Source organism: Phragmites australis, chromosome 16 (assembly GCF_958298935.1).
Source record: "Phragmites australis chromosome 16, lpPhrAust1.1, whole genome shotgun sequence".
NCBI classification, from domain to species: Eukaryota; Viridiplantae; Streptophyta; class Magnoliopsida; order Poales; family Poaceae; genus Phragmites; species Phragmites australis.
This window is the reverse complement of record NC_084936.1, coordinates 2,324,849-2,455,137: the sequence shown is the minus strand read 5'-3', so window position 1 is coordinate 2,455,137 and position 130,289 is coordinate 2,324,849. Positions and strand designations below refer to the sequence as shown.

At 42.2% G+C, this 130,289-nt stretch overlaps 12 protein-coding genes, 1 non-coding gene and 2 pseudogenes across 17 annotated transcripts; 10 read left to right on the top strand and 5 right to left on the bottom strand.

The window, feature by feature from the left end:
* The first annotated feature begins 19,571 nt into the window (after positions 1–19,571).
* On the top strand, positions 19,572–22,027 carry LOC133894808 ((E)-beta-caryophyllene synthase-like). The gene is made up of 6 exons (XM_062334978.1): positions 19,572–20,072; positions 20,193–20,559; positions 20,634–20,852; positions 20,950–21,085; positions 21,165–21,416; positions 21,496–22,027. The coding sequence occupies exons 1-6, from the start codon at positions 19,667–19,669 to the stop codon at positions 21,775–21,777; spliced, it is 1,662 nt and encodes a 553-aa protein (XP_062190962.1). The 5' UTR covers positions 19,572–19,666; the 3' UTR covers positions 21,778–22,027.
* Positions 22,028–53,276: 31,249 nt separating this feature from the next.
* On the top strand, positions 53,277–57,640 carry LOC133895923 (U-box domain-containing protein 8-like). The gene is made up of 2 exons (XM_062336453.1): positions 53,277–54,699; positions 57,230–57,640. Exon 1 carries the CDS (start codon positions 53,532–53,534, stop codon positions 54,600–54,602), a length of 1,071 nt encoding a protein of 356 aa, XP_062192437.1. The 5' UTR covers positions 53,277–53,531; the 3' UTR covers positions 54,603–54,699; positions 57,230–57,640.
* A 2,385-nt stretch (positions 57,641–60,025) lies between these two features.
* Positions 60,026–61,380, top strand: LOC133896005 (NAD(P)H dehydrogenase (quinone) FQR1-like; annotated as a pseudogene).
* A 3,451-nt stretch (positions 61,381–64,831) lies between these two features.
* LOC133896298 (DAG protein, chloroplastic-like) lies at positions 64,832–66,736 on the top strand. The gene is made up of 5 exons (XM_062336876.1): positions 64,832–65,231; positions 65,759–65,856; positions 65,962–66,027; positions 66,124–66,297; positions 66,378–66,736. Exons 1-4 carry the CDS (start codon positions 64,879–64,881, stop codon positions 66,294–66,296), a joined length of 690 nt encoding a protein of 229 aa, XP_062192860.1. The 5' UTR covers positions 64,832–64,878; the 3' UTR covers position 66,297; positions 66,378–66,736.
* Positions 66,737–68,192: 1,456 nt separating this feature from the next.
* Positions 68,193–72,371, top strand: LOC133895868 (organelle RRM domain-containing protein 2, mitochondrial-like). The gene is made up of 4 exons (XM_062336388.1): positions 68,193–68,384; positions 69,216–69,284; positions 69,364–69,470; positions 71,988–72,371. The coding sequence occupies exons 1-4, from the start codon at positions 68,264–68,266 to the stop codon at positions 72,111–72,113; spliced, it is 423 nt and encodes a 140-aa protein (XP_062192372.1). The 5' UTR covers positions 68,193–68,263; the 3' UTR covers positions 72,114–72,371.
* On the top strand, positions 70,418–70,546 carry LOC133896534 (small nucleolar RNA snoR113). The gene has a single exon (XR_009905787.1). It is a non-coding gene; the product is annotated as a small nucleolar RNA snoR113 (small nucleolar RNA).
* Positions 72,372–74,706: 2,335 nt separating the features above from the next.
* Positions 74,707–75,429, top strand: LOC133896241 (uncharacterized). The gene is made up of 2 exons (XM_062336807.1): positions 74,707–75,097; positions 75,198–75,429. The coding sequence occupies exons 1-2, from the start codon at positions 74,799–74,801 to the stop codon at positions 75,256–75,258; spliced, it is 360 nt and encodes a 119-aa protein (XP_062192791.1). The 5' UTR covers positions 74,707–74,798; the 3' UTR covers positions 75,259–75,429.
* Positions 75,430–85,022: 9,593 nt separating this feature from the next.
* Positions 85,023–89,898, top strand: LOC133896396 (calcium/calmodulin-regulated receptor-like kinase 1). Of its 3 annotated transcripts, none has more exons than XM_062336989.1 (8): positions 85,023–85,265; positions 86,084–86,489; positions 87,655–87,808; positions 87,908–88,034; positions 88,572–88,657; positions 88,737–88,808; positions 89,041–89,244; positions 89,332–89,898. In XM_062336989.1, the coding sequence occupies exons 2-8, from the start codon at positions 86,176–86,178 to the stop codon at positions 89,668–89,670; spliced, it is 1,296 nt and encodes a 431-aa protein (XP_062192973.1). In that variant the 5' UTR covers positions 85,023–85,265; positions 86,084–86,175; the 3' UTR covers positions 89,671–89,898. The 3 variants fall into 3 exon arrangements, with proteins under 3 accessions (XP_062192973.1, XP_062192975.1, XP_062192972.1); XM_062336991.1 differs by lacking the exon at positions 85,023–85,265 and adding an exon at positions 85,272–85,735; XM_062336988.1 differs by lacking the exon at positions 85,023–85,265 and having other exon boundaries at positions 85,767–86,489.
* An 813-nt stretch (positions 89,899–90,711) lies between these two features.
* LOC133896004 (protein VASCULATURE COMPLEXITY AND CONNECTIVITY-like) lies at positions 90,712–91,692 on the bottom strand. Its single transcript, XM_062336522.1, has 3 exons — positions 91,591–91,692; positions 91,189–91,394; positions 90,712–90,898 (listed from the first exon to the last, which is right to left on the bottom strand). The coding sequence occupies exons 1-3, from the start codon at positions 91,690–91,692 to the stop codon at positions 90,712–90,714; spliced, it is 495 nt and encodes a 164-aa protein (XP_062192506.1).
* Positions 91,693–91,707: 15 nt separating this feature from the next.
* On the bottom strand, positions 91,708–94,817 carry LOC133896198 (pentatricopeptide repeat-containing protein At5g50390, chloroplastic-like). 3 transcript variants are annotated; one of them, XM_062336748.1, is made up of 3 exons: positions 92,719–94,817; positions 92,294–92,406; positions 91,708–91,747 (listed from the first exon to the last, which is right to left on the bottom strand). In XM_062336748.1, exon 1 carries the CDS (start codon positions 94,751–94,753, stop codon positions 92,723–92,725), a length of 2,031 nt encoding a protein of 676 aa, XP_062192732.1. In that variant the 5' UTR covers positions 94,754–94,817; the 3' UTR covers positions 91,708–91,747; positions 92,294–92,406; positions 92,719–92,722. The 3 variants fall into 3 exon arrangements, with proteins under 3 accessions (XP_062192732.1, XP_062192735.1, XP_062192734.1); XM_062336751.1 differs by having other exon boundaries at positions 91,724–91,747; positions 92,299–92,406; XM_062336750.1 differs by lacking the exon at positions 91,708–91,747 and adding an exon at positions 91,762–92,073.
* Positions 94,818–95,629: 812 nt separating this feature from the next.
* Positions 95,630–99,424, top strand: LOC133894935 (transcription factor ILR3-like). The gene is made up of 5 exons (XM_062335132.1): positions 95,630–95,867; positions 97,530–97,592; positions 97,690–97,767; positions 97,855–98,017; positions 98,795–99,424. The coding sequence occupies exons 1-5, from the start codon at positions 95,731–95,733 to the stop codon at positions 99,086–99,088; spliced, it is 735 nt and encodes a 244-aa protein (XP_062191116.1). The 5' UTR covers positions 95,630–95,730; the 3' UTR covers positions 99,089–99,424.
* Positions 99,425–104,461: 5,037 nt separating this feature from the next.
* LOC133894937 (chemocyanin-like) lies at positions 104,462–105,842 on the bottom strand. The gene is made up of 2 exons (XM_062335134.1): positions 105,557–105,842; positions 104,462–105,056 (listed from the first exon to the last, which is right to left on the bottom strand). Exons 1-2 carry the CDS (start codon positions 105,726–105,728, stop codon positions 104,638–104,640), a joined length of 591 nt encoding a protein of 196 aa, XP_062191118.1. The 5' UTR covers positions 105,729–105,842; the 3' UTR covers positions 104,462–104,637.
* Positions 105,843–106,214: 372 nt separating this feature from the next.
* On the bottom strand, positions 106,215–120,411 carry LOC133894932 (probable protein NAP1). The gene is made up of 24 exons (XM_062335127.1): positions 120,209–120,411; positions 119,023–119,434; positions 118,850–118,924; positions 118,068–118,148; positions 117,910–117,990; positions 117,716–117,798; positions 116,278–116,362; positions 115,754–115,879; positions 115,519–115,626; positions 115,064–115,108; positions 114,841–114,983; positions 114,341–114,473; positions 113,437–113,541; positions 113,276–113,354; positions 112,055–112,248; positions 111,224–111,369; positions 110,567–110,648; positions 110,344–110,454; positions 109,898–110,023; positions 109,677–109,792; positions 109,493–109,589; positions 108,091–109,088; positions 107,601–107,810; positions 106,215–107,026 (listed from the first exon to the last, which is right to left on the bottom strand). Exons 2-24 carry the CDS (start codon positions 119,395–119,397, stop codon positions 106,546–106,548), a joined length of 4,080 nt encoding a protein of 1,359 aa, XP_062191111.1. The 5' UTR covers positions 119,398–119,434; positions 120,209–120,411; the 3' UTR covers positions 106,215–106,545.
* Positions 120,412–121,149: 738 nt separating this feature from the next.
* On the top strand, positions 121,150–121,773 carry LOC133896003 (uncharacterized protein At5g19025-like; annotated as a pseudogene).
* A 914-nt stretch (positions 121,774–122,687) lies between these two features.
* LOC133896047 (mavicyanin-like) lies at positions 122,688–123,756 on the bottom strand. The gene is made up of 2 exons (XM_062336562.1): positions 123,241–123,756; positions 122,688–123,157 (listed from the first exon to the last, which is right to left on the bottom strand). Exons 1-2 carry the CDS (start codon positions 123,410–123,412, stop codon positions 122,808–122,810), a joined length of 522 nt encoding a protein of 173 aa, XP_062192546.1. The 5' UTR covers positions 123,413–123,756; the 3' UTR covers positions 122,688–122,807.
* Positions 123,757–130,289: the final 6,533 nt, after the last annotated feature.

Here is a 130,289-nt window from a genome sequence, read left to right as displayed (position 1 = left end):
CAAGCATCTCGCAGAGCAAGAATGGGTCTGGCTCCGTTTCTGTGACTATAAGCATGTCAGAGAGTATAACTCCATGCTGCACCGTATTTGCACACTACTGTATCTCTATGGGAAAGAGATCACAGAAAAGGAGAAAATTGAGAAGACTCTCTCCACTTTCCAGCCAAATGCGGCCGAATCCGCACGCAATCACCGTCAATCAAATTACAAGAAGTATTCTAAATTGATTGATGTGTTGCAACTCCATGAAGTTCATGACGAAGTGATAAACAAGAACTTCTTATCCCAGCCGCAAGGAAGGAGCAGTGGACTAGAAGTTAATCAACTCTCTTTCAAAGCGCACAAGATCTGCAATAAGAAGCGGGAGAAGGGAGGAAAGAAAGTGGTGACAGGCAAAGTCAAGCCTAGTGATGATAATGGCAAGACAAAGAAACAAGTCAAGCCTTATGGTGAGCAGAACCAGACATGCTTTAAGTGCGGTGTTTGGGGCCATTGGTCCCGCATCTGCAAAGCACCTAAGCATTCCGAAAGAAGAAGAAAGAGCAGCCAGAAGCACACCTCACCATTGCAGTGGGGATGGAAGAGGACAAAGCAGTCGAAGTTGAAAGGGATGCATCTCACATGGAAGTTGATTACGCTCCCGCAATGACTGTAAAAGACCTCCCAATGAAGGATGATGCAGAGGCCTCCACTTTGCCCTCTTCCACTGCCATAGTAGATGCCGAAATGAATGAAGCGGGAAACAAAGCCATTGAAGATGAAGTGGTCAGATATTTCGCAGACTCTATCTAGAATTAGAGTAATTAGTCATTTATTTAGTTAGTTGCTGAATTTAGGAGGATTGAATAAATGTAAGCTCTAGAAGAGCGGATCTTAGCTGCAAATAATTTTTCGATAGTATATATAAAGTATTTAGTCTTTGTACTACATTCTTGCATGTGAATGATTGAATGCTTTATTTATAGAATATGTGTGACGCTCGCATGGAGGAAGTGTGTATTGTGGATAGTGGAACCACAAATACAATCTTAAGAGAAAAGCAGTATTTCCATTCTATCAGAAATAGCTCTGGAAAAGTGATGACTGTCACTGGTAGTGATAAATGCATAGCTGGATCTGGAAGAGCCGCAGTCACACTACCTATGGGAACTACTTTTTCACATTGAAGAAGCATTGTTGTACCCTGAATCTACAAGGAATATTTTAAGTTTTAAAGACATTCGCGCTAACGGTTTCCATGTAGAAACTGGTGAAGAAGATAATAGAGAGTACCTATACATCACTAAGCGTGATAGTGAAGAAAGAATATTAGAAAAACTTCCCTCCATGAGCAGTGGCTTGTACTACACTCGTATTAGGGCACCTGAAGTGTTCACTACCTTAAAGACTGTATTCCTTAGTGCGGAATTATTCTCCCTATGGCATGATAGATTAGGTCACCCTGGTCTTAGAATGATGAGGAACATAATTACTAACTCACAAGGTCATGGCATAAATATAAAGAATTTCCCGAATCATGAAGATTTTGTATACCCTGCATGTGCTATCGGAAATTAATAGTGAGACCATCTGTCTTGAAGGTACAGGATGAAATCCCTGCATTCCTGGACAGAATCCAAGGGGATATCTGTGGTCCTATTCAGCCGCTTTTTGGCCCATTTCGGTACTTTATGGTGTTAATAGACGCGTCCTCGAAGTGGTCGCATGTATGTTTATTATCTACCCGTAACCACGCCTTTGCAAAGTTGATCTCGCAGATCACACAAATCAGGAATAATTTTCCGAATCATCGAGTGAAGTCCATTAGAATGGACAACGCTAGGGAATTCACTTCGAAAGCGTTCGATGATTATTGCACTGGCATGGGGATTAAAGTTGAACATTCTGTACCGCATGTCCACACCCAGAATGGACTAGTTGAAGCACTGATCAAGAGAATAAAGTTCATTACTAGACCGTTGTTGCAGCACTGTAATTTGCCTGCTACTTGTTGGGGACACGCAGTCTTGCATGCAGCTGCCCTCATTAATTACAGACCCTCCTTCTACAACATCCATTCACCTATGCAACTAGTGCAAGGGGTGATCCCAAAGATTTCCCATTTACGCAAATTTGGATGTATGGTTTATGTGCCATACCGCCGCCACAACGGACTGCTATGGGGCCTTTGCGGAAAGTTGAAATCTATGTCGGTTATGAGACTGCATTCATAATCCGATATTTAGAACCAGCAACTGGAAATCTGCATACGGCCCGCTTCGCTGACTACATTTTTGATGAAAATAATTTTCCGTCATTAGGGGGAGGAAATAAACCCTTAGATGAGAAATGCCGGAAATTATGTGGCAGGCTGAAGGAATTGCGGTACATGATCCTCGCACTAGTGAAGCAAATGATGAAGTACAGAAAATCATCGACTTACAGAAAATTAGCAAACAATCTGCCTGATCATTGTTGTGATTTGAAGAGCGTGACTAAGTCGCATGTGCCTGCACGCAATGCACCGGAGAGGGTGGAAGTACCAAAAGAAGGTACCCCTCATCTTGTCCTAGGAGCTCCGAAAAATAATAAAAGGACAAGAAATCTGGTTACTCAAGTCCCAAATAGCCGGAGACGTCTGGCGAAAGTGGGAAATGAGAGCTTACCACAGCCGATCACAAAAGTGCCCCAAAGGAAAAAGAAGGGGAGCCAGTTGAAACCTGGCGATGGTATGGAACCTCAGAAAGTAGGCATACCAGATTTGAATCTTCCCACGCAGGAAGAAACCAGCGAAAATGCGTGCGCTGAAATCGACGTTGGTAAACTAAAGGACCTTGCTCCAATAGTAAGAAATTATGAAGAGCAAAATGAAGAAGCACCTGAAAGTGCAGCCCATGATGAAATAGCAATAAACTATGTGAATTCAGGGGAATCCTGGAATAGAGCAACCACAATAGTCGACACATACTTCGCAAATAAAATTGCCACAGTCATAGATCATGACCTTGAGCCTGCATCACTCGCTGAATGTAGAATGAGGTCAGATTGGGAAGACTGACAGAAGGCAATAACAACTGAAATGTTGTCCCTGAACAAAAGAGAGGTCTTTGGGCCAGTATGCCGCACACCTCCCCACATCAAACCAGTGGGATACAAGTAGGTTTTTGTTCGTAAGAGGAATGAAAGGAATAAAATTGTGAGGTACAAAGCACGACTAGTGGCACAAGGTTTCACTCAACGACCAGGCATTGATTATGAAGAAACCTATTCCCCGGTGATGTGCAAAATTACCTTTAGATATTTAATCTCAATGGCAGTCAACCTAGAGTTGAAAATAAAGTTGATGGATGTTGTGACCGCATATCTTTATGGGAGCCAAGATTTGGACATTTATATGAAGGTACCTGAAGGAATACCATTGCCGAATCAGGATAGAGGAAATAGACACCTTTATAGCGTACAATTGAAGAAGTTGTTGTATGGGTTGAAACAGTTAGGTAGAATGTGGTACAATCGTTTGAGTGAATTTCTTGGAAAACGAGGCTACACAAATTACACGGATTGTCCCTGTGTATTCATAAGAAGGTCCCTGAATGGATTTTGCATAATATCTATATATGTAGATGATCTGAATATCATCGGTACAGAAGAAGATATTGAAGAAGCAAGTTCATACCTGAAGTCTGAATTTAAAATGAAAGATTTAGGTAGAACCAAATTTTACTTGGGCCTGCAGCTAGAGCATATGTTAGATGGAATCTTTGTACATCAATCAAACTACACTCAGAAAGTGTTAAAGCGGTTTGGTTTTAAAAAATCATTTCCTGCTAAAACCCCCATGGTCGGAAGATCATTACAAGTAGATCAAGATCCCTATAGACCTAGAGAAGAGGGGGAGGAGGTATTGGGACCAGAATTCCCATACTTAAGTGCAATAGGTGCGCTGATATATCTGGCTAATTGCACTAGGCCAGACATATCGCTTGCAGTAAACCTACTTGCACGATACAGTGCAGAGCCCACTAAAAGACACTGGAAGGGCTTGAAAGATATTCTGCGCTATTTGCAAGGTAGCAAGGATATGGGCCTGTTCTACAGAAAGAATCAGAATCTAAGTCTTGTTGGATACGCGGATGCTGGGTACCTGTCAGACCCGCATACAGCGAAATCACAGACTGGCTATGTTTTCTTATGTGGTGGAACTGCAATATCCTGAAAATCATCGAAGCAAAGTCTTGTATCTACTTCGACGAACCACTCAGAAATAATAGCTCTATATGAAGCCGCACGAGAATACGCATGGCTTAGAAGAGTGATCAATCACGTCCAACAGTCATGTGGCTTGAACACTACTAACACCCCTACCATTATCTATGAAGATAATATTGCATGTGTCGCACAAGTGCAAACGGGATATGTGAAAAGCAACTTAACAAAACATATCAACCCCAAGTTCTTTTATGCTCATGAATTGCACAAAATGAATGAAATAATGGTAATGCATACCGAGTTATATGAGAATCTTGCAAATTTGTTCACTAAGTCTCTCCCTGCATCTAGTTTTGAAAGATGTGTTCGTGGCATTGGGATGATGAGGTTCAGAGAGTTGCATAGTTCAGGGGGAGATATTTCACATAACACCAATAAGAAGAATTAAATCTTAGTCAAGAATATTAAGTACCTAAGGTTAATCATGAAGATTACTTGAAGCATTTGGGTGAATTGTACTCTTTTTCCCTTATATGAGTTTTCTTGAAGTTTCTCATGGCAAGGTTTTTAATTAAGCAATTCGTGTGACCATGTCGCGAGCTATGTACTCTTTCTCCTAATTTTTCCCACTGGGTTTTTGGGGAGTTTTGATGAGACATATGCATTCCGCGAGAAGTGCCCAATGGGGAGTGTTAGGAAACCTAGCAGGTTACGTATTGAAGTGGGCCCGTCTTGAGTCCTAGTAGGATTGGAGTCCAACACTTAGGGGTTTTTGGTTCTGTATATACGAGGGGAGACCCCTCGTTGTAACATACAGAAGAACAGATAAATAAAGAATAGACAGCTTTTCCCCTACACTTGTGTCTTCTTTGTAATTATTCTCTAGAGGGATTACTGAACTACACCCGGTAGCAGCGGTTTCTCAACGGAAAGCACCACCTGTCAGGTAGCGACAGTAAACATTGATGGCTTCTTTAATAAGGAAAACAAATCAAGAGGATGGGGCTTTGCAGTATGTGATGAGATAGGCGAGATCCAAGTAGCAGGTGTAAAAAAAATCAAGAGAGTTGGCAACGCCCTGCATGCAAAGTTGGAAGCAACGCTGGTAGATCTTCATCAGGCGAGCGTATGGTCTCTCGTTAGGCGAGTGTATGGGGTATTGACCAGAATTATTCTTGAGTCTAAGGTTTCAAATTTCATCACTGCTCTGAAGGGAACTACTATTGATCTTCCTCCTCTAGGGGTTTTGTCGATGGAAGCGCGAAGTATGATACCGAAACACTTTACCGAAGTTGGAGTATCTTACTACACCTGCAATTGTAATTCGGTAGAAAATATTTTAGCAAAGTATGGTGCTAGCCTAGTAGGGATGATCCTCTCGTCTATAGCTGGATCATTTCCCGGATTTGGTTACCGTGTGGCCAGTAATTTAGCTGAACCTAGGTCTAATGAAATCTGTTTTCCACTTAAAAAAAAGTCTCCAGCTGCAGCCATGGAAAGTCGAGATGGAGCCTGAGGTCAGCCATCTCTGGCTGTGCGTGCATGCGTAAGCTTCCGCCTCTCCGGCCATCACAGAAGCAAGTGTCCGGCTTCCACTGCCGGTGCCCTGGGGCGGCGGCGATGGATGCCTCGGCCACACGGGGCGGAGAAGAGGGAAAGGAAGAGGGAGGCGCTGGTGGCAGTTGCAAGCGATGGAGAAATGGTTTGGTTTGATTGGCTGACCCATGACGTTCTAGCCCCTCCAGAGTTCAGAGTAGAGTGGGCCGGCCCATGTCGTTCGGCTCGCTTGATGTTTCAGGTCACACGTCAATGGGCCGGCCCGTGAAATTCTATAGACGAGCTGCACGCACACGAAATTTTTTATATTTTTTTATTTAATATTTTTAAGAATATAGTTCCGTTTAAGAAATGGCAGATATAGTTTACCGTCACTTATTCATTGGACGAGAATAAGATCTCATACGTTGAACGAATAAGATCTTATAGGCCCCGATGGTTAGTGCATTAAATAACCGTAGAAAGCAGTGTATCGCCCGTTCACTAAGTGAGAATTTGATCTCGTCCATTGAACAGACGAGAACTTCATGGTTGCGACGAAGGGTGGGCTCACCCAAAAGATCTCGCTCACTGAACGAGCGAGATCTTTTGGGTGTAAAATTCGGTCGCATCGGCCATACCGATGTCAGCCGGCCATTTGATTCTAGCTGAGCCGAGAGGTAGGGAGGAGAGGAGAGGAAATTTTGCAGTGAAGCGCTACTGGAGAAATGAGGTATTTTTTTGTGATTTTTTTACAAAACTGGTATGATAGCCACTAGTGCTAGATTCTGACATAGGTTAGTTGTTAGATGTATGATTTTTTTATAAACCTGGTAGGATAGTCACTAGACGTAGGTTAGAATATAGATCTAGTTTTAGAATCAGTGTTAGATATAGTTTAGCAACTATATCTTATTTGTACGTATATTTTAGCAGTTATATATAGTATTTAGACATATGTTAGGTATTAGATGTAGTATTTAGATATAGTGTAGTCATAACTGATGTGGTAGATATATGATTTAGAGGTGTTTGATGTAGCGACTCAAGAATATATTGTTGCAGCATAGATTACATGTTGAGCTATGTTTATAATGAATTTTCCATTGTAGATATAGTTTTATATAATTATTTATGTTCTATCACAATAGTGTTATGGTTTTGTTAATGCTTGCTAGGTACGTCGGATATGTGGCAGTTTAGGATTTTTTTTATAGGGACAATGAAATAATATATGGTTCGGAAGGGGTAGTATTATCCGCATTTTAGTGAATGGAGAAGGGTATCTTCAGACCTACATACAAAAGTATCGGATACTTATACGCCTAGTTGATGCAGAGTTTCAAAATAGACCCCGAGGTTCAAGAGATGACCACTAGCATTGTGGGCAGCCGAGTGAGAGATGGTATGTATTGGGAGGTGTACCTGCTCAGTGAAGATAAATTATGGAGGATGTACTTGCAGGATGTTATGTGAAGAGATTGGCCTCATATGTTGTTTGTGTGATGAAAGAATAAGGAGGTAGTTGGGGAGATAGAGTATGAGGGGTATGAGGAGGAGGAGGGTTGAAAGGATCGGTGACGTCCTAAGAGGAGGGTGAATTAGGACACTTAAAACTATTTCGGCTCCAAAAGTAACACAAGATAAACCTATATCAATTTCTATCTAAATAAGCTCTAGATATATCTAGTATGTCTACTCTACCGATCAAAGCACTTGCAACCTATCTAAGAAGTACCAGCGAGTCAACAAGATTACCGACGAGTCACCAAGACTCTAAGGTGCTAGCGTGGTGCCGGCGTACTAAGAGGTACACTATTGGATCACTCCTAGATCCACTCTCTAGGCAGCAATCACCTAGCAACTCACTCTGTAGGCCTATAAGCACTAATCACTCACTAATCTTGTGCTTAATCGCCTTGGATGATCACTTTAAGCACTTTTGTGGCTTGGATGTCTTCTCAGGTGTATGTGAACTTCTCTGGACTCCAGCACACTCAAATGACTGAGTGAAGGATGGACGTAAGAAATTTGCGATATTGAGGGGATAAACACCAACCAATCAAGAGACATGAGACAATCCACAAAGCAATTGATCGTGATCAAATTTGTAAGCCCACTTGGCCCCTTCCCGGCTACTGGATCACTCCAGTGCTTCGGGTACTACAGACCCTCTGCCATCCATTGCAGCAAAGCCATTTCATGAGCGGGGGGAAAAAGACAATAAGCAGATACATAAGATCGAGTCGCTTAAAAAAAATCAGACAATGTTCGAGCGGCCTGTCATTGAGACAAAAACGTGTTAAGCATATAAGCACTTTCGACTTGATTTGTAGTGGTCAGTTACGCAAGACAAACCCCCATTTTGGGGGGTCCTACTTATTTTCATTGTCTTCGGATATAGTAGAATAATTTAGGGGTATTTATAGCCTCAAACTTGTGCACTAGCCGTTAACCTAACGACTCTAAAATGTTGTTAACACCCGATCCGGTGAGAATAGTAGTACTAACACCGGATCATCCGGTGAGTACACTCTCACAAACTAGCCGTTAGAACCCCACTCAAATCTCTATGAACACCGGATTATCCTTGGATGACTCACTGAACACCGGACAAATGCACCAGATTATCCTATGTGTATATGTTCATTTTGATGCTCTCTGAAAATAATAGTCCGGTGCGTTCATTTTGTGAACACCGGATCATCCAGTGAGTATAGCAGAAGAAACTACCCGTTGGAACCCACTCAGACTCATTTGTGAATATCGAATTATCCTGTGATAACTTATTGAACACTGGACAAAAGCAACGGACTATCCTATGTGCATATCTTCATTTTGGAGCTCTCTGGAAATAATAGTCCGGTGAGTTCATTTTGTGAACACCGAATCATCCGGTGAGGCAAAAGATTTCGCTTAAAAATTTTTGTGAACACCGAACTATTTTTCTTTGTACTCACCGGATTATCCTATGTAGCACCGGACTAATTTTTATGTGAGCACTAGACTATCCGGTCAGGCAAATTTCAGCAGAACAATGTTATGTATTTGGGTATAACGTTTTGCTCTGAACTCCGATTTGATGATCTTTGGCTCTATGGAAAGCTTGTCAAGAGCTCTACAAGATTATACAGAAATCCATTCCATTTGATCACATCAAAATTCATGGAACAAGTCTAATTGATTCATCTCTTTGTTTCGGCTTCGGCGACTTCTCTTTTGTTGCATCCATGAGACCTACTAAAGCATATACTTGATAAACATGTTAGTCCCAATGACTATGTTATAATTAATCACCAAAATCACAATCATAGCTTAATAGGGCTACTTTCTCAACAAGGGTGATAAGGAAGAGTATGATGAGGATGTTGATCCGAATAGTATACATTCATCGGATTATCCGACTGAACTGACTGGTGAGGTAGACGAGGAGGAACGGATCCCTTCTCTAATTGAATAGATGGAGCATGATGATCTTGAGGCTAACTATTCTCCTAAGTATGACATCTCGAATGATGAGGACGATGCTCCTGTTCTTGTGGATTGGAACAATCCAAACTTTAACAACCTTATGATCAATGAGGAGAATCAGGTGGCCTATAGGTATACGTAGAATGAGGTGACCTAGGGTGCCAGGTACCCTACCAATAGGCCATGAAGGAAGTTGTGACTCAATAGGAGATATCACTTTGATGGTAGTTTTATATTCTCAAGTCAAACAAGAAGGAATATGATGTCAAGTGCGTGAAGGAGTGTTGCCTGTGGTGGGTGTACCGCTTCAAGGACAAGTGGGTTGAGCATTGGGAGGCATCAATTGTGATGGACCACACTTGCACAATGGACGAACTTGAGCCCAGCCACAAAAACATCACCTCAGCCTTTGTCGCTAATGTGATGTATACCCAAATTATGAACAATCTAAACTACAAACCAGGGTCCATAGTCAAACAAATTGAGATGTACAAGTATACTATCAGCTACAACAAGGCTTGGAGGGCGAAAAGGAATGAAATTAAGATGAGGTTCAGGACCTATGAAGCACCATATGACAATCTTCTACACTTGTTGTAGACCATTGCTCGAAATAACCTAGGGACGTATTACGACATTGACAAGTACGCATTGTTGTCCAAACCTGGCAAGTATGATCTGGACCGACGTTTCTTCGCATTAGGAGCATGTACCAAAACTTTCAAGCATTGTCGGTATATCCTGTTCATCAACGACACTTTCCTTATCATTAAGTACTTAGGACAGACCTGACTGCTATTGGGTTTGCTGGGAACAACCAAGTTCTAATGTTGTCCTTTGTATTTGTGGAGAGTGAGAACACCACCAGTTGGTATTGGTTCTCGTACCGTGTGAGGATGATAATTGTTGGTGCTCGAGCAAACGTGTGTCACAAGTAACATGATTTTTTGCGTCAAATACTTGCGCGCGTGGTTCTTGGAACTCAAACTCGAAACCTCTCAGCTCGCGCGAACCTTCCTTACCATCCCACTATAAAACTACTAGTGATACTAGTAGCATAAGCATTTATTTTGATGTCTTCTATCTCAAACTTCAAACGATTATTTGGGCATCAAAATGACTTCAAATGAAAGTTGTAGATCTCATCGAGGGTTACAATTTTATATGTCCTCATCTGAATTTGTATGAAAAATATATGAATTTTTTTAATATAAACTATCATCAATTTCCATAGTTCACATGAGAAATCGTCTGCTCCACGTCATATGTGGGTGGTGCAACGTTCATACTCCTCATCGCCAGGACGGAATCCAAGGCCTGCGGGGTCACAAGGAAGTGTGACTGGTGGTCCTAGCAGCCCATGCTACAATTGTGGGCGTGTCAGGCACTTTGCGTGGGAGTGTCATTTTCCAAAGATGGGAGCCGTGGCGACTGCTCCAAGGCCGCCACTATGAGCACAACCCTCTCAGCAGGCATCCAAGGCTACACAAGTTCCCAAACGTGACCGGGTGAACCACATCACCGTCGAAGGGGCTTAGGAGGACAACATCGTGCTCATTGGTACGGTACTTGTAAATTCCCACCCTGTAGTTGCACTTTTTGATTCCGGGGTATCTCATTCATTCATTAAGGAGGATTATGTCTTGCGTCACAATATGGTCACCAAAATTCTACCTTCTTCCTATCATATTGATGCACCCGGTACCCAGCTGCAGACCAATCAAGTCATTCCTTTGGTCGAGATCCTTATTGAAGAAGTTTCTTTTTCTGCAAACTTGATCATTCTTGATACTAGGGGAGTGGATGTCATCTTAGGGATCAATTGGTTGACCAAAAATGGCGCTCTCATCGATTGCACTTGGAGGATCATCTCTCTCAAAAAATCAACCAGTGTCCAGATACCCCTCCACTTGGGAGAGGGTGGTCCCCATCTCTATACTTTGGAGTGTGCCACAACCACGGACCTTTGGAATATCCCAGTGATGTGCGAGTACCCGGATGTTTTTCTTGAAGAATTATCGGGGATGCCGCCCAACCGGGATTGTTATTTTGTCATTGAACTCGCACCCGGAATGGCCCTAGTGTCTAAAAGACCCTATCGTAGGCCTCCGGTTGAGTTAATAGAATTGAGGAAACAGTTGAAGGAATTACTTGAGAAAGGTTTCATTCATCCGAGCTCATCACCTTGGGGATGCCCGGCTATCTTCGTCAAAAAGAAGGATAATACCTTGAGGATATATGTTGATTATCGTCCTCTCAATGCAGTCACCATCAAAAATAAATATCCACTTCCCCGCATTGACATCTTGTTTGATTAATTGACCGGTGCTCGTTTCTTCTCCAAGATTGATCTAAGATTGGGTTATCACCAAATAAAGATTCGATCAGAAGACGTTACTAAAACGGTTTTCTCCACTCGTTATGGACTCTATGAGTTCACGGTCATGTCCTTCGGCCTAACCAATGCACCAGGTTACTTCATGTATCTAATGAACACAGTGTTCATGGAAGAGCTGGATTCTTTCATCATAATCTTCATCAACGATATCCACGTTTATTCCAAGACCAAAGAAGAACATACCCAGCATCTTCGAGTCATTCTTGAAAGGCTCTGTGAACATCGTCTCTATGCTAAGTTCAGCAAATGCGAATTTTGGCTCAAGAAAGTTGCTTTCCTCGGCCATGTCCTTTTTGAAAATGGTGTCGCTGTCGACCCAAGCAAGGTTCAAAATGTTCTCAATTGGGGGCAACCGCAGAACAACACCGACATCTAGAGTTTTTTTGGACTTGCGGGATACTACCGTCGGTTCATTGAGAACTTCTCCAAACTTGACAAGCCTATGACCGAACTCTTGCAGAAGGGAGTAAAGTTTGTTTGGTCCAAGGCTTGCGAACAAGCCTTCCAGACTTTGAAAAATCTTCTCACCACTGCTCCTATCCATTCTCAACCAGATGTGGACAAGAGTTTCGACGTTTATTGTGATGCTTCCCGTATAGGCCTCAGTTGTGTTCTCATGCAGGAGGGCCGAGTCATCGCCTATGATTCTCACCAATTGAAGCACCATGGGAAAAATTATCTAAATCATGATTTAGAGCTTGCCGTCATTGTGCATGCTCTAAAAATCTAGCATCATTACCTTCTTGGCAATCTTTGTAATGTCTACACCGATCACAAGAGCCTCAAATACATATTCACTCAAGTCAACCTCAACATGAGGTAAAGAAGATGGCTTGAATTGATCAAGGACTATGAATTGGAGGTTCAATATCATCCCAGCAAGGCGAATGTCATTGTTGATGCCCTGAGCCGAAAGGCTCAGTGCAATTGTCTTATGGTCAAGCCCGAAAATGCCACACTCTATTATGAATTTCATAGACTTTGACTCAATATAGTCTCGTAGGGATTTCTTGCAAATCTTGAGGTCAAATCCACCCTCCTCGATCAAATCAAGGATGCATAGAAGAATGACAAGGGTATGACCCGAATTTGTGACAAGATGAAGGAGGGCAAAGCTGTGGACTTTTCAGAGGATAATCAAGGCATCTTGTGGTTTAGAAAGTGATTTGTAGTCCTAAGGTCCATGAGTTAAGGAAGAAGATTTTGGGTGAAGCCCATGACTCGTTATTGTCTATTCATCCCGAGAGCACCAAAATGTATCAATACCTCAAGCAAAGATTTTGGTGGACCCGCATGAAGCGTGAGGTCGCTCGTTACGTCACCGAGTGTGATGTTTGCTGGAGGGTGAAGGCCGAACATCTCAAGCTGGCTGGTACACTTCAACCCTTGTCTATTCCCTCTTGGATCTGGGAGGAAATTGCTATGGATTTCATTACTGGACTAGCTAAGACCACTCGAGGGTATGACTCGATTTGGGTCATTGTGGACCGGTTGCCCAAATCATCTCATTTCCTTCCCGTCAAAACCACGTTTTCTGTCAAGCAGTGTGTGGAGCTTTACCTCGCTCAAATAATTTGTATTCATGGTATTCCTACGAAGATCGTCTCCGGCCATGGGTCTATCTTTATCTCTCATTTTTGAAAGAGCCTTCATGAAGCTATGGGGACTGAACTCTTCCATAGCACCACATACCATCCTCAGACCGATGGCCAAACGGAGAGAGTAAATCAAATCCTTGAAGACATGTTAAGGGCATGTGCTCTCACCTATGGAAAGATATGGGAAATATGCTTGCCATTTGCGGAATTCTCCTACAACAATAGTTTCCAATCGAGTATCAAGATGTCCCCATTAAAAGCACTCTATGGAAGGAGATATCGAACCCCATTGAATTGGTCCAAGTCCAGCGAAAGAGCTTTTCTGGGCCTGGATTTGGTCAAAGAGGCGGAAGAGCAAGTCCTAACCATTCGCAAGAACCTTCTCACAACTCAATCTCGTCAGAAAAGCTATGCCGATCGTCGTCGGCGTGAGCTTGTGTTCAAGATTGGAGACTTCGTCTATCTCAGGGTCTCTCCCCTCAAAGGAACACGTCGTTTCCAAATCAACGGAAAGTTGACGCCGCGGTATGTTGGACCTTTCCAAATTGTTGCCCGGCGTGGCGAGGTGGCCTATCAGCTAGAGTTACCTTCATCTCTCTTCGTCGTACACAACATTTTCATGTCTCACAATTGAAAAAATGTCTTCATGTTCCAACTGAAGTTGTGACCGTGGATGACCAAGAACTTAAACCCGACCTTTCTTATTGCGAGCACCCTGTTCGCATCCTTGTTGAAGCCAAACGGAAGACACGGCGCAACACTTTCAAGTTTCTCAAGGTTCAATGGAGCAATCATATCGAAGATGAAGCGACATTGGAATGTGAAGATCAACTTCATGCCGATTACCCCGAGTTCTTCTCCAACATGTGAGTGTTGCTTTAGTTTCCATCCCCACAGCATGGTTGTCACGAAATCATGAAGTTCCTAGATGCGTCGTATTCTCCCCTAAGCTCACCTGAATCTCAGGACGAGATTCTTTTAACGGGGGGAGGTTTGTCACATCCCAAATTCCGTAATCACATCATTAAGCATAATCATGCATTCTTTTAAGGTGCGATCATCATAAGCATCAGGTTTAATTTTTAAGCATGGTTAAGTACTTGTTATTTCTAATAGTGGTTTGATTTTTGCTATGTATTTTGAAAATAACCAATGTTAGAGTTTTCACTAATTTAAGTCTCGCGTAGGCGTGGTGGGTGAAACCATTTAAATTGGATTCATCACATTTTTTTATCGTAGCACATATATTTTGAGAATTCTTGGGCATTAGAGTACCTTGTTTGGGAAAACAAATAGAGGGAGAGGGAGAGAGAGATGGTCTTGCGGGTATTTGAACTTGTCTCTCTTGCAAATGGGACCCACCTTGGCCAGGCCACCACCTCACTTCTCCTCCTCAGCTGCAGCAGCACCCCTTCCCTCCCCTGCCCGCACCCTCTCTCCCTCACTCACGTTCTAACAGCCAAGGCACCAGGAGCTCTCCTCTCCCTCTCTCAAACATTCTCCACTCTCGACCAAAAATCTCCCTCAAGATCAATGAATCAAGGTGTACATATTATCTCACTGTTTTCCCCATCTCCTAAGCTTCCTATCCACCCAAGAAATTCTCACATGAATGAACATTTAGAGGAGTTCAATCAATTTTCGTCACCCCTCTTTTCCTGAACTTTCAGCAATGTGGTCTCCTCTCCTCCAAGCTTTTTCCCTTGTTTCGTTCCCAAATTGACGTACACTAGCCTTGGCAAAGATATTGGGTAAGTTCTCTAGGATCTCGTAGCAACAATGCACATATTAGGATGGATGAATTCAAGTTTTGGAGCTGCAAATTGAAGAATGGTGATGCATGTTGTTCTTGATGAAATGGAGCATTTGTGAAATGTTTGGATGAGTTGAGCTAGTGATTCGATTTTGTGGAGTGGATAAATTAGGTTTAGAATCCATGTTTTAGTGCCTATACATACTTATGTGGGTTAGATTTTAACATACAAGTCGAATCGGTCGAAGAATCGTCGAAAAACATGTATTCTACAGGAACTCGGAGGTTCCGAGTCACAACCCAGAGGTTCCGGGTGATCCTAACCAAAAATACCTGATGACCCCCACCCGGAGGTTCACCCGGAGACTCCGGATTCTACTATTTATCAGACATTTTTCTTTTTTTTACTTTGTTGATAGTTTGTAAATTTCATAGTTAATTCATATGAACTCCAAAAATTATGAGATCAGTTGTTTCAGGTTTGTATGAGTATGTCCTACATATTAAAAATGTTATAACTCAATATAATACTTTTTAATAATGCATTATTTAATTGAATGTATTTTAGCTTAATTAAATCACAGTTAATTAATACCATCTCTTGAAATTATGAAACCACTTGGACAATTCATGTTTTGATCAGTGCTATCTAGGAAAAATATACTTTGATATGAAAGTTCTGTTTAAATTGTTGAAGTTCATTTAATCTTGATATCTAGTTTAGTAACAGTCCTTTTTGGATAGCCCTTAAATAAATTATTTATACCATAAGCATATGTGAAGTTGTTTCCCTTGCTTGTGAAGATGATCAACAAGGAAACCATCTAAGCATTTTCATCCCATTACTTTGGATCATATATTATGTCAATTGATAAGTTATGCTTTATGTATGTTTGCATGTCAATGAGTCTTATGTCAGGTTTTGGGTTAGATTCTATTTGTTGCAGTACCCTCCCTTGACATTGTTTATCGCTTGATCCTTTGTAACCTAGGTTGTTCATGTCACATAATGGTCTAACTTAAAAAAGAATGTGTTATGCTTAGCATGGCTTAGGTCCTCGGTAGAAGTCGAGCGGTGGTTCGACCATCGTTCACGAGCTTAGGGCTTACCTTATATCACAAAGATAATGATGATTGAGGATTGTGTAAGTTAGTGAGGATAAGCCGAGATTCGAGCGAGCAATAGGGATGGCTCAAGAAGGGTGGCTCAGATGCTATAGCGCTTGAATAGATTAAGCACTGTCCGTTGTTGTAGTTAGCTTTAGCACTTGTCCGTACTTACCACGTATCCGTATATGGGACGGATGAGCCGAATACCTTATGTAGCTGTGATCTTTTGGCGTGCTAGTATCGGGTGTCGTTGGTATAATAGGCTTGGAAGGGGTATCTAGTTGCTCTGAGAGTAGTTCTAGATAACCACCGCATGCCGAGGCGCATATATAAACGGCTGGGGCTCATTTGGTAAATGTTGATATGAGTACCCCTTGTGTCGATATGTGTGGTCACGCAAGTCGTATGGTCCTCAAGTCGTGTCGGTAATAGAATACCCCCTGCAAGGTGTAAAATAATTTGAATTGTCACGCTCTCAGTTTTTCACGTTTCTATCCATTTGCATCAATCGTAGAGTTCCGGTTGTGGTTGTGATGGTATGTTGGGAAATGTATGGTGATGTTGTTGAAGTTTTGATATGGTTCAAGTTATAATTATGGTATGGTAATGATCTCAAGATAGAATGTTGTTTATGGTTACGTATAGATGCTTACACTTGAGTCGAAATTGCTCTTGCATATGAAATTCACTTAACCTTATGGCCGAGTCCTTGCTAATTCTTCTTGCAGTCAGGCTATATATAAGTGACCATTATGGATTAAGTCTTACGAGTACCTTCGTACTCACGTGCTTCGTTTGCTTTTCAAATGAGGAAGGTTTACTTTCTGACTACTTTATGCCCGCCGTTGTTGGCGACAGGCACAAGTGTTGTTATTTTGGGGTGGCATCTTAGGGCAATAGCGTTACCCATCTCTTATCATTATGTAACTATTTTCGTTGCGTAGCTACTCTAACAATGTTCAATTTGTACGTAGTTATAAAGTTAATCTACTTAAAGACTTGTAACTTAATTTAATTACTCGCTCTTTATTATGTCTTGTGATGATATGCTTGTTGCAAATGCGTGTGTTCTGATCTTAGGTATAAAACACATACCGGGACTACCGGGGTGATATTCTGGTTAATCGTGTAGTCATGATTATATAAATAATCGACTTAATGATTAATGAGAATATTATTTAGACAGTTCCTCACAGTCTGTGTATAGCTATGTTACAGATGAAGTTGTAACTGTCTGTAACAAGCTCGATATCACATACAGTTTTGTAGAGACAGAACTTACAATCGTCTGTGATAAGATTTAAAATATATCTATAATAATCCATTTTGAGGTAGCAGGAGAGATGCATTTTTGGATGCTGGGAGTGTTCTTTGAGGCCAAATATTCATATGCACGAAAAATGCTTACACAACTGTTTATGGTCGTGTCCATACTTGATAATTTGTATGACAATTATTGCACCATAAAAGAAGGCAGTGTCTTCTTAGCAGCACTACAAATATTCGCATCACTTGTTGTTCAAATTCATCATGCTGCTTTTTTTTTAAGATAATAGAAGTATAATTTTTAGTTTCTACATCAACAAAACGTCCAGATGCAAACAACTATTTTATTTTAAATTAGGCACTCCAATTTGTGTCTAAAACAATTTGCACTTGAATGATCTAAACGTATATCCACACTCAATCAACTAAGTTTGGCTTAATTTCTAATCATGTTGCTTATTATACAGTAACAAAGGTCTACATTGTATGCCTCATATTCCTCCACAGGATCTGAATCATATATGAAAAATTCCTAATGTTCTGGCGAATTATGTTACTAGAATGCATGACTGAACTATTAAAAACGTCAATGATTTGTATGTTGCCGGCAGAGATTCTTGGGTAAGACAAGATCAACAGTGAAACTGAAAAAGATAGGGTGTCCATCCATCTAATCAGAGGCGAATTACGTTACTAGAATGCTCGACTGAACTATTAACCTCAAATATTTGTATGTTGCCGACACAGGAATCTTTGGTAGGAAAAATATCCTGCTAACAAGGTACTGATCAACAGTAAAACTGAAAAACGAAAGGGTGTCCATCCATCTAATCAGACCGCCACTGACATGCGTGCACCATGTGTTTCATGTGCACAAATCGAAGTAATGGCATGTGTTTGCAATAAATACATAAGACAGGACGTGCAGTCTAGATCTGGTATTGTTATGGTTAGGATTTTTTTGGATGATGACCGAAAAAGAGAAGGAAGAGAAAAGACATATGACAGGTAAGATCCACTCGTCGGTGACATAAGAGAGCGAAGAAATTCTAGTCTATTGATATTGGGAAAACTGCAAAAACCCCCCCAAAAGTCACTTGGATTTTGACTTTCCCCCCCAAAAGTTGTTTTGTTGCAAAAAGCCCCCCAAAAGTTTGACTTTGTTGCAAAAAACCCCCTAAAAATTCAAAAAAATAAAAAAATCATTAAAAAAATTCTAAAAAAACTAGAGACAATTCTAAGACCTTCTGTGAAATTTGTTTTCAAAAATAATATCCTTTGCATCATATTTCATGGAGAGGAAGTTTGGAAGAAAAAAAGAAAAATGTGCAGCTCATTTATTAACTCATGTTATTTTAACTTTTTTATGTCTACCATTATTTTTCCTACACAAATAATTGTTTAAGTAAACTAATAAAAGTGGTTTCACTAATTTTGGGGGTGTTATGGATTAGTTATGAATTAATCTATCTGCAACCCATTTACTGAATCCTGCACGTTACGATAACTATTTCAAGATTTCATGTATTTTTACAAGATAGAGGATCATGTAAGAAGACTAAAAAATTTTGTTTCATGATTTTTGGATTAGTAAATAATTAACTATGCATTTAACTCGAATTAATAAATGAGTTGCACGTTTTTCTTTTTTTTCAAACTTACTCTCCATGAAATATGATGCAAAGGATATTATTTTTGAAAACAAATTTCACAAAAGGTCTTATAATTGTCTCTAGTTTTTTTTAGAATTTTTTGTGATTTGTTTTAAATTTTTTTGAATTTTTGGGGGTGTTTTTGCAACAAAATCAAACCTTTGAGGGGTTTTTTGCAACAAAACAACTTTTGGGGGGGGAAAGTCAAAATCCAAGTGACTTTTGGGGGGTTTTTTGCATTTATCCCATTGATATTTGATAGCTAGTTCCACCAATTATCAGCACTCCAAGTGGCGACAAACCCTAAGCTCACTGTATATGTAGGTTATGGGTATGTGAAGTGCTTATAGGTCCTTATTCTTTACTCCGCGTACCAACACACACTTATTTTTATAAATTTCAGATTTTAGATAATATTTTTTAAATTTTCCAATAAAATAATATTATTTAAAAAAAACTCCATCGCCTTCGCCTCAGCAGCATTTTTTTATTGGTAGCGATCCGCAGCTCGACATGACCGTACCTTTGAATGGTATTCTGATCTACATCACTAATTATTGTGCGCGCGCGTCTATATAAAGCCAGCGAATCCAGCCATCTTCTCCAACCCATCCACCGCCCTCGAGCTCAGGTATCGATCATCCAGCGCTAGCTAGCATTCTAGCAACCTGTGTGATCAACCCCAGCCATTGCTATGGCGACCACCACCACCCACGGCCCCATCGCTCTGGCCTCGCAGTCGACGAAGCAGGACGTGCAGCACAATCCCCGGCCGTACACCCCGAGCCCCTGGGGCGACTTCTTCCTCACCCACCAGCCGTGCACGCCGGCAGAGCTCCTGTCCATGAAGGAGAAGGCGCAGGCCAGGAAGGAGGAGGTGAGGCGGATCTTGCTGGACGCCGCAGCCTCCTCCGACCTGGCGCGGAAGCTGGACCTCGTCGACGCGCTGCAGCGGCTCGGAGTCGACTACCACTACAAGAAGGAGATCGACGAGCTGCTTCGTGCCGTCTACGATGACAGGGATGGAGCTTCTGATGACCTCTATGTCACCTCGCTGAGGTTCTACTTGCTCAGGAAGCATGGGTACACCGTCTGTTCTGGTAAGTTCAGAAGAAAAAAAAATCCTTCCAATGCACTAGTAAAATATTTTCTTTCATTTTCTATTTTGTAATGTTGAGCTGCACACTTGCACCAACATGAATGTTCAATTATATGTGCAGATGTGTTTCTTAAGTTCAGAGATGAGCAAGGAGACGTTTCAAGTGATGATGTGAACTGCTTGATGACGTTGTACGATGCTGCACATCTGGGAACTCACGGGGAGAAAATACTTGACGCCATCATCACTTTCAACAAGAACCGCCTACAATCTGTGATGAAAACAAATTTGGAGCCGGAGCTGGCAGAGGAGGTGAGGTTCACATTGGAGACGCCTAGGTTCAGGCGGGTAGAGAGGGTGGAAGCAAGACGCTTCATCTCAGTGTACGAGAAGAAGGCGGCGCGAGATGAGACCATACTGGAGTTTGCAAAGCTAGACTACAACATCCTGCAAGTTCTCTACTGTCAGGAGTTGAAAGAACTTACAACGTAAGTAGGCACATTGGTATAAGTTGGTAGTCATAATTTGATTACTTAATTCATATTTATTCGTCGATTTACAGATGGTGGAAGGATTTCCAGTCACGGACGGACCTGAGGTTTGCACGGGACAGATTGGTGGAGATGCATTTTTGGATGATGGGAGTTGTTTATGAGCCTTATTACTCGTATTCACGGATAATGCTCACAAAATTGATGATATGCGTGTCATTGTTCGATGACCTTTATGACAACTATAGCACCACACAGGAGAGTAATATCTTCACCACAGCCATGGAAAGGTCGGCCTAGCTCACTTAATAATATTAAATCACAGGTGGAATGACAAAAAATTATGCATCACACAAAATCTAACTTTACTTGAAATCGATGATATAGGTGGGATGAGAAGGCTACAGAGAAATTCCCAGCATACTTGAAGGCGTTATACAACAATATACTTGGCACAACAGATGAGATCGTGGAAGAGTTAAAACATCAGAATAACAAGCATGCTGAAATTGTCAGAAAACTGGTAAGTCGCTCGAAAGATCACAACATGAAAAGTTTGCCTTTTAAGTTAATTTTAACATCTGGTACATCTTTCTATTCAGGTAATTGACATCGCCAAATGCTACCATGCTGAGGTCAAATGGCGTGATGAACACTACGTACCAACAGATGTTGAGGAGCATCTACAAGTTTCTGTGAGAAGCAGTGCATGTATGCACATCACCAACCTTGCCTTCATTTCACTGGGAGACGTGACTACTAGGGAGGCGGTTGAGTGGGCTTTCACCTATCCGAAAATTATCAGAGGTGTTTGTATTGTCGGACGCATTGCTAACGACATGGTGTCACATGAGGTAGATACCAACTCTATCTCCATATATAAATTTCAACATTGTAAACATTTTCCTCACGGTTCCTTTCTTTTTCGTGAAGCGAGAACAAGCTTCGGAGCATATGGTATCCACTGTGCAAACTTGCATAAAGCAGTATGGGGTCACAGTAGAGGAAGCTAATGAAAAGCTTAGAGTAATGATCGAGGAAGCATGGATGGACATCGTCCAGGAATGCCTCGATCTGAAACATCCTATGGCACTTTTGGAGAAGGCAGTCAACCTTGCACGAACAATGGATTTCATGTACAAGCGCGAAGATGCGTACACACTCTCATTCAGCCTCAAGGACACTATAACTTCATTGTACGGGAAGTTCGCGTGAGTTGTAAGATCCAGCGTCAAGTATGGCTTTTCGGCATATTGTCTGACTAAGTTCAGATGTCTAGGGTATACTACTATACCTCCATAGACCTAAAATAATATGAGGTGTGTTGTACCTCTTACCATATATATGTAATTGGGTCGCAAATATAGACTCTCCAGTTTGTTTCTGTACGAATATACAGGGTAGAGCGAGTCTTGTTGTCTATTATTAGAGCTCCAAACAGTTACTACAATTTTCAAATTAATAAAGAAACCATTGTTCTGAGATGATTTATCTCATACATGTTAGCTTCTGATTTAACTGTACAATATTGCTTCTGTTTTTTCAAAATATAACCCGTAGTTTGACTTGGCATGGTGTCAATAGTAAGTTTTGATCATTAATTTCTCTTATAAGTATAATGCTAAAAAATAAAAATCAAAATCATATGAAAAACTTTAAAATCCGAATCCAATGATACAAGTTTTGCATCACAAAGTTTACATATCGTTCAACTAACTGTTATCAAAATTTACAAAGGTTGAGTCTTAAAATGTGTGCGCGACTTATAAAAATATTGGAGGGAGTATATATTTGTATCGAGAGAATAACCAGGACAAATCAAAGTGAGACCAATAAAAGTACAAATTATTGGCCAGTGGCAATGCTGAGAATACCTTGTGTGTGCTATGTCAAGTACTTCTCTTGACCACTCTAGTCTCTTCGGCGTACTTATAAAATCAATTAAATATTCATAGAAGCAATTGAGGCTTCGCTAGCTATTGGGTTACTTTTCAAAAACACTTGTACTTTCCTGCTTTTTTATGCCACAAACAGCTGAAAGCATATCAGTTATACTATACATGGTATAAAAATCTTGCTCAAGTCAATAAATATTCATGTGACTAACCGGACTTTGTAGCTGAGCGCGTGCATCCCACAAAAGTAGAGCTGACTCACGGAACCTCTAAGTGTTGGTTAGTGCAACGTGTCCTCGTACCCATTAAGGATCAAACTTCAGATTTACTCTTCGAATCTATAATAAAATTTTCTTACAATGATAGATGACATATCTATCGACAACGATCCGTCTATGATGATTTCGTCAATCTCTCACTACTACAGAAATGATTTAGTAAAACACCCCTGTACAGACGGTTCTATGGAACCGTTTATGCAAAGATTATTACAGACTTCTCTAAACAAGAACCGTCTATGATAATGAGTAGACCCCTCCAGAAGGGGTGGGACACTTTTAGTACAGCCTCAATTCCTGTTGCGAACTATCTATATTAATATTACAGACGACTCTAATTACGAGCCATCTGTAATAAAACCAGTATCACAGATGGCTCATAATTAGAGCCATATGTAATATTAATACAAATAGTTTCTAACAGGAATTGAGGTTGTACTAAAAGTGTCCCACCCCTCCCGGAGGGGTCTACTCATATTAACAGATGGTTCTTGTTTAGAGCCGTCTGTGATAATTGGAGCCGTCTGTAATATTAATACAGACGGCTCATATTTGGAGTCGTCTGTACTAAGAAGAATATCACAGACGGATCCAAACACGAGCCGTCCATATAAAGAATACAGACGGCTCCAAACACGAGCCGTATAAGAAAATAGCTGGGGGAGGTGGAACACTTTAGTACAGACGACTCCGAAGATGAAACCGTCTGTATTATTAGCAGTACATCATCCCCTACCTCTGGATCAAAGCAGAACAGTGGCACCGAATAGTGAAGTGTTTGTGCGCAGTTTTTGGAGGGAGAGGACAATTTTGACAAAAAAAAATTGTTAGATTTCGGTGAAAACTTGAAGATTTATTGGCATTTGTTACTCCAAGGTAAGCATTATGCTCTATTTTGATTTAGATGGTCTAGATTTTGGTTTAGAGAGCTAGCTAGATATAGATCTAGATCTAGATCTAGATATAGATCTAGATCTAGATTTTTTCCATACTATCATAGTTTTATTCTATTCATTAGATGATGTAGATTTGTGTTCTAATTTAGTCTTAAGAGATCAACTATATGTATATCTAGACTTAAATTTTTTTTCATGATGATCTAGAATATATTATTTGTTCTAGGTATATATATGAAGCTCAAAGTATAGATAAAGGATTAATTATGTGATAGTATAAATGGCTAGCTTTAATCTAGTGGTAATGTAGATAAATTTTGGATTTTTAGTATATAAACATAAAATTATCAATAACTATAGTACTTAACGACAAGTTTTGAATTAATGTTTGCCCTTATTTTAGGTATTTGTGTATATAATTAATATAACAGTAATCATTAATTATTTTTGAATTAATTGTCATTTGTATGGTTCATTCATGTATGCATGCATGGTAGCTCCATTTTTTATGAAAATATTGGTTGCTCTATTTTATTAGGTTGATTTGACATTAATTTACTTCGTACATTGTAGATGGATCGTGACTGGATGTACGGTTTCTCGTACAAATCAAGGGGTACCTTGATGGTGTAACGACTTTTCTAGAAGCTGCCGAGGAGGATCGATTGGAGAAGGGTGTTAAATTTATATATTGTTAGAGGATCGAGGAGGATCACAAAATAGCACAACCGCAGCTTCAACAACTGGTTGGCAGCGCGATTCAGTAATAATAATTCAATAGAGGACAATATTGGCTGGTTGGCAAGATGGCCAAGTCACATAGTCGTGATATTTGAAGCATACGACATAAATGGGTACACTTTTTATACCAGAGCACGGGATAGTAAGAGCATGGTACAGAACAGCGGTGTGCATATAGATGCCTTCCAGGACAAATGTCGTGGGATCTGTGCGTACTATGGGTACATAGAAGAGATTTGGGAACTCGACTATGTACGTATCAAGATCCCCCTCTTTTGGTGCCGTTGGATCGCACTCTCAAGTGTTAAGGTAGACAAGTACAGAATGACTACTGTCGAACTCGAATGTGCTGCATACAAAGACGAACATTTGTACTCGCCAAACAAGTTGTCCAGGTCTTCTATGTGCAAGACCCGACAAATCCAAAGCTTAACGTAGTCCTTTAGGGAAAAAGAAGGATTGTCGGAGTTGAGAATGTCGTGGACGAAGAAGAGTACAATCAATTTGATGAGTACCCTCTTGGAGATGGCATCGCCATTAACGAAGAACAACTTCCAACCGGGGCCGCTTGCTATCTAGGCATCGATCATCAAGAAGGGCTTATTGTTAATGTTGTATGATGTTACTCGATTATTATGTACTATATATTGCAGTGTAAAATGTAACAATGAATTAGTTATGATTTTACTTAAAAATTTCATCTCATTAATTTGAAGTTCGTATGAATTAGTTATGATGAGTATCCACACTAGTGATAGTACAGATTTAATCATAAATTTACATATAAATTTCTTCTCATTTTGGAGTTTGTATAGATTATTTATGATTTTTACAAGCTTCAATGTTTTGCTGGAAAATCAATAGTACATACGGTTCGTAGTTATGACCCACCTGTACTAATGGTAGTAGTACAGACGGCTCGAAGTTATAAGCCGTTTGTACTATTTTTATAGACGGCTCGTATTTATGACCCGTCTGTACAAATGTGGCTATAAATAATGTTTCGTCCAACCCGCACCACACCAAGTGTAACCCTAGTCGCTCGTCTCCCTCATGACCACAGCGACTCCTCCTCGACAACGTCCTCCCCGCGACTCCTCCCCGGCGGCTCCCTCCCGACAACCTTCATCCCCGGTGGCCCCCTCCCGATGACCTCTATCCCCAGCGACTCCTCCATCCCTGTCACCCTCGTCCCTCCGCAACGGCTCCTCCTGGGTGACCTCCCTCCCCGCCGACCTCCCTCCCCGGCGGCCCTTGTCCCTCCCCAGCGACCTCCCTCCCTGGCGAGCCACTGGTACGACCTTCACGCATTTGCTCTATGGTGATCCGGTCGGCCTCCGTGCCGCGACCGTTGAGATGGTGGCAATGTGATTTGTGTTGGCTGGTTGTTCTTTTGTGATGGTGATCCGGCCGATGCTTCTTGCGCCGCGTCCGTGGTGATGGCCGGCTGTTGTGATTTGTGGTGGTGCTGTGTTGTTGGTTTGTATTCAGGCCGGCTATTCTTGTAATAGTGATCTAGCCGGTGTTGTGCTGTTGGTTTATATTCAGGCCAGATGGTTACGCTCTTTGATGAATGTTGCTGTTTAAAGTCTTGCATATATGTGTTCAATTGGGCATGTATTACAACAGTTTGCTCGATGATAAAATACATTTGATGAGAATGGGCATGTTTCTAAGTAGACTAGCGTAGACCTGTAATTTTGCTAGTTCTGTGATATTCTCAGCTTGCACCTGGAGATAGCTCGGTGTGTTTTTCTCGATGTGTTTTGGCTCTGTGATGAGATGCTTGCACTTGGAGATAGCTTGGTTAACCTATTAGATGCTTGGTACATAGGTGCTTGAGAGCAAAATCAGGTTCTAGTTGCTAGGTGAAATCTTAGAAACACTGCTATTTCTATGATGAATTTACTAGAACAATTAGGGGGCAGAACTCTCAAAGTTCTGAGGCCAATTGTTGATCATTTTCTGAGAGCACTCATATTCATTTCCCCCTAATTGGTATATGGTACTGATATATGTATTGATCTGTGTTATTCTAGTTTCTTACCTTCCTGGGGCCAATTGTTGATCATTTTCTTACCTTCCTTGTGTTCCAAGGACATGTGTATTGATCTGTGTTATTCTAGTTTGAAGAGTTGGTCATGCATCTCAATTTTGTTTTACATGATACCCTTCATCGATTGTTGTTTATACATGACCACTGAACTATGAGTTATTGCTTGTGTTATGCATGTATGACTGCTCTAATATTTATGTGCACTATTGTTTCCATGTTTCTATGATGAAAATTGGTTGCACATAAATGTACTCGTTGGGACCCTGGTCTCATCCTTGTTTCTTCTTTAGCAGGACAACCATAGTTTGGTATATCGAATTCATGCATCCATGATCATTGGGATTGGAAAAAAAAAAACTTGCTGCAATATAAATAGAAATTTGAACTTTCATATAGATAATTTTTTCTTTTAGTTGGTGTCACAGACTATGTTATCTTTGAGTATTGTTCAACTCAACAATATATGTGATTTCTCTTCTGATTGTTAATATGTACTTGCATCCTGTATATTTCGATCAAAAGTTTGTTTAGGCATGTTATGCATTGGTAATGCTTGACTGTCCATTGAGATATTTCCATAGTGCTTCATTATTTCCTTTAGGTAAGTCTATTAGCCAATCAATTGGCCCGGTAATCTCAGTAGGAACTAGGTAAGTCTATTAGCCAACCAATTTGCCATGTAATATTGGCCATGTGAGCCTATATACTAACAGAGAAAAAACAGGAAATTAGCAATATCTTAGCACACATAGCATGAGCTTAAGTTATGGATTTGTTAATTTTTTTGAGATAAGATGACTTTACATCGAAGTTAGATTTAACTAGTACTAAATATAATACACATGTTAAATTTAATTGAAAGTATAAAACACATACCTTGATTCATTTTCTTTCCTCTATTTCTGTGAATAATCTTCTACCATTATAATAAGTTCCTAATAAGCATGTGACTTCTCCTATTTTCAAGATGGCGTCTGGAGATGAACGCGAACTGCCTACGGCCTCTTCTCCTCAACAACTAGAGGGGGTCACTACTCAAAGAGATGCTGATGCCACTTCTCATGAGCAAACAGAAGAAACTAAGACGCAGAAGCAAAAGCAAGGTGGTTGTCGGTGGATGAACACCGCAAGCGGGAATCCTGAGGGATCCCCTTCGAGATTCGGCCAGGGGGTTGGGCCTGGATCTACCTCGTACGTGGGGTTAATGTGAATGTATGAGATCTAGACGGGACGTATGATCGTCGGCTAGTAGTAATGAATGCACCAAGGGTTTAGACAGGTTCAAGCTGCACGGAGGCGTAATACCCTACTCCTATGTGTCTAGTATGTTATCAATACTCTTCGAATGCCTTTCTCTGGATCTCTAGCTCTCTCATTTTCCTCTCTGTTACAAGGTCTTCTTTTCTATCTCTAGCTTCTGCTGTTCTATCGGCTCTTTTCAGTCCCTTCTCTACGAAGTGCTCCCCCCCCCCTTTTATCTACCGGGGGGAGGCCCTCCAGGGAGTACCCAGAACGGGGGCACAAGTTCCTATAAACAATAAATGAAAAGCAACCATCATGGGTCTACAGTTAATGTTACAGAGGGTTGAAAATGCATCCCTCGGACGTCCATCGGTCTTCACGTCCCAACTTTAGCAGGCGCAGGGGCGCCCACCGGCCAGCCTCTGAGTACTCTCTCATGCCCGTCTGGTCAGAGTAGGTCTGACACAGTCTGATGCAACAAGGCGATAGGCGATAAGCCTCAAGCCCATCAAAGATATCTTCAAGCCGTCTTTCTTCCTGAGCCCCGCGAGAGGACACGCGATGGGACCCGCCGCATTAATTGTTCCCACGCCGCCCTACCAGGCGGCGGCAGGGGCTGGCGTATTCAGTACAGCAAGAGTGGGGGAGAATGGTTGGATGTGACCACCCACTCTCCCCATTAAATATAGCATCGGGCCTCCCACCGACTGACACCTCATCGTGGAGTCCCTGCGGGGTCCATCGACCTAGCTCTTGCCCAGTGCTCGGGGCTCTCTAGGTACTCGGGGACCAACTGTTCTTGGCCCCAAGCACCCCCTCCTGGACCTGGCTCTTCTCTGATCCTCGGGGTACTATAGGTACTCGAGGACCAACTGTTCTTGGCCCCAAGCACCCCCTCCCGGCTTCCCTCAGGCCCTGGCTTCCCTCGAGCCCTAGGGGCACTCTAGGTACTCGGGGACCAACTGTTCTTGGCCCCGAGCACCCCCTCCCGGACCTAGCTTCCCTCGGGCCCTCAGGGAGGTGGTCCCCGAGGGAAGGCGCCATGTGGCACTGCGCTGTCCTGGCCTCGGGACTCGGGGACCCTCGGATCCCATATCACCGACAGTGGCCAAGGCAAAAACCAAATACCCACAGGTCACTACACCATAACTCACATCAATGAGGCAGGCGTGCCAACACAGCCTCAGCAAGCTCAGGTGGCATTCCGTAGAGCATGTGCCTCACTCGGATGGACAAGGGTCAGGATAACCTACCCAAACTGGAAGGCTGTGCCGCAGAGCGAGAAAAGCTTCTTGTGGGAAAAAATTAAAGCCCAATTTGACTTTCCTGAAGGGTGCTCCTTGGAGGACGTGGAAAGACGGGCAATAGCTAAGATGGGAAAGGCGTGGAAGACCTTCAAGAACGAGCTGTATAATACATATGTGAAGCAGGATCTCGTCCCTAATAATAGGGCTTATGGGTACTTGGCGGATCAATGGGCAGAGTTTGTGGAGAGGTGCCAGTCTGAGGAATTTCAGCAGCAGAGTCAGGCTAACAAGACGCACCAGTCACGCAACACGCACCTCCATAGGCTCAGCACTGGTGGGTACGCGCGCAAGGAGTTGGACTGGGACAAGAAGGATGAGCAGGTAGCTCGAGAGAACCGCTCCACACCATTTTCACAGATCCCGAAAAGGCGGGCCCGGAATTGGTTCTGAGGAAGGGCCGTACGCTCGGCCAATGGTTTTGTCACCTTCAAGAAGCCAGAAACCAAGCAAGTGGATCAAAGGATCCTGTAACTTTCGAAAAAATCCACTCAAGGATCATTCCAGCCATCTCAGGAAAAAGACATACTAACCTCGGCTTTGGGGAACAAAGAGCACCCGGGTCACACACGTGGCATAGGTGTTTCTATTCTATGGAAGTTGGGATTCCCTGACAACGCCGATTCATATAGGAGCCGAAAAAGAAACAAAACTGAGCGCGATGCAGCCGAACGTGAAGGGATGAGAATAGAGATTGTCACTGAGGTCGAAGCAAGGATGAAGGAACAGATGGATATGCTTGCATAAAGGATGGAACAACGGGTCAAGGAGCGAGTACGGGCAATGAGGTAGGCAGATACAGCCACGACACTTGAATCTCCACCAGCTCAGCATTGGAGCAGCTGCGCATCTGCACCAGGGAACAATCCAGATAACATGCTCGATCAATAGGACTTACCTATCGGCGGATTTGAAGGTAACGCCCCCGACAACAACATTCCAAAAGAGGTCCCTGGCGAGAGATACCCCATCGACGACATAGAGGCGGCCACCAAGTGCAAGCCCGTACTGCCCACCACTATTAGCGCCAATAACATCATTGAGGTTGGCACGGGCTTGGCGTTCCCATGTGGCAGGGATCAGACGATCCATGGACTACTGCTAGGGCCTGGTTACGCTAGGGTCTTAGTGGACTTGATACATAAGAATTGCACGTCCCTCCCAGTTCCTATTCCCCTAGAGAACGACGTCAGGACACTTGGGGAGGCCGTCCACTCCTTCATCCAATGGCCGAAGATGTTCATAACACTGGTTGCACCTCCACCGCCTCCACGGCCTCTATCTCCAGTACGCGACGTCAGCGACTTCTCTTTTCGTCGTGCTCCACCGAAGGGCAAATCTTCTTCTGCACCACATGAGCAACAACAAGTATCCAGCAAAACTTGCCAACAGTCCACCAAAACGGCACCTCCCGGAAAGCGCAGAGCAAACAAACAGAAGGACAAGAGTAGGGAGGTAGAACAAGAACATCTGTCAAACACCTACGTGTCTGGCGAGCCGTTAGTCAGCAAGAAAAGCGTTAAAGCAATTGGGCTGAGCAAGTACAATTCTGCACGACCTATACCTTAAGAGGTTCCATCAAGAGAAACATCTTTCTCCTTGTTTCAGCGCCAAGTACCAGCGGCAACATTTCTTGCAACCAACTGGACACTTCATCGTGACCTTCAATGATTTATTCCTCCTCTACCGTCTTGACAAGCTGGATGTCGGTCTATGGAGATGCTGGACACAGTAAATATTACTAATCGTGGTCTATGCTTAATGAACTGCCCAACTCATTGATACGTTCATTCATCTACATTACTCTTATGTGTAGACTTATGATTCAAGAAGCCAGGAGAGAGAATCCGAGAATTGAATTCCTCAACCCACAAGTCGTATGTGGGTCAACAATCACTTGGTCTCCGGGGGAGGTCGAGAAATACGTCGCAGAGTCCATGGTATTCTTATACCGTACAACTACCGAGACCATTGGATGCTAGTTTGTATCTTTACACACAATTAACACTGCATATACCTCGACTCGATGTACTACAACAAAGAAAGGTATTCAGATCTGACAGACTTATTGACAAGGGCGTTCGCAAAGTATGTTTCGATGGCGGGATTGTATGGAAAGATAAATTCTCGGCGAGCCACCAACATAAGTTTCCGGTAATAATTCCTCTGTCGTATATCAAGTTACCGTTATAATATGCATTCCATACAACTAAATGTACCGTGCACAAATTTCTGCAATGTCGCAGGCAGCCGCAGGGCACCAACCTCTGTGGGTTCTATGTTGCCCAGTATATGATACAAATCGTTTTCTCTAGTCCACTAGTATATCCATCGGTTAGTGTAAATATAGTATATTAAAATACATTTTTTATCGTTGTGTCTAACTATTTTAAGTTTCTTCTACAGACATATAAATTTTCTACAAATAATCTTTCAAATGACGCTCTCATGTATATTCAAAAAAGGCTCATCAGTTTCATACTTGGGGAGATCATAAAGGAGACCGGTAAATTTTATGATCCTGAAAACTTTATTAGGCAATGTTTGTAATCTCAACAGAAGCCGGTCAGTTCAATATATTGAAAATGAAGCAAATGAACTCATTACTTTCTTTTACTTCACTGTGCTATAGCTAATTTGTTGGTTTATATATTGTCAGGCACGGGGTTTATGCAAGAATGAAGAATGAAGAGTGAAGAATGCTACGCAAATGTCGTGAGGTTATGTAATATTGACTTTGTGAGTTTGTAATGTAGCGAGGCTTTGTAAATGTGTGACTTTGTGATATATATATGAATTACATTTAATAATATATTGATTATGTATTGTATTTTGTCATGTTGTTGAGCCTTTGTAATACTGCTGTGTTTTTATTGTTGATATGCCAGTTACATTCGGTAATATATGGATTCTGTATTGTATATACAAAAGTACAGACAGTTTTAGGAATACAACCGTCTGTACAAATATTTTTTACAACGGCCTCTGTTATATAATGCAGACGGCTCAAAATTTTAACCGCCTATACTGTTGCTATATCACAGATGGCTCGTGACTACGACTTGTCTGTACAAAAGATTTGTATAAACGATTCAAAACTCGTCTGTACAAATTTGATTTGTACAGACTTTTTTTCACAGACGGTTCGAAAAACCGTCTCGCACAGGGTTTCTGAACCGTCTGTAAGAATAATTTCTATAATAGTGTCTGAACTTCTTCGTAATCTCTAAACTCTACATCTCCGATCTTTAATAGATGATATATGAGTCCGTGTGCAGTGGTGTGAGTATATGCGTTCGTCAGCGTATATAGAATGTTCGTACCTATACCATTATCGTTTGTAGGCAATGCAGTAGGAAACCGCAATGTGTCCCGAGAGTATATAAAGGGTTCGTGGGGATTAGCACTAAGCAGAGCTAGCTATTAATAATAATCCATTAAAGAAACGTGCTCTATTTTTATGGCTTTATCCTAAAGAAAGAACTCAAAGAAAACAGGAGAACAATACTTTTCTAGATCACTAGTTGTAAGTACTATAATGAGTACTCACTACTACAAAACAGGTTAATAATATCGTTTCTAAAACCTTATCAGTGCCGGTTTAACGGCACTTTGTATGTGGTACTGATGAGGACTAACTAGCGGTGTCAGTTTTGGAACTGGCACTGATAAGGTTTTTCAGAAAATAAAAAAAGCAGGAAAACTAGCCAGCTCGATGCATCGAGCCAAACCCGCTGCCGGCCCCAGCTCATCGTCGCCCCTGGGCCACCATCGCTGCTAATCTGGTCGCCGTCCTCCCCGACGTGTATCCGGTCGTCGCGCTTGCCGCCCTCCCTGACGCGTATCCGGCCACCGCGCTCGCCGCCGTCGCCGTGCACACTCTGTCGCTGCCTCCACACCCACTCGGCATCAACCGCCTCCCCGTCGTGCTCCTCCATGTCGTCGTCCTTCTCTCCGTGCTCCTCCACGCTGAGCTCCATCCCAGTGACCTCCACATCCATGCCGTTAAGCCCAAGCAGCCGGATCCCTAAGCCAAAGCCGTCGTGCCATGCATCAGGAGATCCACGCCGCAATGCCCGCCGTCAGGCTGGTGCTGCAATCCACAGATACATGCACACAATTACCAAACTAACAAATCGATAACTTGGCAACCTCGCACCATGTTCTACAACCAAAATACCTCAAGAAACTACCCACAAGCCTGCCGCGGCTGGAATGCAGGATCAATCTACCACGAAACCAGCAAGAAGCCTCCAAGATCCGCCGAATCCTTGCCCCGATTCCTTGCCCGGGGAGGATGGATGACTCACAAGCACCGCGACGGCCTCGAGGTGGCGGAGGCGAGCTCCATGGGTCACGAGTGTCAGTGCTCCCAGAATCGGCTTGCACCGCGCTTGCGCTAGCCGCTGGTTTCCTATCGGATCTAGGATGAGGGAGAGAGAGGAGGAGGAGGCAGATGACGGCGGCAGCCAGAACTTGATCTCGAACATGGAGAGAGAGAGAGAGATTGGATGGGAAGAGCTAAGATGGAGAGAGAGAGAGTGGAGCGGCTCCATGACTCTCAGAAAATATCGCGTGCGATCCGAGCCAGAGCGGACGCGAGTGGAGCCTAAATCTGTTCGAAGGAAAATTCTGGATCTATTCATATCACTGCCGGTTAGTCCTCCAACCGGCGCTGATGGGCACTAATACATTAGTGTCAGTTCATAACATGAACCAGCACTGATACTCGGTATCAATGCTGATTTTTAGCGGCTCTAACACGATTTGAGCGCGAGAGGTTAAGAACCGACATTGATACATTTTTACTGTCAATTTTTGTACAATCGGCAGTGATGAATCGCTACTTATGACTAGTTTTGTAGTAGTGACTATTACTCTAGATCACTCTCGATCGTCGTGGTAGCCTAATTATGAAATAAATTATTTTTTGTGGAAATTAAAATCAATTCATGCGTAGGAGCAATCGAGGCTTCCCAAGCTGCAGGTGGAAACAGATCGAATATAAATCGAATGCTACCTTATAAAGAGGCTCCAGTGCAAGAGGTAGATAGGAAGATACGTACAATGGTTTAGCTAAGAGAAAATGACACGATCAGAGAAGAATAGTGAATTGGGGTTCAGAGACCTGCACAATTTCAATAGGGCATGCTGAGGCAGGCATAGCGTTTGTTACTTGATCCCCATTCACTTTGTGCTAGGATCCTAAAGTCTCGATATTTCCCAGATGGAAATTTTCTCAGGGCATCATCTAGGCCGGGTATTTCATATACATGGTGTAGCATTCTTAAAGGTGCGCATTTGGTTAAGCAAGAAATAATATGATGTGTCGGAAATGGAGAAATACCGAGATCATTTTGTTTAGAACCGTACAGACTATGAGGTAGATAGAATGACCCATGGCTCCATCGAGGGGTAACCCCATACGCCCGCTACACATAGGGGTAAATGCATCCTTCATCGAGTTTCAAAATTGATTGATCTAATTATGGCTGAATGGGACTCAGAGTTGATAAACTCAATCTTTTTGCCCAAGTGCAGTATATTGTCAATCCCGGTAAAGGAACAATTCCAGGACATGCATGCATCGCACATTGATGCTAAAGGCTTGTTCTATGTTAAACCAGCTTATAAAATGGGAATCCAACTACAGGATCAATGTCTAGCAGAGATATACTGCGACTTCGGAGGGAGATAAAAGTATCAAATTGATTTGGACAAAAATATGAGAGATGCCAGAGCTAAACAAAATGGATATGCTTCTATGGTGACTTTGACACAACAATGTGCCTTTGCACACTAGATTGGCTCATCGAGGCATCGATGTTGACACGAGATGTCCAGTACATTGCAAATTGGATGAAGATTGGGGTAATCTATTCTTAAAATGCAAATGGGTGAAAGAAGCATGGAGAATAGAAAATATGGAGGAAATTCAACTGAAGCTGTTAGATTGGCAATTGGTGAGATAAATGTTTAGAACCGTACAGACTCTAGAGCCAGCAATACAAATGAAAACTTGTACTCTGTTGTGGATCTGGTGGTCAGCAAGAAACAAAATAATATCAGGAGAGAGTAGTAGGAATAATGATGTGATTAGCCATTGTATTGCCTATCTTTTGTCAGATTTTCACTAGCTGAAGAAGAAAAGTCTGAGTCCAACCGAGAAGCCAAAAGCACGATTGAAAGCACCACCTTGTCAAGTTCCGAAAGTAAACATTGATGGCTTCTTTAAAAAGGAAAACAAATCAGGAGGATGGGGCTTTGTAGTACGTGATGAGATGGACGAGATCCAATCAGCAGGTGTAGAAAAAATCAAAAGAGTTGGCAACGCTCTGCATGCAGAGTTGGAAGCAGCCAAGCAGGGTTGGTAGCTCTTCATTAGACGAGCGTATGGGGTCTCGTTAGGCGAGTGTATGGGTATGACCAGAACTTTCTTGAGTCTAAGGTGTCAAATTTCATCGCTGCTTCGAAGGGAACTACTTTTGATCCTCCTCCTCTAGGGGTTTTGTCGATAGAAGCGTGAAGTATGATACCGAAACACTTTACCAAAGTTGAAGTATTTTACTGCACATGCGATTGTAATTTGATAGCAAATGTGCCTAGTAGGGATGATCCTCTCATCTATAGTTGGATCATTTCCCGGATTTGGTAACCGTGTGGCCAGTAATTTAGCTGAGCCTAGGTCTAATGAAATCTGTTTTCCACTTCAAAAAAAAAGTCTCCAGCTGCGCCGCTGAAAAATCAGGAGCTGAACCTCACTTCCAGTCCTCCTCCAGAACGGCAGCAAAAACAAATTGCGTCGCACTTATAACTGCTAACTGCTACCAGGACATGGAAAGTCGAGATGGAGCCTGAGGTCAGCCATCTCTGGCCGTGCGTGCATGCGTAAGCTTCCGCCTCTCCGGCCGTCACAGAAGCAAGCGTCCGGCTTCCACTGCCGGCACCCTGGGGCGGCGGCGCGATGGATGCCTCGGGCACACGGGGCGGAGAAGAGGGAGAGGAAGAGAGAGGCGCTGGTGGCAGTTGCAAGCGGTGGAGAAACGGTTTGGTTTGATTGGCTGGCCCATGACGTTGTAGCCCCTCCAGAGTTCGGGAGTAGAGTGGTTTAGGTGTGCACCAGTAGTCGTTCGGATGTTTCAGGTCACACTTCGATGGGCCGGCCCGTGAAATTCTATAGACGAGTTGCACGCACACGAATTTTTTTATATATTTTTTCCTTTAATATTTTTAAGAATATATGCCTGTTTCAAAAAATGGCAGATATAGTCTATCGTCACCTGTTCATCGGACGAGAATAAGATCTCGCACGTTGAACGAGTGAGATCTTGTAGGCACTGGTGTTTAGTGCATTAAATAACTGTAGAAAGCAGTGTGTCGCCCGTTCACTAAACGAGAATTTGATCTTGTCCGTTGAACGGGCGAGAACTTCATGGCTGCGACAAAGTGCAGGCCCACCCAAAAGGTCTCGCTCCTTCAGTGGACGAGATCTTTTAGGTGTATAATTCGGTCACATCGGCCATACCGATGTCAGCCGGCATTTGATTCTAGCTGAGCCGAGAGGTAGGGAGGAGAGGAGAGGGAAGGGAGGGGAAATTTTGCGGCGAAGCCCCACTGGAGAAATGAGGTATGTTTTTTTTGTGATTTTTTAAAAACCTAGTATGATAGTCATTAGTGCTAAATTTTGACATAGATTAGTTGTTAGATGTATAATTTTTTTATAAACCTGGTAGGATAGTCACTAGACGTAGGTTAGAATGTAGATCTAGTTTTAGAATAAGTGTTAGATATAGTTTAGCAACTAGATCTTGTTTGTACGTATATTTTAGCAATTATATATAGTAGTTAGACATATGTTAGGTATTTGATGTACTCCCTCTGTTCACATATATATGACGTTTAAGACTTTGGCTCTAGGATTAAGAAGCTGCTTCAAATGACCATATTAGCCCTATTAATTGGATCATTTGTGCTTTGCAGTAAATGCATACATGCAACTAACTTGGCGCCAAACACTATTTTAACCTGGCGCCAAACACATACTCCTATTTAACTTGACGCCAAACACATGTATGTTTAGCTCCTTGCTCTCTCAAACACACATGCCTATATAGAGATCACAGTAAAAAATAGTACAATATGGCTTCTAGTAGTACAAAGTCCCTTCTTAATCTAAATAAATCTATCATCTCTGATGAGTTAGAATGCCATGGTCCTAACGATGATATCAGCCCTTTCCCATCCATTACTCCGAGTGCAGAAGCAATCTATCATGATGAGTTCCTATGGTTTGATCTAAATGTTAGCATCAATGTGTCGTGTCGTTGTTTTGTTAGTATTAGAAAACTGTGTTTTACTGTAGCATTTACTGTTGGTATAGACAAGGGTATAATAGGAAATGCTATAAAAAATCACCTTGATATTGTAGAACATCATATATTCTCGAACAACATTACAAATCTAAAACATCATATATTTCTGAATGGATGGAGTAGTATTTAAATATAGTGTAGTCATGACTGATATGGTAGATGTAGGATTTAGAGCTATTTGATGTAGCAACTCAAGAATATTTTGTTGCAGTATAGATTACATGTTGAGCTACGTTTATAATGAATTTTTCATTGTAGATGTAGTTTTATATAATTATTACGGTTCTATCATAATAATGTTATGGTTTTTGTTTATGCTTGCTACGTATGTTTGATATGTGGCAATTTAGGATTTTTTATAGGGACAGTGAAATAGTATATGGTCCGGAAGGGGTAGTATTGTCCGCATTTTTGTGAATGGAGAAGGGTATCTTCAGACCTATGTACAAAAGTATCAGATACTTATATGCCTAGTTGATGCGGAGTTTCAAAATAGACCCTGAGGTTCAAGAGATGACCATTAGCATTGTAGGCAACCGAGTGAGAGATGGTGTGTACTGGGAGGCGTACCCGCTCGGTGAAGATTAAGTATGGAGGAGGTACCTGTAGGATATTATGTGAAGATGTTGGCCTTATATGTTGCTTGTGCAATAAAAGAATAAGAAGACAGTTGGGAAGATGGAGGATGAGGGGTACGAGGAGGAGGAGGGTGATGAGGAAGAGTTTGATGAGGATGTCAATCTAAATGGTGTACATTCATCGAATTATCCGACTGAACTGACCGGTGAGGCAGGTGAGGGGGAACGGGTCCCTTCTCTAATTGAACAGATGGAGCAGGATGATCTTGAGGCTAACGAATCTCCTGAGTATGACATCTCGGATGATGAGGACGATGCTCATGTTCCTGCGGATTGGAACAATCTCAACTTTAACAACCTTATGATCAATGAGGAGAATCAGATGGCCTGTAAGTATACGTAGAATGAGGTGACCTAGGGTGCCAGGTACCCTACCAGAAGGCCATGAAGTATTATGTGACTCAATAGGAGACATCATTTCGACGGTAGTTTTATATTCTCAAGTCAAACAAGAAGGAATATGATGTCAAGTGTGTGAATGAGTGTTACCCGTGGTGGGTGTACGGCTTCAAGGAGAAGTGAGTTGAGCATTGGGAGGCATCGATTGTGATGGATCACACTTGCACAATGGACAAACTTGAGCCCAGCCATAAAAACATCACCTCAGCCTTTGTCTAATGTGATGTACATCCAAATTGTGAACAATCTAAACTACGAACCAAGGTCTATAATCAGACAAATTGAGGAGTACAAGTATACTATCAGCTATAATAAGGTTTGGAGGGCAAAGAGGAATGAAATTAAGATGAGGTTCGGGACCTATAAAGCATCATATGACAATCTTTTACACTTGTTGCAGACCATTGCTCGAAAGAACCTAGGGATGTATTACGACATTGACAACTACACATTGTTGTCCAAACCTGGCAAGTATGCCCTGGATCGATGCTTCTTCGCATTAAGAGCATGTACCAAAACTTTCAAGCATTGTCGGCATATCCTGTGCATCAACGATACTTTCCTTATCATTAAGTACTCAGGACAGACCTAACTGCTATTGGGGTTACTGGAAACAACCAAGTTCTATTGTTGGTCTTTGCATTTGTGGAGAGTGAGAACACCACCCGTGGTATTGGTTCCCGTACCGTGTGAGGATGATAATTGTTGGTGCTCGGGCAAACGTGTGTCACAAGGCACGTGATTTTTTGCATGAAATACTCGCGCGCGGGATTCTTGGAACTCGAACTCGAAACCTCTCAGCTCGCACAAACCTTTTTTACCACCCACCATAAAACTACTAGTGATACTAGTAGCATATGCATTTATTTTGATAACTTCTATCTCAAACTTAAACGATTATTTGGGCATCAAAATGACTTCAAATGAAAAAAAAAATCAACTACAAAGTTGTAGATCTCATCAAGGGTTATAATTTTATATAAAGTTTGTCCTTATCTTAATTTGTATGAAAGAACTATAAATTTGTAATATAAACTATCATCTATTTTCACAGTTTATATGAGAAACCGTCTTTGGTAGTACATGATACATTATCTTAAAAATTTCATTATTTTTCCATACGAACTCGAATGGAGACAAAATTTATATGAAATTGTTGCGCTCGATGAGATTTTCAACTATGAAGTTTAATTTTTTTTTCATTTGAAATCATTTAGATATCCAAATAATTATTTGGAATTTAGACATAAGAGATAAAAAGTGGCATATGCTATTGGTTATCGCTAATACTTCTGTAAGCTAAGTTTCTAAATCCTCTCGAGTCTCTTAGACTCAAAGTCGTTTTAGAAATCCAAACTATTTTAGAGTCCTTTGTATTATAAATGAAATCCTTCAGCATCCAAATGGTTAGTCCCTCCCCTATCTTGGATGCCAACCTTATACGTCATTACCTTGTCATCGATCTTACTTCTTCTTGAGAAGATAGTGGGGGTCTTTGATCTTTTTCTTATTGGTCTTGTTGGAGATGTTAGAATTGATAATATTTTTTTCCTCTCCTTATTCTTGAGTTGCTTGTATTAATAGGACTTGTGGTAATAATAGCATGTGCACTTATTTTGATATCTCGTATGTGTGAAACTTCAATTGATTATTTGGACACTTAGATGACTTCAACTAAAAAAGTTTTCAGCTACAAAGTTATAGATCTCGTCGAAGGCTACAATTTATATATAAAGTTTGTCCACATCCGACTTCATATGAAAATGTTATGATTTTTGTAAGATAAACTATTATCTATTTTTAGAGGCGGTTCACATCAGGAACCGTCTCTAGAAATGGATGGTCATTTTTTTAGGCGGTTCATATAAAGAACCACCTCTGAAAATACCATTATTACAGGTGATTCTTATATAAACCATCTGTATTAATCATCCTAATTTCAAACACGGTTCACATACGTAATCATATCTGAAAAAAACTATTATCACATACGATTCTTTATGTGAACCACCTATGTTAATCATCCTAATTCTGGAGACGGATCACATAAGAAATTGTCTTTGAAAATAATCCATACCACATGTGGTTTCTTATGTGAATCGCGTGTGATAATCATCCCGTTTCAGAGACGGTTCACATAATGAATCACCTCTAGAAATGACTTTTTACACAAGCGGTTCACATAAGAAACCACATGTGTTAATCATTCTATTTTTAGAGACAGTTGTCGTAAGTAACCGTATATGAAAATTTGTTTGCACAGGTGATCCGGAACCATAAGAGCCGCTGCCGACTGTTCAGATGGTTTTTTATATGAACCATATGTGCAAAGATATGTTAGGTATTTTGAAAAATAGTTTTTTTAAGTAGTGAATGAATAAACATGAATGGACATCGTTCAGGAATGCCTGGATCAGAGGAATCCCATGGCGATTTTGGAGACGGCGGTCAATGTTGCACGAACAATGGATTTCATGTACAAGCGTGAAGATGCATACACCCTCTCATTCAATCTCAAGGACGTTATAACTTCAATGTACGTGGATTCCATGTCAGCTTGATGATCCAGTATCAAGTACAGCTTTTCAGCATAATGTCAGCCTTTGTTCAGATGTCAAGGGTACACTTTAATTACCTCCATGATCCTTAAATAATACGAGGTATTCTGTACCTTTTATATGTACATATAATTGGGTTCCACATATACCTGGCTCTTTTATGTACGAACTTATACATAGTAGAGTCACTTAGGAGTAAATTGAGCTTTTGCCATGGTGAAAAATCGTTGCAATAGGGTCAAAATCATTGCAATATATGCATATCGCAACAACTTCTTTGTTATTTGCAGAGTTTGAGAGAGCGTTGAACTGCTTCAACAGTTGCGTCACCCATATGTTGAGGACCGTAGAGGCTTATTAGAGCAAGACTTCTGACATATAATATAATTTCGCTTCATAAATTAAAAGTGCATAGGAATTTGATGATGTCTTCTCTTTTTTAGATAGGTTCAGAAAATCCATGAACTCTTTTGTGTAGGGATAGTTAGATTCGACGTGTTCTGCTAGCAAGAAGCAGATTGTTTTGCCCTTTCAATTTCAAAACTCGCGAACAGCCAAGGCATGATGTGTGTGCCAGGGACATGAAGGTTATTGGGTTAGAGGAGACCTCTTTCAGTTGCAACAAAGGTGATTATGATCTCAACCACAAGCGATTGAAGTTTGCCGGATGGAATACTTGTATTATCTGTTCATCTTCTAAATCATGTGTCATTGTTATTACACTCCGATGCTCAGGTTTTAGAAGTGAAATATGTGAGACAACACATGTGGAATATGTGTCATGTTGTCCTTACATTGCTCGAGTTGCTAGCTGTGTACTATCCTTGAGGCTCAAGTAATTACTCTGTTCTACTGGTTTTTAGTTTATAGAGCTCACTCGATATTTGTAACATTTTTCTAACTTTTTTAATATTTTTGAGCAACAGAGGTTTTTATCCCCTTCACTTCCGAAGAGCAGCAGGAAATGTTCTGAGGGGGATTGCATGTTCCAAAAAAGTCCCCTTGGGGGATCCTCTTCCCTTGGTTTCCTCACCCAAGCTTTCAAACAAAGCCTAAGATATCAAGTTTACTTCTTGTATGTCTTACTAAGGGAAAAAAATTTAGTAATAAATGATACACCTATCGACAGCGAGATGTCTATGGTAATCAACTTCGTCAATCTCAAAGAGTTTAGAGTAGAGCGGATTAGGTGTGCGCTAGTTAGTTGTCGTTCGACCCGTTTGATGTTTCAGTGACACGTCGATGGGCCAGCCCAATATCTGGACCGTCTCTTGCCGCGTGATTTTCTTTCGCAACGTCACCGCATGATGTCAGACCTTTTTGCGATTAAGAAATCCTTCTTCTTTCTCTCTTTTTTTACTTCAAAAGATGGCTGTATAGAAGCCAAAAGAAAAAAAACATGACCGTATTCGGTTTAGCACAAGTACGATGACGACACATTTAAAATTTAAAGATATTTGAAGGGAAATTGACCGAATGAGTGACTCCTCCGGTTCACGGGGTCGGTCCCACCAAACAGTCAATCACCCCAGCGTGCAAGTGGGGCTGAGACTCCATGGGTCTCACCCGTCAATGACGACAAAGCGGATAAGGCGCGATGCGTCACTCGTGGGTGAATCCCCCAGCCGGCCACATGCCACGTGTGCGGTCCGGATGCACTAGACTCCACTCACTCTCCATGAGGTGCCTTGGCCATGAGGCGCCTTGGTTCAGGCATCATCTCGCTAGTCCTGATGCTGTAGATAGTGAAACCCAAGCACAAACGCTATGATATAGGCACCTTTCTACAAACATAGCAAGAAAATTTAGAGATTTTCTTTGAAGCAGGAAGGTTAGAGATGTACTACAGTGCAATCCAACATATTCATTGCTTAGTCTTTAGAATAGTATAAAGAATTAGGCAATGTCTTTTAGGGGGCTATTTAGTAGAGCTCTAGATCCTAGTTTCAAAAATTCGTAGAGTTAAAGCTATAGGTACACCGGATATGTTTGGGTAAGTCATTTTATTTCTATTTTAATCTAAAAATAGAGACTTAAATTATTTTATCTTAATCTACAAATTAAAGATCTGATGTGAAGGTATGAGCTGGAGCCCTGTCAAACCATTAGGAGTAGCTAACTGAACTCTTATCCTGAGGATAAAAGCTAGTATGTAATGCAAAGCCGGTCAAACTTTCCAAAGTTGTTCTAGAAACATAAGGTCAAACAATATGACTTCAAGAGCAAAACAGTTTAAGTATTTTTTGATAGAACATTTTTAAAGAAAAAATCAATTGCGTGCATATTCCTTATTCCTTTGATCAATACTTGTGAATGAACTAATGGATATAGTTTATACTTGTCGAATATCTAACTATAGGTATATACGTATAAGAAGTACACTGTATATTAATAAGGTACATCGTAGGAAGGCCTTGATCGGGTTAACCAACTCGAATATGACTAGTATCTAGGTTGGAATTGATTGTCTTACCTTGACCGACAAGATAAAAGACTCCCTATCGACTACAGCTAAACCCACGGCAGCGCTAGGACCCCTATATAAGGCAGGGACTCATACCCCCAGGAACAGACAACGCATACGCAACTCGACGTAAGTAGCAGCAAGACCACAGCCATTGGAGATACTCGGCGATTCCAACCATAGATTAGTTTAGATTCGATCTGATCTATTGTAATAGGTCCAGTCACATTGCTCATACTCGAGATATTCAATATACAGCATCATCCACACATGACGTAGGGTATTACTCCAACCGGGGGCCCAAACCTGTATACATCGTGTGTCTTGTCTCCTGCTTGATCCCTAGTCTCGAAGGTACCTCTGTTTAATTACAAGTATATTATCGGGCACTAATCTTCGATAGTTGACGCGCTAGGTAGGGGGCTTCATCTATTTTTCAGAATCAGTCATGTCTCAAGTGTGCGTCCACATCGGATTCTCCGACACTAGCTTATACGATCACTTTGGGTCAACAACAGCCATCTTCGCATCGCCTCTTGCTAGTTCTGAGATCACCTTCAGAACTATGGTTTACCACTGGGACAATCAAAGTGGATTGATCCACACCGGTATCCTCGAGTCCCGCCCATTGGACGCATACCGTGAGATGGGACACCTCGAGTGGAATCCCCAGAAGCCTAACATTCTTCAGTTCATGGACAATGACAACAACAGTGAAGGTCAGAGTGGTGATGGCAAATCCATCAATAGCTAGAGCAGCCAAACAGATCAATTTTTGTTCATGGTCGAAGGAGTCGAAAGCCCACTCGCTGACTAGAACGCGGAAGATCCAAACACCATGGTAAACAATGGTGTAGGAACCATTGAGGATTTAGTAGTGGTGGCTGCTGCCCACGGTACCAGGGTCACCGAAGAATTACTGCTAGGGACATCTACGGCTAGAACCTTGCCTACCCGTGATATCGCCCATCATCAATTGATGGCGGAGAGTCAGGTGAACCCTGATATTCGATGATGATTCGCCATGGGAATGCCTGTTGGTCAGGTGATACCTCCACCAGCAATGATTCCAAAATTGAGGAACGAACTCCCCCAGAATAGCGATCGCAAAGCAACATCGGCTAGACCACAGCTGAGCCATGGTAGTAGTATTTTTAGTACTCCAGAAGCCAATATCCAGGTTGCTCATATGATTATAAGATCCTTCCCCGAGTTGGATCCGATGAATCCTCTAACCCTAATGGTCAATCAGCTCAAGACTCTGCTCGATGCGGCCCAAATCCAGACTGCTCGAGTAAACAACCCTAGTGACTCTAAGCACCTCAGTCGGTAAGGCACTGGTTCGAGGAGCTACTGACGCTCACATCCTCGAGTCAAGGGATTGCAAATGGGAAGCTCAGATGGTCGAGCTCGAGTATAGTCTTGCAGGCCAAACTATAACTTCCTTATCCATGGGCGTAGAAGCCAAGAAGACTGAAGGAATTGCATCCCTCACAATAGGCGTGATCTACTAAAAGTGATAGGCAACCCCGTGAGAAACTCCATGAGGACGATCATCGGTATAACAGCCATAGATCTTCGGGATGAGACAATCAATGTGACTCCCCCCGTCTGCAGGAACAGTCATGACAGTCCTCCCCTATCTCCTCCTGAAGAATTAGATGGAGATAGTGAAGCCTTCACACCTAAGCTTTGGTCGACACGGTGGCCCGAGAAGTTCAAAGCTGGTCTGATCCAGAAGTATGTGGGAAGCTTAACCCCAATGAGTGATTATAGATCTACACCATTGTTATTCAAGCACCTAATGGTGACAACAGGGTGATGGCTAATTACCTATTAGCCACCCTCGATAGACCGTCAAGGTCCCGGTTACTGAACCTACCACCCAACTCAATCCGATCGTGGGTCGAGCTGAAGGCTCAGTTCATCGCTAACATCAAGAGTACGTTCGAGTGCTCGAGAATGGAAGACGATCTTCATTACCAAGGCAAGGACGAATCTCTTTGAGACACCGGGAATGGAAGAGGATCTTCATTAGTTCAACCAAGGCAAGGACGAATCTCTTCGAGACTTCATCCGGAGGTTAAGTGATAGTCGTAATACGATCTCAAACATCTCCTATGGGTCAGTCATCATCGCCTTCAAGAGAGGCAATAAAGATAGAGATCTGGTTGGGAAGCTGGCTACCCGGAAGATCCATATGGTCAAAGAACTCTTTGAGCTGACCGACAAGTGTGGAAAGAGTGCTAAAGCCCAGGAACACACCAAAAACCCTCACTCTGGCGAGGAAAAGCCCAAGTCTTTGAGGAATGAGGGGAAGAAGAACAAACCCAGTGACAAGCGCAAAGGTCTAGACATGACCGTAGCCATAGTCGATAGGAGCAAATCACGCAACACTGGAGATAACAAGGGCCTAAGAAATGGTGGTGGGAAGTGGTGTCCTATCCATCGGACCAACCACCACAACTTTGACGAGTGTCACATTATCAATACAAAGATCAAAGATAAGCTTAAGGCTGCTATTGCGAAATATCATAGCAAACAAGCCAAGTTGGACGCTAAAGATGACAAGCCTGAATTCCACAGAGCCAACTAGAACCTGGCACACATATTTGAAGGATCCGCCTCGTATGAGTTCAAGAGATAGTACAAGGTGATCAAAAGGGAGATCAACCTGGCTTTGACTAAGCCTCTATGGTACCTCAAGTGGTCGGAAGTTCCAATCAACTTCGATCAAGCTGACCACGTAGACGTGATTCCACACCTAGGTCGGTATCCGGTTGTGGTCTATCTACTATCCTCAACATCAATGTGTTCAGAACCCTAGTCGATGGGGTAGTTCGCTCAACCTCATCTTCATTAACACGTCAAACAAGATGGGAATCCAAAGGTTGGGTATAACTTCAAACTCATCGACCATACCCCTTGATCTGATCAAGTTGCCGGTCACGTTCGGCAACCCTGATAGTTTCCGCACAGAGAAACTAACCTTTGATGTTGCGGACTTCGAGAAGGCTTACAATGTGATCCTAGACCATCAAATGCTAGGCAGGTTCATGGTTGTAGTGCACTACGCGTACCAGGCGCTCAAGATTACAGGCTCTAAAGGGGTCGTAACCATCAAGGGATATCAACGTGCAGTGGTCAAGTGCGACAAGCAGAGCCTGAATATGGTCGAACACCTTTGCAAAACGGCAACTACCTCAAGAGGCATGAAGTCTAAGTGTCAAAAGCATCAAGCCGCCACCAAGGTCAAGGACTCCAAGCTCGTGTGCCTTGTTGATGCCTCTAAGTCCGACGACACCACCAAGGGTGAGACCAACAATGGTGCCAAAGACAAAAAGGCTAGTGGCGGTCTCAAGGCAGTGCCCCTCGATCCGTCTGAACCAGCCAAGACAGTTAAAATAGGGGTTAACCTTGATTCCAAATAGGAACTTGAGTTCATTACTTTCCTTCAGGCAAACCAAGATGTATTTGCATGACAACCATACGATATGCCTGGGTCCCTAGGGAGGTGATCGAGCATCGACTAGATGTAAAACCCGGTGCCAAACCTATGGTTCAGAAGCAGCAAAGATTTACAGAGGACAAAAAATAAGCCATCCCGAAGGAGGTCAGCAAACTCCTAAAGGAAGGCTTCACTCGAGAGGTTCATCATCACACATGGCTCGCAAATCCAATCCACATGAAAAAAGTCAATTGCAAGTGGAGAATGTGTGTTGACTTCACCGACCTTAATGAAGCTTAACCAAGGATCCTTTTCCTCTTCCTTGCATCGACCAACTTGTTGACTCTATGGCAGGTTGTGCATTGCTGTGTTTTCTAGATGTCTATTTGAGGCATCACCAAATTAGCATGGGGATAGAGGAAGAAGAAAAAACCACTTTTATTACTTCCTTTGGTGTATTTTGTTATGTAAATAACCTTAGTTTTGAAGAGTGCTCGTGCTACGTATCAATGGTATATTCAAAAAATTTTGCAACCTCAAATCAAGCGTAACGTTGAAGCTTATGTTGATGATATTGTAGTCAAATCTAGAACCAAAGATGCATTGATTGATGAACTTGCTAGGCTCACCTCGTCTCGTTCTCTAACACATGTGGGAGTCTTCGTTGAGAAACTTTTCAAACCATCTGTCTTGATAGCCTCGAGTACAGATGTTGCCCAACTAGAACAGTCGTCTGGTTGGGTCAGCGAGGCAAAATCCGCAGACACGAAAGCTGCACTACTCAAACGTGAACCGACTTGGATGACCCCATTCTGAGCCTATCTCAAAGGTCGAGAGATCCCTGATGATGATGCATCTGCAAAGAAAATTGCTCATAAGTCCAAGTTATACGCTTTGGTAGACAGTAAACTCTACCAAAAGAGGAGTAATACAATCTTGATGAAGTGCGTCACTCAAAAATAGGGCAATAAAATATTGCTCGATATCCATAGAGGCACGTGTGGTAATCATGTGTCTTACTGCACCTTAGTTGGAAAGGTTTTCCGCCAAGGATTCTATTGGCCGACTACCCTCCAGGATACTTCTAAGTTGGTCAATAAGTACGAAAGCTGACAATTTTTTGAAAGACAGACCACTAGACTAGCTCAAGTTCTGCAAATAATTCATCTTTCTTGGTATTTCTCTGTTTGGGGCATGGATATCCTGGGACCGTTCCTAAGGGCCTAAGGTGGTTATAAGTTTTTATTTGTGGCTATCAACACGTTCACTAAGTAGATCGAGGCCGAACCCGTGAGAAAAATAAACGTAGAAGCAGCTAAGAAGTTCATGAGGAGCATAATTACTCGAAGGTATTCTCCATCGAATAATTATAGACAATGGTAGTCAATTCAGAAATGGAACTTTTACTACGTTTTGTGAAGCATTTGACATCAAAACATGTTTCGCTTCAGTAGCCCACCCTCAAAGTAACGGTCAGGTTGAGCGCACTAATGGTATAGTCTTGTAGAGGATTGAGACTTGGGTCTTTGATAGGTTGAAAGCCTACTCAAAACGCTGGACAAAAGAACACCCCTCGGTACTATGGTTCGTTCGCGCCTCAACTAACAGGGCCACCGATGAAACTCCTTTCTTCTCAGTCTACAGAGCATAAGTAATGCTTCCGACTGAGTTGCAGTTTGGATCGGCTCGAGTGGAAAGTTAGTCGAAAGAGGGACAGGAGCAGTTGTGAGCAAACAATATCAATCTACTCGAAGAGTATCATGATTGAGTATCCATACGAGCGGATAAGTATCCACAAGTGTTGCGTAGATATAACAGCTAGAAAATTCAACCCAAGGAACTTACTACCGGAGATCTCATCCTATGCAAGGTGCAAAAATAGGCTCAATGCCACAAGTTATCACCTAAGTGGGAATGATCCTACATAGTAGTCGAAGTCACACGACCTGGATCAATGAAGTTATCCATACGAGCAGCTAAGTACCAACAAGCGTTGTGTAGATATCACAGCTAGACAATTCAGCCCAAGAACTTACGGTGAATGTTTGAAAACTCATGGAATATCGATCAACTCTGACAATTTCGTTCATAGATAAGGTAACTTGAATATAAGTCAATTACATTCAATCAAACTAACTATCTATTACATGCTTTTTCTGCTCTTACACACAATGGAAGTCCTACTTACCCTCGAACGAGTCGAAGAACCTCTTCAGCTCCTCCTTAGGGCGGCAACTGATCGCCCTGGGAATTGGTCACCGCTAGCATAAGGACCAATGAGAGTAACCGAGGCAAAGACTTTACCTGTGCTGGAGCTGTTGACCAGCGCTGGCGATGTCGAATAACCCTCCGCAGGACACAGAGACAATCTAGCGGTTGTCGACGGAAATGACGGCCATGCTCTCTTCACTACTGGAGGATCAAGGGTTCCATCGCCGAAGACCTCGTTGGTGACCTGGTCGATGATCTCATCCAAAACAACACTATCTTCATCCCCCTCTTGCGCATCCTATGTTACTGGCTCCTGCGCCGCTCGCTTCGTAGCATCGGCGTCGAGGAAGCACCGAAGGTGCTGGGTGAAGGGTCGACGGCCTCCGACGAATATTTTGTTTCCTCTCCTTTTAGTCCTCTCACTCAATTTCTCTTCGTAAAAAAACGATGATGACTCCTGATGGAATCATGACGAGAGGTTTTAAGATGAGAAATCCTACTTCTTCAATCATTTTTTATGGATGATTTTTTCTTCCCGCCCACTGAACGGCGGGATTAGTCTATTTCTTCACCCGCGGGAATAAATTTTTTTCGCCCGCTTGATGTTTCAGGTGACACGTCGATGGGCCGGGCCGTGAAGATCTATAGACAAGCTGCACGCACGCATGAGCCCAATATCTGGACCGTCTCTTGCCATGTGAGTTTCTTTCGCAACGTCATGGCATGACGTCAGACCTTTTTTCGATTAAAAAATCTGTCTCTTTTTTTCCGAAGACGGCCGTATTGAAGTCAAAAGGAAAAACAAAAAGTTCACCATACGTACAATGACGACACATTTAAATTTGTAAGAAATTTGAAGGGAAATAGCGGCAGAGCACAGCTACCGGAATTGACTGAACGAGTGGACCGACTCCTCCTGTTCGCGTTGTCGGTCCCACCTGACAGTCAAACTGTCACACCAAGTACACACGGTCGGGCGGGAGACGCAGCGCAGCGCCTGGCTTCCACGCACTTTCTGCTTTCACCGCGCGGTGAAATGGCCACGGATATCTTATTTTACTAGCAGGTGGACCCGAGACTCCGTGGGTCCCACAAGTCGGTGACGATGAAGCGGATGAGGCGCGGTGCGTCGCTCGTGGGTGAATTACCCGGGCCGCGTGCCACGCGTGCGGTCCGGATGCGCCCGCCGGATTCCTATCTGACGGGCGGTGACCCTACCCCACTGACTCTCCATCAGCCGCCTTGGTTTGGTTAACTAGTGCTGATGCTGTAGATAGTGAAACCGAAAAACAAACAACTCCACCGTCAGTAGTCGCGAAAACGGATTGGATATTGGTGGATAATTATCGTTCTATGTTTATATTTGTATTTTTAACTAAAAATATAAATAAATATGGTTAGTATCAGAAATAAATACGATGAGAATACAAATACAAATCTGGATATTTGTCTTATATTATGTATAAAAAAAATAACAATGTATATATACAAATTGTGTTGTATGGGTTTAGATAAGGTTAAGGTCTAAGTTAGGATTATATGGGTCATGGTGAGTTGTGGGTGATGGTGGTGGACTGATAGATTTGTAGCTTGTTTTTTAATGAGTCGGGTGAAAACGGATATTATCTGTTTTGAATATGATCAGATATCCTTTTCTATTTCTGTATTGAACAAAAAATCATTTTTGTTTCTGTATCTAGATAATAAAAAATTATATCTGTATCTGATCCAAAAATATTCATATCTGTATCCGGATAAGACCATCCATATCTATTTTTCTAAATACAGAGCGGAAAATATCTACTCCCTTTTCGACCCTAACTGTCAGCATGTGATTGTGAATTGACAGACAAGAAATTAACGGAATGTTTATGTTTTCTTTTCCATTTACAAGTGATAGAATGCTATTGTCAAACCCTGAAAAAACTAAAAGAAGAAAGATTATATTTCTTCTTAATTTGCAGCAGAAAGTTTAGAAAGATCAGTGCCGGTGCTGTAGAAAGTTTAGAGATCTTTGCAGCAGGAAGGTTAGAGATATATAGTACTACAGTACAATCCAACATATTCATTGTTTAGTCTTTAGAGTAGTACATAGAATCAGGTAATAATGTCCTTAAATCACCCAACAATTAGCAGTAGCTAATTGAACTCTTGGCTTGTTCATGGAAGCTAGTATGTATTGCAAAGCCGGTCAAACTTTCCAATATTGTTCTAGAAACCATAAGGTCCAACAGTATGACTTCAAGAGCAAAACAGTTTTCAGTATTTTCTGTTGGAATATTTTTGAAAGAAAAAATTCAACCAACAGTATGACTTCAAGAGCAAAACAGTTTTCAGTAAAAAATTCAATGGCATGCATATTCCTTTGATAAATACTTGTGAATGAAATTACGGATACACTTTCTACTCTGACCGCTTCACCGACCCAATAAAAAGCCATAGTTGTACCTCATGAAGTCACGATCTTACTTAGTCCCCACAACAAAATATTATTTTAACTCCCGTTGCCATACAAAACACATGCAACAACAACACATATACATATAGGTGAGTCTATTATGCAGGTATGCGTACCGAAGTTCACCACTGCACATATTCTTATTTACAATTTAAAAAAATTGTTAGTTAGAATCTGTTAGTAGATTAGTTACAACCACATATCTAGAAATATATAATTACACAAAAAGCTAACAAGTTACAATCAACTACAATTAATATATATCCTAGTTACAATCTGCTATATAGACCAGTTACAACTGTGTGTACATAAGTACACAATTATAACACGAGAAGCTAACGAGTTACATTTAGTTAAAATTAATATATATATATATATATATATATATATATATATATATATATAAAAGAATTGGAGTTACGTTTTAGATTGTACTACTATTACAATCATATTTTTTAGATGGTACATCATTAGATAATGAATTCGTTAAGAGTTATATTCATTCGTAACGTAATTGTAACTTAATTTTTTTTATTTACATCTAGTTGTAACTTACTGTCTCGTGAATTGTAACTCTATTATTTTTAGATTATAACCAGGATGTGCGTATATATAAACTACAATGAGCATAGCTACAGAATAGATTAAATATATATATATATATATAGGAAAACTAGTATGTACTCCTGGGTGTATGTACTCCCACCTCTCATATACCACTTTTACACATGAGTTATACTTCTTTATCACTTTAAATATACTTTATTAGTAATTATAAGATACTACAATACAAATCTCACGAAATTTTTTATGAAATTCCATGATTTTTATCTTAATTTGCGTATATACTTCTTTTATGTATAAAAAAGAGTATATAGCAAAAATGAAAGGCTAACATTGAATTTTTTTTCATACAACTCATATTGGAGTATCTTAGAATTAGTATTAGAGTATACTAAAAATGATAAAAGAGTATAAAGTGTTTGTTTAGGTGGTATATTGCATGTGGGAGTACATACTCCTAGGAGTATAGAATAGGTGTCCTATATATATATATATATATATATATATATATATATATATATATATATATATATATATATATATATATATATATATATATATATTATGGCACAATAGTATTAAAACAGTAAAGTGCCATGCTTCTAGACCAAAATTTGAGCATTGATTACATACTAATTAAAAAACAGTGTAAATGTCTCCAAACATTGAGGCTGTGGCAAATGCCCGTCCCATTTTAGCACGAGGAGCATATACCCTTATCAAGAACACTAACATTAATTGTAGTTCCGTGGCAACCATTTCAATCGTATATTTTCATTATCGGAGTATTCTTCCATCTAACAATGGCCAAAATATACATGATCCAATAGTATACACATTGATAACTAGATAGATAGCATGGAAAATGCATCTGTGTAAAACCATAGATTTAAACCATTTAATACAGTTATGAGCTTCCATCATCTAAGTGATTTAAGCCATTGAATCTTCTGGATAAGCATAGCACAAATCTTTTGTTAACTTCGTCGATCGACCTCTTTAACAGTGCAATCTACTTGCGTTGCGTCGGTTAGAGGTAAGGAAATACTCCATATTTTGTCAGTTTGTGAGTAGTTATGTTAAGATTTATCGTCCATTATCTCGATTCGGCATACCAATAAGATATATAATGTGATCATGAATATGTTGACGAACAACGTTAGTAGAATAGAAAGACAAGCACGCACGCACAAGTCATTCCACGAGAGACTCGCAGAGTGTGTGAGAGCACAGTTAAGCCCACCGGGTGGTCTCCCCACTCGCTACCACGGCAGCCCGTTTCCGTCCACCGGAAGTGCCGGACTTTCCCCACTCACCAGTCACCCCAAAGTCCCCACCCCCTCCTCGTCTTCCTCTTCCTCTAGAGTCCCACAAGCTTTCCATTCCATTCTGCTCATCTCCCTCCGCTTCCCAGTGAGCGCACCCGGCGCATCCTGCGGCCAAGAATGGAGGCGTGGCCGGACGACTTCCGGTGCCCCATCTCGCTGGAGGTCATGACGGACCCCGTCATCCTCCCCTCCGGCCACACCTTCGAGCGCCGCAGCATCCAGCGCTGGCTCGACGGGGGGCACCTCACCTGCCCCGTCACCAACCTCCCGCTGCCGCCATCCCCGCCGCTCATCCCCAACCACGCGCTGCGCCGCCTCATAGCCGCTGTCTCGCCTTCGGCGGCGGCCGCCGCCCCCGTCCCCGCGGCGGGAGGAGGTAGTGCTGACGAGGGGAAAGAAGCGTCGGTGGCGGCGGGGGCGCCGTCGTCCGTGCTGGCGCTGCTCAGTCTGGCCAAGTCGGGCGCCGCAGGCCGGAGGGAGGTGCTGGAGTCCGGCAGCGCAGCGGTGCTTCTGCGGCACACGGCGGCGGGGGACGAGGCGGCGGCTAGGGCGCTCCTCTACCTCAGCCTCGACGGCGACGACGCGCGCGTCGGGCTCGTTGCGGACGGCGCCGTCGACGCGCTCTCCACCGCGGTGTCCCGCGGCGGCGCGGCCGCCGCGCTCGCGGCCACGGCGCTCACCAGCCTCGCCACTGTCGACGTCAACAAGTGCACCATCGGGGCGCACCTCTCGGCCATCCCCGCGCTGGCCGGGCTCCTCCGCCGCGGCGGCGCGCGGGAGCGCCGCGAGGCTGCCACGGCCCTCTACGAGCTCTGCAAGCTGCCGGAGAACCGCCGCCGGGCAGTGCGCGCGGGCGCGGCGCCTGGGCTCGCCGACTTTGCCGCCGACGGCTCAGCCCGCGCAGTCGAGGTGCTCGGCCTCCTCGCCAAGTGCCGCGAGGGACGCCAGGAGCTGTGCAGGATCCCCGGCATCGTGTCTGTGCTCTCCGGCGTCGCCAGCAGCGGCAATGCCCGTGCAATCGAGCAGGCCCTGTTCGTTCTCAACTGGATTTGCTCGGAGAGCAACGAATTGGCATTGGAAGTAATAAAGCTGGGAGCTTTCCAGCTCTGTGAGGCTCTGGTGAACGACGACAACTGCAAGATCGCCAAGAACGCAGTAGAATTGGCCCGGACGCTCAAGAAAGCGTAAAAATTGGGCTGTCCAAAGATCAAATTTGTCGTAATTTTGATTCGGCGTCTCCTCAATTGGTTGTTGGCCTCATTGTACAAAGGTAGAAACAGCAAAGGTGAACTTTATCTTCTTCTCTCCTTCTGTTCATTTCCCTGCTCTCTTCATGTTGTAGCTGCGCGGAAAGGAAGCCAAATCAGTAAAATTTAGTTTCTGTTCATATGTTTAGAACAAAAGAACATGGTTCCTGAACTTGTCAGATAGAACTGCTTCCATGTTTCGGAGAATCACCAGATCAGCCAATCTGAAATGTCACAAGTATGATACATCTGTTCAAGTGAAAGTGATCATACACTCTGAACTCTGAAGCGTCTCGATCAACTGTGATCCCTACTCTTTTCTTCTTCTTTGCTGGTTGATGGGGAGAATTGTTGTGTGTATCGCTTATCATCTCCTTGTGACTTGTGATAAGAAATTAAATTCACCAGAATTACAGAGGCTGTGACTTCCTGTCTGCCCAGAAACTCTTTTGCGAGGTGTTAACTTGATATGTACTTCATAAGCTATTTTCTCAAGGAGGTTTGGCATTTGGTGCACATATTATTTTCATGTAGTGCACTGAAAGCTCGTGCTTTGTCCTAAGTTTTCCACATCGGAATTAAAATAACTAGCATGAGCTTATTGTTGTGCATATAATATAGCCAATATAGATCGCTTATGAAACTCACATAGGACCCTCAGTATCTCCTGCATCATCATACAGTTTAAATTATTCAGTAGATTGTGCAATTGTTCTTCCTTCTTTTATTTAGGGCATGGCCATAGATTTGCAATAGGCTAACTTTTGCTCTATAAATTATATGCGATTCCATATCAGTCCCGAATAAACTGTCAAAGTGCTCTTACGTGGAAAAATATTATACCATTAAGAGGTCTTGCAACCAGGCCATGTGAATCACTCCAGATTGCTTGTATCACTTTTGTCCTTCAGAGAAGTGAGCGGTTATTGTGCAACTTTGATTATGATTTTGTTTGACATGGACATCCTAATTTTTTAGACAGTCTAGTTTTTGCTATGTCAACTAACTTTACAATTTCCACATCAAATTGAATACCAAAAGGTCTATACATTCTTTTGTAGCTTTTGTGGCTGCTTTTTCCTATTTCTTTCTGGAAGGTGAGTGTTCATCCTTTAGCCATCCTACTTTTTTTACTATGAATTGCTGTACGATTTCCATGCCCAAGTACGGAAAAGTATCTAATTTCCCTTTGATTTGGCATAAAGATAGCCCTTAGCTGATTGGCTTTGATGGAACTGCATGTACAAAACTTAGTGGATTTTGCAGTGGTGATGTAACCCTGATGTTGACAATGTCTGAATGGAAATCTAGCAACCGTAAGATAAGGGTTGACCTTGACCACAAGCTTTTCCTGGGGTGGTTGGCATGTCCATTTTGAACGCATGGCTTATTCTACACCAACAAAAGTGTGTTGGCGCCAGTACCAAAAGTTAAAGGCGCAGGGATCCAATTAGGGATCTTGTTTAGTGGACAGGATTAGATCCAATTACTCTGATTTGTGATGTGCTGAGCTTTCTTTCCATGCTCATCTTCTTTCTACATCATGCTCATGTACTTTTTTGGGTACACTGAATGAGTGAATCTGAATGGTGTGAATTGTGATAGCATCATTCAGAGAGCCTTTCCCCTTTAGCACCGTTTTGGTGTTTGATAGAGTGATGGAGAAGTGAATGGATGATGGATGGATCTGTGCCTGCTCAAGGGATACAGATTGGTGAACCTAAGGATACCCATGGACTATGTTTAGTTCAACAAATAACACAATTTTTTCAACATTAGCATGATTTTGGTTCAACTAGTGTTATTGGTTGAACTAAAAAGAGTCAAGTATATGGGTATACTAAATTCACGGGTAGGCACCCCTAGTGCCCTACTCTGCACCTAATGCTGCAGAAATAGTAGTGGCTGCTGTTTCCTGAAACACGCTTGTTTCTTTCCTGTCCTTGGTTCCTTTCTGCTGGCTGTGGTGTGTGGCAGATCTATGTATGTTCTTTGTTTGCTTCCTGCTATGTCATTCAGAAATGTTCAGGCAAAAGAACAGTCAGTTCATCTGTTCCATCGTTGTGGTAGATACTAGTATACTACTGATCATGAATCACAAGTGCAAAACGACAAACAATCATCGTATTTATATGGTCGTGAGTCACTGACATGTGGGGCCGTGCCGCTTGCAACTGGCCTGGGGCCTTTGCGCCAGCGACCGTTCGCAGAGAAAAAGGTTAGTAAATCCTTCCGTATATAGAGAGAGTAACACCGTACATTGCATGTTTGCTACCGAAAAATGCCACGGTCGTTCCTTGTAATTGAACAGTGCCCAGTGGGACCCACATGTCATGAGTAAAAAATATTTGAAATCACTGGCATGGGGGCCCCACTGTCATGATCCCGTTAGAATAGATGGCCAAAGTGGGAACCTAGAGCCCCTTAGAGACGAAACACTGTTCATGGTAGCATAGCAGTGTTCTTGAAACGTGAACATGCGAACATCATGAGAGCCATCGCATTGCAATTTTCAAAGAGCAGAGCGGATACTGATATTGTTACTGCATGCTATTTGATCTTGTTCAGGTAATGATGCTAATAATGAGTAACCAAAAGATGAACAAAAGAGGAGACAAGAGCAACGAATAGATTGACAAAGCTGCTGCAAAGGGCCGGCAGATGTTGTCGAGAGGAGGCGCCCACGAAGAGTCGGCATCTGTAGTATTGCAGCATGAAACGGTTGAGGCCCCAGCAGTGGGTGGTGGATGTTGAACAGAACAGTCTAATCAAACGCATGCGGACCATAAGAGGATTGCGACGTGTATGTCGCTTACGGAACTAGATGTTTCGTAGATCTCTTCAATAGACGTGTATATAGATTGTAGATCCGATAAATATGTGAAGGGTGCGCGTGTAGAGTGTAGCGTGAATTCAGATATTATAACTTGTACCTCAGTGTTGAGCCTAAAAACATAAGTCTTTACCCCTTTTGAATTCTGATCACCAGCACTTGATCCATCTCTGAACTGAATTCATGAACAATCATCATGAAACCAGTGGAGTGCGGCCAAATCGAAGGTCCTCGATGGTTGGCTTGTTGCTGGCCAAGTGCATGAACATCTCGTAGAAAAGTTTGAGACGGTGGGGACATGTGGACTTGTGCCTACCGCTACTTGGCCCCAATCCGTTTGGGATCTTGATCTCTTCCGCCTACCGCGCCACATGTCGACTTGCCCTGGTTTAGTGGGCTCTTTGGCCATGGATTTGTCGGACGCCATTCTTGGGATGCCATTGCCTGTTGGCATCATCCTAGGTGCTGCTGTTTGGTGGGCTCTTTGGCCAAGGGTTTGTCGGACGTTTGTAATTTCATCTTTGAGATCACAGTCTTGCTTGTGTGATTAAATATTGGACACGATCAAAGTTGGGGCTAGAAAATGGTGTTTGGTTTATGATCAAAGTAACATTTTGGCCTCTTAAAATGGGGGTCGTTGTTTCGGCCGTCCGAGTTTTGCCCGAGTTTGTAAAAATAAAAAATTTCTGTCAGTTTTTTTTTATCAGAACATGGCTAAAATTTTAGCTTCAAATAAAATGGAGACTAGCTTTTCCGAGCATGACCAAAATTTAGCATGGCTCGGTAGGGCGACGAACTAACACAGCTAAGGGATTCTTGAGTATCACTGACTACATGTCAGGTGGTTTTGTTTGTGAATCTCCATCCATTCGATTCCTTTTAACCTGTCGCGGTTTAAAGCATAACTACAACAACCAAATAGTTGATTCAAAGCATCTTCGGAGAGAAGTCGACCACTTGGGACAAAAGAGGCTTTGAAAAAGTTAGGACCAGCCGATCAAGGGACACTATATTTCCTAGAACGTCACGGGTTTCTGTATCGTAATCAGCTTGTTGACTAGTCGGATAGAGAGAGTGTGAAGCAGGCGTCAAGCGTTGAACCAAGCGAAGCCAGCAAGACACATCTTTCTCTTTCTTTTGGGGACCGAGCGTTTGCTCCGCTCGGTTGGTAGAGAGTGTCGTGTCATCGAGCACCGTATATGTCAGTCTCAGACCTGGGTGCCTGGCTGTCTGCCTTCTCGAATAATTTCTCTCTTTCTCCAACTGCTGTAGTAGCATCAACAGCCACCACAGCAGCTATCTAGAATTACACGTACATGCATAGAGATACCAATATTCTTCTATGGAGTTGTGGAAAGGTTTTCTTCTGAGAGGATGAGAGGGAGTACTCAATAGTTCAGTATCCTTTTTAGGCCTCAGTGTTGATCCCACGAGGCCACAACTACTAGAGGGGGTGTAATCCGTGACGGACCTAGAATTTTAAAATTGAGTATACATACTATATTATATATAGTTAATTTTTTGATAATTATAAATAATTAAATATTAAATAAGAATAAGATACAAAATAAAAATTGTTCATAATAACGACAACGCGTTGATGGCCAACGCCGCCGTGGCCTTGCCCTCCCACACTTGAGCCAACGTCGCTAGCCCTGGCCTCCCGGGTCTTGCTTGCATTGCAACCGCCGCTGAAGCCCTCCTGGTTCTGGATCACACCCACGCCATAGCCATCACTGTCGTCCCCCACTCGGCTCGTGCCCACGTTGCCACCACCGCCCAGTATGTCATCACTCTTAAGGCTCGAGGCCGCACCCACGAACGTGAATACTTAAAAATAGAGGCACATACCTCTATTTTTTTAGCAATTTTGATCTTATGTTTTTTTTAAAAATTATGAATAAAAAATTATGAATACTTAAAAGTATACGATATTAATGAAGTACATTTCACGATGAATCTAATGATACGAAAATTTTAGGTATCTATAAATTTTTCATAAAAAACGCAAGGTTAAAATAGCTACTGTAAAACAATGATGGCAAGTAAACAAAAATAGAACTATCTTTTGGTATGGTTTTATACACGTGAGGATATGACTCTATCTATATATATATGAATGTTTTTAGTGATTTATTTATGTACGTGTGATAGGGAACATATCTATGAATATATAAGTGTGGCATCCATGTGTGGTGGCATGTGCCCATGCGTCATCTAAATACTGAGAGTCCGAGACAGAGTCGTCGCTTGACGTTACTTCACCTACAAGCCCCATCTACAGATTACACTTGACATAGAAATGAGCAGGGGGGTTTAGAGGGATTTCTAGATCGTTCTAGGGAGAAGAGTTACCTCAAGAGAAGATGCCGAGAGCTTTTCACTTGGGTGTGCTTTTATCTCGTGCCCCATTATTATTAACTCTAGAAGTCTAGATGTTCGAGCTATGCTGACATTGGCTGATTTTGTTTTTTTTTTCTTGGTCTCGTGCGATATCGATCGCGCCGGACTCGAATGAAATATCACTAGCAATGGCTACTGCTAGTCGTGTCCTGCGTGACCCACGAGGCCACGACCAGATGTTTTACTGCCTGCCTCCTACTCACTCACTGGTCACTCCCTCCCACGCCACAGTAGAAGGAAGGAAGCTCAACAGTTCATCAATAGTGACAGAGAAAGCACCAAATATGAATCTTATGTTAGTTAAGGTCAAGGCATCAGAGCAACAGCTTATGAAATTGTTCTCCGGTCTTTATTTGTTTGACATTACAACCCCTTGTCTCAATCACTTCTTGCATTCTTCAGTATGACCATTTTTGACACAGTAAGGTTAGCCGCAATCTTCAGTCTTCATAGGCTGATATCTAACAAGCATGCCCTCCATTCTCAAATTCTTGCAGGTACTATTCCACGTACGGACATGTTGCCACACTAGCAGAAGAGATCAAGAAAGGCGCTTCATCTGTTGAAGGCATTGAGGTCAAGCTATGGCAGGTTATACCTGATATACTGATTTGGAACTCCTGCGAGAGTTTCAGTTAGCTGAATAATCTCTGAACCTTGATAAAAAAAAACCGTCATGTTAATAGGTCCCAGAGACCCTCTCCGATGAAGCGCTCACAAAGATGGGTGCTCCTCCAAAAAGAAGGATGTGCCCATCATCACACCTGCAGAGCGTGTAGAGGCTGATGGTCTCATCTTTGGGTTCCCTACTCGATTCGGCATGATGCCCGCGCAATTCAAAGCTTTCATGGATGGTACTAGCGACCTATGGTGCACGCAGAAGCTTGCAGGCAGGCCTGCAGGAATCTTCTACTCCGCCTGCCAGGGTGGTGGCCAAAAAACTACTGCGTAAGGCGTTCATCACACGCAATTATTTTCAAATGGTGATCCATTTATTTCTTTTTGGGTTTAATCTCCATAAGAGTGGATAGGTTTTTTACGTTGGCTCGTCAAGTATATCACAACTCTACTCCTTAACCCGGGCTTGGGACCAGCTTTGTTGTGGTGGTGGTGGTGATCCATTTGTTACCCTGCAAGATAGTATACGCTTCAAGTATATATCTGATCTGCAACAGTGGTACATTTGTGACTGAAACTAATTGAGTTAACTATGAAGTATATATATATACTCATTTGCTCTTGATCGTATTGGTTGACCGCCATCACTCAGCTAGCGCATCACGGCATGATCTTCGTTCCGGTAGGGTACACGTTTGGTGCCGGGATGTTTGAGATGGAGCAGGTGAAAGGTGGAAGCCCGTATGGATCTGGAACATTTGCTGGGGATGGATCCAGATTTCCTACCGCGCTTGAGCTGCAACAAGCCTTCCACCAAGGAAAGTACTTCGCTGGAATCGCGAAGAAGCTCAAAGGTTCTGCATGATCGCCGCCCAGGTAACTTTTGGGTCCAGCTGTTTGCATGGAATAAAGTTTGGCTGTAAATTTGGTAGTTTGTCACACTTTGGGTTGTCCTCTGATCGATGCTTTTTTCATAATATATGCAGTCAAGTCATTTCCGCCTTAATGAATTCAAGCAGGAAATGTTTCAGTGCCATGATAAGTTTCTTCTAGTGCTTTACTTGGCTGATGAAATGGAGTAATTATTAATTTTTAACTCCTGTGGGTATTGCATTAATTTGGCTCTGCCAATTTAGTGGCTACAGAAAAGGATTAGTCCAGCTTCGGCATGTGCAAAATTGCATGGCAATGTTGAACTCTCTCTCTCTCTCTCTCTCTCTCTCTCTCTCTCTCTCTCTCTCTATATATATATATATATATATATATATATATATATATACAGTCAAGTGCGCAGAGCAAGTACCTGAATTGAAGATTGTTGCTTCTTGCTGACATCCTGATGGCATTGCAGCGAGCAAGGTAACAAATCGGTAAAGCGATTTATTTAGTTCTTTATCGTGTTTCTGACGGTTCCATTGATTAGCAGTCACATCTTTAATTATTTATTTGCACAATGTACTTGCTTCATGCCTCTCACTTTCTTTCTTCCATGACACTAGTAAGCGTGCACATAAAATTTACATAAATAAAAAATAATTTGATAATGTTCATCGAGTTTTGACTCTTGTGCAGTGAAACATCGAACAAAGAGGAGACATAGAGGAGCCAGAGGTATACTTGTTTAAAGTGGCAAATTTTCAATGTGACAGCGAAGAGAGAGGCCTTTTAGAGTTTTACATACTGAGAGTGGTATTTTGGCGAAGCCCACTCTTGAGAATGGCAATAAATCAATTTACTCATTAGACAAGAGGGAGCTTCAACGGTTGAACGGGAGGGAGACAACCGATTATGGACACCGTTGTAAAACCTATGTATTGTTCTTATTGTCTAGCGCATTGTGATCAGAGAGGGGAGGGGGGGAGGAGCATGATCGTGGTCTACGGAGGAGGGGCGTCGGGGATACACGAAGGCTATGGAGAGAGGAACAGCACAGGTGCTTGAGACCAGAGGCGATGCGGACGTGGTGTTGCAGAGGAGGTCGCCATGTGACCATCAAGCAAGGAGCTAGCCGCAGAGGAGGGTGGGCGTCAAGTAGGGAGGAGATCACGTGGAGGAATAATTGATCGGAAGGTTTCTTACTAATTGATTGAGAGGTTTTTTTGACTAATTGTTTGGGTTTCTAATCTGATTAGAGGTTTTTAAATTAATCGTGTTAGATGTGTAATGACATTGGAGCAACATAGGCGGTATGATGTTTTCAGATGGATGGTTGAGATTCTTCGTATATACCCATAACTCATACTTTTCATTTATACTTCTATAAAATACATAAGTTATGACATATCCAATCGATCTCCACCGTCCACCCAAAAGTTGAACCATGTTCATCCTTCCAAAAATACATTCAATCTCCTATTGTTCTCCTTCCATACCTAGACGATAAATATTTGCATGTCATATATTCCAAAAATACATTCAATCTTATATTATTTATCTTCTATACCTGGATGTTCAATATTTGTCTTTCATACATTTACCATTAGGTTTCTCCAGCGGATACGCCGCCTCCCGTACTTCACCTATAACACCGGGTTTCTCCAAAGGGTGTGTCGCCATCCGCACGTCGCCTCCACCGTCATCTACCACAAAAGTCACCTTCGTCGCACTATCTTTGAACCAAAGTACTATGCGAGAATTATTTTCATCCACCCCACAAATCGGTCACCATCTTGATCCTCCTCACATCGTTGCTATAACTAGCCAACTTTGGACGATGCTATCCCCTTCACCCTCGTGTCTAGGTACTCGTCATTCTTCTCCCTCTTGAAATTACATGGTCATGTTATGAATTTCATGTATACGAATCTCTCTTTTGTTATGCTATTTTTTTTAGTTTATTGGATTGATATATCCTAAATTGATTCCATATATGTAAAACATGTGTGCAATTGCTAGTAGAAGTATAGATGCATGAGCAGCTTAATGGTGAACCAAATGAAGGACAGAGTCATTTTCAACCTAGAAGAACCTGATTTTGTTTTCAATAAAGGCACCACAACAAATTATCCAGTGGTTGGTGGAACACTAGAACTAATTATCCTTTTTGAGCAAATTTCACTTTGAACTATGTATTAGTGCATTTCGTGCATTTTGAAATACCTTTAACGATAACTATCGCTTTGAATCATATATTTGTACTAATCATTCAATTTGCACCATGTCCAAGCAATGGGCTTCTCACCATATTCACGTGACAACAAATACATCCACATAAGCACAATATATTGTTGTGTACATATTCTTATCGCTCGTCATGCGTTCGCTCATTGTTGTCACTACGAATTGAGATATGAATAGAAGACAACGGACAAACTAGATTACGATGAGTGTTGGGAGGTTGCCTATAGGTCAAAGCCAACCCAAATCATCAACCCCTTGTAAGTCAAGCTGGGCGTGGACTGCTATTTCTTGCTAAAGCCTTCTTCCTATCTGGCCATTACTCCTTGGCTATTGCCTTTTTTACTAAACTTAATTTACCACCACCACTTGACCCAAATTAGGGTGCTTAGAGGGTCTAGGAATGTCTGGCATGTCTGCTTTGCAACCGCGTATCTCCACAGTGCTGGCATCCAGTTGAACGTTGTGTTGAGGTGGATGAGTCTACTAGCCACGTGAACATGGTGGCTCATTTTTTAAACATGGTGCAAATTGGAAGATTTGTGCAAACTATATGGTTAAGATTGATACTTGTTGTTAACGATGGTTCAAAGTGTATCAAGTGTACTAATACATGGTCCAAAGTGACTTTATTGAATATTTCTAGAGGAGTAATATTTTCCTTTGTAAAATGGCAGGTTCATGAAAGTTATAGACATGATCCACCATGATTAAGTGTGCATGTGGTAAATGTGTTTGTTGCATAGCCCTCCGGTCACAACTTCATATTGTTGTGGACATACATGTAGCCAAAATTAAGAACTTTGATCATTATTATCTTTTTAAAAGAAAACCTAAGTATTATTGTGTATATTTGTCTTGAAAAATATTTCTATAATGCTTCAATTTTATTGGGTTAGGCCATCTCCAACGGAGTCTCCAAATTTGAGGATTCCAGTGCTACAGTACTTTGCGGTGTACTGTAGCACTGGAAATTCGTCTACAACAGAGTCTGTATCCAGTGATACAGTACTGCTACAGTGTTAGTAATAGGGGATGCTGTAATAGTATTTTGAGGATGAAAATTTAAGATAGCTGTTGAAGATGGTCTTATGAACATAGTAATATCATTGTGCAGATTTTCAAAATGACATTTTTTTTTACCTCAGTGATATTGGCATTTCATTCCTTTTTCCCCTCCTTGACCTCCCTTTAAAACGCTCCCTATCTCACCTTATCCCCAAACCCCAAAACCTCGCGCGCTCCAATGGCTGCCTCCCTCCCGACCGCCGCCGCCGCGCGCTTGGCCGCGGCCCAAGCATTCGCCTTTCCTTCGCCCAAGCCCTCCTCTCCCTCCTCCGTCGCTGCCCTCCCATGCGCCGCTGTGGGGGTCTTCCCGTCGCTGTCCCTCGCGGCGGCGCCCCCGGGCCGGCGCCCCTGCGGCGCGCGGCCGAAGCCTCCGGCGGCGGGGGCAGGGGGCGAGCAGAGGGAGACGATACTGCTCCCCGGGTGCGACTACAACCACTGGCTAATCGTGATGGAGTTCCCCAAGGACCCCGCCCCCACCCGCGAGCAGATGATCGACACCTACCTCAACACTCTCGCCACCGTCCTCGGCAGGTACCCCCATCACCCCTGGTTACCTTTCTGATTCTTACATGTGGTCTGGCTGTGCAGAGATCAAAGCTGGTGTTTTTCTAGCTTGTAATTTGCTGGGTTGCCGACGAGGGCAACATAATAGTTCAAGAACAAAATGTTGCTTCGCTAGCAGCTAATTGAGATTGGGGTTGGAGTTGGAAACATGCAAATTTCTTCCACACATAGTAAATGTTGCGATGGCCGGTCCTATGGTTTTCTCTCACATATGTATAGGTGGATAGATATGCAATGCCAACATGCCACTGTCTAGTTGACAAGATTCAGAATTCCTAGTTACACACTGGAAATGGCTGGTTAGATCATACAGCAATGCTCTATGGTTACTGCACATCTGTGAAGACTGACACTGCGGCGTCTGATGTGAGCAGCGTTGTAGTTTAGCATGAGCGTGGTATAATGGTGTTTGGATTTTCCTCGATTAGTTCATTTTCTTGGTAGGGCATGTGCTTGCATATGATTCTAGACTGACCATTTTGTTACAATGGCAGCATGGAGGAAGCCAAGAAGAACATGTATGCCTTCAGCACGACCACCTATACCGGGTTCCAGTGCACTGTTGATGAAGAAACTTCAGAGAAGTTCAAGGGTAATCCTCAATTTACTTTTTATATTGATATAACCAAACCAACTAAGCAATTGTTCAAGCATTTTTTTATTGCCCTGGCTCAAATTGTTGCTGTGCTTCCTGCAGGTTTGCCTGGTGTTCTGTGGGTGCTCCCCGATTCCTACATCGATGTCAAAAATAAGGACTATGGAGGTTGGTGCAACACTATTGATATCTGCGGCGGCGCATTTAGATGCTTATTGCTTCTTTTATGTCAAGTTTCACTCTTTTTCTCTTTTCTACATTCAGGTGACAAGTACATAAACGGTGAGATAATTCCATGCACATACCCAACCTACCAACCAAAGGAGCGGAGAACCTCAAAGTATGAAAGTAGACGGTATGAGAGGCGAAGAGATGGACCCCCAGCCAGCAGGAGACCAAAGCAAGAGGCGCCTCAGACTGAGTCAACATCTTCATGAGGTAGAAACACATCCAAATCCTTCCTTTCCTGCAGATTGGTGTCTAAATTGAGCCAAGTCCTTGTTGGATACGTTTTGCAGGCATGTATCCACATATTACTGAAACAAAAGAGAACGCTTAATTCTATCGCTTTGGCACCATATACGGGTGAACAGGCAAATCCACGCTCATCGCAAAATATCATGCAGTGATGTGCAAGCGACCTGTGCAACTGGATTTGGATCATGCGGATGGGTGTTGATATTTTGCGCAGACTATGACATCTCAGTGTGACAGAGACTGGAAACCCTAATTATCTAAAATGTTACTATTCTCCCAACACCTAGTGAATTATCCTTGTGATATTTTCTGTGATGTCTGGTCTAGTTGTATTGCTGATCGTGTGAAATGTGTTCCATTTCCCCTTTGAGCTTTGTTTGAACTGAAGTTACTTCTTTTAGCCATGGGACCATACTCATATTATTCTGCCCAGTTTTACATATTGGGTCATTGAAGGAAGTGAGATTTAGGCCCTGTTTGGGGGAGCTGGAGCTTATGAGCTTTTTCTGAAAAGCTGCTTTTCTGAAAAGCTGCTTATGGCTTCTGAGATAAGCGGTTTGGCTTATGGGTTTAATTTTTAGCTTTTCAGCATACCAGCTTTTCAGAAAAGCCACCCTCAGCCAGCTTTTCAGCTTTTAGTTTATTTCACCAGAAACCAGCTTTTGCTTCTCCGAAAAGCTCCTCAGCAAACAGCCTGTTTGGGGGAGCTTCTCAGCTTCTCAGCTTTTCTGAGAAGCAGAAGCTGGCAGAAGCTCCCCCAAACAGGGCCTTAAAGTCCTTTTGTGAATCTGATGTGTTCCTTGCACGCTGGAATGTAATATGGTGTGTTCTGTCTGATTGTAAGATGTGAATCTGGAGGCGCACTTTTACCCCTGACAGTCTGGTTATGGCTTCGATAGTATAGATCGGAGAAGTATGGTGATATGGTGATAAACCATTGTTTTTGTTCATCTAAATTTATCCAAGGTGTTGGTTTGTAATTGGATGGCTTTAATCATAAGGGAATTGAAGAGACCAACTCGTTCGGTTGTAATTTGGCTGCACGCACTGGTTCAAAATGGTTACGATATGGAATCAAAATGAAAATAAGGAAATCGTAGTGTGCCCTCAATTTACTGAGACCCCACCAGTGCTAAAAGCAAAATGAAAATAAGGAACTCGAGAAACTTTTTTTTGAATTAGTGCAGAAAACAAAAAGCTATCCTATTTTGATCAGCAATCATTCACAGTGAGCACCGGCAAGTGACAGTTGCACGATCAAACCTGTCTGGAGCACATGGTTTTTTTGTAGGAATTTTGCACAAATGCAAATGTATGAATGGGCATGCCACTGCCAAATATCATGAACAATGCTCCAACAGTCTCAGCTGAGGATTAGACTTGAGCAAATTTTTTTTTTGGAGAATTAGGCTCTATTTGTTTTGGATTATAAAAATTATATTGTGGCTATAATTTGTAAGTCAAAATAAACAACTGAATTGTAAAACCTAGATTGTGATTACAAACTGCAAGTTGAAAAATATACCGTTGAATTATAAAAGCTGAATTGCTATAATTCAACCCTCAAATTATAATAATCTATCAATCTATCTTTCACCAATTTTAATATATAATCTATAAGCTATTTTTTACGATATCCGTTGAAACCAATATGACTGTTGCACTTTGGATTTCTAATGAGAAGTCTGTCGTGAAGATCCCATCCGTCTGTTGCTAATGTGACGGTCATGATATTGCTGGTCTCAAAAGCCAAAAAGGACAAGAAAGGGAGAAGAGAAGGGCATTCTGGTCAGTTCATACATAAACCCTACCGCCGCCACGAAGGGTAAAATGGTCATTTCGTCCCCAAGCCCTAGAAAGGTCTTAAACCCCAGTTCTAGCAGCGAAGGCGAATCCCTAATTCCCCACCAAAATTCTGGCGGCGGCGATGGCGGCGGCTGCGGCGAGGTCCGGATTCCGGCGCATGTTCTCCGTCTCGGCATTCGCGCCGCCGAAGCCGCCCGCCCCGCGACCGCAGGCCGACCCCTGCCCGAACCTCTTCGTATCCGGTGCGGTTCCTCCTCCCATTTCTCGGTTCTTCTTCCCGGTAATCCCTGTGGCGGCGCTTTCATCTAGAGGTTTAGCTCAACGATCGGATCTTGGACGCCGGAGGCGGAACCGCGGTCTTGATTTTATCTGTTGATTAGATTTGGTAGCTCTGGATTTGGCTGCGATTGACCTTTATAGATAGATTATTTATAGGAAGCTTGCATCTCGGAAGCTGGGGAAATTTTATGGTGTATCCTGATGAAGGAAAGCACAGTGCAAACTTTGCATCTAGGGTGCTGGAGTGTGACCTTGTAGGTTTCCTTTATTCAACCTTTTGGTTTCTTACCCTGCTGATGATTGGTTTAGTTTTCATTTCCTAGCCGATCATCGGTGGTAGGTGATGACTAACTAGTATCTGATAAGCAGAAACTTGACAGTGACCTTGCCCAAAAGCAACTAGAGAAGCAGATCAGGAAAATGGGGGAGCCAATAAACAGTTCAAGCCCCTGCCCATTTTCCCAGCAAGCCCAATGTTTAAATGGTCAACGCTTGGGGTTGAACTGTTAGCCATCTCGGTATCTTGGTCCTTGTTTGACCCTGAACCTTGTAAACACCACTTGAACGCAGTATGGCTACAATTTGAGACCTGAATTCACAAAAAATGATGATAGAAATGCCATTAGGTTGGTATTTATCTTGTCATATATCCTTATACAACCTACTAAGAGAAAGATAGCTGTAGTGCGCTCACTTTCTTCTGTTACAGCTATTAGAAGATCATGTCTTTGCCCCATTCTGGTATGTTTGATGTTTCCATTCAATTCTTATCTTAATATCACTAACTGATATAGGACTGAGCAAGCGTACCTCAACGGAAACACTTAGAGATTTTGCAGCAAAGTTTGGGGAAGTTCTGCATGGTATGGTCCCCCCCCCCCCCACCAAGCCATTCTTTTCTTGCTATTAATTTCAAACTTCTCATTCCTGTTACAATTGCAGCACGAGTTGTGACAGATCGTGTCAGTGGTTTTTCCAAGGGGTTTGGCTTTGTAAGGTATTCTACAGTTGAAGATGCAACCAAAGGAATCGAAGGAATGGACGGAAAGGTACGATTGCTTAGCATCTTAATTTCTCTTACTGCTTTGTTTGTACTGTGAGTATGGTATTATCCCTTTTCATTGAAGGATGTCACTATTTTATAGCACTTGGTCCTATCAATTTCTGGACATATTGCAGCATTGCCTAGTCTATTTCATTTTCTTTTCAATATATACATTACATACGTAATATGGTTTCTCTCTCTCTGGTTGTTTATGGTTTGCCTATCACAGCTGGTTGTTTATGTTAGAATAGATGCATTTGGATGTATCAGTTTACTTTGTAATACATAGTGTTTAGGTCACCAAGTTGCAGTGCTCAACTTGTTGCTATTTCTGGGTAAGAATGAAATTCTGGTACTATTTTTGTGATCTGCCTGCTACATCAAGAAGTTTTTCTGGCTTGAAACTTAGAAGTCCATATTTGCATTGTCCAATATTAATAAATAACTTTAGCAGTGCAAATGGGTTCGTTCGGTCAGTGGGCCACTGGCCCTCCCCAAAAATTTTGGTTCTGAAGGGCAATGGGTTGGCCTATAAAATATTAGGGTGAACTAAGTTCAGAACATAGCTGACCATGTGGTTGTATGGGTTGACCCCACCCATAGCCTCTCTTTGGATTGACCCTTCCGTATCCTCCCTCCCCCTTTGACTGTCTCTTTGCCACCGCTCATGGTCACATGCCCCTTGCCGCTGCTCCGGTGAGACACCACCACACCAGGCCAACACCTTTGTCGATCCTAGGCTTTGGTTTGTTGTGTCATGCTGTCACGCATTTGCTTATCTTTCCTGCAGCTTATCCTCTGCTGCCTGCTGCATCCGTCAAGGTGTTCATTAACCATGGCAGTGAGAACTGAGAAAATATCCCCGATCTAGGTGTATACCCTTGTGCTGGCGGCAATTGAATGGCATCTCCCTCTTTGTCTTTTCTTTTGTGTGATTTTTATGTTATGATATGGCAGTGAGGAGATTGAAAGGCCGGTCTTACGGCTGCCTCCTTTTTTCCAGATATGATGAGTCTCTTGTCTTCTGGGAGTGGGATGGTAGTAGTGTGATGTGATCCGGCGAAAGGTTCTCTGAGCCACTCTCCCAAAATTTTCTATAGGTTAGCTGAAAGTTCCAATGATCCAATCTATCGCCTATTACTAATTGTTGTTTGGCTTTGGATGTCAGATGCCTTTTGAGTCCTTCAGAATGAATCTCTTGCGTATTTCACTTCTTCAATTGATCCATTCACCTTTTGAGTTCTTACAGTTCTGGGTTTCATTCATGCAACTAGTGTGTTCTTAGGTGGAAAAAAGTGCATCCTTGTTCTTGTTGTTTTTTTTAATTCACTCAGCTTGGCTATATAGAATTGCGATGCAGCATTGTGTGGTCTATGCAATGTAGTTATGTACTAGTGTATCTTGTTGAAAAGCTGAGACAGTCAGATCTGTTGAACATTGTGTGAACCCAAATGCCTGTAGGATGAGCATTATCTAGATGTAACAACTGCGAAAGAATGATTGATGGAGTAGAGTGGAAAGTAAGAGTATTCCATTCTTTAGTGGTGCAGCCTCGCTCCCCGAGCTCTCAAAAATGTTCTGGCCCACAAGGCCCATTTGTTCAGCCTCATTCCCATCAGCATAGTTCCAGGGTTTGCCCTTGACCCTAGTAGTCTTTCAGGGCATGGGGCCAGGTATAGGATGGGCTGGACCTGCACTTTGCACCCTTGATATTGGGGACATTGCCTACAAGATGGACATAATGCTTACTTATAAAAATTTGAGTCATGTGTGGGCTGTGGACCCATAGTTTAATGGACATTTTATCTTTTTGTGAGACCGACTTCGGTGCCATTTTTTTTTGCTCCGCACAAGCATATGGCATTAACTAATCCGCGCGTAAATTAGCAACCACTGTTTTTGGTTAGTTCTTGCTCAAAATAACACGTGATCAGCACATTGAAGAAACTATATTGGGATTGGACTATTAAAATTTGAAGTAAAATTTGTGGACCGAGTGACTGACTAGGTTCTTTCATTTCTGAGCAACTGTGTTCCATTATCTTGTTTTCTCCACACACAACTGATGCTTTCTAGTTGCTTCTGCTTTTGCACACATCATCAATGTGCACATAACAATGTGCGAATAAGTTCAAAGATGGTACACAGATTTGTTAGTTAACATAGTACAAAAACAATGATTTTAGACTCTTATTGCAGTCTCTGATGCTGCCTTGTTCTGTTATGTATTATTATTCTAGTGGTACCTTGTTGTCCAAAGGGTATGCAACTTTGCCCTTGTATTTAACTTTTTGTATGTTTTGGGTAATCATCAGCATACTAAGCTCTTGCATATCAACCAAGAGAAGAATTTGGATTTATTTGGTTCTTGGTTGGGTTCTTTGTCTTAATGGCATTTCTCTCCCTTTATCTCTATGAAAGTTTTTGGTGGGCAGGAGCCCTAGTCTTTTGTTTTCTTGTGTATTCTTGCTGCAATGCATCATGATGTCCATTCCCCTAACACACCTCCATTTGTGTGCAGTTCCTTGATGGATGGGTTATTTTCGCCGAATATGCTAGACCCAGACCACCGCCGTCTCAACCAGAGATGAATTCGCAGCCCCAACAATCGTGGGGCCCTCCATCAGGTTCCTGGGGTGCACAGTAGATGAAGAGAGAATCATGGGGCCCTCTATCCAGCCTTGGCGTTCACAGCGGATCAAAGAAGGCCATCAATTCTATATTGAATTGTAGCTATATTGTGCCATCCCAGGTGTGAACATTTGCTACCGTTGCGATATTCTTATCGTGTTGCAGTGGTCGTTTACTCGCGTCCATGGCTTCCACATGAAGTAGTTGTCGAACCGAATACGGACCAAACAAGTATTACTGTCAAAGCGAAACAGGACACGAACAGTTTTAAACATTTGCTAATGGTGTCACCTGTGCTGCTTGTCGTGGCATGTTCATGTGCAAGATTGTCCTTTTATGTGAATTGTCGTAGCGCTTATCAGCTGGTGGCATTTTCCGTTCCTGTGCTGGATAATGACTCGTAGCCCAGAACGAGAACGTCAGGTCCCTCCCTGATCAATCCATCTGTTGTGATGGCGACGGCGAAGCTGATCTGCACAGTGCAATTCATTCGTGATCAACAGTTCGGGACCGGAAATGCAACTCTGCATTGCGGTGCGGCCATCTATTCTTCTTGTCTTATACCCCATTTATCAGTTGTTGTTTTCACTTTTGTTACGATTTTTTTTTACATTCCTCTCTTCGATATGAATCTTAATATAAATGAACGATCTTATAGACTGCATACGCATCTACATGTGTTCCTCCTTCCATTAGGCTCCGATTGTGTCGGCAGTGACAATGTCGCCGCCGCTGCAGCAGCCGTTTCCGGTTAACCTGACCGGATCTACGTGGAGAAGCCAGGAAGCACATGATCCGCCGTCGCCATCGACTGCCGTGCTCCCGGCGGCGACCCCAGGTGAGGGTCGGAGATATGCTCAAGTGAGTCTGAATCGAGTGCCCTGACTGCCGGGGCAACAGGCGCCTCAAGAGGCCCTTTCATGGGGTCGTGCGCTGCGGATCCGATCGAGATCAGATCGTGAGATGGCGAGAGATGCCCGGCGTCGCAGGGAAACCACCCCGTCGCGTTACGTGTTGCGATCTCTGCACGCCTGCTTATCCATTCCAGTCCTAAATGGACTCTGGATGCGTCAACAGTGACTAGAACCAAACCAAACCACGGCAACTGCATAATTCAGCTGCAGCTGAAGCTAATCCACGGTTTTTAGTATTCACTCTAGTAAAGAGAATAATGTATTTTTTTCGTGGTTATGGTTTTTATTGGATAAGTTTTTGGTACTGTGAAGTATTTATTTTTCGAGATTAACCAACACGTACTATTTTCATATGATAAATACATGGAGGATATATAGTGTAGATCAAATCTCAAATCGGTTGATTGCACACTCAAAAACTCTCTCTGATATATATGGATCTGTCAACAAGCCGACCCCGAACGAGCAAAGTGTCCAAACTCAAGAGCTCGGTACAATTTAGAGCTCTCACGCAGGCTTAGCTCGGCTCGGCTCGGTGGAAGATAGTGTAGATCTAACTTCAGATTGGTTGACTACACACAATCTAAACTCTATCTGGTGGGTATGCAGATAAGTTGTTGATACGAACACCAGCAATGGATCTTCTCAACCCCTGGTCATGAGCTCTTTGCACATGATCAAACAATCTCTTCCAGTTCTTTATGCATGCTAAAGAAAGGCATTCCGTACAGGGTACACACGCTTCTAGAAGAACTATCAACACAAAGCAACACTCTCCCTTCATTTCACTTTGTCCTTTTGGATATCTCCAATCAATTAGGGATACAAGTGGACACCCCACTAGCCCGTATAAAAGCACATATGCAACTTCATTTTTCACCTACTAGTAGAAAAGTGGATGCAAAAATATGACTACAATTGTGATTAAGCGGGCCTCAAAGCTCACAAGCCCGCCCCACTTGCATCCCTACTGTCAATGGATTTTATGTTATTTGGTCATTAGTTTTTCATAAATTTAGCTTACTAGCAATGTAATATATATACTTGAATTCGAGTACATATATCATTTGTGTGTGAACAATCTTGATAGGACTTTGGTGAATGTTAATGATCAAAGTCTTTAGAGTTTGACTATACAGATACGCATACAGACAGATATTTAAAAACAGAAGAAGCATTTGCATGCAACGGCAAGGGAGGACCCATGAGAGATCTAGCGATGGCATATGCTTCTGCTCAAATTCTCATTTTTCAGTGGATTTCAATAGATCTAGACTATTTTTGTGAAGTTACATAGTCCTAGTAATTAATATTTTCCTGCTCAATTCTTAAACTAGTTCTGTGATGTACTTAGACGAAATACGTCCCACTTTCACTGACATGTAATACATGGTCTACTCACCACTCATGGGTGGGCCCTCTTAGTCCACGCGTAACACTGTTACACCATATGATTGGGAAAGCGAAACGTCTAGAGATTTACGCGTGTAAAATTATATTGCTTTCCAAAATTAAGCTTCCCTGCCCTGCATGGCATCCATCCATCGCCTTCGTCGCCACCCAACAGATTAATTTCGTGATCCCGCAGCTAGCCCTGACGGTCCCACCTCATTCGAAGGCATTTCCGTCATCTTCCACCCCGCGCGAACCCTATAAAGCAACACCCGGACACGTGATGCTCTCTCACACAGCTGCTGTCGTTAGGAGAGAGAGAGAGAGAGGGGTTAGGAGAGAGAGAGAGGGGGAGGTCGGGGGGCAAGATAGAGGGGAGCGTGCGCAGGAAGCTGATGAGGCTCCTGTCGTTCGTGCCCTGCGGCTGCCGTGCGGGACCCATCGACGACGCGCCGCCGGCGGAACACGCCGGAGACGCCGGGGCAGCGGCGAGGAGGAGGCGCCGGAGGAGGGCCAACAGGTCGCCGGGGACAGCAGCAGCCCAGTGGCGGCCATCTCTCGGGGACATCTACGAGGAGTACAGCACCGACGCGGCCAAGGCCCGCGGCCGGAGGGTTGTGCCGGCGAGGCCAGGCAAGTCGGCGTCCTGGGACGTCGCCAGGGTGCTGCCCCGCGCGCACAGTGATGAGCACCGGTATATTGCTGTGTCTATGCGCGTCACCTCTCTCTCTCTCTCTCTCTCTCTCTCTCTCTCTCTCATGGTGTAATCCTAACTTGCAAACATGCATGCACAGGCACCTGGAGAGCGCGTCGTCGATGCCAGCGTCGTTCGCGCCGACGGCGTTCCTGTTCTGATCATGGCGGCGTCGGCATGGACCGATCGACGATGACGACAAGAAGCACCAAAGTGAACAATTATTGGAAGCATATGTACAGATTATTATCTACGTATTGCAGAACCAAGGATTTATACGAATCCAGGAATTAAGGCATCTCTTCTTCGCGAGAGATAGCTAGCGTACGTAAGTGTGTGATGTGTGATATGTGAAGTTGAATATGTGTACAAAAACGCGTGCACATACGTATGTGGCATGCATCACCATTCATGACCTTGTAAATCTTCTCATGGTGTAAATGTCGTGTACATAACTATATATAATTAATATTATGGTGATAAGTAATAGAATTTTAAAGTATAGATTAAAGTTAATTTGATCTATTAATCACGTTTAGTAGTACAAACGAATTTCTAATTAACAGTCACAACAAGTTTTTGTGCGCTACCCTAGCTTGGCATGATTAGCTCTACAAGTCAAAAACTGGTCACTATTGATCTATAGTCACCAACAAACCTTGGTTGCATCCCTCAAAACAAAAAACTTGGTGGCTACAATTTGGTCACTAATTATATTTACACTACTACAAGACAACATATCGTAGTCGGTTAAAAAAACTTGATAAGGCACACAGTTCCCCTATGAAGCCGTCTGTTGTTAGCTCAGAAGAGCTCAGGAAAAAAAAAACGTATGGAATAATTGATATCATAGACTGGTCCCAACAACAACTATCTATTACATAATCCCAGACGGTTGCTCACAACAACTCATATCACATACGATTCTTTAAGTGAGCTATCTATGATAAAAAATGAAATATATATTTCTAGAAGAATCATTTATTATATGATCGTGCATCTGGAATATGAAGGGTCGGGTCGAGAAGTCAAGCAGACGATGCTTCATGCTTTATATTATTGTGGGATGTATTTAGGTTTTTCTCGCTCTCTCTCTCTCTCTATCACTTCACTCTTGACAGATCCACCATGGCCTCTTCCTCCTTGTTGTCTCCCTTCTCGCTTCCCAATTCGTCACTGTCACAGTCTCCACCACCGTAGGTTTTGCCTCTGCAGTTGCAGTCACCCACCTTGTCCTCCAACCACAACGAGGAGGGAGTCGTTAACAACTAGCCAAGGCTCTCTTTGCCGAGCTCAGCTAGGGCGAGGAGGAGCCAGCGTCTGACGACGGTGAGCACAACACTGAGGAGGACTTAGACCCCAAGAAGGAGTTCGAGTTCGAGAAAGATGAGTTCGAGCCTGAGCCCGAGCCCAAGGAAGAGGAAGAGTCAGGCTACGACGACGACGATGATGAAGAGACGACAGATTTAGGTGATGACGAGGTCACCAACAAGTACGACATCAATTAAACCCGATGACAAGGATCCCAAAGAGGAGAGCAACTCTGATAACGGTAATGACAAGGATAAGGATGACGTGGAGCCCAATGAGAGGAGCCCGAGGAGGTGAAGGAGGAGCTTAAGGGAGATGACAATGAGGACGATAAGGGCTCGGAGGAGGAGGAGTCTGACAACCCGCACTGGTACAGCGAGGTCCCTAAAAGTCTGACATTCACCAGCATTCGGGAAGAAGAACAAGGGCATATATCAATGGCAACCAAGTCAAAGATGGCAATAACAGCCTCTCCGCCAGCAAATCAAAACAAAATCAAAGAACCAAGCCTCTGCATCAAGACTCTATCTCTAAGGAAGCTCACAAGCATCTAACTGGAATCCATATACCACCACCACAACGAAGAGATAAAGGTTCGTGAGTCCACAACGACACCTCCAAGGAGGAATGCAATGTTAGAGTCGATGCCATCACTTGATCCAATATAAATCAGATCAAAGCTTTTACCCTAGAAACACCACAGAACCTAGAGTGGTGTATGATGCCACAACCCCATGATGACACCTCTAAGGAGGGGCACGACGCCTGCAGACATCATCGTTCTCTGATCTGAATTGAGTAATCGGATCAAGGTTTTCACCCGAGTCAGAAACCACACCATAGCCACCCAAAAGTTCCACAAGAAGCTGGTAGATCTGAACCAAAGCCCGCGACCATAAGTTGATGTGGGCTTGTTGCTGAGCCAACAAGAGCCATCAGATAGATCCAAAGATCCATGACACTAATCAGTCTGTGATGATCACCTCCATCTTTGTCATTGCCATCACCAATGGCTAAACTAATCGAGGGCCCCTCTGCACAGCCGCACAACAAACCATCACACAACATGCGGTCGGCCAGCCTTAACGAGCACAATGACCCAAGCTACCATCCACACCATGTAACTCCAATGAAACAATAATAACAACTTCAGATCTTGACGTAGAAAAAGGAAAACGAGCGGTAGGCGAGGGCGGCGAACACCACTTGGTGCCAGCACCGTCACCCTCCCAGGTTGGAAGCGGCGAGGAGGGCAAGGTGTTGGCAGCGTGTTTGGGCTAAGGTTTGGTCGTCCACCACATCGCCTGAGAGCTACGCGATGAAATCTTAAGGAGATTAACTAGTTGCATGATGTTGAGAGGAGAAATTGACTTTTTGACATCCGAAACTCGTGCCTTTGATGTTTTTGACATTGTTAACATTGGCTTCATCGAAATGACATCTAAAAGATGGAGCACTTTGATTCTCTAATACTCTACATATTGTAATCGAGCTATGCGAGGAAATCTTAAGCGAGATTAACTAGTTGCATGATGTTGAAAGGAGAAAATTGCACTTTTGACATCCGAAACTCGTACCTTAGATGTTTTGACACCGCTAACATTGGCTTGGGCAAAATGATATCTAAAAGATGGAGCACTTTGATTCTCTGACATTCTACCTATTTTAATCTATTTTATTTCCTTTTCCCTATTTTTAGTATGTGAAAGGACAAGTATACCCCTGGGTAAACATGACCGATTCCTAATCTCATCAATTCATTCTCCATTCTGGTTCGCTCCACCCGTCGGTTCTGCTAAGGAGGCACGGTGCTCCTCCCCATCGATCCTAGGCCAGAGGAGGCACTCCCTGTCTCGTGGGAGAGGCGCTCCTTATCGATCCCAGGCCGACACTCTAGACAGAGGCGCAGTCCGTCGATCCTAGGCCGGTGCAGAGGGAAGGGAGTGTATCGTCGTTCAGGCTTTAGACTTCAGATTCATACTTCACACTTCCCCAGGCTTTTCTCCTCTGTGTTATGTTAATCAACCTTTAGCTCCCGCCTCCTGTCCTGGCAATGCAACGCAACAAGAGGAATCTCCAACCCCAAGTGAGATTTCTTCGAGATGATTTCCTCACGACACATGCAACCAATCGCCCTTTCTAGGGTGGAAGCAGTGGCCACCTCGCCATCTACCGATCTGCCTATCCTTGCCATTCGCATGATCATTCATAGGGCAAATTGGAGTCTGCATATAATGTATGGAGGAATGGATGAATGTTGTTGAGCCGAGGGCATATTTGTCCTTTGCGCACCAAAAATAGGGAAAAGAAAATAGAATGTATTAAAATAGGTAGAATGTCAGATAATCAAAGTGCTCATCTTTGGAGTGTCATTTTGGTGAAGCTAATATTAGCAGTGTCAAAATGTTGAAACCATACGTTTTGGATGTCAAAAATGCAATTTTCTCCGTTTAGAGAGACGTGCAGCTGGAGAACTGAAAAAAGAAAAGAAAAATCGATTGATGGATATTTCAGATCTAAAGAAGAGAGCATATGTATGATAAGAATTGGATCAAACCCCAAAAGACATGTACACTCTTTTGAGGAAGAGAAGACATGTACACGCATCATGAGACAATGAATCGACAAAGCATCGATCATGCCACTACTACCAAAGTTTCAGTCTTGTCGCTTAACTTGTCGCTTGAGTTGCTGGGCCCTGCAGGTTCCATTGTATATATATTGTCCACCACTGCAGGTTTAATTTCAGCATATATCGTATAATTAAACAAAACATGCACTCCATGTTAGCAGCACAAGTATATAGGACGGCAGATCTGATGCATATATGCATGATGAATATATGGAACCATATGCACATGCAGTGTATGGACACACATGTACATGTAGCAAGTATCCATGCATGCGAACATGCAGTGTTGTACAAGTCGAGTGTGCGTGCTTAGCTTAGCTTAGCTTACACAAGTCTGCATGCATCTACGTGGGCATGCCAAACCCTACGAGACCCTACGAAGTATTTCCTCCGGTCCAAATACATGTTGTTTTAAAAATGTTTAGTCAAACTTTTAAAATTTTAATTAATAATAGCTTTTAAATTTTTTAGTTTGGAACCTTAAAATTAGATACGTAGACTGTTTTTAAAAAAATACTTTTATGATATCACAAATTCAATAAATTTTATAAATATATTCTAATAAAAAATAATAGTCAAAGCTATATATCGAAGTATGTGATCACGTATACATGAGTACATCTAACGACCATGCATGTGACGTTGCCGACTCTTCATCCATGGATTTGTTGTCATTAGTCAGCTGATTGCATTGTTGGTCATAGACTAGCTAGAAACTAATACAATAATATTGTTTAAAAAAGTGTTTCTAGCGGTGCCTAGGAACTCAACGCCAGGCACTAGACGGTGAAGCACTGCTTCGCCTAGGACTCAGACGTCTTTGTCTATTTTCTCTATTTTTCTTTGTTAATTTCTATTTTCTCTCTCTATTTCCTCTATCTTTCTTTGTTACCAAGTCAAAAGTATAACCGTCTAGGCTCACCTAGTCGATAGGCAGAGCTGACCACCTGTTTAGGCCTAGCGCCTTCTAAAACATTGTTTACAACAATCTAAGTAGTAGCTACACCTTTTATTCACAACTAACATAGTCCCTGGCCAACTTGTACATTTGTCCATGATTTTTTATTAGAATAGATTTATAGAAATATAACATTTTTTACATTATAAAAGTATTTGTCAAAGTAAATCTAGACATACAATTTTCTTATTTCTATGCTAGCTTTAAAAGTTTGATTGGAACCTCGTCCGAAACACGTGCTTTCGTGACCGGAGGAGTAATAACTATGCATGCATTAGTTTCATGATGGTGTGTGATTAGTGGTGTGTTTTCTTGATAGCCCCAAACGTTCGGCCTCATCGCAATGTCCCTTACTTTGGATACTTATATTACTAAAGGCAGGTGTACGATTTTTTTAAAAATTTCCTTGTGTTTTTGAGGGAGAAGGCAGGTGTACTTCCATCTGCTACCTGCGACTTGAGTGCAAGCTGCTGATCCGTGGAATAAATTAATACCATTAAATGAATTAGGAGTGAATTAATAATTAAATGATTATTGGAGGTCTGACAGAAGCACAACGACTTAACCGGAATTCCGTCCAAACCAGTTGAAAATTTCGCAAAACTATATATACTTTGATAAATTTATCGTAAAACTATAAATTTAAATAATAATTTCATAAAGTTACATATTTAGTGTTAATTTTATCACAAGACTATAGATATTTTGATAAAATTATCGCAAAACTATAGATTTAAATAATAATTTTACAAAATTACATATTTAACGCTGATTTTATTGTAAAACTGCATGACCCAACAACTTCCGGAGGATCTGTTTCATGAGCTGGCAGCTGCTGTGAGACTGCAAGTAGGATCTGGTCGTTATGGTAATAGAATTGGGAAGAACTTCTTTAGAATTTATAGTTTTACGATAAAATTGGTTAAATCTGCAGTTTTGTAAAATTGTTGTTTAAATATGTAGTTTTGCAATAATTTTACTAAAGATCTGCAGTTTTGCAATAAAAGTGATACTAAATCTATAATTTTATGAAACTATTATTTACATCTATAGTTTTATGATAATTTCATCAAAATATATGTAGTTTTACAAATTTTACTCAATAATTTCCTTCAGTCCCGATAGATGGAAAAAGGGGGACTTTTTTCCCTTTGATTCCTGCATGGAATCATACTGTTTCATGTAAAATTGCTGGGGCTCCAAACAGATGTCCAATGGCACCTGCACCACGTTTGCAAATCATGGGTGTATTTCTAACAAGGCAAATCATGAGTGTATCTTCTGGGCCTGACAAGCTTGGAGTGACCTGAGGGCAAAATAGTCAGTTCACCATCTTTATATCTCCTCTGCACTTGGAAAATACTATTTTATTCGAAATATCTGATCAATGTATATCAGCAAAGATCAAATTTTTTCGTGTCTTCTAACAAAGACCACAATTAAAAAGTGTCCAGAGTATAATTTGCCTTCTAACATTGGAACGCATATTTTAGAAAGAGTTCAATTATATTCATGCTTAAACAAGATTTCCTCAACTATCCACAGCACCCATTCTCAAGGCACGTCGGCGATGCATTGCATTCAGTGCCCGGACCCAGTCGTCAGTGACCCACGGACCTTCTATGCTCTGCTCGTCCGTAGTAGCATTTGGTTGGAGAGTGATATGAGATAAAATAATTATATTTATATATTTGAGGATGAGATGATTATATTTATATATAAGTATTTATTTGGTGAGTGAAATGGAATGAATTCATTTTAATATCTTATAACCGTTGTCAATGTTACGTTCGAAGTAGAACGACTATATTATACTTTTCTTTTAACGGCTCCGTCTTAAATTTTAAAAAATATTCCTTGATTTCAAATCATTCTATTACATTACTCTCCGTCCAAACAATTTATAAACAGAATAATTCTGCTCTATCTCAGAACCAAACATTACTTAGTGCCGTGGCCCCACCGGCGGCAATCGGGAACATGAGCTGAGCTGAGCGCACGTCTCGAAGCTGCTTTGGCCTCCGCTTTGAGTGACTGAGAGCTGCTGCTTTTGTGAATTTTTATTTCGTTTAGCTTTAGTTTGAGAAACTTGCCTCGATCCATACCATACTTGTTTAGTTTGGCGCAGCAGCGCCGACGGCCTCTTCGGTTTGGTGCTCACGACATTCAAAGCAGCTTGTCTCAACAAAATTTGGTAACTTACTCAACTTCGGACACCTGATTCGATAGTAATACTGTGTACTCTCTCTAGTAAAAATAAATTACTTTTTATTGCGTGCAGTGGATTTAACACATTTAAACATTAATTATTATTATTATTATTATTATTTTTAATATTTCGAATGAACTTTTGAAAATAATATAGCTAGACATACGTCTCGACAAGAAGTTTTAAAATATTATAACTATGTTGTATTTTGCATAAATTTTAGTGGCTAAATAGTATATTAATGACCATATCAATATTCAAAATAACGCTCTTTTGTGACGGGAGAGTAAAAATTAGTATTGCATAACGATCGCGAATGGAACAAAATTAGAGTCTTATTTATTTACGGACATGTAATGCTCTAAGAAGGTGTGAATTTTAGGGATTCTAAAACTAATCGGCTCAAATCAACATAATAAACTTAAATCAAATTATATCTAAATATACTCTAGGTTTATCTAATATGACGTGTGACTACCCTATTACAATAAAATTTTACACCTTAGGTTCTAATACTACCAACTACACATACAATTCTAGAAAAGGTAAATGCAAAAAATAAAGTGGTGCGATATAAAGTGAAGAATGTAAATGTGATAAGAGCGTAAACTCGACGACAATTTTTTTCCATTGTATCAGTGAGTTACGCTACTCGAGTCTCTCGCAAGGGGCAAGCTTCCCGATCGGATAACTCTATTGTTCTTATCGTTAGAGCTCCCCCACACCAGTGGGTCTCCTACTATGTGTGCCTGTATACTTACCGTCGTCTTCGCTAAGGTAGTGCTTCGCCGCTTCGGTATATGACACCCTTTAAGCTCACAACGCTTGCAACCACTCCATAAACTCGATTGAAGGGTCTCACAAGATTCATCGTCATCAAACCATCTAGATGTGGATAAACACTAAGAGTAATAAATATGGATCACTCACTTAATCTAACTTAAGATAACCACCTAACTAGATACAAACTAGGACTAAACTAGCACTAATCAAACCCTCATTATTATACTAATTGCCTTGATCTCTAAGTTCAGCTCCTAGATGACTCAAACCATTTCCATTATGTGTGTATGCCTTGTGGTAGGAGTGAGCATAGAGCTAACTAAAAAAACTAGCCGTTAGGAAGAAATCTGATAAATTCATAGTCACCATAACACGCGGCTACTTCACCATATATTGCGGTAACTCCCTTTTCAATGGTCTGAAATTCGATCGGTGAAATCTTGTCAGAATTCATCGCATCATGCGGTGACCTTCCTCTTTGAAGCCTGAAACCTTCTGGAAATAAAGTACATTGCACCATCCCATGGTCATCATATCATGTGATTACTTAACTTTGAATTTTCTGCACTTGCAACCTTTCTATAATAAACATATAATGCACCGTCCTATAGCCCACCGTATCCTATGGTGCCACCGCATCATGTGTTGACTTCATATTTGAAGCCTGAAAATCTTTATGCTTCATCTGGCCATAGTCATCCTGTCATGTGGTGATCCCATCGCATCAAGTAAAATTCCAAAGAGACTTGTGCAATTCAATCTTCGTCATGTCTTGATCTTTGTGGCTTCTTTTCCTTACATCTTAAGTCTTTTTTTTTTGTCTATTAGTGACAGTCAAACCTATTACACATCATCTATTAGGTAACTAACCTACATATATTTGATAAAGCTACTAAACTCAAACCTCTCTTCATGGTATGGTCAAAGAGAACAGAAGCATCTACACAAAGTGATACTCTTAATATCATGATCATTTGTCTAAATAATAGATCTTTATATCTTCATGAAGATCTTATTTGACCTTGATGATTATTCTTTTAAGATGTTCAGAACTCCAAGTTTATGACATAACATCTATGAGACCAGACTTTGTATATTAACAAACAATATTAGTCTCATTAATTATGTTAGACATTAAACATCAAAACCACATTGACTAAATGATAGGGTCATTGACTTTCGATTTAGGACGTGAGAAAAATCACATGTGTGGAAAATATAAAAAATGGAGTGCCTACTTTTGAATTCATCGACTAAAAACAACAAGATGAATAGCACAGAAAAAAGATATTTAGGAATTTTGAGGCACAAAGGAAAGAAAGAAAGTCCATGTTTCCTGCTAAAATTCTTGTGCAATAGTCTGAAACACGAGTGTCCAATGCATTGTAAGGAGACATTCCTTTGTCAAAAGGCTTTTCTAGAAAGAAAAAAAAAATCCTACAGGCTTTCAATCTTCTAGATCTTGCTATTTTTCTTTTGTTACGTAGAGACTCAATAACAATTTGGTTTTTCAGCCACCATGAACCAAACCAAATAGTATAAAAATAAGCCGTTGTTTGGTATGTTGAGAATACATGGTAAATGCCATATAATTTTAGTAATGCCAACAAAATGAAACCTTACACATGGGCTATCCAAGACAGGCAACTCACTCGGCAAAATTCGGCTTGCCCTGATTTAAACATCCCAATGGAGTTTTTATATCCCCATGTGGTTCTCTTGTATGCGGCCGTAAACGTACCTAGGATATAGAGGCTGAAATATTTTATATTTTTATCTATAAAAATTGGTTTTCTTGTGTGTTCTTTCTTACGAAATCTCTATAAAATTCTGGAATGTATACCAAACGTGTAAACATAACAGTAGCTTTACCTCAGGAATACTTTTTCCTCCTATTGTTTTGCAAATTTCCTTGATCCAAACAGGGCCCCAAGATGAATCCTGCATGGAGTAATTTTGAACTTAAGTGCATTTACAAAACTACCGTCAATTCCTTTCTTCTCTCTGTTTTTTAGAACTTCGCTTTCTTGCCTTTTTCTTTTCCTTCTTTGCTTTATTCTCAGCAGGAAGTTACACTCTCAAAAAGTCGTCTTTGTCTCGTCCCTCTCGAAACCCACGTGAAAGCCAGGGCTCCCTCCATCGATCCCTCTCCAATCCATCGGCATTCCTCACCGCGAGCCGCGAAATCGGGATCCGCGTGTCGCGGCGATCCGAACGAGCTCGGACTCGCCCGCCCATGGTTCCATCTCCTGCCGCATTCGGGCAAGCCTTGCTCGTACGCTTCTTGGATTCGGTTCTGATATTTTAATAGGAATGCTTTCTTCGGTTCGTTGGGTTTTTTCTTGGATTTTTAGTGTTATACTAATGGTTTCTTTGTTGCTATGTTTGGGCCTGGGATTTGTTCCTTCAACTTTGGATTGTTTTTAGTGCATCTGGACTGGATTTGGTTGAAGTCATTTTACCGAGCCTTCGTGGTGTTCGGGCCATAAGTATTTTGTAGTTCATCCGTTGTGATGATGTGGGAACTGAGAGTTGTTTGTACCATTTTCCTTTGTCACGAAACTGAATTTATGTTGTATTTTCTTTTGGAGTTCGTGCGGAGAAACTTCCCTTTTTTTGGTATTTTTAGTCGAAAGCTACTGAAAAGAAAGCAATTTTGGTTTGTGTATTTCTCGCATATAAGAAAGATGGAAATTTTGATATGCTCTTAAAGCCCATTGATATTTCGGTGGCATTAGTGTCAAGGTAGTTCATCTTTTTTTCTTTTTTGTTTCACTTACGCTTCGAAGAATAAGGCAAGTGATGTCTCAGTTTGGAAGTTTGTTCACCCACTATATGCAACTCGTCTCTGTCCAACTGTGATTTTGTATCTGACAAGTGCCATCACCGTGGTTATCAACTCTGATGTTCTGATGTGATGTGAGTTGAGATGGCAAAGTTTGACCAAAGATTGTTTTAACATTTTTTTCCGATCAAAGATTGTTTTAACTTGCAGTGCATCGTGTCCTTGTACAGCCACCTAACGCATGGAGCCATCTGTTCTCACAATTCAACGCTTCCAACTTACTAATTCTTCGTTGTACTTCTTGGCAGGACATGTAGCAGTTGGTCTTCTTCCTCGTTGGAGCGCCCATGAGGTGGATGCAACATCCCTACTGCTAGGATCTGTGGCTGAAGTGTGGAGCATGAAAGGGGTTTCTGAGGGTCTGATCATCGGGATCACGGTTGGGGTTGTTATTGGTGTGGTCCTGGCTGTTGGAATACTGCTGTGCATGAGGTATCGGCGTTCCCAGGCGCAGATAAGGATTAGTAGCTCAAGGAGAGCCTCGGCAGTCCCCATCCGTACCAATGGTGTTAATGCGTGCGCCATGCTCTCGAACTCAACTACAGGGCAGGAGTCTCCGAGGGAGCTTGAAGACCGTGGGACTTCTCTGTGGCTTGAAGGGCCTGGTAGAAAGAGCATGGTATCAGCTTCTGGGATACCCAAATATGCATACAAGTATGTTTCCTGAATCTTAAGTATTCTCATTGTTGCGAGACTTGTAGTTGTTTGATTAATTTTCTTAGCAACTGATCTAGTTTTGTTATCTTGATAAGTCAGTTACTTCATTATTGGTTCTAAATCTACTTAATTATTATGAAACATTTAATTGTTGCTTCATGAAAGTTGGTTACCCATCTTGATTTCCTAATCCCTATACATATCTGAATCTACCAACTTTAAGGAACTCCTCTTTTTTTTTAATTTGACATGTCAGAGTAGAGGCTCCATCAGAATCTTCGATATGGAGGAATTAGTGACGGAGGGTGAGAATTTGCGAGACGTATCTCTAGTTAGATAGATGGAGAGAAAGAGGAGTGAAGGATGGGAACATATGTCACATATTCAAATAGGAATGCAATGATGTGATATGTCAAGTAGAACATTCATTTGGATCTTATCGAGGTCAAATCCAATTTGGTTCAACGGTATACATGGAGGACATGCGCTTCTGTGTTGAGCAAAGCATCCAACCACATGTGGATGATTGAGTGAATCAAATTGCAGGTTGTAGGAGCTAAAGTTGCAACCTTGTGAAAAGTATCGGTTTTATGCCCAATGTAGTAAGGTCAAAAGTTTAGATACAATTTTTTTTAATGATAATATGACTTCATTCATTAGTTTGGAGTATTTAGGTATAACCTTTTGTTTTCAAAACTATGGTTTCAAAACTTAAATTCTATTGTATTAATACAAGTTTTATTCCAAACGTATAAAAAAGAGTCCATATTGCATATATGCGAAATATATGACTGTTCCCCAAATCTGACCCCCATAATTCCCTTGGATGGGGATCCTCTGACGTACTGTGTCAGCGGGCGTGCAGTAGCGGTGCAATATGTCAAAGGAACCGCGTCCAATTCCCTTTCCCATGGGGCAAATTGCCACTCCTAGGAGCAAAGGATCAATCATAATCCCATATTTTCAACAAGAATTTAGTATTATATCATTTTAACATCACTGCTGCAATTTTCAGATGTTGTTTCACGAGTCGATGTACGGTCAAGACATCATGTCTTTTACATAACTGTGCACCATTCAGAGGATTCTTGTGGCACTTAAAAGGATCAATTAAGAATAGCACATACCATTGCTGAACTCCACAATTTTGTCTCATTTCTAGGGAACTACAGAAAGCTACCAGCAATTTCACAACATTATTAGGTCAAGGAGCCTTTGGCCCTGTTTACAAAGCTGACATGCCTTCTGGTGAGATACTGGCTGTTAAAGTGCTTGCTAACAATTCAAAGCAAGGCGAAAAGGAGTTTCAAAATGAGGTAAGCTAACATTTGTACACTTGCTGTACTGTTTGATTTGGATTTACACCTCACTAGAAACTCTGGTCTGCTTAGTATTTGATTGATTCTTAACTTCAGGTCTTACTTCTCGGGCGATTGCACCACAGGAATCTGGTGAATTTGGTTGGCTATTGTGATGATAAAGGGCAACATATGTTACTGTATGCATACATGCCTAATGGGAGCCTTGCATCACACTTATATGGCATGTCTCCTCTCTTATGTCATACCATGTTTCGCTCTCATGATAGTAATTATTGTGACACATCTATGCTTTGGTTGCTGGTAACCTTTGTGATATCACTAAAGCTTGAACCATAATTCAGAAAGAGGGCATTTTAGGCAATTGGACTGATAATCTTCCGAGTAAAAGACAATAGGAAATTCTTAAAGCACAACCAAGATTTTTTTATAAATAGATGAGTAATGCATTAGTGTGTCAAAATTTGATGCTTTCTCTCTTGAACCTTGAAAGTCCTTGGTTACCATTAAACATAACCGCTGCCATTCCAGCTGCTTTTATCAGATATAACACCCACTGGTCTCATACCAATTAAGTCCATAGACACTACTTTAGTAATTGAGTTTTAATCCTCACGCCATGTTCTTGAAAAAAATGGGTTGGCTATTCTTGTCGATACATCTTATGTGAAAGTTTTCCCTCAAGCCAGCATTTAACATTTTACATGTAGAAATGATGTATAGTTTTCTAACTTTCTGACAATTCTTTTTTGTGGTTCAGGTGAAAACAGTGCACCACTGAAGTGGGATCTGAGAGTAAACATAGCCCTGGATGTTGCTAGGGGTTTGGAGTACTTACATGATGGGGTAGGCTTTTGTAATGCTTAACTGGAAGCATGACACATGATGCAAAGATATTCCTTGATCTAGTTTAACTTTAGTGCAGGCTGTTCCTCCAGTAGTTCACCGTGACATCAAATCACCCAACATTTTGCTGGATCAGTCCATGCATGGTAGGGTATGTTAAACATCCCCCTGATATTCAATGATTCTTTGCCAATGTTTAACTGCTTACTGGCCAATTTTTGCTAAGATCCCAGGTGTGTTTTTCCTTTAAAAGAAAAGAAAAGAAAAGAAAAGAGGGTTTCTTGAACCCTGGGTTCACACACCAGATTTTCTTGCACACCACCGCTTCTGTTGCATTTTGTCTAAAGATCTGCTCTCACACATAAATGACCTTTCCTGGCCAGGTTGCCGACTTTGGATTATCAAGAGAGGAAACGATTACTCGAAATGCAGCCAACATACGAGGAACTTACGGATATCTTGATCCAGAGTATGTATCCTCACGATCATTCACAAAGAAGAGTGATGTATACAGCTACGGTGTTCTGCTATTCGAACTGATTGCTGGCAGAAACCCACAACAGGGTCTAATGGAATATGTTGAGCTTGTAAGCATTTCCCCTTACTCTCCATAGGTTTCGGTTTCTGACAACACTGACATTTGTAAATGCTGACCACTTTGCAATCTATGACAGGCTGCAATCAACGCTGATGGGAAAACTGGGTGGGAGGAAATTGCAGATTCTCGATTAGAAGGCGCATTTGATGTGGAAGAGCTCAATGACATGGCTGCTGTTGCTTACAGATGTGTAAGCCGTGTCTCCCGGAAGCGCCCAGCCATGCGAGACGCCGTCCAGGCGCTGACCCGTGTGTTGAAACATAGCCGCAGCAGGAAGCATCACAGTAGGAGGCATCCACAGGCAAGGGCAGACGATGAATCTGTCGACTTGGAGGCGTCCGAGGTTCAGTCATCGTTCTCTGGCCTTCAAAGACAGGAATCAGTCGGCAGCGTCTCTGATCTGCCAGATGTCTGACGGAAATTAACCAAATTTTCCACTATAGTTGTTCTTGGCAATCTTTTCTTGGTTTGCGAAATTGTTTTGTTTTGTTGATACAAAAAATACTATGATCAAGGACGGAACTATTGGATGGAGATGCAGTTTTGAGCAGTAGGGGTGACTGGTGTGGAGGTCTGTCAATTGTAAGTGTGTTGTATAGATCTGCATTGTAACTACTTGATAAATAGAAATTGATTGTTACCATCTCCATCTTTGACATTGCCTTCCTCCGGAGATGAAGAGATGCAACTGCAATTTATCTGGCAGTTTGGATTTGTTTAATTTAGATGTAAAATTTAAATTTGACCGGCTCCCAACCAGATCACTGTCCATCAACTTGAATTCAGAATTTTTATATTTATATTTAAATGCTCCCGAACTGGGATTTATTCTCCCATTACCCTTGAATTCAGAATTTTTATATTTATATTTAAATGCTCCCGAACTAGGATTTATTCTCCCATTACCCTTGGGGCCGCTGGGATTTGTAAACTTGTCTGTAACAGAACAAAGATGTTACCCTGAGAATAATGTTTTATTTTATGAAGGAAAACCGAAGCTGCAGGGCTGTGCAAAAAAATAAAAAAATAAAAAATGAGACCTCCATTTTTAGGGCAGGTATCCAGCGCAAAATGCTCATACAGGATAAAGTTGTGCTTAGGCATCCATTAGAAATCATTTTTGTAAAATGAAAAGGAAAACTGGAGCCTGGAGGCAATGTTTATGTTCTATGATTTACTTTTAATTTTTTGTTTTTGGGAACATACAACATAAATTACATTCGCAAATGGACACTCTCATTGTCACCTGTTTTTTCTAAGCACTGGCAAGAAGCTCAGCAAATCAAACCACAAGCATATCTTTTTCTTTTTGTTTAATTTTGGAACCTGGATGCTTCTGCAGAAGCCGGATCACAAACAGAAAAGCACGAACCAACAAAAATAAGGAAAGAATAGTGATGATCTCTCGGCCAAAAGCATTGTGTTGCGCACACTGATGATCCTCGCCGCTGATGGGCTAAGCAGCCTCGTGCGCTGCTGCGGTGGCGGTGACATAGTAGGCGATGGTGATCCCGCCGTGAACGAAGCACATGATCCCACCGAGGGCCAAGGTGTGGCCGTGCGTGAACCCGCATGACGTCTTTGACTTGGAGTTGGACATGGCACCAGCGAGCAGCAATGAGAATCCAACGATCAAGGCAATCCTATTAAATCATAGAACAATTGCATTTAGTAGTTATCACAAAATGTTATGCTTAAGAGAGCCAGATCAACTCTATATTTGTTCATTGCTGTGTAATCACAAGATGATTCCCTTTCCTGATGGTGTGCCGGGAGAACAGGGTAGGTTCTTGTGCAGTATTTACACATATCTTACAGTCACCGTGATTCTACTTAATAAAATGGAGTATCATTTATTATTCCATCTAAAGTAAAACTTCAAACTAGGATGCTTTCAGATTTGCAATATAATGTTGTAGACAAGCCAAGTTACCATGAGAGCACTATAGTGGTAGCTGCAAGTTTCCTGTTAATGGATGCACGGATGAACTCCAGCTGAGAGCAGATGCAGACACAGCCGCCAAAAAAGCTGGCAATTGCGTGGGCAACTACCAGGAGCACCACAGCTGCGAGGCCAAGCTGGTATGCTTTGTAGACTGGTTTCTCGCATTGAATGAAGAGAATTGTCACTTTTTTAGTCTGCAGGAAGATGAAAAACCAAGAAGCATCAGTCATAAATTATCATATCAGGCACCCTTATTAGTCTGCAACAACATCAAATACCAACGACCTTACGACCATGCATGAAGTCAAAACATATAGTTTGCAGACCATTTCATTTTGAAAAGCCCTTCGTGTGAACCTGAAAAGAGGTTATCAATATCTTGAACTTTACCTTGTTCTGAGCAGCCTGAGCCTGAATTCCCAGTATGCCAGCAGTGACATCCAGGGCTAAAACCAATATGCAGACCAGAATAGCAGCTCCCATCTTAGCCATTGTAGCGTGGTCTCAGACTTCTGTCAGCTGAGAGGAGTTGTTGGAGGAAGATCACCTGCTTACAATGGAGGGAGTTGTGAGTTGCGACCCTTTTTATTGCTAATAAGTGAATAAAGAGGTGAGCACGAAAGTGCAACATGAGAATTGTTCTCCAACTATGATGCAGTAATGAAGCAAGCTGTCAAAAGATGCTCAAAGTGCTATACTTTCCTTCGATCCTTTGTTACATCTCAGCTTTATTCCTTACAGGACACAAGTAAAGATTGGCATCTCCAATGTGAAAGCCACCCAACACATATTCAGGCTACTTTTAAAGATCTGCTTTTACACAAGGTTTGTAAAGCTAGTGGAAATGGAGGGAAACCAATTGATCTGATTTTGCTTAAAGAAAAAAAAAAACTTTATATTAGCACAACACAACAGCCAGCTTTTCCAGAGATAAAGGCATACAGATGCTATTTACCAAGACAAGAAAAACCTTTTGCCAATGGTATAATGAAAAGAAAAGAAAAACAAAGGGGGCAAATGGGCCACATAAAACGAATTAAACTTACAAATTACTGTTTCAACATCTTAAGAAACTAAAGAACTCTAAACTTACCAAACCTGCATATAACCAAGAAGTCGAAGCATTATGGTTGATCAAACAGTTCTTCTCATTAATCGAAATTATTTCAAGTCCAGAATTGGCTTCAGAACATCTCGAGTGATTAGCTGTCAGCAAAATATGTAGTAGTTTAACAAACTGTAGGATACACACTTCTTTTCATGCCTAAGCAAAGCATATTTGATCAGAAAATATTACATAATCAAATCAGGTATTTGAACGTGAAATGTGCAGTTGAATGATATGAAACATATACTACTTTTCACATTTTGATAATCCCTAAAGTGAAAAAGAAGAACAGAGCTGCTGATTAATCTCATAATCTTTGCTCAGTTTTAGTGCCAACAAACTACAGTTGATTAGCAATTAGCATGCATTTAGGAAAACCTGATATCAAAATACTAGATAGTTGGACATACCCAGTTACCAGTAGTCACCGCAAGAGCAGATCCCAACTTTGAAGTGATGGAACCTGCTACCATCCCTTACAACAATTTCCCTGTCGGTAACTTTTGTCACAAACTTGATTACATTATGACAGTCACGGCACAAACGATGGCTTTGAGTGATCCTCAAGGGTGTATGTGGAGATGTGCTGATAAGGCCAAAAGCAATTGCTAGTCTTTCACTGTGGTAAGCTCTCGATATCTTTTGCTCGTCAGGATGAACATCAGGGAGCAATTCATTCTCCTCAGCAATGTAACAAATTTCTTTTACCTCCTTCATTAATGTATCTAGCCTCCTGTATATTTCAGCACTTTGTGGGTGCAAACTATCTTTGAAGAAAAACCTGTGGCCTTTTTTCTTGACTGTGACCCAGCTACAAGCATTACTAATATACAAACCCTTCCTCTTCAATGTTTCAATTACCTTGCAGGCATCATCTTGTCTACCAGAGCTAATATACAAGTTGAGGAGCACGACATAATTGTTTATTTTCTCAGGTTCCATTGCCAATAGCTGCTCGGCAGCTAGTTTTGCAAGATGCATGTTCTTATGGATCCTGCTAGCGGTGAGCAAGGCCCCCCACATGTTCGCAGTTGGGGTGAACGGTGCTCTCCTTATCACTGAGTAGGCTTCATCAAGTAGGCCTTCTCTACCAAAAAGCTCAATGACACAGGCATAGTGCATAGCCCGTGGTTTTGTTTTTGGATTTTGAGTCATCAGCTGGAAAATCCTCTTTCCCTTATCGACAAGACCAGAAAACCTACATGCATTCAGTACAGCTAGAAATGTCACATGGTTTGGAGCAATCCCCTCAGCAATCAGCCTCTCGAACATCTTGATCGCCTTATCTCCCATGCCATGGTAGCCATAACCTGCTATCAAAGCGTTCCAAGAGATCAAGTTCCTGCTAGGCATCCTCTCGAAAACATTCCTCGCATCCTCCATCCGACCCCACTTGCAATACAAGTCCACAAGTGCCGTGTTCCCGACAACGTCCAGCGGCAATCCTCTCTGGATCAGGCCAGCATGGGCCTGCTTCGCGTGCTCCAGAAGCCCCAACCTAGCGAAAACCCCGAGCATCGTTGAGAACGTGAACTGGTCCATGCCGACACTGCTCCCGCACATGACGTGGTACAACTCCAACGCCTCCTCGCTGCGCCCGTGGAGTGCATAGGCCGCCAGCATCGAGTTCCATGCCACCACGCTCCTCTGCGGCGGCGCCATCCCATTGAACACCCGCCTCGCCTCATCCACCAGCCCGCACTTGCTGTACATGTCGAGCAGCGCGCACCACAGGTACTGATTGCCGTCGCCGTCGAACGCCCCTATCTTGGCGACGCAGCAGTGCAGCTGCCGCCCGGCTCGCAACGACCCCGCTGCCGTGGCCGCGCGGACGGCCACCATGACCGCCCTTGGCCCCGCGCCCACACTGACCTCCTGCCATAGCTGCGAAAACAGCACGAGCGCGGAGCGGGGGCGGCCCCGGTCGACCAGCCCGCCCATCATGACCCCCCACGTGACCGCGCTCCGCCCCGGCATTCCCTCGAACATCTGGCGCGCCTCCGCGAGCATCCCGCACGCCAGGAACATCCCCAGCACGCGGTTGTGCGCGTACACGTCCATCTCGAAGCCGGAGCTCTCCATGTGCCAGGCCACCGCCGCGGCCTCGCCGGGCTCCCGCAGCGAGGCGGCGGCGGTGACCAGCGCGTGGTAGGTGGGCGCGGGCAGCGGGGCGAAGGGGGCCGCCGAGCGGGCGAGGCGGAACGCGTGGAGGGCCTCGGCGTGGCGGCCCGCGGCGGCATGCTGCTCGATGGCGGCGCAGAGGGAAGGGAGGCGCGCGGGGCTGGGTTTGGGGATGGGGACGGGGTTCTGGTGGGGCCGCGGCGGGCGGGGCTTGAGGGGCTCCGAGGAAGAGGAAGAGGAGGAGGAGGGCGCCGCGGTGGCGGTGGCCTTGGGGCGGTGGGTAGAGGCGACGAGGCGGAGGGGCGGGGCGAGCTGCAGGTCCATGGCGAGGGAAGCCGAGGTGCCGCCGGGGTTTTGGTTGGGTTTTGCTGTGCGGATTGGGCTCTCAGGCCTGGGCAAGTGTTTGTTTCTCTGACACGTGGGGCACGTCCCAGTTTTCCGTGGGACCCGGTCCAAGAGTTTTCAATTGGATTGATTTGCTGCACCGTACAACCATACATTTAAATCATCCCATATTTTTCAGCCATTAGACCTTAAGCTATACTAAAATGGTTATATGAGTAGTAGTGATCGTTTTGAATGTAAGAATTACATATGAATGCCAATAGAAATTCCTGTGTTTCAAACCAAGCTCGTGATGGGATAGTTATGAGTTTATAATAGCCGGGCCATGGTGGCATGAAGGCATTTTGTGATAACCTTGAGGAGGTGTATAGGCCGTGGCAATAAAAGTATGATGAGAGAGGTAGAAGAAGTTGATAAAAAAACTTGGAAGCAGGGTAAATCTACCTTATATTCACAGGGTTTATAGGATACTAGTTAAATTTTTATTTTTTAATTATTTATCATACGCAGTAGTCTACTACGTGACACTTATGCTAGTTTAGGATATTTAATTATTTTTATTCTAATCTGCTGCCGCTTAGAAGAGCTTATGGTACGTACGATAAAGACCCATTATATATTGGTGTTTATGTAAGTTTTCTAGTGAGAAGGTTGATCATAATTTACACTAAGATTATATTAAGCTCTTAGGCTCATAGAGGAGTTTGTCGTAGGTGGTGGCCTTGATCCCGATGGATCTCCTCCAACCACGTCGCGCCACGTCACCACCCCACCTACTCCTACCTGCTCCCTCAGCCACACAGAAACCTAAAACGAATTGCCCTCCGGCACAAACGCCTGGGCCCACCTGTCATCCGCACGCACGACCCCCTTCCTCATCTCCATCGGCGACCAAAAGATCCGGGCCGGCAATTGGAAAAAAGAACGGACGGACACCAAAGGTCTCGGCGGCGGCGATGTCTCTCCCACCGACGGGCGGCGGCGGCGGCGGCGGCGACGACTGGTTCCTCGACTGCGGCATCCTCGACGACCTCCCCGCTGCAGCTTGCGGGGCCTTCCCGTGGGACGCATCCCCGTCCTCATCCAACCCCAGGTCCGCCAGATGATGCCTCCCGCACATCAATGCTTCCAGGAGCAGCTGCTTTGTTTAGCGTACAATTACTCTCCTGTTACCGTTATTTTCTAGCGATCCGTTCCGTGGATACGGCGGCCTGTCCCGCGGCGATGGAGATTGGGGAGGATTTGCAAGTTCTGGCTGGGCGTCTGATCATAGACTAGAGATGGGTGGATGATTTTCTTTAGGGATTTTAGGGTTATTTGGGTAGTTGATGCATGTGCCGGGTTGTGTCTGGTCCGTAAAAGGCGGTTGTTTTGTACAGATCTTCTAATGTATTATCTGTGCGCCATAAACTTGCCTAGGTTGCTTCTGAAATAGATCGGTGAGTTTGCGCGCTGCACGATGATTTCTTTTGGTGGATGAAGATGTTCTCGCGTTGCAGAAACTGTGGTTATGCAGGGCGGGATTGATAGATTCATTTGCGTTGAAGATCCATTGATGTAAGGAGGAGTGCTTAGTTGATGGGGATTGGATTACCATCCATAACGTTACTAAGTATGTGATTGGATGTGCTGCTAGATCATGATTTTTTTTTCGGACCAAGGGGACTCCCCTGTGTCTCCTTTTATTAAGGATCCACTCAAGTTTGGTCCAAAACGTTTACAAGGGTCATTCTGGTCTTCCACATAGAAAGAATCACGTTTACATGTTCTTGGTCTGAAATATATTCAGACAATTCAGCAACTGAAAGTTCTTTATGAAATAAAAAAAAAAGACTCACAAGAGACTCCTAATCAAAACAAATCATGTGTATCCATCATACAGGGACCAATGCTCTCGCTTGCGTCTTGTTGTCCATCTTCTTCAAGTACTCCTGTATTAATCTTGTGGCTTTTCTTAATTGCTCTCCTTGTTCTGAACCTGCATATAAACCTGCCCAATACTGTGTAAAAGCACAACATTGTTAAGAGCTAATCTAGGATCAGGTATTGTAGCACAGTTAAAACATATATCATTACGCATTGTCCACAAAGATCGGCTGACTGCAGCAAATCCTAGCCAGTGACTGTCAGGTTGCCCTGGAAGAAGAGACTGAGCCCAATTCAAGTATTCTTGGAGAGATCTTGGCTTATATATAGTGCCAAAACAACTTCCTACTGTACTCCACACAGATTCAGCTACTGGGCATTGAAAGAAGAGATGAGTTATGGACTCCAAACCTCCACAAAAATAACATTTATTGGTTACTTCCAAACTTTCCTCAACAAATCGTCCATTGTCAGTATAGCATTCCTGCTAATTAACCACAGGAAAATCTTGTTCTTCAGAGCGATCTTCAATTTCCCAGGATTTCCTGCTAGATTATGAATTGGGGAGTCATGGATGGAATCATAATACTTGACGGAATTAGAATAACATTGTAAATTCCCATCGGGCATGTATGTTATTATGAAAATGGCTGTAGCATAGCAATTGCTAGGCTTCGGTATGGTGTTGATTTGCAGTGATGCTGCTTTTTTGTTCCTTTTTTGCTTTACTGAAAGCAGTGTAGTGCATGTTGGCAGAAAAAGATGCTTTACATGTAGCTAGTTCTCTGATTAATTTTGGAGATGAATGATTTTTGGTTGAAACTAGGTAGCATCTGTGAATTTTATCTAGAGTCAGAATTGCTAAGAAGTTTTCCTTTTATTTTGACAGTGTGGAAGTGGGCAGCTTTGTGAACACCAATGATATGTTCAAGGAGCCTGGCAGTAATAAACGGTCAGGCTGTTATTTCACTCGACAACTTAGAGTATGTATATTAGCTCATTGTATCCAGTCATCAGTTCTATAACTGTAAGTCTATTGCAAGTCGCAGTTTAGGGTCAGGATCCAGCGGTAGGCCAACATCGAAAGCTTGCAGGGAAAAACTGAGAAGGGACAAGCTAAATGACAGGTAAATCATAATCACAAATTTGCTGACACTAGACTGTGAAAGATGAATTGCCCTGTTGTTAACCTAAATGTTTCTTATGATTTCTAGGTTTCTTGAACTGGGGACTACTTTGGAACCAGGGAAGCCCGTAAAAGCTGACAAAGTCGCTATCCTAAGTGATGCTACTCGCATGGTTATTCAGCTTCGTACAGAAACTCAACAGTTGAAGGATACTAATGATAGTCTTGAAGAAAAAATTAAAGAACTAAAGGTGATTTGCCTATTTCCTGTTAATCTTACATATAATACAGTCTTTTCTGCAGTACGAACATGCTTTGATTATTCAGGAACAAATCACATTTTTGGGAAAATTAAATTATTTTGTCTTTCTTGTTATGAGTGAACTACTACTTGGTTGACATTCCCAATAACTGTCCGGTAGAATTTTTATGTTCATTGACGACAATGAGATCTTTATCTAAGACTAGCAAAGCGTGCAATGCTGTATGCTAGCCTATGCTCGACGCATGCATACACTGCTGACTGCTCTTGCTTTAGCTCATCCAAGACATTTCTGGTTACCAGCTAGTAATATGGCCACAAATTTATTTATTTTGATTGTGAATTATGTCCACAAACTGCAAATCAGCCATTGGATGACCACAAACTGCATAGCTGGTTACCTATATGGTGATGCTGTGTATTGCCGCGGAGCACATAGCATGTATTGCTTGCATAAGGCATTTCATTTTTAGTGATTGATGCAGTTAACCATCGAGCCTTAATACTATTTGTAATTCTGTGAAATTTCACATGTCTAACATACTGCTGTCTTGTCATTACAAATTTGATTAGATTGTTGATTGTACTGTAGTGTGCAATATGTATCTCTTGTCCTGCTATGGCTCTGAGCGCTCGCAAGTCGTTGATTTGCAGCACTGGTTGTGCAAAAAGTTCCTTGAGGGTGCCAAAGCTGTTCCTTTTCTGATGATTCTTTTTCAATGATCTGTGATGGATATGAAATGATTATTCTTTCTATAACTTCCAGACAGAGAAGGATGAGCTTCGTGAAGAGAAGCAGAAGCTGAAAGTAGAGAAGGAGAGCTTAGAGCACCAGATGAAGCTTATGACTGCAACTCCAGCCTACATGCCTCATCCCACTCTGATGCCGGCCCCCTTCCCTCAGGCGCCGCTAGCACCCTTCCATGCACAGGGGCAAGCTGCGGGGCAGAAGCTGATGATGCCCATTGTCGGTTACCCGGGATATCCGATGTGGCAGTTCATGCCGCCTTCTGAAGTCGACACCTCGAAGGACAGCGAAGCATGCCCACCTGTTGCATAATCGCTTCGATTGGTCGCACTCACACCGTGTAAATTCATCGCAACCGAAGTCCCTAGCTGTTCGATCCATCGATTGGGCGTAACTATTGTTCTTATGTGGTAGTTCGTGGATGACTGAGTAAGCTGACGTTTGTGGCGCCCTATAGAGGCCACTACCTTCGATGGCTGTACCATTTTTTGTGGAGAAAAGAAGAATGTTCGTTCTTGTTCTCCATAACAACAATGTCAAATTCTGTGTCGTATATCGTGAACAGCCTCCAGTGTTCAGTCATTTTTTTTGTGATCCAAGTTAATCATCTGGCATGAATCTTTATAACAGAGACATTATGTTTTACAATTGATACGAGATTGATAAACTGTTGTACTAGCAGGAGTGAAATAATCAGCTAAACAATGAGGCCAAGCAGCAACGCCATGATGGCAAGCACAGAGCTGACACTGCCTGAAGACCCCGGCGCTGAGCCGTAGGGGGTGGTGATGGTCGTCGGCGAGTCGCCCAGGCAGAGGCCACCGGGCGACCCGTTTCGTTGCCTCCGCCGATGAAGTAGCGCCTGCCGGCACGGCCCGGACCTGCAGCTTCATCCCGGCGTCGCAGATGAAGTAGCGCCTGCCGAAGCCGCCGAGCTGGACGGTGCCAAGGCCGGTCCGGAGTGTGGAGACGGGGCTCGCCGCCGAGCAGGAGAGGCAACCGGGTGTGGAGACGGGGCTCGATTACATCCAACGGTTGATATTCATTTGAAGCCATGCCGTTGCATCGAACGGCTGATGTTTCTTGATGCTCCCTCTCCCGATCGAACCCCCCTGATCCCGCTCCTGCCCCTCTACCGCCCGCCCACCGCCTCCCACCGGCCGGCCTAGGGGCGAAAACGGGTCACCGGCGGTAGGCTGATTTGTTCTCCTACGCCGGCGGTCACGATCCGCTGCTCCCTGCTCCACTATCAAGTGGGGTTAGGGACGGAGCCGTATGTTCCCACTCCCGATCCCGCCGCCGATGCCAGGTCTCGGAGAGGTGACGGCGCCGCACTCCCTGGTGTCCACACCACCGCGCCAGGCCTCCATGGTGTCCACACCGCCCGACGTTGGGCTCCATGCTGTTGCCCGTAGGCACCCCCGCTCAACGCCGTGTGAAGACCAAGACGCCGCCTCATGCACGCCACCTGCTTGATTAAATTACTGACACAATCAAGCTGTGATCATGTTGCTTCACCATGCTATTTAGGTCCTATTTAGCATAGCTCCAGATCCAAGATTTCTTAGAACCGGTCAAATCTAGCTTCAAAGAATCTTGAATCTGGAGCAGTGAGTGGATTGAGAGTTAATTGAGCCATCTTATTTTTATTTTGAACTAAAAATAAAAATTTAAATCACTTTATTTTATTATACAAACTCCAGATCGAGTGTGGATCTCAGAGCTGGAGCCGTGACAAACAAGCTCTTAATATATGTTTACAGCTTCAATACATATGTATATGAATGAAGGAATTTTGCAATGGTGAAGATTCAGATAACATGGTTCAGAACATGCCATGGCTGTTGTTCCAGACTTAATAGTTTTGAACTTTTGATAATAAAAGAACAGTTGTTCGATTCATCATGTGGTAAATTTTCCTCTTATTCTGGTAAAATATTTACTGTGTCGTCATTGGCAACGGGTGAGTGGAGCAGTAGTTGTGCATCATGTTAACCGACAAATGAGCTCACATCTATATTTTACACAATTGCAACTCTAACTTCCTTTTCATAACTGAAATAATGTTTCTGAGAAAAAAAATTGCTTCGGTTCAGTTGGGCACTCAGTTCTGTCTTTAGTATGTAACTGTTTAGAAGCTCTGGAATTTAAGCTTACAAATACACGTTTTCCTTTTCTTTTTCTCATTGTAAGTCTTTCTCTGGTACTTCTTCTGGCCATTATCAAGACTCCAATAGTTTGGTAAGCTAAGGCCATGTTTGATTTAGCTTCTGCTACTCAGAAGCAGAAAGCTGAACAAAACAGTTCGTTTCTGGAAATGGCTTTTGAGAAGCAAAGCCTGTCATTATTACTTGAAGTTAGAAGCTGATCTGGAGGAGTTTTTGTAGCTTCTAAGTGATATTGTTCTAATGGCTATTACATATATTATACATTTCATCTACATCAAAAGCCAATTCAAAAGTAGCTTTTCTATAAGCAGTTTTTGAAAAAGCCTCGGTCCAACCAAACAGACCCTAAGTAGGATGGTGAATTTCTCCCAATTTTCTGAAGTAGGCTACAAGTATAATTTGTTCCATGGGTGTAGAAGGAAAATAATTGTAAATTTCTTTAAGAAATCCTATGTACATTTTTTTTTCATAGCTGACTAGGTTGCAGCTATTAAAGGTCCTGTCTGTGTGCTTCATTCTGTATCTCTAATGCAAAGCCACCTTGTTGTGTAATTAAATTTCAGATATCATATATATCTTATATAGAGCATCCCCACTAACAATATCCAATTTTCTTATTCTCAATCCTTAGCTGGTCACATCATCGAAAATTGTCCACCGTTCGATTTAAAGATTCCAAAGCCAACATGCGCTCTTCAATTCCAAATGTGTGACGGTTCTTGCCATTTTCCCCACCTGCTTCCTGATATCAAAAGCTTTTATTCGATGTTGTCTATATTGACAACAGATTAAACACACTTATATATGGGCTCTGGGTTGGTCACTTGGGCGTTGCACAATAGAATTTTTTTTGTCGAACAGCAGCTAGGCTCGAATATCTGATTTATTTACTTTGTATTTTTTTTAATCAGGAGCCCTAATGAAGCTGCTGGTTTATCATTTGAGGCAATTCAAAATTTTGGACCAAAAGCACAGTCTGAATGTTAGTACAATGATAAAACTCAAGGGAAAGGTAATGATCCCTAATCTTCTCTATTAATTAAGCGGCAATTTTGATTCATCTATGTAGTGGCCTTGTATTGATATGTTTGTCTTTTACTAGAAGTATATAAAGGAAAACCGAGCGTAGCTCGGGTGGCTTGGTGCGGGGTTGTTCGCCAAGCCTGTCTGGGTTCGATCCCTAGGGTTGCAACCTAGGCGTTTCATTTCCGCGGAAGGGGTTTCCCTTGCTGTATTCCCTTAGAATAAAGTATTATAAACAGAGTTTCTCATGATAATTTTGGAATGCTTAGCATTTCACTAACAAAGTGCATTTTTACTATATATGCAGACAATTTAAGCAATGTTGGCTTATACATTAAGCAGGGTGAGTTGTAATTGTTAAGAAGATCATGACTATTCTGCATCAAACAAAAGATAATGATATGCATCATCTTTTGGCATCTATGAGTGGAAATTTACTCATATAAGTTGTCAAGTTGGATGTAAACCATATATCCTTCTTTCCTTTTCTGTATCTCAATGTAAGCATATCTTTTCTTGGGAACAACATATACTCAGACACGTAAATTAAAAAAATGGATGTCTTCAGAAATAGAGAATTGCCAACTACATATGTGCTCTGGCAGCCTTAAACTTTTTTTGGTCTAATCTTGATGGTCCTAAATTTGGATAAGTAATCTTTTGAAAACAACTGAAGGCTTGGGCTCACTCTGCTAAATTCGAAATGGTTTCCTATTTATGGTTTATATTTGGTTTGTGCAGCAGTTAGTCTAACCAATATATTTTCTGCCATAGCAAATTGCAATTATGTTTTTTTACCTTCACCTAGACGGAGGTTAGTTAGTACATGTATTTGAATTTTTGTTGATGTGGTAGCAAGAAGAAGCGAAGAACTACCACTGTGAGGAGCTCCTTTTCCAGCAGCAAGGTGATGCATTTGTCGATTGATCTTGGTTTAGTTTTGTGGAATGCAGTTGTTGAATTTCAGATCATACACACATTTACAGTAGATTTCCTTCATAATTGATTATTTGTCCCTTTTTTTTTGGCAAATCATAGATATGCAATGTTAGGCCTTTAGGAGAGGTTTTTCATTTTCCTGGATTGGTTCTGAGGTACAGTGAAGTTGTACCTATCTAAGAACAATGTGGAACATGTCTTCTGCGGTTCTGCCTATATGAGAACAATCGGATCTGTTGGTACATTAAGTTTCTATAAGCTTTTTGAACATCCTAAGTTTTCTTAACAACATAAAGCTCTGAAAATGTGCCTTCAAAATAAAAAGAGAGACAGCCAATGGAAATTGTTCCATGGTAAAACATTCCATTTTCTGAACTATAGCCTTTACTACAAGTTTTTTTTTTTGTCTTTCCCTTTACTATAAGATCATTGCGTGCCTCTGGCACTAGACCAATATGGCCTGCTAAAGATAGTGCATCGATGTGTTCTTTTACAGGTTCAAGTGAAGTGGTTCTTCCAAGGGCTCAATTGAAGGTATTGTGAGGTAGACCAGTAGAGCCACCCACTTAAAGTTGATTCCAAAAAGGATGATATTGTTGTTAGTAGTAAGAGAAAGAGTCAAAATAGACAGAGACTGGTCAAAGATAGATTAAACTGGACCAATCGTTCCGGGGACATGGAATAGGATGCTCCTCATAGCAACTTGTGTTCCCATTATCCAGTGAACATCTTTGTTTTTGTGCTTTTTCATCACAGTTATCATGATGAAGCCTCTTGAAAAAAAAATTTGGTGAACGATCCATTTATAATTGGATGACCAATGCTTACTTCTGGATATGATTTAGCTAATGAAAGTGGAATTTGGTATCTACAATATCATGGAGTTGTTTATGTGCTTGTGCAATGCAATGGAGAAATCCAAGTTGTAATCGAAACTTTGATATTATTTATGAATGCACCCTACCGGAAAGTCTATGTACCCTCGAAAGGACTCTCAGCTAGGTTCTTATACCGGTAAATAAAATTTACCTAAGATCATAGGTAAACATAATTTATCGGATATATCGGATAAAATTTAAACAAAATACCCGTAAACATGATAAATTTTTTATACTAAGGTACACCGATAGACCCGATAAACTAGGTTTGTCGCTAGTTTTCGGCCGAAATTTTTCCCCCCTGCTCTCAGCCTCATCATGGGTGCATGATGGTCCATCATGATCCATGGATCTGGTGACGTAATTGGAAAAGTTTCAAATAGGTGCTCATAAATTAGTGATCCTATTATTGTATTTTTCATCTTAAGCTAATGCTCATAAATTAGGATAGCCACCTAGGAGTCTCCCCTCATTAAAATTCAATAACTCTTTCCTTCGATAAATATTGTGGTCATGATGAGTTGTCTATTTCTGTGGCGCATTAAACAAGCCCAAAATTTGGTGAAGATAATTAAGATACTACTACAAGAGATTTGGGGGTGGAAATTTTTGTTTATTTTGAGCAATTATCTTATTTTTTTAGTGAGAATTTAAAAGTTTGTGGTGGAATAAACAAGTAGTCCAAGAAAGTGTTTGTATATAAATCCATGTCATAATTAATGATGTCAATTACATATCATATGATCAAAACATAAAGCTCTTGAAAAAAAAATAGCGGGACAAAGAATTGAGCACGTTCAATCCACGTGTCACATAAAGTTGTTTAAACCAAAATAGCCAGCCAGCGTTGACTCTAATAGAAGGCCATGAGACCAGCCACGACAACGCCCAAACCGAGCCCCACTAGAGACTCCACACCAGCCTGGGCCGCCGAGCTCGCCGGAGGCACCGCCTGGCCGCCGGCCGCGGGTGCCCTGGCGCCCGGCGTCGCCACCGGCGGGTGCGCAGCACGAGGGGCCATAGGCGCTGGTGATGGAAGCGCGGCGTTGGGGCCTGTGGCGGCGGCGGCCTCCACTCTGACGGCGAGCTTCATCCCGGCGTCGCAGTGCCCGGGCACGCCGCAGATGAAGTAGCGGGTGACGCCGGCGGCGGGGAGCGGGACGACGTCGTTCCCGGTGTTGAAGGTGGCGAGGGGGCTGGAGCCGGAGCAGGAGTCGTAGTCGACGTTGCTCACCTCCAGCACGTTGTGCGCGGCGCGGGAGTACTTGAACACTGCATAAGCACATATCCATGCGACACGTGTCAGATGAATGGTAACTAAATTTTTATTAGCCTGCCAGCATCTTGGCAGCGATCTTTTTTCATACACGTGCAGAGTTCTTTTGCTCAAGCCGCTCTGCTAAGAGGCCCATTTTTTTATTTTTAGTTTTTTTAAAACATTTCTTAAATTTTTTTAGCATTTTTTTCTTGTTAACTTTTACTTAAAAAATTTCTCAAAACTTTTCTTGTTAATTTATCAAAAAACTTATCTAGATAACTTATCCAGATAAATTGTCAAAAAACTTTTTCAAACAAGAAAAGTTATAGGAGGGAAAAAATTTAAAAAACGAAAAGGTAGGAGTTGTCTAAAAGTTGCTACTTCTGTAGCTGACGCGCACGTGAATTAGAAATCCCAGCATCTTGGGGTGGTACATGGAGTATATACGAGGATTGATATGATAGCTCCTGGGATGAACATTTAAAATGGTGTTTGGACGAGAGGGATTACGTACCGAGCTGGTCACCCGCGCGGAAGTTGATACCGGATGCCCAACGGGTGTAGTTGGTCCGGAGATCCCACGACCCGGACGGCGCGCCGACGGTGTAGCTAGCGCCATGCGCCGTCCCGACCACCGCTGCCATGGACACCACGGCGGCGACGAAGAGAGCTCTAGCTGCTGCCATGGTGATCGCCGTGCAGCTAATATAATCGCTCGGTCGATTGGTGATGCGGAAGAAGAGAGGAAGGAAGATTAGACTGGAGGTCTGGGTTGGGTTCAAGTGCAGGGTCGGGGCAAGGTTTATATAGGTGCTGAGTGGTTCGTTAGGTGCAATCTGCAATGCAAATGCAACCGCGTGAGAGAGAGCTCGGTCTCATGTTGGACTCGCTCACGCGTGTAGCTATCGATGTGTGGACTGACTCTGACTGGTCGTGCACAGATCGACCCGTGCCGGGATATCATATAGCTAGCTGGACAACACGTGAAACGGTCAGAGATGGTAGGCTCATCAACACCAAACTAGAGGATCGTACGCACGATAAGTAGCCTCATTTTGTCAAACTAGAGCGATGCTAATTTCCAGATCAGTTTCCTGAGACTCATGTTAGCTGGAGCTTGGACGCACGAGATGGTACTAGAGAGCTTCATCGCGGCACGAATCCCGAGACCATTTCAACGGCACCATACACATTTTTACTAATGGGCAATCATACAATGGCACGATCCATTTTACATTAACTGTACTAGCTTCTGGGTACTACCACTAGTCTTACAGTTCTGTTGTAAGCAAACTAGTCTCTAATGACATTCAACCTAAGAACACTAAAATAGCAACAAACATTGGGGCCATACTTACAACAACACTGGCTACGTACAAACAACACACTGCAGGGAAGATCTAGTGCTCTACAATTACAAAGAATGGGATTTGCTTATGCTGATTCCATCGGTTGTCTGATTCTGGTGCTCCATCGCAATGCATGGTCTTGTTATGGAAGGTCCTATTTGTAGGACAGAGGGCCTGATCTCGACAGAGCAAATCTTTGCAGCGAGCCAGCCCCATGGCTTGCAGAGCTTGAGCCCTCAACAAACTTCACTTTCCTGCTTGCGCTGAAGTCGAGTGGCCCGGAGCGCCTCATGCTTCGAGGCTGCTTCTCTCCAGTCCTTTTATCCGCTTCAAACCCTTCGTCGTGCTGGGACCCGGATGAGCTGCAGTAGCCCGGCTCAAAAATGTGAGACCTGGGTGTTCCGTCCGCTCGGTTTTGCCTTGCCGATGAGGACGAGTGCGCCAGAGAGATCAGAGGTGACTGCCTTGGGGATTGCTCCATTGGCTCTGAGGCCATCAATGATGCTCCATATAGCTGATGGTATATTGACCGGAGGATGGTGTAGGGTATGTGAACTTCTAAGTTGCTCCTTGGTAGGTACGGTGACAGCTCACAGAGTTGATCAAGGAAAATTAGCTTGGAAACAATGTGTGGCCTGCATTTAGGTTAAGTAAAGAGGAACCATTAACACATGTACATCACAGCTCTAATTTACTAGTACCTTTATTATATTGTTGATTTTCTCATCATTTTTTTAGTTGGATCTTGTGGGTTTCATCTCCAGCCTACCTCAACTTGCTTGGGACAAAGACTTTGTTGTTGTTGTCAAAGCCAATAACTAGAGCATCTGAAAAAGTAGGTAATCAAGAAGTCCCTGGTCTCCAAAGAAAAATTTGGAGCCTCAAAATTCATCTATCCTGATGGAATATTAGATAGCAAGTTCATTCGATTTCAGATTTTGTATAATTGACACTACTGTGGATTAGCATTTTTAGTGTATGGCCAGCATGTTGGGCAGTATACTGGTTTTATATCCGGTATCCTGTATACTGTCCAACATGACTGCTTGACTACTACCTTGCCAACCATTCAAGTGGAATGCACTCCAGCAATGGTACGACAAACCTTGTCAACCAAGCACCAAGTGATACAGGAACAGAAAGCACTTAATGTACACTCATACCTAATGACAGCTTTGACAGCAAATAGGAGGGACAAAAATCAAGTACCTGCTAGTGTCATTCCATGAATCCAGGACTATCCCTGCAGACAATTTGATGTAGATTTGCATAGCAGATTTAATATTTGCTTCTGCTGAGACACGGCTTAGTAATTCAGGCTCTTGCAACTCATCTGTATGCCCATTTGAAATAGAATTTCTTCGCTGTTCCCTTTCGACCCTAGTGTATTCACTTCCCCCAACCACAGCACTTACACACCTGCACGAACAAGAGGTGGATACAGTCACGTGCAGCTCATGCCAAACAGCATCTGTTTTGTCCCTCTATTATGTATAACATGATTTTTTTGAATGACCATGTATAACATAATTTAGGGAACCAATTGTTAATATGATACTGAGCAACTAGTATTGTGATGAAAATAATGCAATCAAAGGCTAACATGTGTTGTCTGTCATGTATATCGATAACCAACAATGTTGACATAAGGCACATACTTGCATTAGTCAAACATAACCGTTAGGAAGCAAGTCCTTACCTTGCTAGGCAGTGCAAATTGTTACTGAATCCACCTATATTGATATCATAAACAGCACACCTCCATATATTGGACACCATAAATGCAGCACAAAGATATGGAAGTAGGACCCAAGAATTATCATTAGCAGAACCAGATTCTGCCAGAATAGATTGTACCCAGTCGGCGTCATGTTTGTCACCAACACCAACACTGCTCGCGACCCTTCTCAATTTAATGATCTCATTTTTATCAGGTTCCTCATCTGGCAATTGCAAGGCTAATCCTTTGATCAAAGAATATATGAGAGGTACTTTCTCTTCAAGGACCACTCCGACAGCCTCAACCAACAGCCGACGAAAAGTTATCGCCTGCCCAGCCTGGATACAGAGTTCAGCCAATGTCTCAATATCAATAATCTGCTTCAGATTTGCATTTCTTTCAATCCTATCACCAGAATTTACACTTCCAGCTAAGCCCTCTAAGGCATCGCGGTTTGACCTCAGCGCTGAGTCAATACAATTTAATAGAGCAGATGTATGTTCCCGCAGCATCTTATCCATTCTATCTATTCCATAACCACCAAAAAGACGAACAAGTGCTTTAAGCTCTCTTTTTTCTGTAAATGCTTCAGCTAAACATCCACCACCAATAAGCTGTGAGCTCCTGAAGCAATTCTGGGTTGCATCAAAAACAACTCCAATGTGAGAAGCATCCTTTACTATGTTCTCAATATACCAATTGCATATTATCTCTATAGCAGATCCCTCTCCTTGTGTCCCCACTGGTGTCTCAAATATTTGCAGGTTGGGAAATGGACCAGTAAAACCCTCTGCTAGAAGCACTTCACGAATACCTTCAGTAAGGTCCATACTGATATGCTGCTCTGCTAGATGGATGATGCCCAGATGCCTTCTTAGAAGAGATTCTATGATCGATGGTCGCTGAATGCAGTTATCAGTTCTAATCATGCTATGAAATCTTCTCCTGAAATTTCCTATGATGCAATCTCTCATGTACTGTGAAATAAAAAGTATCTAGGTAAATCAAACAATAACGCTTGCATGCCACTTCAGAAATAATCAGCATAACCAATGATTTTCTTCTGAAAATAGAAAATTCATTAAAATTTGAAAAGATTGATCTTTCCAGAATAAGGGAAGTATGTGAACCACCAAACCTTTTAGATCAGTACTATTTTCATCATAACTCATAAGGATATTATTTTACATGAAACTAAGGATAAAATCCACTAGCTTAATTAGTCATGAACCACCAATCATCTTATTATGACCAATGCATCCTAAAATCATAACATGCCTAAGGTTCCAATCATGATGGAATGAAAGATAATTAAGTCAGTAACACAACAAGTCCATGCATACATATTTACTTCCTCCCGGAGAAAATAAATTGTACATACCTCCCGGAGAATAAAAACATGGTTGAGAACACAAATAGGCTCCATGTCATTTAGAACAGAACATAAACTTGTCAGCCTTTGCATAGCAGCTTCCAGCCTGTTTTTGATACATCCATAATTATATTAAAGTCAATAGAACCCCGATAATATTTAAACAGTGATGCAAAGCAGTAAATTGACTGACATTTTAACCGAAGAACTATTATCAGGATAGCTCTCGTGTCCTGGCATTAACAAGCCTGAAATAGCTTTTGCTCTTGTTGTATTATTGAAACGAAGAGCTGCTTGCTCCGGGGCAAGCTGACGAATTTAGAAGTGAGACATAAAATATATAGGCTATATGCCAGAACCAAAATATTTTATAGGAAACGCCAAAACCAAAATATGATATCAGAAATTATCTACCTGCATCTCCAATGAGCCAAATCCACCTTCTGAATCCAGAATATTAATCAAACCTTCCAATCCACCCATGATAGACTCAATAAGGGACTCAACATATGAGATAGAATCTCTGCCAATTTTGTTTACCTACATTTCAAACAAAAGTATAATTCACTAATCTATTAACAAGAGAGGTGCAATCATGTAGTGGAGGAATCTTGGTGACATATAGAGGACTGGACATCTAGTTAAGTTGTGTTTATAATAAGAGTTGAAGAAGCGTATAGAATTATATTTTATGTCCATGACTGTCTGCCGGCTTCACATTTCAACAGATCAAGCATAGTAAAGGTCCATCTCCTCAAGCAAGATCAATAACTTATGCAGATCCTAAGGCTCATCTTCGGCATGTTGTACGCATCAAAATAATAGTCAAAGTGAATAATATAGTGAGTTCAAATATACACCTCTTCAGGAATAATTGAAGAAGCACATTCTGGAAAACTGCAAGCTGCTCCAAGCCATGCACAACAATGCTGTGGACGGCCTTCTGGACCAAACATTGTATTTCTGAAGACCTGTAAGGTCCCAGCAAGATAGAACTTGTTATCATCACAAAAGGCTAGTTAATTGGCATAGAAGGAAAGGAGTATGCGAATTACACAGCAATGTAACAAAATATACACTTACCATGGTAAGATGCTGATGATAAAAGTAAAGTTTTTTAAGACTTCCATGTTTGGAAAGTTGGCTCTCGAGTTCATCCACACATCTGTGAAACATGTTAAATCTAATGAGATTCAAATGATTCTTGAAGAATTTTGATTGAAGTATTTGAGTTTTTTGTTGAAGAAACTAGCATGTATTACCAAATGCACAATACCAGAGAACGATGCATATGGATGCATGATACACAATAACTTTAGCAACTCAGTTGATAAACCTCAGCTTACCCTGACAGGCTGATACCCATTTTATTTGTAGTCTTGAGAGATACGGATACTATAGTAAATGTTGTGGAGATGGTATAAAACGAGGTGGAAGTTTTCATAGTATGAATCGGAATTATTTATTTTTTTATGTTATGCCAATTCTGGTAAGCACCACAAAGTTCAGAAGCTAAAGAAAAAAGGACAAATTAACTCAATACCATCACAATGAGGTATAATGGGAAATTACCATCCAATGCAAGGATGACATGTGAGGCATGGGACCACATGCCATTCACACAGTGGATTGTATTTTCTAACTCTGATCTTTGTGATGGTACTGAGCAATATTGGCTGGGCAAAAAAAAAAGTCAGAACATTGAACTATATTCAAATTATGACAGCTATTTCCCATCACCTAGACCAATTATATGCAGCATTGCCTTCTGACACCAAGCCTTCCTTCCCAGTAGACACGGTAGCCTTCTCCAAGTGCCGAATGTTTATTGAGGATCGTGAAGATGTGACAATCATCAAAATGGAGAGCCAGTGCTTACGCAAATCCTGCACCATCAGATTATCAAATTTTAAAAAATTCCAAAAGGTAAATTCTATGGGAAGACTAAAAATATAGATACATAGTTGGTAGCATACTTTTCGCTGGTTGCTGCAATCAGCAATGTAATGTATTATGAGCATGGTAGCATACTAGCATTCAAAAAAACCAAGGTGTAATCTCAGTTTTTCTGACACACTTATGGTTTAGTGCAAAAATCGTAACAAGCAGTAGATTAAGGTGTTACATTCACAAGGTATGTAAAGAATCAGGATCACCATAAACATAATTAAAAAATCATGTAATCATCAATACAGAGAAAAGGGGGATGGTAATATTTAATAAAGCACAATTCAGAAATAGTGAGTTCTAGCGCAAAGCCCTTTTTATCCACAGAAAAGAGCTCCAGTGCAAAATATCCTCATCAATATCTAGAAGTTAAATTTTAGTTGACCCCAGTGCAAAGAAGACACGAATACTGGAAATTATGGGCAAATTTGAGCTGAAACTGAATAATGTATGGTGTGTGGATGAACTAGAAAGCCTATAAATTAATTTACCTACTACTTGGAGATAGATAAACATTATCAATAATGAAAGTTGGGAATTGGCAGTGTTAAGTTTTAGGAAAATTTAGGTCTATCAACACAGGTCATTGAGTAGATCTGTAGATGATATCATGGAAACTCTTACAGTTAAGTCACAAGTAATGGCAAGGATGCTTTCCCCCTGAGGTTTTGGAATGTTCTCCACACAATGGAGGACTTGTTGAAAAAGGCCCTTCAGTGTCGCATCCAGGTCAAGAGCAACCATTCCTGGAGTACCAAGTAAGAACCGTATTCTTCCAGCACAAGATGACAAGTATGACAATGCATATCCTTTTATTGCTGCAAAGAGAAAAGGTAAAGCATGTGATAAACAATTTTGTTTGACACTGTTACATTAGGACACATTTTTGTTTATATAATACTTTCTTTGACCAAAAATAATGGTTGTGCAACAGAATAAAATTGAGAAACCTACAAATTTGGCATTGAAAATTCATGATCTTATAGGAATAGAATACATGAAATCCTACTTAACCATTCTTTTTTCATCTCTTAATCTCTTGCTCTTGTTCAATGTGAAATCTTAGTAGAATAATATGAATATATTCTATAAGCCAGCAACAATTGACAACAGTGATCAGAGCATTCGAGCTAATAAATCTAGCGAATACTAAGTTACTGACACAGGTACCATTTGTACAGAAGTCAGCTTCTTGAATTTCATTGTATACATTGGCCACTAGCACCTTAATTTTTGCAGCCATATTTTTCTCACTTCTCCATAGATATCTCTAGATTTCTTCATACATAATAACAGTTTGCAGCAAGATTTCTCTTACCTGGTGTGCTCTACCGAAACTTCATGACAACACTTTTTACACTGTTTTAGATGTTTAGATGTAGGACAATGCATCTAGAGTTACCTTAGAACCTTTACTGAGTTAGTAATTTTGCAGCTCTAACAACTTATGATTTGTCCCCCTTCAATGAATAAGCCTAGCAGTTGAATCTAAAACAACATTACCGCATCAAGGCCCTGACAGAATTGAATGGAGAAAAATAAAATCAAGATAAAAGAAGAGCAATATTTGTGTGTGTGTGGTGGGGGGGGGGGGAGATTACGAATCATTTTCTCTGAAGATACAGAATGTTCTAAGCAGATAGCGTTCGCGACAAGAATCAGGGCAAACATTAATTAGCCCATAATAAACTGCCTAGAATGTCATGTCAGCTACAAAATTGTTCTCTATTTGACATCGTAATAAGATTTATTCGCAATACAGGATTGCCCTATAAGGCAAGGTTAGAACTAGACAAGAAAAATACTAAACGAAACACTCAATTGAGGCAACAGATCTGGAAGAACCTGCTATGTATTTACGGACCAGGCAACAAAGTTTGCCCATTCCATCCAATAGGAAACCAACAGTTGGGTCTGATGCATCCTGAAAGTTTTGACGGAAAAATTAGTATGGAAGGAAACAACAATTGAAGCATCCAAGACAAAATAAGAAAAGAGCAACTCACAATGTCAACAGTTTTCCCTCGAGTAGATTTTGATGATGCAACCCCCACATGTTGGAAGTACCAAACCACCTCACATTGAGCCAAAGCAAGAGCAGAAAAGACCATCTGCAGAATGTAACAATGTTATGTATACATCAATTGTGGAATCACATGATCTTAGGAACTTCCCTCAACATGAAGAACTTTGAAAGTATAGAGATTACTCGAATCTCTTGGAAAAAGTTCTTTAAGATGGGGTTTTCCATGGCTATCCATAGAGCAAAGAAAAATATTATCTGGAAGCCCATCAGTAGCTAGTTAATCTTAATTAATCGCTTCTACATTCCCTTTCTCTTCATTGTGAATTACCCTCTCTTTTAAGGGCATGTCTTGCAGAGCTCCAAATCCATGAATACCCTCTCTTTTAAGGGCATGTTTTGCAGAGCTCCAAATCCATGAATACCCTCTCTTTTAAAGGCATGTTTGGCAGAGCTCCAGCTCCAAGAATTCATGGATCTGGAGCTGGGAGTACACCAAATGTGTCCGGGTGAGCCATATTGTTCCCATTTTAGATTAAAAATAGAGGCTTAAACTACTTTATTTTATCTTATAAACTCCAAATCTGAGGTGGAGCTGAGAGCTGGAGCCCTGCCAAACAGGGCTGTTGATACAAATATATAGTAAGAACTGTGTTGCCTTAAGAGATAGTTGAATTAGTTACAGGTGGAAATTTTGTTGTTATATACAAAATTTATCAAATATTTAATTCATTGACCAAAAGCTCAAGGGGGCATCCAAAGAGAATAATATTGGAAACACCATCAAAATGTCAAATGTCAGAATATAGTGCATCAACTTTGTGGATCCATTTATGACAATCCAACAAAAGGTAATAGTTAACAAAATGCGACACTTGGCATCGAACCTGAATATTAGGTGCTAGGAGGCTAGGTTGATCTGTGAAAAATAGAACCATCCTTCCAATTTCCTGCTTAAGAAGAATTCTCCTTTCACGATGCATAGCATCACATGACACTAACGCTTGCTCATGCACTTCCCTGCAGGGAGTCGACACAAGGAAAACATAGGGGTGAACTATTAACAAACATTTGCAAGAATGTGTGTCAATTTGTAAAAGTAATGATGGCAGAAGAAAAAAAAATGCTAGGCAAAAGGAAGGAAATCTATCTTTGGAAATAATTCACAGTAGACTGAAGTCAAAAGTCAAAACAGCCCATCAAATATAAGCTGTATGGACTTGTGGTATACCCAAAAAGTTTGAAGATATGTAGAAAGCCTTTTAAGAAAATATTGAAAGTACAGGGTAAATAGCTCAAACTTCACGGAAAGACAAAAATCCTTCACATTCCAAGCTATTTTAAAGCATAGGGCTAAGTTGAGGAGAAACGGCTGTGAAGAACATACATTAACATTTTCTCAACCTGCTTTGCAACATTGTATTCCAGATCCGCTTCCTTTTGCTTAGTACGTCCGGATTTAGCCATTCTCTTTGATTCTAGAACTTTTGGAAGGACATAAAGTTGATAATTCTCATGAAGTAAGATGCACTACATGAACAAATGAAAAACTCAATTAGCATAGCAACAAAAAAGAATTAACAGCAGCTACCACATTATTTTAATTTTACCTCATCTCTAAACAGAGGGAGTATTAAATTCTCTTTCAGAACAACCTGAAAATCACGAAGAAAAAACAAATTAAGGCTACTTTGTGGTTGTTGTCATGTGATGTGCTGCTATGTGGAATCTTAGCTAGGTGAATCTTTACTAATGCTTGTACAGTTTTGCTCTTACAGCTACATGAAATATGCTTAAATGATCCACCTAAAGTTAGAAAATATAATGCTTTTGAAAAGCCACCCCAACACCAAGCAGAGCCTTACAGGACACGAACGAAAGAGTTATTATGATACAGCAGGGTGAGAAAACAAGAGGATGTGTGTGCCACAGTGGGTGGGTGTAAAGTGTTCACTGAAAACATTATACAATATAATTTATTCATATGAATTATTAAGTTAACATGTGTGCAATACATTTCAGGCAAAAAAGCATGAAACTAACAAAGAAAAAGCTTATGGCATACCATCGCAACATCTATACTGGTCACCCGAAGCAGCTCATCAGGACAAACAAGATATCCTAGAAGAACCCACTCACGGTATGATGTGACATTAGCCAAGTCTTGGGCCCTCTGGTAGGAAATAGAATGACATTAAGTCTCTAACTTTTAATACATCTTTATCATAGTAGTGGAAAAATAATTAACTAACATGTAAAGCTTTGATGATATATCATTTCTAACCAGTGAAACAACTAACCATCGGATGAGCAGAGTTTGTAAGGATGTCAGGATAACGTGGATGAAATGGACTGAGAAAACCCTCATTTCTTAACTTTTTTGTATCAGTTGATAGGAAGATAATTGGACCAACAGCCTCCAGGACCTGAGGAACAAAACGTTATAGTCAAAACACATAAAGAGTTAAAACAAACAAAATCTAAGTTGTATGCTTTTGAGCTACAATAGCAGAGATATATGATATGGAATACAACGAAAAAAATGATAATAAAAATGACAAGTAACACAAATGGATAATTCAAGAAACTACCCAAGCAACAAAGACAGTATACAAAAACAATTGGTCTTCCAAATATATTCATATTAGTGTGAGTGTGCAAATTACTCTAAAATGCTTTTCTGCAACCTTTTTCACAATCATAGTACTAAATGAGTGGAGAAGTAGCCTTGCATGGTTACAAACTGAGGTTGAACACTACAAATAGCGCATGAAGCTTGGTTCCTACTTATTACTATTGTGATGTAGAATGACATGAGTACCACCTCTCCAATTCGTGGGCTCACAAAATTAAGATCTTCATGCAACCCTTTGATAGGTGGATCATAAGAGTCCACAAATTGAACCAATCTGTGCACAGTTAAACAACAGTGAGTGAAGAAGCATCTCATGAAGCAGTAGGAATGACAAAATAAATGATAGGGTAGCTTGAAAGAATTGATGAAACCATTCATCACAACAGGAATATCACAGGAATGCAGTTAAATAGTAAGTGCACAGGTTGCTCTCTTTGTACCACTCCTGCTAACAGTTCTCAAATAATAATATGTTAAAAACATGCACCACTGATTTATATTAGAAAAAAGTTCATTATTCAACCCTCAATTATGCCGTGAGTCCAACTTTCAACCTTCAACTGCAAAACCATCTAGAACACAACCACCAGCCATGAGAATCACGACCCCCTTAGCCCATTTCAGGGTGGTTTTACAGCTACAGGGCGCACATGTGGATGATCTGATTTGGAATATTTAGCCCCGTTAGCAACCATGTGGCAGCCCCCCCCCCCCCCTCCTTCTCACTCTCTCTTCGTCTCCCTCTCCCTAGCTCTTATTCCCACCAAGATGAGCGCCCAATGGCGGTGCCTTTGCTCCCACAGCCCCCTCTCCAGCGCTCTCATGCTCCTTGCCACAGCCTCCCTAGTCCTGTATAGCTAAATCACCACATGGCTCTCAGCATCCATGTGGCATTCTTCTTCTCCTCCTGCTAGTTTATGGTGCTGTGGCAAGAATTCTTTTTGTGATTAGAGCAAAGAAGGGGGCAAGGAGGACGAAGGCAACAGGGTGCCAAGAAGGCTGCCGAGCTGTACACACGCCAGTTGGAGATAGAGAAGATTGGGAGGAAGAAGCATGTTAGAGCATGACATGGGGGCCATAACTTTTTTCCCAGAGTTAGCTTTGATGAGTTGTCTATAAATGTCCTCGTGGACACCACATTGGTCCAAAACCACTTTAGAAATCAAGGAGGTTGTTTTTAGATAGTTTCAATGGTTGAGGGCTGGCTTTTAGATAGTTTTGGAGTTGGAGGTTGAAAAATGAACTCACGTCATAGCTGGAAGTTGAAAAGTGGACTTATTTCTTTATATTAAATCCGTAGATAAGATATTCAGATATTTACATTTATGAATAAACTACATAAGTGTCAATATTGAAAAAGCAGCACATTCTGAACAGTGGCCTTCAAATTTTGAATTATGTCTTGCATTGCCTGCATATTGTTTCTTCTTTCAGGAACAATCAAGAATTATTGATTAACACACATGATTGACTAATAAAGAATGGTATGTACTTGTTCTCCATGAAACTTTTTAACGCATCAGCACCTGACCCATACAAATGCCAAATTATGATAAACTATAAAATCACAATAGAAGGTTTTGGAAGGTGGAGAGAACTTCTGTTTGCAAAAATGTAGCAATCATACCGGTGATAAAACTCACAATCACGACCACCTTTTCGCATGATGTGCAAGATGTTGTAAACCTGGAGGATCATCTTTCTTGGCATCTGCAAACAGAAGTTCAGGAAGGAAATTAATTTAGTAAAAGGGGAAAATATTTACTATTTAGAGCAGTTACATATTTCAAATAATAATGAGATAAAAAAAAACATAATTACCTTGTCAGAGAAAAGGTTGACTCGGACAAATGAACAAAACAGATCCATAAAAGCATGAAGAATTAAAGAATTCTGATGTGGCTGTGAAAATGGTGGGAATGTGATCAGTTACATAGACAAAATCGGTAAGTTATTTCAATCAAGACGAGATCCCTTACCAGCAAGGTTATGACCGTGCTGCTCAAATCCAAAATAAGTCGCAAAGCTTGTTCACGAAATGCCAGCAAATCAAGAAGCAACTAAAGGGATGACATTTAGAACAAAATTAGCAAAATGTGGAAAAAAATAGTCAAGGGGAATAGAAGGAAATAAACTAGCATAACAAGTTAGCTATTTCTAAATACATTGTTCAGAAATAGAAAGGTTAGCGGAATGTACCAATGGGATGTACACCCATTTTCAGGCTGCTATGCGCACAGTGCTTCATTCCAGCTATGGTACCATGGTTGGTACATATTTTTACAAGCCTTTTGGAAATTACAAGCAAAGTTTTTTTTCTGGTTCATACGCTATCAAAAAATTGTAAGCATAGTTTGACACTCAAGCAGATATGGGGACAACACAGTTATGCTATCAAAAAACAGGCCGCCAGTGCTAGCATGTGCGACCTACATGGATGTCATTTCCGACCAATACAAGTTTGAAAAATGTTTCAGGTGAACCCGCAAATGGAAAATGAGCCAGTGCAATGAATAGTACAGAATAATGGTATGTCAGGTATTATGACCTAAAAGTTCCAGCAATGATGCTTGGTTACAGGAGTGCAGAATACAGCAACAAACCCATAGGTTACTTAATGTAATCCATATCCACAATTAAGTGCAGACTTGGGCCATATGAATATATGATACATTTAAGTTTCGAATTGCAACACATATTTCATTAACGTAGAACTTTTTTTCCCTAATGGTTAAGATCGATTGATATGCTTGGCACATACCAGGATCCATTGCTCAAGGTTGTGCATGTAACCTTCAGCATTTTCGTTCAAAGCATCAAGAGAAAACTTATCTACCTGCAAAGCATTTGAGTCACCACCATCAATGGGATTGAGAAAACTTTGGGTAGGAAGAAAAAAGACCTGCGAGCAGTTGAATAAAACTGAATTCTTACCCTTTCCAGCTGCAGCTTGTTTGGATGCTCAGGAAATTTCTTCGACAAAGTGATGCAAATTTTTGGGAAATTCGGAAAGACACCAGCTTTCCAAAATGCATCCGAAAATGTGTGTGTGTTTGGATCTGGGTAGTCCAAGATGCCATTCAGCCTGTACATTTTGGCCAGCAACCCCTCTGCGACCTTCGATAGCTGAACCACCGGCTCCATCTGGAGATGTTTCTGGCTCCCAGCGGAAGAGCCTTGCGGCCCATCAACACCCATGTTCCTCCAGCTTGCCAACGCTGAAGGAATCGGTTCTTCAGCACTCAGGTACTCCGACCACCGGGACAGACCGCCGTCCACTTCCGTGGTTTTGAACGACACATGGGCCATGTCTTCCTTGAGTAGAGAACAACTTCCTGGGCTTCAACTGCGATTAAAGTAGTGACACGTAAGTCGACGCAAAGCATGCATGACCTATATCTATAGGAATTTAAACTGCAGCAACGAATTGAACCTACATGAACCCGCTTCATGCCCCAGAGAGTAAAGTAGACAGTAAATTTGAAGTTCTAAACTTAGAGGTATGCTGTCGGTGACCATAAATTTTTCGTTAAAACTTGTCCACTGACCTGCTATATTAAGCAGTTAAACTATAGCATGAGGCAAGTGGAACTATGCTCCAGCAAGCTTGAAACACTAAATGCGGTTGATTGGCTCTCCCTGCATGCGTCAAACGGCAACACTGCAAAATCACCATTTTGGCTAATTTTAGCTTCACCGCTGCATGCACGACACCAACCATGGGCGTTGACAAACCAACAGAATCTGGAACTGGAATGGCACTCCCAGAAGCCACCAACCCATTACTCCAGCACCGAAAATCCTTAGCACACGCCGAGCTGTTCAACTAGCTGGGAAATGGGAATGTGACTATGTGAACACGAGCACACCCCAGGAGGTCGAAAACGAAGTGCAGGCATCCAGACAGCTGAACACACACACAACTTACGCCCGCAGCTGCAGCTACACTTGACCCGCGGATAGCGACCTAATCCCCTCGAACCGGCAGCAATTGGCCGCAGCTACTCTTGCGCGATTACTCGGGAAGGAAGCAACTAAGCAAGCTGGACCGCCTAATTTGACAAGAACCCCGGGGCATTTCAAGGGGATTGGGGACTCCGGGAGACGAGCGCGAGCTCACCTGCGGGACGGCCGGCGCGCGGTCGCGTATCTGGAGGCCCGTGGCTCGCTCAGCGGCGCCGGGCCGGGGATCTCGGCGCCATTGGGAAGGGGGCTCTCGATATGTCTCGACGTGGTGGGGGATCCGGCGGTGGGTGGATTCGTCGTTACGCCTACGGATCCCGCGTGACGCTGCGGGGTGGGACCGCGTCGCTCCGCGGATCTTCTGCGGCCGCTGCCCGCCGGAGGAGAATGAGTTCGTGCAACTACTGGGCTTCTCTGCCTCAAGTGGGCTTGGCTGGCTGGCAATAATGGGCTGGGGCCTATGACCTATATCGGTGGGCCTTGTTAGCATGGCAATACTTTTTTCAGAAAAAAATCATTTTAACCCCTATTGGTCCAATTTGAAATACCACTGCAACCGAAATACAGAAATAGAACCTCCCTTGTGTTTGAAAACTGGATGTGGAACCCTCAAGAGCCGAATCTAAGTTGGTTTTGATTCGATGTGGTGCATAAATCCCTATTTTGGTCCATGTGGCGCTTAAATCCTTGTTTTGGTCCGCCGTAGTGCTGGAGTGTCGCACGCGTTGGTGGAGGATGTGGATGCTCTAGCAATGACAGGGAGGGACCCGGCTCCGCCGAGGGCAACGTCTCTAGTGATGGTGTTCTTGAACCAGCCGAGCCTGACAGGGAGCATGACGTTGCTTGTGGCCATGTTTAGCGCCTCCTACTGCTTCTTCTCATCCTCGACAGACGATGTGTCTGCGGTGGTGTGGGCATTCGTGAAGAGCAAGGCGTGGCAGAGCAGACACGTGGTGCTAGAGCAGAGCCAGACGTCAATGCACCATTTGCTTCATCCCAATTTAATTCCAGCAAATCAAACCGTGTAATCCCCCGCCCCTCGTCGAACGCTTCATGGTTCAGCCATTCCTGTCCCCCCACCACACTGCCTCCACCGCCATGGCGATGCGCCCCACGTCCTCCTCCCACTCCTCAGCCGGCGAAGGTGGGGCCCACCACCACCATGGTCATCATGTCTCTGTCTCCCTGTCGCCGTCGACGTGCAGGCACACGCCATCATCAGCAACACTTGATCTCCTCATCCTATTGCCCGTGCTCTTCGCACTTGTCTTCATGCTCGCCTCCTTGCTTGCACACTTCTCCCGTCGTCGTCGCGCTGCCCTACCTCGCACGCGGCGGCCATGCTCTCCTCCGCCGCCTTCCTCTCCTGTCACTGACTCCCGCACTGTCGGTGCCGCAACCCGCATTGCCACGAGCTCAGGAAGGCCCTCGAGTTCGATGTCTAGCTATAGACCAAGGAAGTCGTGCGCGCTGGCACCAGGAGCACTATCGATGGTGTCGATGTTGCCATGTGGCATGATCGAGGCGCTGCCGTGGAAGGGAGGGCAGAGTGGGAACAATCCAGACTACGAGTGCCTCCGCGCGGAGCTTCGGTGGATGGCGCCGCCCAAAATAGGGATTTATGCACCACATCGAGCCAAAATAGGGATTTATGTGCCACGTCGGATCAAAACCCACTTAGATTCGGCTCTAGAAGATTCCACATCCGGTTTCCAAGTATGAGAGGGATTCTATTTCTGTTATTCCCGTTGCGGGTGGTCAATCAAATTGGACCGATAGTTCAAATAGGTAAAGTGAACTTTTTCCTTCTTCTTCTTTCAAACACGCAAAACATTTACACGCCGATTTGAAATTAGGAATTTCATTCATAGGATTCAGTTTAATTCCCGCGCATATGGATCTAAGAAGTCTTATCCTAAAACTACAGTCAAGGGTAAATTGGTCTTGGGATCTGGTACATGTCAAACGATGAAGCACATGTGTATAATAGTGCTGATGAGGGCGCAGTTTCAGATCAAACAGTTAGTAAGTACTGATGATGTTCAATTCGGTGCCGTATTGTCAAAAAAGGCATAGGTTGTTGACAGGTCAAGTTAAGCCTGCTTGTTTTCAAGTAACTTTCACAAACTCCACACAAGTCAAACACATAACCATCACTTACTAAGTATAGTGATCCATTTCAGGCAAATACTTAATGTGCTGTGGACTTTTTTGTTCACTTCGGATTAGTTGTTAAGCTCCAGAAAATAATTACCAGATGATATAACAATATCCATGTCAATTAAAGATTGTAACCTTGCGTGTTCGACAAGGACAATTTTAAAAATAAAATACTCTCTCCATATATAAATATATGTTGTTTTGGATATGACACAGTCTATAATGCATATGTTTGGCCATAATTTCTTATCAAAATATATTTATAAAATTAATAAAATTTATGATATTATGAAAACATTTTTAATGACAAATCTACCTATATAATTTTAAAGTTTTCAAATTAAATATTTTAAAAGTTATCGTTAGTAAAAGTTTTAAATTTTGACAATGGGGTACTAGCTGGGATGCGATGCCAAATATAGCATGATCACCTAGCAAAGAAAATCAATATTTGGTAGAAATTTAAGATGGTACAATTAAGCAAATCTCTGAGATCTTCAAATAACAAAGTGTACAGATACATGCATGCAGCTGAAACAAACAAACAAACTAGACGAAATGAAATGAAATACACAAACACAACGGAAGTTGCAACCCTAAACAATTGAGAACTGTAATGCACGAGAGACGATGGCGTCCTGCACGGCTACTAGTAGGACGCCGAGGCCAACGATCCCAGTGGCGGACGAGGCGGCGGCGGACGTCGGCGCCGCGGCGGCTGGGCCTGGCGAGGAGCCGGCCGCGGCGACGACGTCGACCCGGATCTTCATGCCGCTGTCGCAGTGCCCGGTGAGGCCGCAGAGGAAGTAGCGCGTGCCGACGGCGGTGAGCGGGACGACGTCGTTGCCGGTGCGGAAGGCGGAGACGTTGTTGATGCTGGAGCAGGCGTCGTACCCGGCCTTGCTCACCTCCACCACGTCGTGCAGCTCCGGCGAGTACGTGAACGCTGCGCGCATGCATGCACGAGCCAGTCGACATGCATGTGTAGAAACTAACTGATCGATGTAAAGAGGCGCGCGATCTACTCACTGATGTTATCGCCGGGGTGGAAGGTCTTGGTGGCGACCCACTCGGCGTAGTTGGTCTGCAGGTCCCACAGCCCGTTCGGCGCGCCCACCGTGTAGGTCGTCACCGCCGCGGCCGCCGCTTGGAGCACCGCGGCCATGGCCGCAAGAACTAGAGCTCTCATCTCCATCTGCATGGACGCTAGCTATAACGAAATATAGAACGGCCGGAAGGGGCAAGCAGAGGACGACGCCGGACGACGAGAGGAATGAGAGGAAATGGGCCGGCAAGAATGGCTTGTATGGCGCGTGCATATATACTAGCTCGCTAGCAGGGGTGGATTCACTGCTCCGGATGCACTAGAGCTCTCAAACCCCTTTCATTTTTTTTTTTGGTATAGATGGGAAAGAAGAAGAAAAGAAAAGAAGTCGGAGAAAAAGAAGAGAAAAAAAATCTCCTACTTCGTGGCTACGATCCGCCACTGCTCGCTAGCGAGCTCTCGATCAGTTCATTTGCTAGCTAGATGGTCGATCGAGATCAAGCCAGTCGATGGCTAACTCATTGGGTTTTAATTACGTACGGATCAAATTGGTTGTTGCCAGGTCGATGATCTTGCGCTCACGATACATCGGTCATGTTCGGTGCGTGTTTAATGCTGGATTTTATCATCGCTGAACCATATATCGGTTGATCCATCGCTGCGTAGAAACAGTAATAGCAGATACAGAATCACAGATAATTATTTAAAAGCTATCATTGATGAATTACACAGTGACGATTAAAAAAAAGTGTTTGTGATATTTTCAGCCGTCTAAGAGAGCGAGAATACATTGACGGTTTTAACAAAAGATCGTTTGTGTATTGACTGCTCCTAGACATTGACGATTTTCTTGATACGAGGAACGGTGATATCTTAAGAGAGGTTAAATTAGGACACCGAACCATCCGTTGCTCTAACAGCTTAATGTGCTTTACTATGAACACCGTATGATCCGGTGTATATCGTGATACAAGTACTGGACCATCCGATATGTACGACCTCATAAACTAGCTGTTAGAATTCACTCAGAATCACTTATGAACACCGGATTGTCTGGTGTATATTTAATCTCTGTCATCGGACTATCTATTATGTATACTTGAGCCTGACCAAGCCAATTTCTTCACTGTTCAACTATCCGGTGTATTGATCTTCTGATCACCGAATCTTCCAGTGTGCATAGCTTCACCTTCTCTGAGTTCTAGAAAACACTCTTGTGTTCACTATCTTTTTATCATCGGACTTTCCAGTGTATTGATCTTCAGTCTTCGACAGTTGCAGATTTTCTATTAAATGCTCCGATGTACACTGATTCTGATCACCGGACCTTTTGGTGAGTACAATCTCATTTCAGCTCAGTTTTACATCCTTCTGTAAAATATTCTGGTGTGTATACTTGTTGTATCACGGAACTATCTGGTGTAGTCATTTTCCCTAGAACTTTTTTAATTTAATCAAACTTTATCCCGGCTTTGGTAGCTTATTCATGTATTGCATCTATGAGACATGCTAATCATATATTCCTGACAATATTCAATGACTATATTGTTATTAATCACCAAAATTATAATCATAGTCTAATAGTGCCATTTTCACTATACCTGAAAAAATTATTTGTGTTGTTGAACGATACATATGGCTTAAAAAATTATATGTGTCTAGTAGCCATCTAGACACATATGGCTTTTTAGTAAAATTACAGGTGTGTTCTCGCTCTCGTAGACATATGATTTTTATAAATATCCGTCTATAGTACATATTAGAAAATTCATACGAAGTCAGGTGAAGAAACTTTTTATGTGAAAATTATAGTTTTCAACAAGATCAATAACTTTATAATTTATATTTTTTTATTTAAAGTTATTTAGGTACTCAAATAATTATTAAGGATCAAAGGATAAGGAAGCTACTATTAGGAATGATATACAACTAAGATGATAAGGAAGCTACGCGTAAGATATAAGGTCATATGCTCGATACCTATAAACTGCACGTGCGAAAAAAACATATGACTTATGACTTGATGCAATTTTTTATCTTTCCTATCCTAAAAATATTATTTTTTAAAAAACTAATAAGAATCGGTTGTGTTATATCATATGTAATATGAATGGTTACCTATAAATGATATGCTCAGTACATATATACTCTCATATAAATGGCTTCGTTCAACATCTGTGATATCCATTAAAAACCATCTGTCATAACGCGATCTATATATGCATCGATGGTTCCACAGCAGAAAGAGCTTGGGATCGAAACGGTACATGCATGCATGAATGATGCGTGTGTGTAGATAAGCTAGCGTAACAATAGTATCAGATCAGAGCTGAGTGACCAATGCAGAAAGGTAGACAGGGATAGCTGCAGGTCATCGTCTTCGATCACAGTATATAAAGTGTCGACGTGGAACTCGATCGGGTCATCGTGTTCACACCAGCTAGAACTGCATTTGGTGTGTTATGTGGGTGTTTAGACCCGCACGCGCCGTTCACTCCATCACTTTCATCCAAATATATACGTAGTTTTTGAAAGGATTTTTTGGGCAAATATGAAATATCTACAAGAGCTAGCTTACAAATTTTGGTTATCGAATACACGTAAAATACCTAATTAGAGAAAGTGAATGAATGCAGAAGCTAAATTCAAAAATAAATTACTTTAATTAAATATTTGATTTAATTGTGAAATTCAGTTCAGGATAAACATCTATTAGGAGAATAAAAATGTTAAGATTGCCCTAAATTTTTCTGTAGACATAGATAATCATACGAAACTATTACTATAAGAATCAAATCAATTATACCTCTAATTTTAAAGATATAAAATTCTTATACATACTATGACGAAAACAGATCAAACATAAATAGCATAAGAATTAAAAAAATGGACTAATCAAACTTTTCACAGAGTTACCGTGATGCTCTAAAATGATTTTTGATGGATCAAATCAACACAAATCGCATCGAATAAGTGATCCACTGAAAATCACTGAGAAACATGGAAGCAATGAACACAGAGAAAAACTTAATAGGATTTAATCTTCATTTTATGGTTATATTCACAAAATGCACATCAAAACATCCCTGAAAGGAGTCCCCAAAACCTAGATTAGTTCTCTCTAGTCTATTCTATTCCTCCCTCTGTTCTCTGCTGCTGTACTGTGCTCTCGTCGGTTCCTTTTGTAGTGGGCACAGTAGCCCTCAACCGAGACAACACACGCACGCCACACGGCCTGCTCCCGCTCGATCCACCGCGTGGGCTGCGCTCCCGGACCCGTGTGCATGGCCAGCCCATCTGCTCTCGGCTGTGTGCCGCGACTGGGCCGTAGCAGCCTCCTCACAGGCCCGCCAGCCACCGTGGGCCTCTGCACCCGCGAGCTCCATCCGCCGGCTGCCTTCAAACAGCTGGGCCTCCTGCCCGTATGCCTGGCCGGTTGAGCCACTGCTCGAGCTGAGCCGGCCCTGCTGGTGCGCCACCACGTAGGCGATCACCGAGTTTTTTTTATATTTTTTTATTAAAAAATTAAATAAATAGACTCCTCAGGACAATATTTGTAAAAATAGACGCCTGCTTTACAGCCCTTTCAGAGGGCGGTAAGGAGTGCCACGGTGATAGGGCTACCCCTTACCGCCCTCTGAGAGAGCGGGTAGGGCCAGCTTTGATTTTTTTAATTGTACATTTGTATTGCTCAATATTTGAAATTGATATGTTGTAAAATTTAGAATTAAAATGGTAAAAAAGTGATCAATACGGTATAATGGGGAAGGGGTATTTTGGAAAATATGGATCGTTGTACATATGTTGATATTTTGGACTAGTCTATATATTGTTGGGAGAATAAAAAATCAATTTTTTTAACAAATTATATATGTGAAGCACTCGCAGCATATTACGTGGCAATGGGGTTACAAACGACGATAAACATAAGATTATACATACGGTGAAAAATATTATACGGGACTGTAACCACGAAGACAAAAAAAAAGGTGGCATGTACAATTCGTATAAAGACCTACTTAATAGTGCGCCGCTCCTAATCATAACATGCCTTAGAGAGTGGAAACATACTGGGTTACATTAGATACTCTCTACTGAGTGCACCTAGGATATTTGCCCTTTCGCAGGACATCAGGACCTGCCGCCTTAGCGCGACGGGCCCTCTCCCGCTTCCTTGCCCTCTCAGCTTCGCGGGCCTGAGCCGCGGTATGGTCATGTGTTGCCTTCCTCATACGCTCTTCTTCCTGCAGCTTCAGACGTAGTTTCTCTTGCTGTTGCTCGTACTTCCGACGTGTGTAAGCTTCCCTCCTCCACCGCATGGTCATGTCGACCCACCGCTTCTGGTCTTCATTTTGCTCAATGTCGAGCCATTCAATAAAGTCACAGATAGGTGGAGGAGACTGGACAAATAAAAAAAGATGAGAGATTAGTAAAACAGTGCGTGAAATCGGGAAAGATGTGGCTGATCTTTGTCGGTATACCGGTGGGTACTCATACGATCCATATTGAGGCTTATCGTATTGGTAGTTGGTACACATGAAGAAGCGTAAGTCATAGGTGTAGGAGATGTCCTAGGACTCGCGAAGCCTACAACGGTCACCAGAAGCACATCGGTGGTTTGACTCCCTGGGGATGAAAATCCCCTAATGTTTCTTGGGTGGGCTTGGTGGAGCTGAGGAAAATATTGCAGTTGAGAGAACTGAGAAAAGAGTGGTGTATCCATGCATGAAGGTGGGGTTATTTATGGTGGCGGAGGGCAGGAGCATTGGATTCCCTCTTGAAGAATGAAAAAGTTGTGGCATTGATGCTGGGTAGAGATTCCATGTGTCAAGATACATGTGTTGTCATTTAATTTTTGGTAAAAGCTCTCCCGTGTTGTCACTTCTTGTCTACAGCCTGCACAAGGACAAAGGTGTTGTCATTTTATGGTTAAAGTTGAGTGGTGCAGTCAATTCGTGTCTGCAGATTACGCCAGGACAGAGGTGATGTTATTTAATGGTTAAAGTTGAGTCGTGTGGTCACTTCGTGACTAAAGCTAGACTCCCGACAGAGTTTTTGAGTGGTCATTTCGTGTATAAGTAGCTTTGTAAGAAATACTTTTCTAGGTTTATCGTGAACGGTTCATACAAAGCCAAGGACGATAGAAAGTAGCGTGTGGTCACGTTGGATTAAGAAATGCAACTAGCGTGCGGTCACATTGGAATAAGAAATGTAGTTACAACATGGTAAGTAGATTAGACGCATCCGAATATGTAAGAATAGCTCATGAATCGAAGATGCATATGTAAGTTACAAAAACAAATGTATAATTCTACTGCTGTCTCTCCCGCTGACGTCAGCCATTCCCACCATCATGGTCCCGGTGCCGTTCCCAACAAAACCAGAGGGAGCCCACGGTCACATGATATATCTACATACTGCCTCAAAGTAGATGTCGCATTGATCGGGACGAGCTCGCCAAAGTAGCCCTGATTAGCACGGCTTAGCACATCTCTCAGCTTAAGATCATGTTGCTGCGGATCCAGTTAAAAATGACGCATCAGCTATTTTCACACACCCACAATGGTCCTCTCATTGGCTTTACTAAGACCCTTGACGACATGCCGAAACCCAGGGAGATCTACATCGTTAGGACCATAACTAATTTGACCTTCATCATAATATATCTGAAATATAATTTATCTCCATCCCTAAAAACATCCGAAAATATATCCAATGTTATGACTAGCAAACTATATTTCTAATTATCGAAACTAAAAAAATTACCGACATCGATTATCACATAACAATAAGTTTTTCAATATCGCTCATAAGCAAACTAACCTACAATTATTACTTACATCATTATTCTGTACAATCTAGATATTCGAAACTACCATACTATAAATACTACTATACATTTAATAGCTATCCTACCATGTCGTAATTAATATTGACAATATACTACAAAATACAGCATTTTCTAAACCCTAAACTCTAGGCCATACCGCTAAACCCTAGATCTAGTGGTACTTTACTTACTAATAAAAACATGAGTACAAAAGAAATTACCAAAAAGTGCCCTTCAAAATCCGCCGATCGAAAACAGTAGGGCTTCGTCGCACTGTCTCCCTCTCCTCTCCTCTCCTCTTCTCTCCTTTTCTCTCTCTTTTTGAATAAAATGAGGATTTTCCCTCAATTTATTGGCTTATATAGAGGAGGGAGGAGGAGAGGGGGTGCAGGGTTGGCCAACTAATCGCCCCCTGAGAGGGTGGCAAGGGGTCTAACCGCATTCTTAGAGGACGGTAAGGGTGGTGGGCACGAGGATTCCTCCTACCCGCCCTCTGGGAGGGCGGAGGGTGGTAAAGGGTGACCCTGCTACCGTGACACTCCTTACCGTCGTTTGAAAGAGCGAGATACGCCTATTTTTACAAATGTTACTGTGAAAAGTTTATTTATTTAAATTTTTAATTAAAAAAATATAAAAATAAAAAACATCGGCGATCACCACTACTGTGCCGGGCAAGGCCACAACGAGACCAAGCACTGCTCCACCTCCTGCACAAACAGTACCTACCAGCCAAAACACAAACAGTACCAGCACAGTGCACACATGCACAGTGCACCATCTTTTTATTCCAACGTGCACCATCTTTTTATTCCAACGCACACACGCGTCATGGATTGAAAACTTCCGTGGCACGACACAATCTTCCGCACCACAAATCGTAGTATCTCTTATGCAACCATTATCATTACATCATAATCCATATATCTATCGTGTATATCTCATATATGATCATCTTCACGTATATCGCTCCTTAGTTCGAACGTCCCGCGTGACTTCTCAGCCGCCATGACTTTTGTTCTTCCCTAAACCTAGTATCGATCCTGTCACTGACCATGTCTGCCTTAAGGACAACATCTGCGTTGAACAAAACCAACAAATATATCCGAGTATAAGTTTCACAAACTTGACTCACATCAATCCGTACAATATTAAAATACCAAATTTTGCCAATTGCATAATGACAATAATTTTTCAGCACATGAT

What these genes read in the sequence shown, in the direction of transcription:
- LOC133894808 (XM_062334978.1), top strand. Translation starts at nt 19,667, where the DNA reads ATGGCGACCACCACCACCCACGGCCCCATCGCTCTGGCCTCGCAGTCG. An exon ending in GAGTTGAAAGAACTTACAAC is followed by an intron (nt 20,560 to 20,633) that starts GTAAGTAGGCAC and finishes GTCGATTTACAG; the next exon opens with ATGGTGGAAGGATTTCCAGT. An exon ending in TTCACCACAGCCATGGAAAG is followed by an intron (nt 20,853 to 20,949) that starts GTCGGCCTAGCT and finishes TCGATGATATAG; the next exon opens with GTGGGATGAGAAGGCTACAG.
- LOC133895923 (XM_062336453.1), top strand. Translation starts at nt 53,532, where the DNA reads ATGGAGGCGTGGCCGGACGACTTCCGGTGCCCCATCTCGCTGGAGGTC.
- LOC133896298 (XM_062336876.1), top strand. Translation starts at nt 64,879, where the DNA reads ATGGCTGCCTCCCTCCCGACCGCCGCCGCCGCGCGCTTGGCCGCGGCC. An exon ending in AACTTCAGAGAAGTTCAAGG is followed by an intron (nt 65,857 to 65,961) that starts GTAATCCTCAAT and finishes TGCTTCCTGCAG; the next exon opens with GTTTGCCTGGTGTTCTGTGG. An exon ending in CAAAAATAAGGACTATGGAG is followed by an intron (nt 66,028 to 66,123) that starts GTTGGTGCAACA and finishes TTCTACATTCAG; the next exon opens with GTGACAAGTACATAAACGGT.
- LOC133895868 (XM_062336388.1), top strand. Translation starts at nt 68,264, where the DNA reads ATGGCGGCGGCTGCGGCGAGGTCCGGATTCCGGCGCATGTTCTCCGTC. An exon ending in GTTTGGGGAAGTTCTGCATG is followed by an intron (nt 69,285 to 69,363) that starts GTATGGTCCCCC and finishes TTACAATTGCAG; the next exon opens with CACGAGTTGTGACAGATCGT. An exon ending in TCGAAGGAATGGACGGAAAG is followed by an intron (nt 69,471 to 71,987) that starts GTACGATTGCTT and finishes ATTTGTGTGCAG; the next exon opens with TTCCTTGATGGATGGGTTAT.
- LOC133896241 (XM_062336807.1), top strand. Translation starts at nt 74,799, where the DNA reads ATGAGGCTCCTGTCGTTCGTGCCCTGCGGCTGCCGTGCGGGACCCATC. An exon ending in GCGCACAGTGATGAGCACCG is followed by an intron (nt 75,098 to 75,197) that starts GTATATTGCTGT and finishes ATGCATGCACAG; the next exon opens with GCACCTGGAGAGCGCGTCGT.
- LOC133896396 (XM_062336988.1), top strand. Translation starts at nt 86,017, where the DNA reads ATGGAGCCATCTGTTCTCACAATTCAACGCTTCCAACTTACTAATTCT. An exon ending in CCTTGCATCACACTTATATG is followed by an intron (nt 88,035 to 88,571) that starts GCATGTCTCCTC and finishes TTTGTGGTTCAG; the next exon opens with GTGAAAACAGTGCACCACTG. An exon ending in TAATGGAATATGTTGAGCTT is followed by an intron (nt 89,245 to 89,331) that starts GTAAGCATTTCC and finishes AATCTATGACAG; the next exon opens with GCTGCAATCAACGCTGATGG.
- LOC133896004 (XM_062336522.1), bottom strand. Translation starts at nt 91,692, where the DNA reads ATGGCTAAGATGGGAGCTGCTATTCTGGTCTGCATATTGGTTTTAGCC. An exon ending in CTCAGGCTGCTCAGAACAAG is followed by an intron (nt 91,395 to 91,590) that starts GTAAAGTTCAAG and finishes ATCTTCCTGCAG; the next exon opens with ACTAAAAAAGTGACAATTCT. An exon ending in ACCACTATAGTGCTCTCATG is followed by an intron (nt 90,899 to 91,188) that starts GTAACTTGGCTT and finishes ATGATTTAATAG; the next exon opens with GATTGCCTTGATCGTTGGAT.
- LOC133896198 (XM_062336748.1), bottom strand. Translation starts at nt 94,753, where the DNA reads ATGGACCTGCAGCTCGCCCCGCCCCTCCGCCTCGTCGCCTCTACCCAC.
- LOC133894935 (XM_062335132.1), top strand. Translation starts at nt 95,731, where the DNA reads ATGTCTCTCCCACCGACGGGCGGCGGCGGCGGCGGCGGCGACGACTGG. An exon ending in CCGTCCTCATCCAACCCCAG is followed by an intron (nt 95,868 to 97,529) that starts GTCCGCCAGATG and finishes TTATTTTGACAG; the next exon opens with TGTGGAAGTGGGCAGCTTTG. An exon ending in AGGGACAAGCTAAATGACAG is followed by an intron (nt 97,768 to 97,854) that starts GTAAATCATAAT and finishes TATGATTTCTAG; the next exon opens with GTTTCTTGAACTGGGGACTA.
- LOC133894937 (XM_062335134.1), bottom strand. Translation starts at nt 105,728, where the DNA reads ATGGCAGCAGCTAGAGCTCTCTTCGTCGCCGCCGTGGTGTCCATGGCA. An exon ending in CCGCGCGGGTGACCAGCTCG is followed by an intron (nt 105,057 to 105,556) that starts GTACGTAATCCC and finishes GTGCTTATGCAG; the next exon opens with TGTTCAAGTACTCCCGCGCC.
- LOC133894932 (XM_062335127.1), bottom strand. Translation starts at nt 119,397, where the DNA reads ATGGCCCATGTGTCGTTCAAAACCACGGAAGTGGACGGCGGTCTGTCC. An exon ending in CCAGTATAGATGTTGCGATG is followed by an intron (nt 115,109 to 115,518) that starts GTATGCCATAAG and finishes CGTGATTTTCAG; the next exon opens with GTTGTTCTGAAAGAGAATTT. An exon ending in CTTCAATTATTCCTGAAGAG is followed by an intron (nt 110,024 to 110,343) that starts GTGTATATTTGA and finishes TTTGAAATGTAG; the next exon opens with GTAAACAAAATTGGCAGAGA.
- LOC133896047 (XM_062336562.1), bottom strand. Translation starts at nt 123,412, where the DNA reads ATGCAGATGGAGATGAGAGCTCTAGTTCTTGCGGCCATGGCCGCGGTG. An exon ending in CCACCCCGGCGATAACATCA is followed by an intron (nt 123,158 to 123,240) that starts GTGAGTAGATCG and finishes GCATGCGCGCAG; the next exon opens with CGTTCACGTACTCGCCGGAG.